The following is a 144,179-nucleotide window of genomic DNA, read 5'->3' as shown; positions in this document are numbered from 1 at the left end:
TGTGCCTGAACTGTGAGGCTATCCCATAGACCTACATGTAGGAGACATTAAAATGCAGCAATTGAGAATAAATGCTGCAGCCACTTTCTATTATCCTAAACCTCTAACAGGAAGCTGTTTCCTGTTTAGTTCCTGTGCCAAATTCTAGTAAGCCATTTAAAAGAGAATATAACCAAACAAGCAAAAAGCAACCTCATGACATCAAGAGTGAAGGATGAAGAGAAAAATACGCTCTGCTGAGTGACCTTATCCTTTCTGATAACACGTCTTAGACCAACTACACTATAAGCTCCTTGAATAAAGCAGCTTGTCTTCATTCACAACGTCAACACGTACCAATATTTAGACAGTACTTTGGCAGCAATACAAAATAATGCAGTTTTATTGCTTCTCTTAGAATTTCTAAGTAGAGTTCTGCTATCATACTTCCTGGTGAACAGAGAAACTACTACATGTTTTATAGAGCTCAAGAAATGAAGCAAGTCAAAACAGAAGATAAGTTTCCAATAATAAGAATGGTTTTGGCTTAGTTATGATCCTATGACCCTTGATTTTTCAGCCTAAAAGAGTCCAGCACTGCGTGAGGACTGTACTTACAGGAAGACTTGTGTATCACTTTAGCAAGCCAAGGGGAAAAAAAGAAATTAAACTTAAAATAAAATACAATAAAAGCCCCAGCATGTAAAGAATGAATTTTTACAAGCACTATGGACCCCATCTTTATCTAAGATGCATGGCAGATGTTTTCATATTTGCTGAGAATTTAATTGCTATCCTAAGTCAAGGAAGAGAAGACTTTTTTTTCCCCAAAGAAACCTACATTTTGCATACTCCCTTGAGATCAGAACTGAGCCACTAGTTCTTTCCAGAATAACCATCGCTATATTGTATGGCCCAATTAGTCTTGCATAGAACTCTATGCAAAAATAAAAGATGCATTTCAGATGCTGTACTCCTGTAAGAACTTTGGGCCTTAGTCCCTGCAGGGTGGCAAGAATGGTCTTTCCAAAAAGCCATTTTAATAGAAATGATATGTGAAAGTTTGTCTCTCATCAGCCTGACTTGATGCATTTATTTTCTTTGCCAGTTCTGATACCATTCTGGTTTTGGTCCATTTTCATTCATCCTTACCACTGTTTTTCCACAGAGTTCTCCAGATCCGTGTGGTGTTAATTGTGTTCTATACAGCACAAAGACTCACAGTCTGGTTTCCTGCTTGAAAATGTGCTACAAGAAATGCAGTTATAAATTCACTACAAAAAAATCCTCCACCAAACACCACAGGCTTTAACATCACCTCCTTTTTCTTTCACAGAATTTGCGTACATCTGCTGCTAAAATGTTCTAACAAGGGAAAAGACTTCACACATTAGTTCTATCCACTGGAAGTACCACTCAGATTTAGAATCAAAAAGTCTTTCCCTTCTCCCCAAGTCCATAGGTTCACCTTGCTTTGAATGACTGAAAAAGAATCACTTTTTCAGGTCAGGTGGATATGTGACATACCATCCGTTGTTTAGCATTGGAAGGCTGGATATTAGAGAATTATTGCTACTGTTACCTTTTATGTTTCTGTCTCTTCTTGACATCACAGTAAAGAAAGAAAAATGAAAACATAGGTCAGGCATTTCAAACAAGTCCCTCTGGTTTCTAATTCCCAAAAGCTGAAACTCACCAGAAGCCAGATATTCTGGCTGAACCAAGCCTCCACAATCTGTCTTACAAGGTCTTGACTGATGACTCTCACTACACACCACATAGCACTAACGCTTACTTTAAGTCATGGCCTTCAATGTTTTCATTGTCCTCTAAATTGCAAGAGATATGACTCTCTATTTATAAATTCATGTAACTGTTTCCTTCACAAGAGACTAAGATTATTATTGCTAGAACCCATGGCATGTTATAATAAAGTAGGCGGTGTGGATGTTCTCAAATTTATTTTACTAAAATATGCCTTTTCAACTACTAATTATAATGGTACTATTCTTTTTTTTGCCCTTGTATAATATGAAGATTAGTCATGACAGGTGTTTTTTTCCTCCTCAGGAAGTAAAGGAAATCCATACCTTAATTAATATAATAAGAAAATAATTACTATGCTTAAGTGATGAGGACGCAGGCAGCTCTCTGTTGAGAAGCTATTTATTTCTCTTTCTTTTCATCCAGTTAATCTACGAGAACTTTTTAGATACATGTAGCTCTTCATGCCAGTTAACAAAATAATGCAGTACAACTGGGGATAGACAGCTACCACAACAAACAGGGAAAAACACTTATGAAATATGTCTTTGTACTTGCAGAAGGGAAGTCGCATATCTATTTTTTTCTCTCTCACCTCCTCTTCATCTCCCAATCTCTGAAATCTTTTAAGCTCCCACAAAAGCGTTTTCTGTATGTTTTACAAACTTTCTGTGCTCAAACTTATGTCTTATTAACATTTAACCTCGGTTTCTGTAGACAAGTCGGGGAACGCATTTTTTTTGCCAGCCAACAAATGAGGATGGATGGCCCTGGAAGTTCTTAACAGAACACCCTCGCTGCAGGTGCTGTTATTTGCAGTGAGCACTTCTCTCTCATCAATACACAACGCTTCTACAGAGAACTAAAAGATGTTGACCAAAACAGTCTGTCAGCATTGTCTTGGCAATTCCCTATGATAGGCTTAATAGTGCTACTGACCAGCTAGAGATGAACAGTCACTTTTTTTAATCACTGCATGCACTGTTACAATTTATTAGGCAATTAGGAGAATAAGTAAAAAATTTCAACACTTAACTCCTCTGCTTCGTCATTCTCCAGGCTATAATTACTAATTAGGAGTCATTCTCGAATTATCAGATGCACAATTAAGTAATTATTCCAAGTTTTCACTATTAAACAATAACCAAGAAACACATTTCTTTCCATTTCCATGGATAGTTTCACATTTTTATAAAAATAATCAGACATCTACAAAAATACATAATTTTTTGGAAAAAAATTACCATTAAAAAAGGCAACATAGTATTTCTATCTCCTGTTTTATCCACATGATATAGTCATTACACAGAGAAGATTAAACCCTATGGAATTTACCATGAAAATCTGTAATTTTTTTCACCATTTAAATTTCTAATACTGAGGAAACGTTGGGTCAATTTTACTGGCCCAAGCCATGAGCCCCCCTTTAATATCCTTAGCTAACACAGAACCAAATTCTTTGACAGGTAACTCCTGCAGAATTCTTACAGCCTTCTGGGAGTCATTTCCTAATTTGCAAACAACATATACAGGAAAAGACGTTTGGCCATTAGTTCTCTGCTTTTCTTCACAAATTCTTTTTCCTAAATATTCCAGATATTCTTCATCTTCTTCTTCTAATTTACTCAAAGGAACGTGGACAGCATGTACCAGGCGACAGATATCCACTTCTACCTGCGGACGAACATCTAACAAGACATGAGGAACTTGCTCATCCAACAGTTTTTTGTATTCCTCTACAGATACCCTGTCTTTACTGGACAGCAGATGTAAAGTCCCACACTTGTCTGTTGCAGAAGAACCACAAAATGCCTCATAATCCTGAAGGCAGGTGACAGATGGATTGTCACCACAAACAGCACAGTCTGGTTTCTTTGGTCTTAACCTGATGTTGCGAAATCTTCCTTCGCGGGCATCAAACATCAGCATGAACTGACTGAAGGAGGATCCCATTCCCGAAGCAATCTTCAGCACTTCCAAGGCCTGGATGCACCCCATGATGCCTGGCACGACACCCAGCACTCCCCCATCCGCACAGTTAGTCACCGTCTCTGGTGGAGGGGGCTTGGGGAAGAGACACCTGTAGCAGGGCCCTCCCTGGTAGTTGTACACGACTAGCTGCCCCTCCAGCCGGAGGGCACTGCCGGACACCAGGGGTTTCCCAGCCAGGACACAGGCGTCGTTCACCAAGTACCTGGTGGGAACATTGTCGGAGCAGTCGGCGACGATGTCGTACTGCCGCACCAGCTCTAGGGCAGTGCGAGGGCTCAGGGCGCCGCAGTAGGGCACGTACTGCACCCTGGAGTTCAGCAGCCGCAGGGCTGCCGCGGCAGATACGGCCTTGGGGAGCCCTCGGCGGGCCTCCCCGTGCAGCACCTGCCGGTGCAGGTTGCTCGTCTCCACCACGTCGTGATCCACCAGACCCAGGCGGCCGACACCGGCGGCAGCCAGGTACTGGGCCAGGGGGCAGCCCAGGCCGCCGCAGCCCACCACGAGCACGGAGGAGCGGGCCAGCAGCAGCTGCCCCCGCACGCCCAGCTCGGGCAGCACCAGCTGCCGGCTGTACCGCAGGATGTCGGCGGGGCTCAGAGAGGCCGGGGCGGGCAGAGGGGGGAGCTCGCCGGGAAAGGCGGCGGCACCCTCCTCGGTAGCCGCGGCGGCACCCTCCTCGGTAGCCGCGGCGGCACCCTCCTCGGTAGCCGCGGCGGCCCCACCGTCGCCCGCAGCACCCCCCGCCAGGACGGCGGCCAGCCGCTCGCGCAAGCCGCGCAGCTCCTGCTCCCGCTGGCTGATCTCGGCGCTCAACCGGGCCGCCTCCGCGCCGCCTGCCATGGCTGACGGGAGAGAGAGCCAGAAAGAACCCGTCACTTCCGCTTCCGGCCGGCTGCCCCCAGCGCTCCGGCGGTTCCGGCCGCGCCGCATGCACTGATTGGCTGCGGCGCGTCCCCGCCGGTTCCGGGTGCGTCAGCGCGCCGACATGGCGGCTGGGGGCGCCGACAAGTTCTCGGTGCTGCTGCCCACCTACAACGAGCGGGAGAACCTGCCCCTCGTCGTCTGGCTCCTGGCGCGCACCTTCCGGGAGAGGTACCGGCCGCGGCGGGCGGGGGTGCTGGGGCCCGGGCTGGGGGCGGTGCGGGGGTGAGGGCCCCGGGGTCCCTCAGCGGGCCGGGGCTGGGCTCCGTCCCTCCGCCCGGGCCGGCTGCGGGCCGCCGCTCTGCGGAAGGGAGGGAGCCGGCGGCCCCTTTGCGAGGGGAGCCGGCTTTCAGAGCAGTAGGGAAAAGCAGTGTACCAGCGCAGGCCGAAGGCGGCCCGTCGGGCGGAGCTGACGGCTGGTGAGGAACGGGCTCAGGGGGGGTTAAACGTTCTCGGTGTGAGGTTTTGGTAGAGTTGAGACGTTCATAACGGCTGTCTGTAGAGCTAGGAAATACACGTCCATAAAATTTACAAAATGACGTCACAACTTAGGAAGGCACCGTGCTGTGAAATACATAACGTTTTTCACCGGTGGTGGAGGGTGCGCAGCCAGGTGTACCTAACTCGTAGCGAGGAGTACGGCTCTTCCCCGAGGCTAATGAGGGGAACGAAATTTCTCTAATCAGAGGTCTCGCATGTGCTCTGATCCGTTCTGCACCAGCTCCTAGAGAAGGCACTGCCAGGTGAAAGCGCAAAGACAATTTTAGCTTTTCATCTCTCACAGTCGTGAGGCTAGAACTGAATGCTGCGGTAGCGCTGGGATACTGATGAGGTTTGTATTGCTGCAATGTGCTGTGAAGCAATTGCAGCTTGAGACACGAAATGGTGACACTGAGTCACGTTTTATCACTATAAGTATAGTCATGCAGCTATAAGAATAACTGCAGCGTGTATCTCAACCTGTCAGAAAACCATTTTGTATTCTCTTCTTGTTTTATGCCTTTGAAAATGACTTAGGTAGTGAAACTGGGTTTTCCATTTGTTCATTTGAAAATAATTCTCATTTCAGTGGAAACAATTTTGAAATTATCATCATAGATGATGGAAGCCCAGATGGGACACAGGAAATTGCTGAACAATTGGAAAAGATATATGGATCAGATAAAATAGTGAGTTGTACTTTCTGTATTTTTTTCGTTTTTATTGTATTGGAAAGTACTTGAAGTCCTTAGAGAACGGGAACAGAGTTCCTGGATTCTGCACTTTCTTTATATTCTTAAACAAGTTATTTAAGTTTTGCACACCACTTGAGACAAACATAAAATTACAATAGTCATGCAGCTGCTTAGCAGCATTATGAACTAATATGCAGAATCATGAGTTAATATTTGCAAAATGTTTTCAATACTTTGTGCATTGCTGTGTGCTATTGAGTAATGAATAGCGGTTGTTAGTGTACTTTGTGCGTACATGAGGGAGAGATGAGGTTTGGATAAACTTTGATTTCATTTTAAGTGACTGTAGTAATAGGGAAATTGGAGAGATGAAAGCTCGTCTGGTCTTGTGGTTTATTTTTAATCTGTCTAGTTGCATTCCTCTAACAGGAGGGTTGGTTTTTTTTCTTTTTAATGTATTACTGTATAACCATCAATTATATACAATAAGATACTGTCATTTATTTAGTCTTTATGAGTCATTAAAGCCACTTTTTTTTTTTTGGCAATAAAAGCTTTATCACAGAACAGTGTAAAACCCCAGCGTTCAGTTTGTCAGAGTTTTGTGCTGTAAGCAGTGTCAGACTCTTTCTTAATCTATTACTGTGTAATTAGTAATAGAGAAGTTTAAGATAGCCAACCTTTCCTCACTGCTTAAGAGTTTAATTTTGAAGTTTAATCTGTGGACCAACCCCTGCAGCAGTGTTGAGCCAAGCACGCTTGAGTGGCATTACACGTAGGCACCGCCATCAGCTCACACTGATGTTACTGCAGAAGTGTAAATCAGCTGTGATTTCTCATTAGGTCAATTTTCTTCATTTCCTGTTTGCCTTTGTTTGTTTGTTTGTTTGTTTTTAACCTGAAATTCTTTTCTTTGTTTCCTGAGCAAAATAATTGTTCTGATTTGTGCTCAGGAGCCGTCATTCAAATAACTCCATGGGGCTTCTCGCTTAGTATATTATGCTTACTGAGCATGGTATGTAGTTGACTTAATGAGAGGCCAGCGTGTTCAAGGAAGTAGATGAGGAGTCAAAATGATTTATTTTTTTTCAAATGTTCAAATTTAACTATTTATTAAAGGGAAAAAAAAATTCTATGGGAAAAAGACCCAGAAACCAAAATAACGAATCAGCAGAAGCACTAATGACTACTAACTCTTTCATATCCATGTCCTTCTCTGAATTACTTATGACCTCTCAGATAATGCATCAAAATTAGCCAAGATTTAAAAGTGAGATGTAAAATTTGTTTCTGAAGTATATTTAGATGACTGCTTAAATATCTACCCTCTCGTCCCCAAATGCTGACTTATATCAAAGGGAGTTTAGGAAGAGTTGAAAGTTAAATTACTGTCATGATGATCTAAAAGTTAGCTGCTTCTTTTGTTAGTGGTGGTGTCCCCTTCTCCCCCTGCACTTCATATGGCCCTGCAGGAGCTGAGGATACTTGGTACAGTTTTAAAACTTGGTCACTCATATTCTGAAAGATTAACAATATTGTTATATGGTCATTATTTATGGGTGTTATCTGTATGCACGTGAAAATCTTCAAATTTATATTCAGTACTAAAAGTATGCTAAATCACTTGGGGAAACCTGCTAAAATATTTGCTGTTAGTGTTTGTCATTCCTTAAAAGTAATGCTGCTGGGGAGACTGTGTTTCAGATTTATAACTGTATTTCAGATAGTGGAATTTGAAGAAATCCGTTAGTTACTAAGATGGTGCCTTTAATTTTGTTTTTTACTGCAGAACTACTAAGTAAAGCTTAAGAGGGTTTTTTTAAATATGACCTGATCAAATACCTGTTTAATATAATAATTTGTTTCTCCTGTATTTTGACAGATGAATTTATTTTTATATATTATCTAGGTTTCTAAGAATGAAAAGTACATTTTAAAATATTTTTATACCTTGAAAATAGCGAATTTTAAGGTGTCACTAAAATTAATTAAAAACTATACGTCAAGTAATACATGTATATTTTAATATATCCTGCAGCTTCTAAGACCCAGAGCAAGAAAGTTGGGCCTTGGTAAGTCCTTATTAACTCTGGTTAGTGCTAAAAAAATAATAATGAAAAAAAAAAAATCTGCTGTATGCTTTGATTGATTCTAGTGTATAAAGTTCCAGAAAAAAATCACAGTAAAGCCCAAAAGCAGAAACATATGTTTTCATCAAGTTTTTTGTAAGCGAACAAGCTTAAAAACCACACATGTAAAAATCACAGAGTATTTGTCACAAGTTCCCCACAACCTCAAACCTGAAAACTGTGGTCACTGCAATTCTGTACAACTGTGTTTTCCTGCTAACATCATGCTGCTTCTCTCCCTCCCATACTGCATTCACTGATTACAGAATGAGGGGTCTAGACTGAGGAAAAAAAAAAAAAAAGTAAGTTTTTGCAAGAGTAGCTGCTATATTTGTGTGGAACCTACTGATCCAGAGGAGACAGTGGTACTTTCTGTGCATTCTACCCATGTGCAGGATGCTTCAAAAATTGGACCATAGTTCGTACAATCTCCAGAAAAGGCTGGGATGTTTTTCTGACACGTATTTGGACAGAGCTCTTCACAGTTAACCCATTTCAGTGTGAATTATGACTATAATTAAATAAAAAAATACATATCTGACAGATGTCCAGCACTCAAACTACTAAAATACTGTCTCACGTATTAACTGACATGTAAATTGAAGGTTTTGAAGTACATTGCAAAAGTTATAGTGTTGCAGAAATCTCACTGATTTGGGACCCAATCTTATACCACTGAGATTGATCATTAAAATTTGCATGGAATGATGCAGGACTGCAATTTGATAGCTCTGATGCCATATTTCACAGAATATGTAAATCAATTTGTCATTATTTGCTTTAGAAAAAAGCAGATATCCTAGGAAGTCATAAATGACATTAAAGCTTGTTGTATAGAAAGTATCCTAAAATAAAGTGGAGATACTTCCATCTGTTAAGATTCATATTGTATCCTTATCCCTCCTGTCTTACAATAGGAATGGAGAAAATGATAAAATGCAATACCTTGTTTGATTTATTGTTAATCAGTATCTGCCTTTCTTGCTAAATGTCTTAGCAACACACACTTCCATGTGCTGGTAAAACATTTGAGGTGTCTTGTGAACTGAGTACTGCAGCTAATTTCTCCAGTCCACTGAACAAAAATAAAATTCTAATTTTGATATTGAATTGTCTATTTAAATTCACCTTTCTATACTTTTTTCCTACGTCTTTCATTTATCTAAGAAACTCCAAAAAGCTTACATATCTTTATTTTTGTTTTCTGCCTTTTCATCCTTTGTCCTAATTTGATCAGTATTATGGATTAAAACTGACTGTATTTAAATTTTTCATGTACCATATCTACTAATCATGCACGATACACAAATCTGTGACACTCCTGCTGTGTAACTTTGCAAACAACATGGAAAAGAAAGGAAAGACAAGTTGTTCATTAACCAGGAGTTAAGTTTCCTGGGAGAGTGCCTGCTAAGGACATCAGCTGAGAGTGGGTTTTTTCAGTTTTATCTATTCCTTATGAAGTTAACAGAAAGACTCAAGAGTAATTTGGATCAGTGAAGAGTATGGGCCAGTTTTTAATCTCTGTTGTGCTGCCGTACTGCCCTTGGAAGCAGTGCTGACTTTGAACGATATGACTTGGATCAGAAATTTGTGCTGTTGAGGAAAACTGTAATAGCAAGACTTGTTCCAGCTCTTATCAAGATAGCTACACCAGTTCATACAGGATGAGTAAAACGCAACAAAATCTAACGTAAGAAAAAAAAGACTGTCTTCAGATTAGGCATCAGGATATAATTCATGGTGTGAAGGAGAACAAACCAAAATCTATATACTACTAATAGTAAATCCTGAGTCTAGAAAGCAAGTTTTTTTAACTATCGGTGATTATTTTGTTGCCTGTGTCCTATTTCCAGTTTTCTATGGCTCATAAGTGCCTACAGCGCTTTTGGAAATGTTATTGCAAATAGCGTCCCACTTACCAAGTTGTGTTTCTCTGGACATTTCTAGTGCAGTAGGGTTTGCCAAGGTTTATATTTATAAAATCTAGTGCTGAAATTGTAGGGAAAAGGAAAAATAATTTTAATGTTTGACCACTGATACATCATTTTTAAAAAAATTGTAGGAGTTTTTCATTGATCCTTTTCTAGTATAACTTAGAGATTTTAGAAAATAAGTGAAGACTGTGGCTAGAAGATTGCATATGTTAAAATAGTGAGGGAAATTATTTCTGTATTGTTTTCATCAGGCACTGCTTATATTCATGGAATGAAGCATGCCACTGGGAATTTTATTGTTATTATGGATGCTGACCTCTCTCACCATGTAAGTCTGTGTTTTATGTACTGTGTTTTTAATCTGTTATAATTTTTTTTTTTTTACCTCCCACCTCTTTCTCTTTTCTGATCTGTTTTCCTTCCATTTCAGCCAAAGTTTATTCCAGAGTTTATCAGGTAGGTGCCCATTGTAGTATGAGAGAATGACTTCTGAACATTTATTGTTGCATAGTAATATTTGAAAGCTTTATATTCTTGTATAGTTGTCTACTGTAGTAAGGAAATTGGCAAGGCAAGAATTCAAATAAAAGTGATTGGACCTTGTTAGATTTGTCCCAAAATCATCCAGAAAAATAATTAGTTCCTAACTGGAGAAAAATCCCTAAGTTTAAAGTAACAGAGAGCATGTGTGGCTAAGTACTTCCCTTCCTTGTAATGGTTATTCAGCTTTGAAAAGCATATATATAAATGCCATCTTCTAATTCTAATAATTTCATCATGTGTGCATGTAGGGATATTGAATAGAGGACTATATCCTCAATTATTGGTGAAATGCTTCTCTCCCTTTTGCCTACCTCTTACCTCCCTGTAACACTTCAATTTGTGAGAAATGGTCAACAGGCATTCCGTTGGAGGCTAAGGGTCGCACTCTGCGTAATTCTCAACTTTCTTGCTTAGTAGTACTGGAGGCCTAAAATTTTAGATAAAGTTCTGCAGCAGTCAGGCATGGTACAGACTAAGGATAGTTCCAGACTTTTTTTTTCCCCCCCTTACTATGGGTTTGTGTAATTTAAATATTTAAATCTGTATTTAAAATAATTCTGTCTTTTATACTAGAGAGAGGCTTTAAAAATGTGTAAGTCGGTCTTTATAAATTCTTTATGAAGTAGTCTATGAAATTCTGTGACGTAGTTGGTAAAAGATAATCATAAGATTCCCTGAAATATCTCTTTACAAGAGAACAATTAACAGTTTTTTAAATGCGTAACGCTTATAACCACCGTAACTATTGCTTTCCTCTCTAGTTATTTGTTCAAAGGTTTGTAAAACACAGATTTTGTACTAAAAGAGCTATTGTTCTTATTTTGAAATTTGTACTACCTTCATACAAATATTCCTCCTGTTTTTCTAATAAAACCAATTGCTTATAGAAAGCAGAAAGAAGGCAATTTTGATATTGTATCTGGAACAAGATATAAAGGAAATGGAGGAGTATATGGCTGGGATTTGAAAAGAAAATTAATCAGGTTAGTATTTTTCTAGATATTTACACATAAATTTGTTGTTTTGAAATAATAATTCCAAGAACTCAACTCAATCTGTGTGAGCTGAACTGAGTCTTTAGTCAACGGTACTGGGTACTGCAAAATTACGTTAAATAATAGAAGCATGCATGATTTGCAAATTCTTTGGTTAAAACTTACCAAGAAAGAATGTAATGATATGACTAGGCTTGAGAAATGGGTTGGAACAGTGGACAAATCTGCATGGCATCAGGTTGGGACAGTCTTTCAGCTTTATCATCCAAAGAATGAGCTGAGACGATGACACTTTTGTCAAGTTTAAAAGACGCATTTAGTTAGCTTTAATAGCTGTAATGGTCCTTTCCCTAAACTTGCTAAACCCCTCTGTTGACACTCTGATTTGTCCCAAGTTAAGAATTATCTGGCACGATCAATGTCAATAAATCATTACTTAGACCTTACTGGAAAACAGTACGGTGAACGCTAGGGAGAGGTTTCACCCAAAAGCAAAGATGAAAACTGTCAAGGTCGTATAAGCGTACGGAGGCTGGCATCTCAGGCTTACAGGGACTTACAGATTTTGAGGAGGTAATCAACAAGTTTCTGCATAGTCTTTCTCACACCTGATTTAAGAGAATAGGCATAAGTTAATGCTGATTTATATGTTACTGTAGAGAATTAGGAGCAGAAGTTGTGTTACCAGTCTGATCTGGAGATGGTATCACAGGGACTGTATTTGGATTTCTCCTGTTTTTTAATGGCTGGAATAAGTGCTCGTCTTTTTGTGAATCTAAATAAAATATACACCCCAAAAAAGGAAGATAGCTAAATGGACATTACAGAGGAATCCTTTTGCATCATACTGGGCAAGGTGAAGGACTTGCACATCTTATCAGTGTGTAATATAGTCCTCAGCAAGATAGTCCTGACTGGCTTTTTGGTCTCACAATGTTTTTCATCAGCGGAGCTTATCCTTATCATACTATGAAAGCAGTGTAAACCAGAACTGAACCTTGATTTTCTAAATCCAAGTCTCTTATTTGTCCAGGAAGCATTTTTATTCTGTGCTTACAGTGAATGTTAGTCAGAAGAAAAACGTTGTTTTGACTGTTGTCAAATGTATTTCTTTTGTATTGTATTAGTGTGTAGTTGTACTGACAATTCTACCATAAAGAGTGAGATTGTGAACCTAATTTCTAAAAAACATTGTTTTCTCCTTCATAGAGAAGTTCAATAATCTACTAATCATCTACATTTGAAAAACAAAATGTTGGGTTTTGATTTCAAGATTCCATGATTCTATGATTTATTAGTCAAATCTAGCAGTGAAAACACATTAGAAATACAATTGTTTCATATTAAGCAATAAAAGGTTTGTTGGGGTTTTTTTTGGCTAGTAGGATGATATTTACTTATTTTCTAGAAATTCTGCTTGATCTTTCAGAATTGTGTACTGAGCATTTTTTTTGACATTCATGTTTTCTTTCACAGTCGTGGTGCCAATTTTATAACTCAGGTTTTGCTGAGACCAGGTGCATCAGACTTAACAGGGAGTTTCAGGTATGGGTCTGGTTTGCGATTCGTAAAGTTTATTTGAAATTAAGAAACTGCTGAACAAGGAACTGGAGTAAGAACAGACCTTCTTTACGGAGGACTATGAAATCTGTTTGGAAAGGGTGTAAGAAATAGTGGACTAGACTGCAAGAACTGTTGCTCCTATGACTTTGTTAAAGACTTTTTAAAATAGTAATGATATGAATGAGTGACTACAGTTAAGATTCCTACGCACTATCTTGATTTCCAAAGTCCAGAAATTGTGCTTCAGGTTTCATTTTCTTTGTAATCGTTTACAGGTTATACAGAAAAGAAGTCTTACAGAAACTAATGGAGAAATGTGTTTCTAAAGGATACGTCTTCCAGATGGAGATGATTGTTCGGGCTAGACAGTTAGGATATACTATTGGAGAGGTATAGTAAAAGTTTTGATAAGTATATTGTGCTTTCATTTAAATGTAGATACAGATTACTGGGAGCATAGGAAATTTTGTGTGGTTCCAAGAAGCAGCAAGATTTTCAAATAGATATAAAGAAATTACATATGTAGAACTTTATTTTTTCCAACTTTTCCAGGTGAATACCAGATCTGCAATTCCAGTTACTTATTCCCCTGGCTGATATGCTTCTCAGATACTTCCCTCTTCTGTTGCCATTCCTTTAGCTGCATACAATTTTACAAGGTTCTTCAAAGTTGGAGGGAAAGAAGTCAAAATATACCATGAAGCTGCTCTGAGCCTTTTCTTTCCTCCTTCATATTGTACAGACGTCTCTAGTTAGGTCTTTTCAAATCATTTTATTTTCTCTGGCAACCTGATTCTATTTCAGATTTATTCTGTTCTCTGCCATTTATTGCCTTGTTATTTTCCAACTTTCCAGCTATCACAACTCTCCACTTCTAAACTCTTTGAAGGTGCTGTCTACAATCACTGAAAAAGAACTCCAAACAATTGTTAGATCCTGTATTTCCAGCAGTCTGATTGCTGCCTTCTATATTTCATTGAATTGCTCTTGCTGGTGTCTTTAAAGGTGACTCACTGGAATTCTCTCTGCAGCCAAATCTCAGAACCATTTCTTCATCATTTTCATGACTGAATTGTCAGAGAATTCTGTTGGTGGTTACTTCTCTCTCTAAACCTTACGTATTGCATTTCTCTATCGACATCGGGTAGAGTATTTCCATGCAATAAAGCAAGCTCTTTTCTTCCACCTTTCTTGCTTATGGAGCAACATCACTGTCCTGTCTGTAGCTGGGGTTTGACCCTAATTTCTTTGGTCTTCACATCCAGCTGCATTCACATATTGCTTTCTAATATTGCTGAATTAAATGCCTATACATCCAGATACTGAAACCTAGGGTGAGATGAGGTTTTATTTATTATACATTTTTAAAACAGTAAAATACACTTCTCTGGCTTTAAAAAAATGCAATCTTGGGTTGCTTACACCTCTTCAGGCTGCTGCCGCAAAGACCTTTTTTCTGCCTATTATTTGATCCTGCCACTCATTTATTTACATGCCTCTACTGGCTGTATAGCATCAAATATAAGATATTTGTCTTCTGGTTCAAAGCCTGACGGACACTCTTCACTAGGCCTAATGTCTCCCAGTCAGTGTTGAGACATGGGCTGTTTTGTGATGGGTCAGTTACGCCATCCTCCACAATTCATCTGTTACGTTCTCAAGTAAGCATCTTCTTCCCTCCTCCTTTGGTTTCTCATGTGTGGGAGGAGTTCTCTCTAACATCTGAAAAGTTGCTTCATTGTTCTGCTCCAGCCTTTTCTTTAAGATTTCCTTTGTGATATTTGTAACAAACTTGACAGCGTTCAGGTTGCTGACACATACCTATAAATAAGACTGTTGTATTTTTACTGTTCTGTGTATCACCTCTATATTGTAACTTCCTGGGGCAGGACAATTTTTCATTATGTTTCAAGTACCTTGATACAGTATTTCCTGATCAATACCTAGGATCTTTATATATTTTATAATTATGCAAACAGTAATACCGAAATTCCAGAAGAGGTGACACTTGCGCGTCCAATTCCTGGTTTGCGGGTGCTGCATCTCTACGGGCAGAACAGGAGTTTTTATGCAGTTGTAAAACATAGATACAGCTGTGAGGGAAAAATATTTCTTAAGAAAAGTTGAAAATGAAGATTGAGATCTGTCAGTGTAAAAGGAACAAATGGATGATGAGAGGAACTGGCACAAGCTATACCTGAATAGTCTTGTATGCACCTCTGTTTGTTTGCTGTCTTTCTTTACCATATGTGAAAAGTACCACAGTGCATGGAATACACCCTTTTGAAAATGCTTCCTTTAAGACTAATGATAGAACTTCTTATGCAAGAAAGGCAAAGTCCAGAAACAACACAGGTGGTTAATTCCTATACTGAAGGGAAAGACTGGATACCTCTTATTAGATGAGATATTAACCATTCTTTCATAACTGGTCAGGAAACGTCACTTCTGACATCCTGCACTGACCATATAATCAGTGATTTCTATCCATGCTCCGTAGATCAGCTGTCTGTAGTTGCCAGGATGCTTACTGGGATCATCAAAGGGACCCTACTAAGAAAGCCAGAGTCCTTGTTGAATCTATCTGCATGCCTTTTTAGGTATCTTCTTACCGTCTTCTTGCCCTGGGTTCTCTTCTACTATGGACTGATCTGCTAGAATTGTGAGAAATCCTCAGTGCTGGCACAGATGCAAGGGTGTGGTGATTTTTGTGTTCCACTTGCCAGATGATTTCTGGTTGAAACTGCCAGCAGAATGCTAAGCCAATTTTTTTAATGACTTTTGCAAATGCAATTCTTTATTTTAGCCCCTGAAGTATTTCAATTTTGCATACAAACATATATGGAAATTCTTGTATATTGTAATACAGTGTTGGCAGAATGTCCTGTCGTATGTCATTTGTACGTGGTCAAATTACTGAAAAGCAGTATGTTCCTAACATTTTATGAGTAGTGAGTTAATCTGGACAGTATGATCACTTCAGTAAGGAAACCAAAGTTAGTGTTTTAAATGCCCTTTAAGCCCGTAAATGATCTCTAAAATGGTCAGGGACGGATAAAGACAGGTATTGCTTGTAAAATATGCACTAACTGCCATATTCAGAGGTTATCTTCTAGCCAGTGGTGAGGTTGAGCAGAATGCTGTTTCATGGTAGCAGATTTTTGCCTACCTGAGGCATTGACTCAAAGGTATTGAATTTAGCTAACAAGGAAAGTGGTGAAGGTTCATTTTAAGCCCCCAGGCTTTTAGTATACTTAAGCTATTAAGTTTGTTCTGACTGGCGTATCATCCAGCCACTGAGTAATGTCTTTGGATCATCTTTAAAGGCAATAAACCAAATAGTTTCATTCTCCCCAGCTACGGGGCGTCATTAAAGCCACTGTTAAGAACAACTGACAGAAAGGAAGCCAATCTGGTGCTTGCCTTCTTCCCATGTCTGAACATGCTGTAGTTCAAAGGCCATGCTTTTGTTTACAGAATTTCTGATTATTTAGGTTTTGAACCTTAAAAATAGTTCTGCTTGTTTCAACAGGTTCCTATTTCATTTGTGGACCGTGTCTATGGAGAATCTAAACTGGGAGGCAATGAAATAGTCTCCTTCTTAAAGGGACTCTTGACCTTGTTTGCTACAACATGATAGTTTATCCTAAATTAACTTTTTTAGAAGAACATTTTCTGACATGTGTGGTTTTTAATATATAATAGCAGAAGCTTGATAATTTGTGTGGTAACCAGAAGACCTGCTATAGACTAACAGTTAAACAAACCACCAATAATAAACTAAATATATTGTATCCCAAAATGTTCCTTTCAAAATAAATGAACTGTATGTTAAACTAAAAGCTAATAAAGACTAATGCTCTATTCTATTTTTGTAAAAATAATGAAGTCTTAATAAAGAACACAAAGCTAAATGATCTTTTGCATTTAGAAATGAATCATTATTCAGCAGAAGCTAAAGATGATTTTGAAATAAAGACAAGCAAGGACATAAAAAAAAATTACAGAATTTCTCTTATCTTTGTTCTGTTGTTTGCAGATAGTATTTTAAATATATACCAGTTAGTTCTCTTTCTTTCCTCAGCACATATATACATGTATCTTAAAGCAGATATATAGAAGAGTTTCTACAGAACTGATAATAGTTTGTGTAGTTTAAGAGGAAATACAGATGAGTACAGTGATTTGTTCTTGGTAAAATGGTTCCTAGGCTGGAAAGAAGGAATATTCTTTCAATAAGAAAGAGAATCCTATGTGTGGAATAATTTTATATTCTCTCTGTTTGTCCAGAAGCAGATTATTCCCTTTTCCTATTTTCTTTAGAAACTAAACATTTTTAGAATCTATAAAACAGGAATATGACATCTCACCCAACTTCAGGGTGACAGAAGACCCGATTCACCTCACTGAAGACATTTGAGAAATTTTTCTTATGTCAAATAGCAGTTTACACTGTAATCTGTATTTGTTCCAGATCCTGATGAACAAAATACAAACAGAGGTAATACTATTTTTTGTTTCACTGTTTGATATAACCAGAACTCAGAAATTGTGAAGCCTTTGCAATTAAATATGCACTTGGGGGGAGGGGAGAAGTAGTAAGTGGGAGGATGAAATTATTCTGATAATGGCTTTATATATATGAAAAATATGTCTTCATTTGGGGGGGTAGTTCTTTGAATACCTGTATCAGAAAATTAATGGTAGGGAGAGGAGAAGCAACAAATGTCTTAAAAATTCTGCCTGTTTGGGTTGTGTTTGTCTACATTCCTTTAGTACACTAGATACAGTTGTTAATATTAGAAAAAAATTTTAGAAAGTCTGTAGATAAATGATAAATTCATACTTCAGATAGTTATTTATCATACTCAGTGGCAAAAATTAATTAAATAGAACTTTAGAATAAAAGCTTACTTTCTAGTGGACTGCTTTAGAGATATTCCTTTGTTCTTTAGTGAAGTTGTACAGATTCTGATATTTTTCTCCTTTTCTGAGTATTCAGAGCAAACATTTCATATTTAATTTGCTTTAATAAAAAAATGTAGCTGTACGTTTTGAATCTACCTGTAACTGGATTACAGTGACTTAACTGTACATTTTGTGACATTTGCCTGTACTTTTCCAGCAAATTATATATAATTTCATTTGGTGCAGGCTAATCAGATCTAATAATATATACAGAAATAAATCTCTGGGTCTAAAGGGCCACTGAAATAGATGAAACCTATTCACTGGAGATTTATGTTTCATTTGGAGGTTTCATGGCTAAAATCAGCATTTTAAGTTGAAAATAGGTACAAAGTTTTTAATGACCAAATAGTGAGTTTTTAGATGTTTATTCAAATTTACATACTACTGAAAACCATTTGCTAGAATACAATTTGAGCCTCACCAAGATCATATTTTTCTCAGACCTTTATGTAACGGTATATAGCTAAAGTCTTATTATATTAGTTATTCATGACCTAATTGCCATGAATTAGGGTTTAGCTTTTAGAATGTGCACGCCTACTTTCTAAATATGAAAATTACCTGGTAAATTTCCTTCATTTATCTATTTATGTGGTCGTGTTTGGAGGAAGGTGCTTTTACATATAGATTAGGATTGTAATACATGGCATATACATGTGCTCCAGTATGTGAAAGTTTGAAATGTGACTGGGCTATATTCAGTTTTTAGATAAATAGGTAATATTTCTTACTATGCTTAAAGGTAATGGTATTTAAGTTATCAAGAAAGAAGCGCTATAAAGAAACAAAAACAAGTGCTTCATGGCATCAAGACACAAGTAGACACTCTACAAGACTTCTTGAAACAAGAAAAGGTCACACGAGTGAAACTGATTTCAATAGCCTGCACCAAGCTACTTGTAGAAAGCACTACTGAAAGGAACTAACACATGGATCCAGTGGAAGGAAGCAGAATTAAAAACATACAGGCTTTCCTTGAGTTAGTGGAATATATATGTACACACACACATATATTTCACAATATATACCATGAAAACCATCTGGGTTTTTTTTCCTAGCAAAAAGACTGTATATTTCTTCAAAAAAAAAAAGGGGGTGGGGGGGGTGGGACTGGGTTGCAGATAACTCAGTGAATGTTGAACGCACTTTCAAAAATTGTCTCACAGTAAGTTTTAAAAGCCTGAACTTCAGAAGAGGTAGCTGTTGTTTGTGCAGTTGACCCTCTATGCACTTGTGGAGGGGAGAACCATAAAATAGTATGCTCTTAAGTTAGGAAAAAAACCAGAATCTTTGCCCAGAACTGGCCTAAATAACATCTCCCTTCATCCTTTTCCACATCTCAGCCTGCAGTACTTTCCTTCCAATGAGTTTCTCTGCTGAGGTGACTAAAAACATCCGGTTCTAAAGTATTCCCTGTCTTTGACGACTTAGATTGGGTGCTGTAGAACCTCACCAGTACTCAAACAGTGTTCTGTACATAGGAAAACATTGCAAAAACAAGCTCTAAGACTGCATTCTGTTGCTGACCTTTTCTCTTGCATGCACTGCTGTGAGAGTTCATGAAAAATAAATATTCTAATACTGTAACCAGTGTTCAGAGCTCTAAAAGAGGTCCTTCTTTAATAAAGCTAGTATCTTTTTAGCAAATAATGGTATGAGATAGCCATCACTTAGTGCTACTTGAACTGTTTTTTACTTTTTTTAACAGAAAATCTTAGAGTTACTTGAATTTGTTCTCGGCTCCTTTTAATTGAGCCTCTTTGTATTTGAAGACCACCTATGTAAATTCTTAACATAAACCCAAAAAATTTACAAGAATATGTATCGTAGGGGAAGAATGGCTTATAATGTAAGAAGGAAGTTATGCAGGAATGGCCATACTGTCTCATACAGTGCTCAGCAATGGATGCAGAATGAAAGCAAGTAAGAACCGTGGCTAGTAGATCTTTCCCCAAATACACCAGCAGTCAGCAATACAGGGTCTTTTGGAGCCAGAGGTCAAGAAGGTCTGGACCTTTTAATGGTTCCTTGTGTTTTCTAAGGATTTGATTGCTTTTTGAATCTGTTTAAAATTTTGGCTTCTACAGCATCCTGTGGCAATGAGTTCAACAATTTTAATACATGTATTTTGTGAAGTGCTTTCTTTTATTTTAAGCTTACTGCCTAATAAGTTCATCAGGTGTTCTCAATCAGTGGATTGAGAGCAGCCCTGCAGAGAAGGACTTGGGAGTATTGGTGGATGAAAAACAATATGAGCTGGCAATGTACGTTTGAAGCCCAGAAAGCCAACTGTATCCTGGGCTGCATCAAAAGAAGTGTGACCAGCAGGTCGAGGGAGGGGATTCTCCCCCTCTACTCTGCTCTTGTGAGACCCCACCTGGAGTACTGCCTTCAGCTCTGGGGCCCCCAGCATAAGAAAGACATGGACCTGCTTGAGCAGGTCCAGAGGAGGGCCGTGAAGATGATCAGGGGGCTGGAGCACCTCTCCTATGAAGACAGGCTGAGAGAGTTGGAGTTTAGCCTGGAGAAGAGAAGGCTGCGGGGAGACCTTGTAGCAGCCTTCCAGTACTTAAAGGGGGCCTACAGGAAAGATGGGGAGAGACACTTTATCAGGGATTGTAGTGATAAGACGAGGGGTAATGGCTTTAAACTGAAAGAGGGTAGATTTAGATTAGATGTAAGGAAGAAGTTCTTCACTGTGAGGGTGGTGAGGCCCTGGAACAGGTTGCCCAGAGAAGTTGCGGATGCCCCCTCCCTGAAGTGTTCAAGGCCAGGTTGGACGGGGCTTTGAGCAACCTGGTCTAGTGGAAGGTGTCCCTGCCCATGGCAGGGGGGTTGGAACCAGAAGATCTTTAAGCTCCCTTCCAACGCAAACCATTCTATGATTCTAATATTCTATGTTCCCTATTGTCTCCCATTTTCCTTTTCCTATTATTTTATAGACCCTGCTTATATTCTCATCATACTCAGTCTTGTCTTTTTAATTTCCTCAGACAGAAGCCATACCACACCTTGCTATTCTCAAAATGTTAGTAGCAGACTATAGTAGAACAACAGTTCTACTATAATCTTTAGAGATCAGGTCCCTAGAACTCCGTACAATGTCTTAAATATTCACGTACTAGGGATTTATATAGTGGCATTTTAGTTTTCAGCTCCTTTCTTAATACCATTGCAATACTCTATTTGCCTTGTTTTGGCCACCACAAAACACTGACTTGACATTTACAGAGAATTTTTCATTTTATGTCCCTGGTTTTACAGTTCCACATAAATCAGCTTTTCTTAATTGCATCCATATTCATTTCCTATGAAGGCACAAATACTCTGCTAATGTGCTTTCTCTATTATACTTTCTTAGGAATCTGTGTCTGCAAGCACTCAATCATTTGGCAAGAACAGGAGCTTTAATTCCTTCCTGGCTTAAATCAGTATATATCATGGATATATTTGGTTGGGCATGTTTAATGAAGAGGGGGAAGAAGGTAACTCACATTTTGCACCAGTAATACTCACTTTCCTCTGAACAGCAAACTGATTACCTCTATTGGCAGACAGGCAAGGCTCTGGGAAGATCTCTTGTTCTGTTATTGTGGGCTAGAGATTCAATGTGATGTATGAAAAATCTTACACAGCAGGCTCAGTTGTTCAAACCCATTAGAACAGCCAAAGCATGTGCTAAACTTCAAGCATGCAGTCCCAACAGACTTGAAGTTAAAGCAGAACGGGTTGTGGAGTTTTGCATGGCATATCATTAAGATTATCCTTGACCTAAGTTTGGTGCTTGCACTCTGGTTTGAGAGCACTTCTGAATGCACGTCCCCCAGAGCGCTGCTGAGTGAATTAAGCAGCCCTGTATTAGCGTGAAGTTTTTTATCGGACAATCTGAAGCCGCAGCTGTGAGATGAAACACATAATTGGGGGCTACTGAAATTGTTACTGCCTCTTGTCCAAGGACTTAGCACCTGATCAGCTATGCTCTGTGGCAGGTGGGCTGTGAGCAGCTGTGGTCTCCTCATGCCCCTAACACCCTCAATAGCCCTGCCTCAGGGATATGCAATACAGGTTCATACCCTGAGGTATGGATTTTGTTACTCTTAGTCACATGAAGATTTAGGTATGTAATTCACAAGGTCAAGCAGTTTAATCCCTCTGACCTAGATCATTATGATTCTGAAGCTGGGACAACCACTTCAGACAACCAAGGCCTGGTTAACGTATCCAACTGAGTGTGAAACCAGTATCAAAATGAGATCCCTAGCTTATCTGTTTTGGGTCTTGTGGGTGAGAATTTGTCTGATCTGAGGTTGGAGGGAGTCTGCTTCAGTCTTGGTTTGTTTGTTTTTTAAATCTGAGGCTTTAATCTGAGCCTGCAATAAAGATGTACCTAGTTGCCAATATAAGCACTATAATAAAACATATTTTCCAGTGGACTGTGTAGAAAGCCAACTGCAAGGTTGCACAACCTTCTGCTTATCAACAGTAAAAAATAATGATGACTAATCGATAGTATTTATTTAAGGGTCTATCAAGATTCCAACTATAAGCATGGATTGAAATCTTGGCACAAATGAATTAAATGACAGATTGCCTACTGAGTTCAATACATTGATGACTTCAGCAACAGCTTTTCAACAGTTAGCATTCCAGAGTTGTAGGCAAATTTTAACATTAGGGTCAGTATGAACAGGGTATATGCAGATGAGAGGATTGCTTATCAAACTTTATCATTGTTTTATGACATATTACCTCCAAGGTGCCACGCTGTAGAAGACATGAATAAAGAAGGTTATCACTGAACTTCTGTAAAGCACAGAAACTTTTTCAGCATCATTTCCTCCTCTGTTCCTGCTACATTGTACCTCCTTTCTTCAGGCATGGTGGCCATTGATAACTTGCTATGGATTGTGATTGTTACTGTTCAGGGGGAAATACATTGGGACGGGAGAGAAGGAAACTGGATTGTAACTTTTAATCCAAAATTAGATCTGAAAATTCGGCCCTTGAGAGAGGGATTTCAACAAAGCAGCAGCGGGCAAAGATCATAAAATGGAAGGTTATCCCTGCAAGGTTAGTTGCACTGACTGTTCAACAGAAATTGGTACCAATGGTGCATCATCATAAAAAACAAAACAAAACACCTTGTGTTTGGCTCTCAAACTTCTTTCCTGTTTTGACTTTTTGCAAACGTGTCACACCCCTAGGAGGTGAACCCAGACAAAACCACAGTTGAGAACTTGATGTTTCCTGGGAAGCTGAGGATGGTTATCTAGCTCCTAAAATGCTGTGCTCTCAGGAAGGAGAAGATCTGAGCACTAAATGATACTTCTACTTTTGTTCCAGAACAGGAAAGATCTTAACTGAGCTCCTACAGTCACTGCTTGAGAATGCTTTGGGGTCTTTTGTCCCACTACTTCTGTGCAACTACTGGGGAGCTACCCAGGAAGAAAATAACCAAATTTACTTACTACGTGGTGAATTTCATGTCATGACTGCAATGTGTTTGGAGAGCTCTCGTTTCTAGTCCAGTTTTCCATTCTGCTTGCTCTTGCAAAGGCAGCATATGTCAGTACTTCTGATTGGTGGATCCTGTCAAAATAATTATATTTCTTATTGTACACTGCAGGGGAGGTAAAAAAGACAAGCTGCTTGAAAGTGATAAATTACTGAAATACTGAAGTTAGGTGATTTTTTAATTTTAATCGACGTCTTTCATTAAGTAAATCCTATCTGAATGCAGTGTTTCTGAAAGCGTTGACAACATGTAAGACGTCAATCCTGTATCCACAGAAAGAACGTAGTTTGTCATGGCAGTACAGCATCACCTCCAAAGGACGTGATACTTGACTGACCAGCTTCCAAGTGAAATTTAAGTGTTGCTTATGACAGATAAATTTCTTATTGGTCTGAGTAAGGGATCAACTTTTCCTTTCAAGTTATCCCAGCCAACTAAGCAAACCTATCTTAAGCATCTCTAATCACAGACCTGCTCAATATGAGTATCTTCTTAAAAAACAAGGAGAAAAGAAGGAGAGTACTCTGTGTCAAGGGATAGTTCTTCCCTCCTTTCATCTTGATACAGACTAAATTTTGTTCCTTCCTGGTGACTTTTCCCAAAGTCATCTTCATGGAAGAAGGTTAGAGAATGCCGACAGATGATGAAGTGTCTAAACAGCATAGGAGCTGGATGGCTTAATGGGTCTTAAAGGACATTGTGAGACCAGTGATCTTAATGCTGCTGAGGATTAACTTACTTGCATTTATTATATAATTAATTATGTTAGGTGCTTAAAGCCATTGATAGTTGTCTTAATTATTTTGTATTTGAATAAAAACCAAACATAGTACGGCTGCTAAACTAGTACAGTCACAAATCTGGGCACAATTTTGACCTGAATCAGTAGCACAACACATGTTCAATTATACCTATTCAACTTGGGAATGCTAATTGTCTCCCCTCTGGTGTTAAGTGTTTAGTCTCTTACAATGCTATGATTTTACTGATTTTTCTAGTGGCCATAGTCTACTGTGAGAAACAATACCCACTTCTGTAATATAAAAAGTACATTAAGACTATTATAATCAACTTTTGTTTCATTTTGTTCACCTCACTGTACACACAGGAGAAAAATGGGCTCAAGACTGCTTTTCTCCTTCTTCCCCACTGCTTGAATTTTACCTTTAAAATCAATCTTTTCATACAAACTTTGTAGTATTCTCATCTTTCTTTTCTAACTCGCTGTTGACAACTGTCACGCTGTGCAAACCATCATGAAAACTCTCACTGAACTAAATGAGAAGAAGATCTTGTCCATCGTTTGAGGACTGCTTTCTACATATACTGTCTCATCCTTCCCCCCAATTTTTTCAGCCCTGTCATTGCAGACTTTACCCCAAAGCAGGCAATGGCTCACATTTGCTCAAACTTCTGCTGCTACATTATCTATCCCTCCTGTTGTTCTCTCCCTTGCCTTAAAAAACTTTGCCTGCATCACCCATCTTGTGCGCTGAGTGGATATTTCTGCTTTCTGATGCTCTTCTTCCTATCCATATCTAATTTAATTCCCTCTCACACCAAATTCCAGTTTCTGAACTCTTCACAAATTGTTTTCCGTACTCTTTTTGGCCCCGATTCTGGACTGGGTACCACCACGATGGCTGGAAATGCTGTTTCCAGCTGGAAATTCCTTAATATTGTTGATATTGAGGAATTGGTTAGAGGACTCTCTATCTTCAGTGGTTCTGGCTGCCAGCCTAGCCTGGAGGCTTCTTCTGATAAGTATCATGAAACTACAGCAAGATACAAAATTACTCTGATACTTATACTCGCACCCAGAATTTAGGACACGGAAAGATGTCCAAAAGCCTATTCAGTTCTCCTGCCTGGATTCCAGCTATTTCTGCTTGTGCTATAGTATCCTTTGCACATACCTTCATGTTGTGTTCATTCCCTTAAATATCTATCCAATATAATTTCTACTTCCAATTGCATTATCAGGTTCCATTAAACTCAGTTCCTCTAACCTTCAGACACTTCTTACTATGTTTTCTCAAATTCAGCCCTTAGATTAGAAGGTCTATCGGTCAGGGATTTGTTTTTCTGGTGCTGTAGTATTTTCTTAGAAATTTATTTTCTATGCGTAATGAATCCATGCTAAAGCCCTGAAGTATGGTGGTGACAGATACAGTGAGTTAAATGGGACAATCCTCTCCAACCTGGCCCGTCTTCCAGGCATAACAAAATGACCCAAGAATGCCTTGTAGCCTCAAATCTAAATCAGTGTTTGCTAACTCCCGTTTCTCTTTTCTGTTACTACAATTCCTTTTCTCAGTTAAGCATTCTTCTAGACAACCAAAAGCATCATACAGAAGTACAACTCTCAGTAGGCGAGGCAACTGCGGTAGTGTCATTCTTCACTCCAAACCTTTCAGAATTATCGTCATGCTTTGTTTTCTTCTTTCAGAACGAAGGAAGGTTTGTGTAACAATACTGTATTAAATGTGCTGCAAACATTTTCCCCTTTCTTCTATGATTTTAATTAATTTTAAGAAGAAAACAGAAGTCTGACCAGTAAGAGACAAGTTAGGTAAGTAAAAGTGTATTATAATGCACCACTAATAAGTGATTGCTAACAAGTGGTCAGTGGTAAAGCATAAATAAAAAAGTCTTGAAATAGGAAGGTCCTAAAGTTTGTTTGGGGTTGCGTATTTTAGTCGACAGCAATCAAACTGGCTTAAGCAGCCATGAAGTTAGTTGATAGCTTCTGAATATGGTACTGACTTAATAGTGTTTCAGAAATGTTTTTCAACATACTTTCTTAATTGCGCCATCAAAGAAAAAATACCTACTCTTGGAAGGCAAACTGAAGTTTATAGAAAAACCAAACCAGCTTTCTTCGCTTTCTTTAGTTGAGACGTATTTCACATATGTGTATCGCAGAGGAACTTTTAAGTACCTCAGTTCTAGAAACCTTTTTAATGCTAAAGCACAAGCTTTGTTTTTGCAGGTAAGTTTTGTGTATTTCCATTCTGTTGTAAAAGAAAGACTCTTTCCATGATTTACTGATTCTTATGACCACTAATGTGAAGATACCATGAAAGTACCTGGTGAAATAAAGGTGTGATTTGCAGATAGTGACAAATAGCATACTTCTAAATTCTGCCGAACTAGAAAGTCTTAAAGCAAGCTAACAAATAAAATAAAATGTCACTAAGTTCTTCATAAAAGCTATTTATGTGAATTGTGATAAACACAGTGGTGTACACATTTTCAGGATATCAGTCACTTGAAAATGTAGGAGATCCTTGAGTTTTATGAAGTCTAAGTAATTTATGACAACTTTTCTATGCTTTTATACTTCAGGCAATGATTCAAAAACACGGTCTTTTCTTTCTATTATTGTAAGGCTTAACTATAATATGTGTCACTCTGAACCAGAAAGGTTTTGAATGCTGAGGATGGAAGGAATTACGCTTCACTTCATCCTTCAAGTGTTTGTGTTATTTTTGAAATAACAAAAGCCATCGTTCCCTTTCACTTGTGGAATTTTTTTTTACTGTGCTATAGAGTTGGGCCTCGTTTGTTGAAGAGATCTTGAGCGTGTTTGTCTTGGTCCACAAGGAAGAATCGCATGGGCGGTCTTGTCATAATCCAGATGTTACTGCTCTGAAATGACACTTGTGAGGTCAATTATCTGCCCACCGCACAGACGTGTGTGAACACGTACGCACGAAGCTCACCAGAAACATGACACGCATCCACCTTGGGGTGACTGCTTGCCTTCAGTGAATTAAGCCAAAAGGTGACAGATTTAGATTTCAGAGAGCGGCAGTGTGTAAACCAGACGCGTCCTCTGTCACCTCACCCAATCTCCTGATCAACCTCGTAATAGTCTAGGAACGATTTTGCAGCGCGTGACCCTAACGAGGCACTCAAAGCAGTCGTCGCCCAACTCGAAGCCTCCCTCCCTTCGGCTGAGCCCGGCCCGCGGCTTACCCCGGGTCCGGGACCAGCCAGCCCTGGCCGTCCGGCGGAGGGCTTGCGATGGCTCCGGAAGGGCACCCCCGGGCCGGGGCCGCTCCCCGAGGCCGGCGCGAAGTGGAACGGCGGCCCCGGCCCCTCAGGCCGCGCCGCCGGCTGCGCTGTCCATGGTGTGAGGCGAGGCGCGGGCGCCGGGGGCTCCGCCGCGGGGCGCGCGGCCGGGCGGGGCGGGGCGCGGTCCCCGGCGGCCGCCGTGCGCGGGGTGGCCCCGCCCCGCCCCGGGGGGCGGGCTGCGGCCCGGCGGCGGCGCGCGGAGCGGGGCGGGCGCGCCCTGAGGCGCCGCCGCGGCCGCCGCTCGCCGCGGCACGAGACCGTGTGCTCACGGCCGCGCGGTCACGTGCGCGCACCGCGGTCACGTGGGCGTGTTGCTCGCCAGGCGCGTGCCCCCGCCCCGGCGGCGGAGGCCCCTCAGGACAGGATGTAGTCCCGGCTGGGGGCGGCGGAGGGATAACCGGGCGGTGTCAGCTCCCTCTCCGAACTCAGCCGCAGGGCGCGGCGCCTCCTAGCGGGGCCGGGGTAGATCCCGCCGCCGCCGCCGACGGCGGCGGCTCCCTCCGTCTCTCTCGCGAGAGCGCCCCCCCGCCCCCCCCCCCCGCTCGGCGGGGTTATGTAACCCGCCCGCCCGCCGCGGCCGGGGCGCGGCCCGCGGGGCAGGATGGGGGCCAGGCCAGCGGGAATCCACCGGGGCTCGGGCCCCCTCCCCCCCGGGGCGCGGCCCCCTCCCCTCCCGCCGGACAATGAGTCCCGTATGCTAATGAGAGTCTCGCGTCACTTCCGCTCTTTCTCGGCCGCCATCTTGGCCAGGGCAGGTTCTGGGCAGGAGGGACCCGGCTGTATTGTCTGCAGGGCGCCCAGGGAGCCCCCCCCCCACCCCCACCCCCCCGCCCCGGAGCCCCACACCCCCCCGCCCCGGGGACCGAGCCCAGTGAAGCCGCCGCCGCCGCCGCCGCCCCCGCCCCCCGGGACCCGCTCACCATAGGCCACCCCCCGCACACTCGCCCCCCCGCCATCCAGCCCCCTTTGTCTCCCCCGCGCCGCCGCCGGCTCCGCTCCGCCCGCCCGCCCAGGGACCCGGGCGGCGCCAGGGAGGCAGCTCCGCGCACCCCCACCCCCAGCCAGAGGTGCCGGGGAGCGCCCGCCCTCGCTGCTGAGGAGAGCCCCAGTCAGGTAGGTGTGTGCGTGAGTCCGCGGTCCGACCCGGCGGGGGCAGCCCCCGCCCGCCCCCTCTCTCCCTCCCTCCCTCCCTCCGCCCGGCGGTGCCGCGGCCCCCGGCAGCCCCGTCCCCCAACCCCGGCGGCGGGGCGGGAGCCCCGCGCCCGCCCCGAGGGGCAGGAGCCCCGCGCCGTGCCCACCGCCCTGCCCGCTGCAGCCGGCGGGCTGCGGAGTTGGCGGGCGGGCCCCCCTCCCCCGGCCGCACACATGTTGAAGAGACTTCGCCGCCTTGGGGAGGCCGGTTCTGCTCCGGCCGGCGGCGGGGACCGCTGCGCTGCCGGCTTCCCTCCCGCCTGCCCGGGGCCCGCGCGGCAGATGCAGTCCCAGCCTCCTCCCTTCCCCCTCCCGGTGGGGGGGGGACCGCGCGTGGATGTGTCCCGAGAGCGGCTGTGATGGCGAGGGCTGCGTTGGCGGTAAGGCCAAGTGAACGGGATGATGAGTCGGTGAATGGGTCCGGCATCCCGGCGCTGCCTGCAGCGTGCCGGCAGCCGGGCGCAGGTCCCCGCCGGCGGAGTTGGCGCTGGAGCGAGGTCGGAGAGCAGCGCTGGCTGCCGTGCGATGAATGGGGAGCAGCCTCCCTCCGGCAGCCGAGGTGTCTCTGCCTGCGGGGAAAGGCGCGATCCGCCGCTGGTATCCTGAGCAGAGCACCAGCTGCAGGATGGAGCAACGTTGACTCACCCATCCCTCCTTTCCCTACCCTGGGCTATAGTTACCGACACCCGTTTCTCAGACAAAGGCGGGCGAAATCAAACCCTAGAGCCTCGCTCTGCTGCCGGGAGCTGCACCCCCCTTGTCACGCACCCCCTTCGCTTGGCGGGGGGCGGAGGAGGCGGGGGGGGGGCCAGGGGGAGATTCGCAAAACAAGTACCACGGCGTACGCGATGCTGGTGGTGTCCCGTCCCCGTCCCCCCCCCCCCCCCGTTAAATCGGTATTGTTGCTCCCGGTGTACGGCCGTGGAGAAAAAAAAAAAAAAAAATACCAGCCCCCACCCAAAATGCACCGCAGCCCGGTCGGCGGCGCGGCGCGGAGTGCGGCAGGGAGGCAGTAGGGGGCGCCCTCCCCTCGCCGGGCAGGGCTGCGGCGGGGGGGGGGGGGGGGGGCGCGGGCGGGGGAGGGCCGCCGGCGCGGCCGCAAAGCGCCGTCTGCAGCCCCGCCACCGGGGCTGCCCCGGCCCCGCCGCCGCCGCGCTCCGGGCCCTGCACCGGGTGGGACGGGCCCCGGTGTGCTCCTGGCGTCGTACTTGCCGTCCCGGAGCCGACGTCGCCCGCCTGGTGGGGGCCTCGGGCCGCTGCCGTAGCGGTCGGAGGGCAGTGCTGGGGTTGGCGAGGGAGAGGTGGGCGGTGGGAGCCCGCGGGCTGGGTGAGCGGGAGGGCGAGAGGGTTTAGAGCAGAGGGAGGGTTTCGGGCGGTTTTGCAAGGCTTGTACGCGAGGCTCTGTGGAGGATGTTAGTAATTGTATCAAAACTTGGTTGTGGCCTGTGGTGCCATTTGCTTTATAAACTTGCATGGCTTTTTTCATACGTTGTGAGAGCATGGCTGCAGCGGTAGAAACTTACGGTGTGAGGCATTGCTAAAGCATCGAGTGCTTTGTCTGGGGCCATAGGCGAGAGTCCGGATAACTGGGCACTTTGACGTTTTGATAGCCTTTGGTTATTGGATGTATTTAAGCCATTTGGTAGGTGTGAAAGAGGTTTTCATTCCTTTTAGAGAAATTCCTTTTTTTTTTTAAGGTTGTTTTTACTAGCTATGTTTCTGTTTATTTTTACCACTATTTTCTATTTCTATTTGGAGGTACAAGGTGTGAGATAATGGAGACACATCATTCCTACCTGTCAGGGTAGCATGGACCAACTGTAGCTGGCTCCTGTGTAGCGCGGCCTGTATGTACTGCAGGCCACCAGCATTGTTTCCTCTTGCAGGGTCTCAGCTACTTGGAAAAACTTTCACTTGAGGACTCTGGTAACTGTAATAATTACACGTTGCCATCCTTCTAGGTGAGAAAGATGGATCATCCTGTTTACAAAACAGAAAAGCATTTTTTTTTCCTTTCAATAACAAAACAAACCAAGGCTTGGTTCCTTCTTAGATGTGCATTTGCAGATGTTGGGCAGTAATTTGATATCCGCAGATCAACATTACCGCGATATGTGTTGAAATCTTAAAACATGAACAAGAGACAACAGAAGAGAAACACCCAATTGTTAATGAAATTGCACTTGAGGCTGATGGGTTGTAACATGATTGTTACCTTTCCTGAAGATTATTACAGCAAATACTTAAATAAACTTCAGTCAAAATAGAGGTGTCCTTTTTGACACACAACAAATAACTTGTTCTCCTCCAAAAGTAATACTAAGCTAAATGTTTTTGTACTATTTTTTTTAATAGTAAGCTGTGCTTTACTAAAATTAATATTATTTCTTAATTACCTTCTTAAAATGACTTTTTGGTATCTAATAGAAATGAGATGCTTCCAGTGTTTGGGGACAACTCTCTGAGATCATTGCAAACTGATATATTTTTAGTGCCCCATTATTAAAATCTTCTTTTTTTTTTTTTCCCCCCACTTGAAGTGATGGTCCGTCAGACAGGTTTATAGAAAACATCTCTTTAGGTTACTACTGTTTATGCTTCAAAGTATATTGTGTGGAATTACTAGAGCTTAAAAGTCATTAAGAGCTTGTAAGATCACTTGTGTTAAGTTTTAGGTGGGAGATGTTGTTTGGATATGCAAGGGATGGGGAAGGTGAAAGGTGGCTGCGTTTGCCTGTAGGTAAGACAGACAAGTGGTGAACAGTGTCTGCTGCTCAGAGTGCTTAGGAATGAAAAACCTTCACAGGAGAGGAACTTCTTGACTGTTTTGGAAAGTTTGTGCCCTACAGTGTTAAGCATCAGCTGCACAAACAAGACATCTAGGAAGACTGTATGTGCTCTTCAGGATGAGATGAATAACTTAATTTTTTTTCTGTATACGTAGGCTAGAAGTTACCAGTTGTCAGAAGATGCCCATTAGCATTTTCAGAATTGGTATGTGTCACTTACAGTGGTATATTACAACAGCATTTTAATTAAGCTTTAATAATATGAAGTATCATTTGTTAGGTACTTAACAAACTGAACTTTACAGTTACTGAATTCACTATTAAATTCTAGATGAATGCACGTACAAATTTTCTGTGAAAGGTAAGTTGTGCTTCTGACACACTGTGGAATGAATAATAGATGATTATTCCCAACCCAGCTTTACCACTCCATAATAATAGTAAATACTGAAAGTAAATATTAAAATTTAAAGTAGCATTCCTGGAATACATAAACATATCGGAATCCTATCAGTAGTCAAAAGTCATATAGTCCAAACGTGTATTTTGTAGCTTTTTATTAAGATGGCAGCTGATTTGGTTGATGTAAAGAAAGAAATTGGAACAAATGATTTTGTGGGAGCAAAGACAGTGCTCATGGGTTAATGTATTTATTTTGAGGTGGCTGCAAATAAGATTTAGCAGCTTGATAGGAAATGTGTTGGGGTGTTTTTTGTGGGTGTGGGGTTTTGGTTTTTTTTTTTTTTTCAGAACGGGGAAGTTATCTTTGCTCCACTACTGGAAGTTGGTTTGAGAGAGACAAAATTTTATACATTGGGAATGAACCAAACAGTATTAGATATGATGAGGATCATAGTCTAAAATCTGTAGGACATGGGTGCCAGGAGAGAGGCAGTGAATAGCTATAGGACTGCAACTGATCAGCTGATTAGTGTGGTCCACAGGTGTCATTTGATCTGCTTTATCTGCATGGGCAAAGATGGGGTATTTTTCCAATTATTAGTTCAGCTGAGTTTATTAATAATGCTATGTTTGCTGGGATTATTTTTTTTTAAGATGCATTTAACATGCTTGTTTAAAAAAGATAACAGCTGACTATGTTGGCCTGCATCTAAACAAACGTTACAGTATTTTTTGTTATATTAAATTAAGATCTGCTCTATGCTTAGATTTTTTCATATATATATATATAGGGGGTATGGTTTTTATTAACATAATTGTAACAGTATAATTGTTAATGTGGAGGCAGTCCTCATATAAATAAATATGTTGATACAAGTGTATGTTTCCTAATAATAGTATAAGCAATAGAGATGAGAATAAAAGCTGCTTGTCTAAGGATAATGTAATGTGAATGTCTGTACGTGCATTGGAAGAAAAAGAACTGATTAAGTTAATTTAGTTTAAAAAAAAAAAAGAATCCTATACCTTCTGTTTATGTAGAAGGTTTGTTTTGACTCACCTGACATGTTTTGGGAAGAATGCCCTTGCGTCCTAGTCAGGATGGCCAAATCGACCTGTTCATTTTGAGCTTTCAGGAAGTACTTAGATCTGGTATAAAAAACTGAATACATGTTCTAGATTTGAATAAAGACATTTTTAGAGAGGGTGTAACTCTTATTTATCTACCTGAGGGCCATGTGCCTCAAGGAAAAAACTACATTGTTCAGAGCGTCGCTACAGCTAGCTGATGTTGAAAGGCAAACATGAGGCTTGAATTTTGTGTCTCACTCTTATTTCACATTAGTGCTTTTGAATGTGTATGACGGTTGATGGTTTTGAATAAGAATGGAATAAATACCATTTTTTCTGCAGTGAGTCACTTTCAGTTACCACCATTTATATCCTTACTTTTTTTTTTAAAGTGGCATTAAAGATGATTTGGATGAAAACCGATACTGGCTGTTGGATCCTAAACCTGTGTAGTTGACTCTATGACCGCATCACACCTGCAGCTTCTTGACTATCCAGATCATGTGGCAAAATGTTTCATTTTAAATCTACTTCTCAAGTAGTATCTAAAACAATTTACAAGAAATAGAAACTAAGTAACGGTGTAAACAGCCTGTACACTGAAGTAATACTCTTCAGCTCATCCAGTCATTTCAATGTAGGAAAGGGCATGCTCTCAAGCCTGGCTTCACTGTTTGATGTTTCTTCCCTAGCCCAGCTCCTCTTCTCTCTTTCAGGCCTCAGCCTTCAGGCATTCTTTCTGTCACCCCTTTTTACTTCTTCTGTGTATTGATCTGGATCTGATAGTTCTTAGCTTGTGCTGCAGCTGGGCCAAAGAAGTTGTTAGTGATGCAGATTCATAGCAGCAACAGTAAGGGGGCAAAATGTCTCTTGAGATCTAAGTAGGCAAAATAATTGTCTTAAAATGCTTCTTCCCCCCCCTAAAAAGTCAAACTTAAGTTTGTGATCTTTTTGTTTTGTTTTGTTTCCCCATTCCTGCTGCTGCTGCTATGAAGCCTTTTGAATATCGAAGGTTCCTGAGTCAGACGGAAGACAGCAGTAGCTGAGGTGGATTAACGCTGGAATGTAGTCAGGGATTGGAACACTTGGGAGCTATGCTTAGACAGAAAGGGAAAGAGGTAAGAAGTGTGAAGTGGTAAGACTGATTTTAAGCTCTTGTTTACAGACTTTACCCAATCATGTAATGCCAGCATTTGTGCATAGTGTGTGTGAAGTCGTAAGGCAAAGGAAAAACCATTAGCATCAGCCTACTTCACTGACTATTTTTACACTTTAAATACTCAGATGCTAGCCAGTTGGCGACATCCCTTCAATATCTAATGTATCTACTATCTGAGAAAACATGTATTGGCAGGGTTTTGGATGAGCTTGTAAAAGTATTTGTATGCTCTCTTTTGTTTCGTTGATTTGTTCTGCCACTTATACTAGCATGCAAGCAATGCATTTTACTAGTTAGGACGCACTAAGGGATGCAGTTTCACTGTTGGTTTAAACATATCTGTGTCTGTGCTGCCACTGGAAGGGGTGGTATGAGCCACGCTTTCTGCCACCTTACTTGTGCCAGTCCTAGCACTTCTGTTTGGGTGAGCTGAGGAACTGCTCTGCCTGAAAAACACTCCTCTTCAGCTGGATCAGGTCTCTGCTCTGGCTGTTGACACAGTGGTGATGTCAGGAAAACGTGACAGAGAAGACAGGGCTACCATTTTCACTTGCAGTCTAATCTGATTGCAGTTTCACAATCAGTGTAATCCAATCATAAATTATGTGTATATTGATTACATGCTTTGTTCTTGCACATTTTACAGAGACTTCTATGCCACTTTGTTTAATTATACAAATGTTTTTGTGAGCTTTGGATTGAAAATTTCAAGATGATTCTTGATTTAATTTAAATGGTAACTGCTAATTCATGAAACGTGCTTATATTTCCAAAATAATTTTTATTCTGGGATTGTTCATGCTTAGCTACAATCTAGATGAGGATTATTTTGGAATTGTAGAGCATATTTATGCAGCCTTTTTTCCTGATCACTGAAGTGTGGATATCATGGTGTAAGCAAATAACATCCTTTGTGCTTCAATGATATCCAGTCTCGATTTCAAATTTCAGCAAGATGTGCAGGCTTTATTACATTTCAAACTGAAATCTTTAAGAAATAGCCCTAAACAAGAGAGGCTATCATATTGAGTATGTATATTACATATTGATTTCACTGCACATATGTGGATGCATATAAACGTTTATCTTTGGAGATCTTGAACAGTCACAAAAGATACTATTTAAGATGGCAGTAGGTGTATAAGCCTACTTCTTGAGCTGCTAGTGCCTCTAATTTAAAATTTCCTGTGCACTGAGGTATAGCATGCCCTAGAGAATGGATGCAGTTTAAAACTGCTTTTCAGAATGCAGTAGAGATTGCCAGCATTGATGTGTTTTTAATCATGTGTGTTCAAAAGATCCTTCTTTAGAAAACGTTCAAGTTTAGCTAACAGCATTCTTTAACATACTTCAGCCTGTGTCATCAAAATAAGAAAACCCAACAGAAATTCCCAGCAGAGTGGAAGGCAGCAGGTTATTCATCAAGAATAGAGATAAGGAGTTGTGGTTCCCAGAGCAATTGAAATTTAGCCATTTTGTATTTTGTATTGGGGCACCGAAATTACACAGTGTACAGAACTTTTACTACTAAACAAAAGTTGATAAGGAAATAGTTAAATCCCTTTCAGTTTTGCAGTTAGTGTACACACCCACCAGATGGAGCTTCTGGCACCAGTGGAAAATTCCAGAAATCAAGCAAGAATGAGAAGTGTGTGAATGACTTAGAAGATCCCTGTCTGCTGGACTGCAGAAGATATTTTTTCAACCTTTAAATAAAAAAATGAATGGAGCGTAAGACACATCTGCCTTACTGATTCCTTTCACTAGAACTGTCTTCCATAGAAGTTTTTCCTCTGATGGGAAGCTGGCGTTCTTAGTGCAAGAGTCACCAAGCTGAAGATAGACAGTAAGCTCCAAAAAAAGAGAGAAAACAGTGTTTCATAAGCCCTTGCTGAAAATTGCATATAACCACTGAAACGGCATGTTAAGGTTTTTAGCCTAAGAATTTCCTCCAAAGGATTTTTAAAAGGGTTTTTTTTTTTTAGTACCACATCTTAGATGGACTTATCTCCTCTCCTGAAGCAATATTTACATAGGATGTCCACAGAAGTGGTGTGAAAGTCCTTTTTGTTTGACACACAACTTGAAAGTTTTTTGGAGGTAGCTGATTTAATTTCTGAAGTGATTTTTAAATTTTTTTAAATTCTTTTTTTGACAAAGGGACTTTTAAGAAATAGACTATTTGACTGTGAGGGGGAGTTGGAGTGGTTTCACGTGCACAGTGCTGCAAAAGTTTTACAGTGCTTTGACCAGATAGCAAAATACATTTGTTGATTTACTTCAGTTAATCTTCGTTTTAAAACAGCATGTCAGGTTTTTCCAGAGCGTTTGATTTGGGTTTTCTGTTCACTTTATATCTTTTTGATGTGCCTAGTCCTGTTTTGGATATAGACACAAGTTAAAGGACCTTGGATATAGACACAAGTTAAAGGGCTTGGGGACTTGTGCTCGCTGATGTGCTAGCTTAAGGTTGAAGTTAAGTGCTGGGTCTAACATGGCAGCTGTGTACACAATTATCTAGTTGGAGTTGAGAGGTGTTTGTTAGACAGAAGTTAGCCGAAGACCATCATATTACATGGGCAGAAGCTTGGTGTTGCAGATGGTTGAGCTGATAAGGTTGAGGAGGTGCTCTCTGTTTAAAATGTTGCCATGAGAATAGAGCGCATGCTGTTACAAAACAGCCTCCATCCTAGGATTATGGCGGACTTGAAAAATGAGCCCTTAGTTGTCTGGCATTTCAGCTGTGCTGATAAACTGCAAATCTCATTACCTTCACAGGAGATGTGGGTGCACAGCCCTCTGAAAACTAGGCCAGAAATGCTTAAATAAGGAGGAAGGAGAAGAGTCCAACTGAAGAAACTGAAAATGCTTAATGTAAGCCAGTGTTAGACATGTTGGGAGTAGACTCTTTATTCACTCAGTGCAGGGAGGGGAGATATTTAATTGCAACTCTTACCTTTTCAAGGAAGTTTTTGGTAGTTTTTAGTTATTCCAACTTCTCTGTTCTCCCTGATGTTTCTGATCCTGGTATTTTTGATTTGCTCACTCTTCCCTGAGATACTTTTCTGCTTCCTATCACTCTTCCTTGCTCAGCTGTCCTGGAATTGTCAGGTCCCAGAGTTCCAGGCTCCGCCTTGCTGCAGGGACAGGCCAGCATTGTCCTCATGTGAATATACAATATTATACACCGTCATACTATATAGCATCATTTAACCTGCATACGTGAGGAGGCTGCTTTTCTGTTGCTGTGGGAATCATAGGTTAATTTTCTTGTCTATTTTTCTTGTATTTTAAGAGATTTCACCCAATGTTGCGCTAACAGCCTTCTTTGCAAATCTATTTCATGGCTGGCTTTTTAGAGCATGCTATTAAATGCAGTTAGCTGGGCAAATTGTTAAAAGTAGACCTTATTTTAAATGCAGTTGGAATAGGGAGATAAAAAACACAGTATCAAGAAACTAACAGTCTTGTTTCATTTCGTCCAGGAACATACAGCTGCTGTCAGCTCTGATATATGCTACTATGTTGCACTGTTATATGCAAACCAAGAACTCCTTCAACTTTAAATACTAGCAAAATAAGGGCTAAAATAAAAGAATTTTGATTTGTATAAAGTCAGGAAAATGCCAGATGCTTGGTGATTCTCGTCAGCAACACAGTGCAGGGAAATGATACTCAGTCTTCTGGAGGCCCAGTATGGGATGAAGTACTTCCCTGTGCTCAGTATTCGTATCTTCAGGCTGATACACTAATTGTCACTGATCTGCTCTCAAGGCTGATGGGTCCCCATCCAGAAATGTGCTTTCTGCAATGAGGATTCAGTGGGAGAGAGGTAATTTGGATTTGATAGAGATACAGGGGCACAAATTCTACTTTCTAGTTAGAAAATATTCCAGTATGAAACAAAATAACCATTATCCTTACCTATTTGAAGATACGGCTAGTGGTCTTGTTAAAGCATATGCAATATTCAGTTTTGCCTCAATGTGAAGTATTTTAAGAATTTTGTCTTTTTAAATTTCTTAGAACATTTTAGTATCTTCTGTTGAAACCGTACTTGCTGAAGAAAAATAATCTGTATATTAAGCTGTGGATGTTCTGTCTGAATAATCAACGGAGATTAAAATCTAACAACTTTAAACAGTAAAAACCCTTATTACTTGGAAAAGTAACTATAAATGACTCAACAAATTTTGCTTTTATAAACTTTAGATTTGGTTGTTCCAGACTTCATGGTACTGATTTTATGTCTTGTGTTTCCAGTCTGTTCAAGACTGAGTTTCTGTCCATGGGTGATGTGAGTTGAAGAGGTGTCAGTCTTCCTACAGGAGCACAATCATTTACATGCCATTACCCAAAACGGTTTACTTCACATCTTCCTACTAGCAGCGTTGTACTGAAAATTTTAATCTGAATACTTCCCAAATGAATGTATGTCCTTAGGATTGTGGCTGATGGCCATGTCACCTGTTTGATCTCCCATAGTCTTGTAATTTAAGGTGGGACTGTGTTTGTATGAGAACCTTCTAGGAAAAATTACCTGTACAAGGAAGTGCTGTTGGTGTTTTACTAAGTGTACCTCATCTATACAGGGTGCAGCTATGTTGCTGGTACTAACAGCTCAGATGAGGTGTAAACTGAGGTCCTAACCACTTCAGTCAAAAGGTTATATGAAGTGCGAATAGGAGCATTCGTCTCTGTATCCTGCTGGATTTCTGAATTGGGTAACTTAATTGAAATCTGAGCACTAAAATATTCCTCAGGTAGCATCACCCAGCGGAATCTGTTGTTTAAGCCACAAACCTGCTAAAACTTCCTGCAGCACTGTTAACTTGCTGGAGTGCACTCTACAGTAGCTCCGTGTCAGTAAAGGTACCGTAAATGTGGTTTATAATTAGCTTTGGAGTCCTTCGCAATGAAACGTACGTTATAAATGTAAGATTGCCCTTATTACATTTCTTATCTCTTGTCTTTAACACTTTGTTTTGTACAGCAGGATATGATCCTTCTTCTATGTCCGGGCTTTGGCCTCACACAGTAGGTGTAATATAATCCCTGAGGTGGGCGTTCTGGAAGGAGAATTATTTTTGGAGGCTTTTGCATGAAACTTGTCCAATGAGTCTGAGACGCCCAAGCACCATTAATTTTGGAGGTAAATGCCTCATAATATGTACTGAATAGATTGGGAAGAATTAAGATTTTCATTTGGCGAAGTATGGGCAAAAAATAGTTCAAAGGATAGTTCTGACTGTTTACTTCTGATGTTTGGACATTTTGAACTTAAAGGAACACCAACTTGAAGTCTAGAAAAATTGGGGGGGGTGGGGGGCTTTGAGCTCAATCAGTCTGGCAGCTTCACTGCATATTAGCTTCCTGGATTAAAATTTTTTCCCCTCTTTTGGTTTATTAAAACCAACAGAGGCAAAAGTGAAAGATGACTTTGACTGCAAGAGAAATGACCAGACTGCCGGAAGTACTCTCTCATGCTGAAACAAACTGGGGAAAAACCTGTGATTTGTGATACGGAAGTTCAAAGATATATAATTTAAGTTGGGTGTCCCTTTAAGTTATTCCTTGGAATCAGATGTTTCTTATTTGAATCTCAACTGAAATGTTTAATTTTGGAAATTCAACTGAAATGTTTTTTATTAAGATATTTTCTATCATTTGTCTATAAATCGGTCTGTCAAAGTGGGCTGGGATATGTATAAAGGGAGGGGAGGGAGGATTACTGTAGTTAACAACAATGAAAAGATAAAGCCAAAGAGGGGGAAAAAAAACCAACAAAAAAACCCACAAAAAACAAATGAAAGAAAATATAACAATTGGTGTCAAAAGAGTTTTTTAAAAATGACAGATTTTAAATGTCGGTACTTGCCTTGGGTGGGGGGGCGGGGGGGAGAATCATTTGCATGAAATATGATTTACTTTAAATTTTCTTCATGCTATTGTTATTGGAATAAAATCAGGTTACTGATAAAATTATAAAGATACTGTACATTTTAAAAGTTAGTAAGTTAAGTTTGCTCTAGTAAACAACAGTAATGTAGTACTGGCACAGAGCCAATAGAGAAATTAAAACTATTTTAAAGATTTACAGTGTCTGGGTTGCACTGATGATGTTGATCCTGGATTCTCATTGCTTTCTGATTTTAATGATAACTGTTTTTGAGAAATATTTAGTGCTTAAAAACAGGCTGTCTAGTAGAGAGCTATCCTACACTTTTTAATGAAGTAATTTTTAGCATAATCTGAATTTTATGCACTAACTTGTTACCAAACTGCATGCATTTTTTTGATTATGCTGTTTCACTCTGCTGCTGCCCTTCCCTTTTAGTATTATTATGGATATTAAGAAATTTGGGTTTGAATTATTGGAATGAAAACCATGGGATCATGATACATACCTAACAAAGGCAATGGACTAGAGTAGTGGGTTTAAGTGTGTGTGGGGGTATATTATGTAGGGAAAAGGAACAGCTTTTAGAATAAGGGTTTGAAACGTTGCTTTTTCTGTAGGAAAAAGATGGAGTATTGCATGCTGGGAACAAGTGCTTTCCATAAGGTAGCTAAATTTTAAAAGTACATTTGTTTCATTTTGTTTTAGGCTTTGCTTAAGTATTCTAATCTAGTAATTTTGTCCTTTCTGCAGTTTTCATTTTGATTAGACCTCTGCAAAACTCTCTTCTAAACAAAAATTCAAAACCAGACAAAAAACCCCAAACCTGGGCCACAACTGCAGTTTGACATTTCTGAAACGTTGCTCAATGTGTACAGAAGAATATTTAAAGGATATTAGTAATAGTATAAATTCTTTCTGTGGTCTTTTTTGTTTTCTATGATTTCAAAATTGCAGATATTAACACCGGTAAATTTAAAGATGTGAATGTGTTGGATGACTACAGAGAAATGACCAAAAGTAAAACAATTTGTTAAAAGGTAGTCTTCATTGACACCTCCTTAAAAACAAAACAAAACCGCAAAACAACAAAACCAAAGAGCCCCACTCATCAGGAATGCTGTCGGCAGAAACTCCAAGTAAATAGTCACATTCTTTTTTCCTTTGTTCTTGTGAATAGCAAGACATAACATACTTGGAGGAAGTTTGAGTAGATGAGTCAGGACTTATTTCATTAACTGCAGTTAAATGTTTTGGCCAGGTTTCCCAAGGAAACAAAGCTTATACAATTTTTCAGATTGTGGCTTGTCTCCTAATCTCTCTCCCTCCTCCCAGCCAAGAAAAATGTTGGCCATTTTCAACCAAGTTTGGTAGAGATGGAGGTCTGAAAAGATAAATAAGCACCTTTAAGTTTCATTAAATGTAGATCTCCAGTAAGAGAAGAAAATAAGGCTTGAACATTCACAAGTTTCCTTCACAACTCTCCTATCAGCCTGTTCCTTCAATTGGATGCAGCAATGCCAAGTGGCTGCTAAAAACTCTGTGGGAGGAGTTGTAAGGAGGAGGGGGAAGAAATCATACCCCTTAGGCCCGGGATTTTAGGGGGTTGACTTCTCAATGTTGGATGTGTGCCAGCTGCAGAGGTGCCAGTTAGGTGGTGTGCCTGGAGCTGAGCACAGCAACTTGCCTGTCATCTAATATGGAGCTTAGCAGAGGGTTATGGAGGAAAGAGAAGAAGCAGTAAATTATCTTGGCTTAGTATTTGAAGTATTCAGCTCCAAATGAGAGTTGTTGGTGCCTGACTGAGTGCATGTATAGTATATTATTCCATGGATACGATATTATTACAGGTACAGCAGCAGCTCATGATGCCCCGTAAAGCTTTTCTTTCCCAGAAAGAAAAGCAGGCTCGTGCCAGGGAAAGGGATATGTTAAAAAAGAGGAGGAGGCGACAAGACTATCTCAAAAGAAGCGTGGAGCCACAGAAAAATGCAGAAACAATAAAATGGCACAGGGATGATGAGAAGAGGAGAGAAAATGAGCAAGTTAAGGACAAAGATATCAAGAAGCGGTGGAGACAGGATGAGAGAGAACGACGAAAGAATGTGGACGCTATGAATTGGCGCAGGGAAGATGAGAAGAGGGAAAATGAGCGAGGTAAGGACCAAGAAGGCCAAGAACCAGCAAAGAAAGGATGAGGAGGAGAGGGGGAAAGAGCAACGAAAGGACGGACCTTTTGAAGCAGCAGAGGGATGATGAGGGGGAGAGGGGAAAAGAGAGAGTAAGAACAGTTCCATTTTATAAGCATGTGCAGAAATAACAGAAAATATTAGTATCTTTTAGTTTCAAATTTGTAGGAAATCTGCTTTAATGAACTATAGTTCTTACAGAGCTAATTATTTTAATAAGACAAGATTGATCTGAGTATAGAGGTATATAAACTCGAAGTCACAATGGGATAGAAAAGGCTGGGTTTACACATTGCTTATAAAATTGTCTGTTTTGCACACATGCTCACGCCTAATACTTTCTTCAACAGTACAGTTGATAATACTGTGTTTCAGATCACCAAAAAGTTCAGGTTTTCTCAGTCTTCATAATATGAGTAAATGAGAGCATTAGGAAAGGAAGGGTCAACCAAACGTGCTCATAAGAGAAGGTAAAACTGATGTTTTATTTTATTCTTTTTAATAATGTGCCCAAGGGATAATTGTAATTGCATCCCCACTTTTATTCTGAGGTAGATTATTTAACGGAAGTCGCATGGAAGTGTAAATTTCACAGAATGCTTTTAAGAAGCAGTCAGTTCAAGAGATGCCCATTTCTGTATCATTAGATCTAAGGTGTTGGCATCAAATCCCATGGCATCACATTTGATTTGATAAATTCAGCCAACAACTTGGCATCAAATCTGAAAAACTGACAAACAGTAGATATTTACATTACAATAGGAAGACCCCTTCTAAAGTTGCTTTTTTATTAAATTTGATATATGATTTTTTATATCTGGAGTTATAAAATGGTTTTTTTGCAGTAGCCCTAAAACATTAGTTGTAGGCTTATGAACTGGCAGTGGATTTATACTGGATGAGAGTCTAGTCCTTTGGAAGTCCTTCTAGTCCAATTTAGAAATTTGAGCCCTTAGAGTAAAAGGGGTAGTGCCTTTGCACACAGGATGGTAGTTTGCTCCCATCTCTACAGCTGGGGAAGTTGCAGCCCTTCTTGGAAGAATGGGCTTCCTTTGCATGCAAGGTGTTCACAGTAAACATTGCGGGGAAGGGGCTGTCACACTTAATCTTTGGTGAAATAGTGCCTCTTCTAAACAGTAGTAAAGAACTAGCCATCCAGAAATGAGAAACTGATTCAATTGTCCGCATCTTTTGGGTTTCCTCTATTTAACATATGTTTTGTTTTAGGATTAAAGATCTGCACTTCCCCCCCCCCCCCCAAAGTGTTTTGGCACCCCTGTTTTGACTGATCAGTTATGATGAGGCAGCCTGGAAGGACATAGCCTCAACAAAACCAAAATGGTCAACATACTGAATATGCATAAAGCTTTTCTTTTTAGTGCTGATCCTTTCAACTGAGCCAAGAAATAAACTTACAGTGTTTAAGGGATAGGGTGAGGGGTAAATGTTGCTTATTATGAGTAACTTTATATATTTCATTGTGAGGGGAAAATGCTCTCAAAATGAGTTACCAGCTTTCCACCTCTACGTTCCTGTGAGACTTTCATTGTAGGCCTGGGAATCATCAGCTGGTAAAATAAACTGTATGTCAACAAAATTGATAAATGCATGTGAAAAAAAAATTGCTTCCAGGAGCCTCGTTTTTATTTATGTAACTTTTTTCTCTCTTCATTCCTAATTTTCACTCAATACTCACTAGGAAAGTTTAATTTTGTAGTTTTCCTTTTCTTGATTGACTGCTTCTTCTAACTGTTCTCAGCTCTGTGAACTTAGATAAACTTAGAACTATGTTCATAAAATTTCCAAAGGAAATAAATGGAATAGCCAGATAGTAACTTTCCAATTATTCCTCTAGTATCATTAGTGATGTTGACATCATACTTTTCTTGTATGTTAAAAAAAAAAAAGGTGAAATTAAAAAAATCATGTATTCCACTGGCTTGATTCTGCCAGTGGACAGGTACTTCAGAAGAATCAGTGGCCATTGTAAAGAGCATTAGGATACCTAGCCTACTCATACAGGTTTGAGATGCCTGAATAAGAATAAAATGCACTAGGGACTAGGGGTTTTTGTTTATAGCTTTTGGGGATTCCATAACTGTTTTTTACTTGCTATTTCACAGTGATGCTCTTTACAAACCTTGAGTGAAGACATCTTCCTCAATGACATGTTTAGGGTCGCCTACAGTTCTGTGCTTGCTGGTCATGGAAGGCTTTCCTAACGGTACAAACTGACAGTGTGGTAGTAAGGAAATGGTGTAATTTTCCGTTAAGCATAAAGAGAAGAAAACCCGGAGTAGGTCTTCTAGAAAACCTAGACTAGTGCTGTCTTGGTTCCTTTACACAGCAAGATTTTCCTCCAGATTATTTCTTTAGGTCTTTAAACTATTTCAGGATGAAACCCACCATTTTACTAACAAGGCTGTGACATTAAAAATATATTATACTTGCTGCTTGTTAGAACTGTAACAAAGCTCAAACATGAAACAAGCATAGTAAGCGCTTTGAATAATATTGTCCAAAAATGAATATAACATAATGAGGCAGATGTGCAGTATTTGCTGAAGATTTTAGTTGAGAGAAAAAGGCTGTCTTGTTCTGAAACTGATGCATCTTTCCCAGAATCAGAATAGCATTGTTACTTTGTGGGTGCTTTGAAGCTGTACTCTAGAAGATCCTCTGTTTCATTGTTCTAGATAAAGTTGGAAGAGCTGAAACAGTCTTAACAGCCGTTACCTGATGGTGTCAAAGGTAGCGGGCTGCAAGGCAGCTCTTCTGATGAGGTCCAAAATACAAAAGACCCAGTGGAGAATTAAGAGTTTAGTTACACTAAAATAGAAACAGCTTTTGGGGTCTAAAGACAGGTGGAAGCTTTCTCCTTTTTATCACCTCTGATATTTGACTGATATGGGTGGTTTTGCTGTTTTGCCCTCTTGTGTTCCTTATCCTCTCTCTTCTGGGTGCATACCTTCCTGTAAGGTCATAGTTCTCAAGTTGTGAATACAGTGTATTGTGTATGAGATCAGTACATCCCTCATAAGGGAGGACTGTTTGCACTGAGAATATGTAGCATAAGAAAATGTTAACTGTTGCAATACAGAACTCTAAAACAGGCATGCAGTATTGTATTTTACATGAATTAATTTTCCAAATAATTGCACAGGAATCTTTTTTTAACTCATCTTTTGACTCGGTTTTCTAGGTGGTTCCAGTCCCTTGGTAACTGATGTGTTAAAGGGCTGAACTGCGTGGCCATGTTAACTTGAAGTACTTGAAGCTGGTACAGTGAGGATAGTTTATTTTTATTAAATGCTAAAAGTGGTTTAAAAAAAAATCACTTAGAGTAACATAACAGGAGGATGTGTCAGACTTCACATTCTGGATGTTTTTAGAATAGTGACTGCAATTGTTTCCATCTGGAATTTGAAGTGCTAGTAAGAGTAGCAAGTTGGTGAAGAGGTAATTTGGAGTTGAAAGTCACTGCAAGTCTATCTAAATGCTAAAATCTGTTAAAAAAAAAAGTGATGTGTTGAAGAATTTGGCATTCGTTGAAACTTCTCTGTGACTATGTGGTGGTTAATTTTTGGGCTAGACCTTGTTTCCTTTCTGCTTTTTTGTCATGCCATAAAAATTAGAAGTCTTGATATCCTGTGTCTTAGGATATTTGCACTGTTAATCTCCTAAAACTAAGCAGAAATTATGTTTTTTCCTGGATATTGTTGACACTAGTGCTCCTGAGAGCATTTCAAAGTGTTACACAATTTTTTCCCCTACTAGTGTTTTCTTTTATCAACTATGGCTAACAAGATCAGAAAATTGAGTAGAGAGGAAAAGCTTTTTGCTGTGAAGCAATACTAACCTTGAAGTGACATCCCTTTTTTATTACAGCAGTGAACCTGAGTTCTTTGAAAACACTGCAGAAGCCTTTGATTTTAAACAAATGAGGCACAATGTTGTTGCCTCTTTTGGCCTGCAGTTTTAGTTGCTTCCTAAAACTTGGACATAATTATTAATTTAAATCAATCAGCCTATAGTATGTCCTGGCCTATTCCCATTTCAGGATGTGATTCTATTGAGTGAACTGAACTGCTGGTTCCCGTAGACTTCTCAAACTTCAGAAGTCTTTGTAGTCATTTTATGCCCTAATTTTGGGGTTATAAGATGCACATATCAGAACTGCACTTGAGATTAAATTCTTCCTTCCTGGGACTCTTATAGCCTGTTACAAGCCAAAGACAGTGCTTCAGTTGTCCCAAGCACAATACCACGTACACACTTTGTACATGGTATTGAGTTTTGTGAAGTCTCTTAACTGTTGTTCCTCTGCTTACCTTGCAAATACTCCTTGCTTTTTCACAAAACCTTCCCTCCCGCCCCCGCTTCAGATTTTTGGATCAAGATCCGAGAGTACTTCATTCAGGCCTTTTTGTTAACACGTGTGCACTAGCTAGGAAACTTGTCTTAGCTTTTTGTTCACGCTTTGCATAGTGGCTGTTACCCATAGCAGTGAAATAGTACTGCATGAAGTGTGTCTAAAATAGGTCTTTGCGAAACCTGAAGTACAGTGTTTCTAATTTAGTAATGATATTTAGCTCCTTTTATAGCTTGTCTTTTCTGCTTACATTTGGCTACTGAATTATTCTAGGAATCAGTACCTGGCTGTGGACTAGACCTTTATGCTAGGTACTGCATAAATACAGAGCAAAAGAAGGTTCCAAATATTTCTTACACAGTTAGTCTGCTTACTTTACCATTATTTTGTGACTGGTACAGTCAGACATTCTGTGTACAAGCACACTAAAGATGAGTGAGATCTTTTAAATCAGCCTAATTTTTCAGAATTTCTTATAACTGGGTTAGTAATCCATTTTCTTAGGCACTTGAAGATACTACGTGGATATTTCTAGTAAGGACATTGTTGGTCTTGTTTTTAAGTAATCATTTATTCTCTCCACCCAGCACTTAGTGTAGATTGATGTGTAATTCAGCTTATGAACAAGGGCTTCCCAGTGTATTTGTAGGTGGGACCCAAGTCTAGAAGTAGGAAACAGAAGGGCAGACACAAATTTAATTCTTATTGTGTTTGTTGAATCATGAACTTGAAAATAACTGGTTGACTTAGAGGCAGATCTCATTATTCCTTTTACTTAATGAGGATAAAAAATGCTCAGGTTTCTCTGTAGAATTGTTTTTGCTGAACATATATGTGATCATCTTGACTTATTTTTCTGTGAAAGTGTATACAGATGCACATTCCCTTACAAAGGAAAGTTCTATAATGTATTAAATTGTTGTTCTCACCAACAAGGAGGGGCTGGTGGGGAATGTGAAGCTCAAGGGCAGCCTTGGCTGCAGTGGCCATGAAATGGTGGAGTTCAAGATCCTTAGGGCAGTGAGGAGGGCGCACAGCAAGCTCACTACCCTGGACTTCAGGAGAGCAGAATTTGGCCTCTTCAGGGATCTCCTTGGTAGAGTACCATGGGATAAAGCCCTGGAGGGAAGAGGGGCCCAAGAAAGCTGGCTAATAGTCAAGAGTCACGTCCTCCAAGCTCAGGAGCGATGCATCCCAACAAAGAGGATGCACATGACAGGAGGCCTGCATAGATGAACAAGGAGCTCCTGGACAAACTCAAACACAAAAAGGAAGCCTACAGAGGGTGGAAGCAAGGACAGGTAGCCTGGGAGGAATACAGAGAAATTGTCCAAGCAGCCAGGGATCAGGTTGGGGAAGCTAAAGCCCTGATAGAACTAAATCTGGCCAGGGACGTCAAGGGCAACAAAAAAAGCTTCCATAGGTACGTCGGTGATAAAAGGAAGAAAGTGTGGGCCCTCTCCAGAAGGAAACGGGAGACCTGGTTACCTGGGATATGGAGAAGGCTGAGGTACTCAATGACTTTTTTGCCTCAGTCTTCACCAGCAAGTGCTCCAGCCATGCTGCCCAAGTTGCAGAAGGCAAAGGCAGGGACTAGGAGAATGAAGAACCATCCACTGTAGGAGAAGGTCAGGCTCGAGACCATCGAAGGAACCTGAAGGTGCACAAGTCCATGGGACCTGATGTGATGCATCTGCAGGTCCTGAGGGAACTGGCAGATGAAGTGGCTAAGCCACTGTCCATCATATTTGAGAAGTTGTGGCAGTCCGGTGAAGTTCCCACTGACTGGAGATGGGGAAACATAACCCCCATTTTTAAAAAGGGAAAAAAGGAAGACCCAGGGAACTACAGGTCAGTCAGTCTCGCTTCTGTGCCCGGCAAGATCATGGAGCAGATCCTCCTGGAAACTATGCTAAGGCACATGGAAAATAAGGAGGTGATTGGTGATGGCCAACATGGCTTCACTAAGGGCAAATCATGGGTGACAAATTTGGTGGCCTTCTATGATGGGGTTACAACGTTGGTGTATAAGGGAAGAGGAACTGACATCATCTACCTGGACTTGTGCAAAGTATTTGACACTGTCCCACATGATATCCTTGTCTCTAAATTGGAGAGACATGGATTTGACGGACGGACCACTTGGTGGATAAGCAATTGGCTGGATGGTTGCACTCAGAGTTGCAGTCAATGGCTCGATGTCCAAGTGGAGACCAGTGACGAGTGGCGTTCCTCAGGGGTCAGTATTGGGACCAGTGCTGTTTAACATCTTTGTTGGCGACGTGGACAGTGGGGCTGAGTGCACCTTCAGCAAGTTTAGCAACGACACCAAGCTGTGTGGTGCGGTCGACATACTGGAGGGCAGGGATGCCATCCAGAGGGACCTTGACAGGCTTGAGAGGTGGGCCTGTGCAAACCTCATGAAGTTCAACAAGGCCAAGTGCAAGGTCCTGCAGATGGGTCGGGGCAATCCCAAGCACAAATTCAGGCTGGGCAATGAGTGGATTGAGAGCAGCCCTGCAGAGAAGGACTTGGAGGTGTTGGTTGACAAGAGGCTCAACATGACCCAGCAATGTGCGTTTGAAGCCCAGAAAGCCAACTGTATCCTGGGCCGCATCAAAAGAAGTGTGACCAGCAGGTCGAGGGAGGGGATTCTCCCCCTCTACTCCGCTCTTGTGAGACCCCACCTGGAGTACTGCGTTCAGCTCTGGGGCCCCCAGCATAAGAAGGACATGGTCCTGTTGGAGCAAGTCCAGAGGAGGGCCACAAAGATGATCAGAGGGCTGGAGCACCTCTCCTATGAAGACAGGCTGAGAGAGTTGGGGTTGTTCAGCCTGGAGAAGGCTCCAGGGAGACCTTATAGCAGCCTTCCAGTACCTAAAGGGAGCCTTGCAAGAAAGCCAGAGAGGGACTTTTTACAAGGGCATGTAGTGATAGGATGAGGGGTAATGGCTTTAAACTGAAAGAGGGTAGATCTAGATTAGATGTAAGGAAGAAGTTCTTCACTGTGAGGGTGGTGAGGCCCTGGAACAGGTTGCCCAGAGAAGTTGTGGATGCCCCCTCCCTGAAGTGTTCAAGGGAAGATTGGACAGGGCTTTCAGCAGCCTGGTCTAGTGGAAGGTGTCCCTGCCCATGGCAGCGGGGTTGGAACTAAATGATCTTTAAGCTCCCTTCCAACCCAAACCATTCTATGAAATATCTAGGACTTGTGCAGGAATGAATAGGATAGAGTAGAACCATACAGGAAAATAATAAAAATTAGTTATGCCTTGGCTACTATAAAACAGAATACATGGAAATACAGGATGTCCTGCTAACTAGAATCTTGGGCAGGAATTGTCACTGATTGAGTGGTATTGCCTCAGGATAAATGAATTCCTCCTTTATTTGAAAAAAATGCTGCTGAGCTTCTTTTGAAAGCTACTTTGAGATCTCAGAGAGAAGTTCTGTATTGAGCCTGTAATATTAGGTAAGTAGCACTTCTTTAACCATCAGGAATTGGTAACTGAGAGATGTGTAAAGCTTGAGCTGCTTGTGCCTAGTGAAAAGGCTTGTGCCTTTTATTTGTCTTCACTGAAATGCACTGTATTTAAGACTGTTCACTTTTGGCATTTCAGTAGAAAAACAGGAGAAGCAGCATTGAAGTAAGCTATTTTACAGAAGGATCAGTTGATCTCTGACCCTTTATTATGGGCATCCCTTGCTGCGGGGGATGCTGGATGTACTGGTAGCTTCAGTGCCAGATGGAAGCACTAGTGGGTTTTGTCAGTACTGGATGCTGCATTCCTTAGTATTGTGTTCTGTTAAAATAATTACTTGGATCTAAGCTTCAGAGCAGTAAGAAGAAGCCGTGACAGTGAAGAAGAGATGTTCCAGGTGTCCTCTCTTAAACATCAACCTCTGGTCAGATAAAGGATACCTCATTTCAAGAATAGCATTAATATCTAAATGACGATTTGATACACTTCTTAATCCCAGCTGTTTTAATGTCCACATTCAAGGATGTGCCAGCAGTGTGTTGTGTATATTGCAATTACAATTTGAGTTACTTGCTGTAAATAGAAATGAATGGAGATGCTAAAAGCTCTTTTTGTAGTCACAAACCATAATAATATCAGACTGTATCTGGCTCTCCACTAATTATGATTAAATGGTCAAGAAACTTCCTAAATAAGGAAGTATTTGCTTAAGGATGAGTTTTGTGTTAAGATTAGGTGAGTTGGATTCAGCTATCAAGCAGAATTTGCAAAGTAAGATTGATCTTCAGTTTTCAGATGTGAAGATCTAATTATATCCTTTATTATGATGTGTTGTGATAGGAAGATCTTGATTAATTTCTTGTCTTTAAGACTTGGCTGTGAGGCAGGCAAAAGGGCAGAGGCACTGAGATGGTGCAGATAGAATAGAGATCTTGTTTTCAGGCAGTCCTAAATAATTTGCTTTCTTTATCACTTGAGTTTATATATATCATGGTATATTTGGCATGTCAAGGTATGTTAGACACAGTAATTAAGAGAAAGCATTTGATTCTTTTGGTGAAGTTGTTGTTAGTGGCATTTTGTACTAAAATAAGATATTTGATAATAAGCATTATTTTGAGACTTGTGGCTGGCTTTTGAGTTTAGAAGTGATTACTGCCTAAAACTCTGTACTGACTCTCACTTTGTTATGAGAAAAAAAAATGGTTTCTTTAGAAGCAAAACGAGCATATTCTTTAAGTGGGGACTTTGGTTTTGAAGAAAAGAGCACAGCTTGCTAGAAGCTTTAAAATGTAATGTTTTCATGCACTGATGTTTCTACAGTTGATATTAATAACTTGGGTTATTCTGGAATAAAATTACTAGGATGTTATCTTTTTGGATTTGAAGTTCACGTGAAAATATTCGTTCAAATCCTGAACATACTTGACTATGCTGCTTCATATAATTTTTGATGAAGAAATTGAGCCAATGCAATAGAGTGAGAGCAATGCTTATTCAGTTGCCTTTAGAGAAAATGAATTAGTGGAGTCATGATTAATTTCTTGGCTACGTTAATATTTTTCACTCTGGCTCTATGAACGGCAGCAGCAAGAACTTTTAATAAATGGATGTTCTTGAGTTTCAAAAAAAAAAAAAAGATTATGTTGTGCTTTGAAAACAAACTTGCGTAACTTGATTGTAACTTAGTGTTCAGAGCCACACTTCCCAATTCTGTTTAGGGAAGAGAGGGAACAGAATGTTAAGGAAGCATATTTTCTTTCCAATTTGTGATCTGTGTTTAAGCATATAAGTCCACTCTGTGCACTATGTGGTATTTTTTATTTTCCTATTAATGCAGTTCTAGTATCACACAAGTCAGATCTGTTTTAAGTCATGAAAAAAGTGACAGTGGGCTCGGCATTGAAAGCTATTTTGTAGTGACTGGCCTAGGAGAAGAAACTGCAAGTTGGAGTTGCTTTTTCCATCTGGAAATGTTAAGCTTCATTACTGTTTCAACTACAGATCAAAAATAGAGAAAATGGTACTACTTGGAAATTGCAAATAGGACACAACCTTACTAAACCATTTGCATTAATCAATAGGCTAGTTAGGAGTTGAAATTCTTAGGCAACAGCATTTTTTCCCATTAGTCTTCACCATCTTTTAAACTGATTTGTTACTAATACTTCACAAAATTGGCATTGCTGATCCTCAGCCCTGTTGTTAAATATTTTCAATTACTATTCATGTCTTTAAAATGGACCTGGCTCAACTGTAAGCTATATTAGATGCCGTTTTTACAATTGAAGCAAAATTGCAACCTTCAAATACTATTTTTAGTCAAGGGGATTTTAGTTCTATTTGAAGTAACTAAACTAATTGTAATATTGCCCTGAAATATGGAAATGTACTCTTTGTGGTTTTAATTTTTTTAATACAACAATTTCTCAATACAAATTCCTGTTTGCAAGGTAAATATCCATTACTATTTTCAAAAGCTTTCCACCATTTATGTGCTTATACTTTGCACATAAAATACCATTAAAATGGTGGTATTTTTATTTTACTTCATCCAAAAGCATGTTAAGTAATAGTACAAATAACAGGATATAGCCTCTGCCCAGAGGTGCTTACACAGTAAAACTGATACCACAGTATGGGCAAGGACGGGTAAAAAAGCGGCGTGGAACTTGGCACATTCTGTAGTTACTTAATCAAAGCCTAATACACAGTACAGAGTTATAAAATCTTATGTATGTTGAAAGTGTTTTTCGTAAACTTCTCTTCAATGTGTGCCTTCAGAAATAGCTCTTCATATAAGAAAGAGGAAAGGCACATGTGGCTAAAGTCATAATTTGATCAGAAAATCTGATAAAGGAATCATGAGCTTGAATGCCGATTTCAATAAAATAACTGATTTGCCTGAGTCAGTTTTCAAAGTAACAAGAAGTTAGAAATTCAGATTCAAACCTTATTTCCTAGCCCTTTACGAGGATTAAAAATAATTCCCTGGGCAGGAGTGAGTAGCATTCTGAAAGGATGACATGAATCACTTTTAACTATTTGAACAATCACATTCGCTCTCGCATAGAGAGGGAGAATGTCTTAGGCCTGGATATTGTGTATAATTGCAGATGAAATATTTGATTATAAAAGAGTACAGATGAGAATGGGTACAGCATTAAAAAACCCAGCAGTTCATGATTTCCCATACAAAGTCATTGGAGGCTTTAGAGGGAAGAGCTGGGAAGAGAGGGCAGTTTACTGCCGTGATCTGTTTAATCCTTGCCTGCTCTGACATGGCAAAGAATGCCTGTAGAAGTGCTCTCCATAGCTTGATTAGGTTCCTATTGTGAGACTATAGGTAGTGAGTCTACCTATAAGGTATTTCACTAGAATGCTAATTCTTCGTATTTCGAAAGTGGGTTTGAGATTCCCTAACGTGAAAGGTGCCAGATAAGATATAGAACATAGCTACTTTCCATAGGAACTTAATTCTAAATTTTTTCCAATTCTGATTCTTTTCACTGAGACTAGAGTTAGCTGAAACACTTTTACAGTCGCGTAAATTAATATACTTGCATTTAGAGTTTCGTATGTGAAGAAATCAAGATGGTTTTGATTATACTAAATTCTCTTAACAAGGGTTACTTGGAGGAAATTAATACAGAACATTGAAATACTTTTTTTCTGGCCTATGCTGCTTGAAAGTTACTATCATTAGTTACTTTGCATGATGTGTCAAAGTAACTTCCTTATTGCAAATACTGTAACTGAGTAATTTGGAATCCCTGAGATTTATAGACAAGGTCTAAACTTTTTTTTTTCCTTTGGTTTCCTAGTTTTCATATAGGGGTGTTAAAATGACACTATATTTACTTCTGGTAATCTGTAACAGTGGCCAGCCTGATAGAAGTACCAAAATCCTTAATGATCAGAGTTGCTTTGGTACTTCCAAAAATTTTTCTGTAGATCTTTATATAAACTCAGGCTTGTTTCCACATAGTTTCTAATTTATAGTCGTGATACGAATCCTAAAAGTCATGATAACTTTCTGCTCTTACCCAGGGGCTATTTCTGAATTCATTGAATTGGAAGAGACTAGAGCCTAGCAACACCTGCTAGCAGCACTACTTGTAGATTGTGAAACTGATTGAACTGGTTTGTATTAGCACTGTTACATGCAGAACTTTAAAGTTTTGTTTATTTCTGAAGCGAAACAGTGTTGTTGGTGGGAATCATGGAATAGTAAGTTGTTAGTGACCGTCTTAAAGCATTACCTATTAAAAGTTGGTAGGGGTATGAAAATAAAAAGGCTAGTGTGTAAGCAGACGAGTAATACTTTAAGGAGTATGCATGGTAGTGCATATAGAAGGGTTGGTTTTGATCAGAGACAGTTGTTATAGTCACAACCAATATCCTTTGTACTTTTGAGAAAATTTCTTGGTAAGCTCTTTGTAGCTTAGCAATTGCCCTTGATCTCATGACAAAAGGGGAGAATTTTTGTCTAACTCAAATATTTAATGGCTGCAGACTTCTGTTAACTCTGCATTCTAGGCTTCTGCTTGAAAGTGTTAAAAAATACTTCCAAGCTTCTAACAAAAAAAAAGTCCATTCTTAGTTGATGTAGGTTGTCTTTGGCCTTACAGTGGATTAACTTGTTGATACAAATCAAACCTTTTATTGTTCAAACAAAGCAACATTTCTGAATTAGCTCATGAAAATATTGATGATCAAAACCGCAGCTTTTATCTTCTGGGGTGATATTCTTTATGCAACATGCATTGGACCATTAAAGCCTAGGGAACAAGGTAACAACTCTGACACTTTCTTGCTATTTAAGAAGCTTCCTCCCCTTTTCTTTGAGAAAAGCCTACCTTTTTATTGCTGGCTCCACCCCCTCTCACTTCCAAAATAACTGTACCTTGTCAGGGACTCTCAGGTTTCTGCCATTTTGCACCTTCTTAAAGTGCAGATGACTTGTTGATGATGTTTCTTTAGCTGAGCAAGTGTTTACCATAACGATAGCAGCATGCAGACTGAGAACTCCTGTATACACAAAATAAGACTAGTTATTAGCGTTTGGAAGAAATCCTAGTGGTAATGGTTGAATCTGAGAACCCACGTATCTTTAAAATTTTAGACTTTCTTTTAGCTGGATAGCCCCAGTCATTAACAGACAGTTTAACTGGAATTAGCTGTCTCTGTGTGGGGAACTGAAAGGGAGGGTTGTCTCCTAGGCTGAAAATATCCAGCTACACTTAGAGATGCTAAGCCATCTCTTGTACTTTTTCCAGTGATTTATATCTCTGAAGGGCTCTAACCAAGCTTTCAGGTCCCATCTTAATAAAAGAAGAATGTATGCTAAACAGCTTGTCAGCCATTTAAAGCTATAAATACAGTAAATGGAGGAAACAGTATTAATTTCTTATCCTACCTACAGTTGAATGCAAGAAGCATCTTTCACTGAAGAGATACTATTAAATCTATTCCAAGACTGACACAAACCTTGAAGCTCAACTTACCAATTTTCAGATCAGTTAGGATACGTATGCATAAAAGATAGATTGAGTTTTTAAGTACTTCAGCATAGGGGGTAAATTTCATGTAAATACGAACACTCTTTAAAAAAAAAAAAGTTATTTCCATCTTGCTGTGAAAGGCTGAAATCAAAGACTCAATCATCCAGATGCAGCTGATTACTCCTGCAATAGTTGTGACATCAGTTTGTTGGGTTTTTAAGTGCTCTCTTAAGTTTGTCAATATCTAGCTTTATGGCCAGCCTCATTTAAGAACAAACCAGACAGAAAATGTGGTAGTTTCTTAGTTAATGGTACAGCTCTGATACTGAGTTATATGGGTAAAATGAGACAGAAAATTACTAGTAATTACAAGTGCAACACTCTATCAGACAAAACACATTTGACTTAAACCTTTTCTCTTACTTTCTTTTTCAATAGAAACTATGTTCCAACTTCCTGTCAACAACCTTGGCAGTTTAAGAAAGGCCCGGAAAACTGTGAAAAAAATACTTAGTGACATTGGTTTGGAATACTGTAAAGAACATATAGAAGTAAGTATGATATCTCCCAAGTGTTGTAGTTAGAGTTAAAATGCTCCAAAGTTAGTGGGACTGTGAGGTCTTTAGTGTGTGACTTTTTTTAGACCTGTTTCATGAAATGTTAAATTTTTACTGTGAATTTTGAAGGAATCCCCTGTATCCTGTTCTCACACCATACTCCTCTGTTCTCATCAGCTTCTGAGAATGATTCTGGGATTCCATTTGAGCCTTGTTGTTCAGGCGTTGCTACCCCTGCATTGCTTTTCAGTTCTACACAAACTAGGACGTAATAACTTGAGATAAAATGTACCTGTAAACACTTTTTAGAAAGTTTAGTGGAGACAAGATACACTTCAGGCTCTATGTGACTGACTTGATATATATTGAAGGTAGGTTGTCTTTTGTTTATGTTAGGTTCTTAATAATAGCACTTGCTAACTGCACATTTAGGAATGAAGCAAGAACTAGGTGCGGTATAGGATGTTCTTGGGGGACAGAAGATGGTTCTGAGGTTTTCATGAAGTGTTTGTCAGTGCTAACAGTAGGTCACCAAGTTAAAGAATCACTTCTGTACCTGTGTTAGTTCCTAGAAGGGAAGGGTATATGTGCTGCTCTTCTGGACAAACTTCATAACTGTCGTCTCAAAAGTGCAGCTTTCTCTCCTGAACACTAACTTCTGTACTGTCAATTCACACACTTTAGCTCTGTAGAGTACTCAGCAAACTATGACCTGTTTGCTTTGGCTTTTCTGTTAGTGTCTCTTAAAGAGCATTTAGGTGAGATGTGCAAGAGAAAGAAATGCCAGTCCTTCCTGCTTGGAAAATTTGTGGAGCAAGTATAATTTTTAAGGGTAAAATTCTGAACTGAGACAATGTTACCTTCAGTATTCCTTTCAGTGGAAATACTATTTTTGAGTCTTTATGTGCTGCTGACTTATATGCCAAAGATGAAATGCCAAAGTACTTCATAAGATTATTTTTTTAATAGGAATTGGGCTTCTGGGACATCATACATGTAGTCAAACTTTTAAAACTTTTATCTGAATTCCTGTGTGAAATTAAAGTAATAAAAAAACCCCCAAAACCAATCAAAGAAACACATACACCCCACCCCACCTCCCCAAAAAAACCCAAACAAGCAAAAAACCATCGGAGTTACGGTAGAGCGTCTGTATGATCTTAAATGTTAAGGACTAGCCCGGGAATACTTTTCTCCATGACTGCTTTTGAAAATGAGGTAAGTATGTAATTACAGTCTTGGAGGATGAGTATTGAAAATAGTTCTTCGGGTGTTTTATGATATTGAGACTATTCACAACTCTTCACCTCCGAAGAGGTGCATCTTAAATACCCACGCTTCCTTGAATTACTATCGTCTACTATTTGCCAGCAGCACTTGAGAGGACTGCATGGATGCTTACAGGAGTTGCTTAAGGGAGCAGTTGGTCTTTGGTTTTGATTCTCTGTACTCTCTTCCCGTCTTCCCCTTCTCCAGGATTTTAAGCAGTTTGAACCTAATGACTTTTATTTGAAAAACACTACATGGGAAGATGTAGGATTGTGGGACCCATCGCTTACAAAAAATCAGGTTGGTAAGAGTTTGTTGACACATCTGATTCTGAAGATGGTTCATACTAAAGGGTGTTTCACAAATATGCCAAGAGTGTTTCCTGCAGTTTTACCCATTGATCTTCATTTGTTGTCAGGTTAAGGGACAGCAAAAAGCTGTGCTTTTGGGTTTTTTTAAAAGTAATAATCCTGGTCTTTATCTTAGTAGTATGGATAGCCAAATACGGGAGAACTGATTGGTCAAGAAATCTTACTCACCCTTTGCCAACTGCATATTAAGAGCCCATCTGTTTTCAAACTTAGCACAATTTCACCATCCTTCCAGTCAAAAGATCAACAGTTTTATACAGTTCGTGATAAGGTTTTTTTACCTTCCCTTAAATGTTTCATTATCTGTTTTCATCATTTCAGAAAAAGTTTAAATGAACACATCTAACTGCTGCTCTCTCCACTATTGTTGTAGCTCTGTTAGCTGTCTGCCACATCTGAAGATTCTCAGAATCTGACTATGTCCGAGATTTGGTTTAGGCATATATAGTTCTATACAGCAGAATTAAGGGACACTGGAAGTCTTACTTTTTAGATGCTTCTGAGCCAGTAATAAAGGAAATTTGAACTGAGCTAGAAGTGGAGGGAGGAAGTAATACTTGATTCTGATTAAACACATTTAAGACAAGTCGTGTGCGCTGCAGTAGCCTCTACCGATGGTACAGTATAGAATAATACCAGCACTGACAGAACAGTGAGAAGGTGCGAAATCCCTCGACAAAATAAGCCCTCTTTTAGCATCTGAAAGATCAGGTACTGCTCTTACAGGAAATGGAACCTGTATTATGATGGATTCCTAGCGTAGTGTTAATCTAAAAATGTCCCTTTCTTACTGTGTTCCATAAAAGACACTGATGTTGTCATCTTTTTCTAGTTAATTCCAAAATAAAAATTGTAATATAAAAGGAGACAGCTTTTTTTAGTTTGTTTTGTTGTATCTTGTCTCCAGCCTACCAGATGTTTGAGGCTTCAGAAGGTGGACAGAAGCATATATTCCTACTTACTTATGCGGAGGGAGAGTACAACTCTCCAGCTACTTCAAATGATCTATGTGTAGCTTGATGCACAAGACTTGTTTTGACACTCATGATGAATGTTTGTAACTATTTGAATTTCATGTCTTGTCTCATCGGAAATGCCAGATTGCTTGTGGCTATCTCTAAGGCCAATGTAACTTTGGTTTCTGTTACAACAGTTGACAAGAACTGCATCGGCAACATGTTAAATATAACAAAGATAAAGGGTGCAGGGCGAGTGCGAGTGTGGAATTTTCAAACACCTTTTTTTTTTCCTGATCCAAGATTGTTTTAAAAATCAGGTTTGTGCTTTGATCAGAAGGAAAAGGCTTGGTGGCTTTAAGGGCTTGTGTGGCCTTAGTGTATGACTTGGTAAGCTTAAATCCATTTGTTCACCAAAAGTAAGTTTTGAAGGGCATCTTTTATATTAAAGTTTGTAATGGATTAAGACACCGAAATAGCTAAAATTATATATCCGTCTTGTATCTATAAATGGTTGGCAGACTTTGGGAAGTAACTCGTGTCTTCTGGATACAGTCTCATTCTACTCAGTCATGCTTGCCTTTTCCCCCCGGAAATGAGCTTTCGGTGAATTTTTTCATGCAGCTCAGTTGCAGGGAATGAGGCTTTTTTTTTTTTTTTTTTTTTTTTTTTGACTGGTGGAGAAAGATGCTTATGATTTATCCTTGCATGCTGAGTTTATGGTTAAACTCTTGAGGGACCTCTAAATTGGCACTCGCCACATCACGTGTATGTTCAGAAGATAAACTTTTTCGGGTCTGATCTGCAGGCCAAAAATTGGAGAGAAGAAATTAATCTAAAGGTTTGAGACTGTTGCAGTGGGTCTTGAGACTATTACTTAGAAACATTGTTTAGAGAAGATCATGGATGTTATTTTTCTAAAAACTGCTTTTCAATATTTAGTTTCTGCTTTGTTCTTTGTTTCAAGGACTATCGGACAAAGCCCTTTTGCTGCAGTGCATGTCCGTTTTCCTCGAAGTTCTTTTCAGCGTACAAAAGCCACTTCCGGAATGTTCATAGTGAAGACTTTGAAAATAGGATTCTCCTTAATTGTCCCTACTGTACTTTCAATGCGGACAAAAAGACTTTGGAAACGCACATTAAAATATTTCATGCTCCAAATGCCAATACACCGAGTGGAGGCATCAGCACTTTTAAAGATAAAAACAAACATGATAGCCTTAAACCTAAGCAGGCTGACAGTGTAGAACAAGCTGTTTATTACTGTAAGAAGTGCACTTACCGAGATCCTCTGTATGAAATAGTTAGAAAGCACATTTACAGGGAACATTTTCAGCATGTTGCTGCTCCTTACGTAGCGAAGGGAGGTGAAAAGTCACTCAATGGCGCGGTTCCGTTAAGTTCCAGTACCCGAGAGGAGGGTAGTATTCACTGCAAACGATGCCTTTTTATGCCGAAATCGTATGAAGCTTTAGTACAGCATGTTATCGAAGACCACGAACGTATAGGATATCAGGTAACAGCAATGATAGGTCACACTAATGTAGTGGTTCCAAGATCTAAACCTTTGATGCTAATAGCTCCAAAACCGCAGGATAAAAAGCCTATGGGACTCCCTCAGAGGATGGGTCCCCTTTCCCCTGGAAGTGTTCGATCTCTTTCGTCACAACAGATGATGAACAGACTCACTATACCAAAGCCTACCTTAAATTCTGCAGGAGTGAATATGATGTCAAATGTTCACCTACAACAAAACAATTACGGAGTGAAATCAGTACCACCAAGTTATGTTGGTCAGCCAGGGGGAAGGCTAAACTTAAGTGGTAACGCACCAGTTTCTATTCCACAGCAATCGCAAACGATGAAACAGTTTTCAGCAAGTGGAAATGGAAGGCCTTATACTCTTGGAGGGGAACAGAGGTCACAGGCCTCGGCAAGATACTCTCTTCAGTCTGCCAATTCATCTTCTCTTTCGTCAGCTCAGTTGAAACAGACGTCATTATCTCAGTCCCAGGCAGCTTCACGAGTATTAGGTCAGTCTGGCTCGAAATCTCCTGTAGCTGCTACAGGACCTTCCGCTGTCAATACGTCATCCACACAGAAGTGGAAAATCTGTACAATCTGTAACGAGCTGTTTCCTGAAAATGTGTATAGTGTCCACTTTGAAAAGGAGCACAAGGCTGAAAAGGTGCCTGCAGTAGCTAACTATATAATGAAAATACACAATTTCACTAGCAAATGTCTATACTGTAATCGCTATTTACCCACTGATACGTTGCTTAATCATATGTTAATACATGGTCTGTCTTGTCCGTATTGCCGTTCAACCTTCAATGATGTTGAAAAGATGGCTGCTCATATGCGAATGGTTCATGTCGATGAAGAAATGGGACCTAAAACTGATTCCACTCTAACCTTTGATTTGACATTGCAGCAGGGTAGTCACACGAATATACATCTTCTTGTAACCACCTACAACCTGAGAGATGCTCCTGCTGAATCTGTAGCTTACCATGCTCAGAATACTCCCCCGGTTCCTCCAAAACCACAGCCGAAAATCCAGGAGAAGTCTGATGTACCTGTAAAAAGTTCTCCCCAAGCAGCAGTTCCCTACAAAAAAGATGTGGGGAAAACTCTCTGTCCTCTGTGCTTTTCAATCCTAAAAGGACCCATCTCTGATGCACTTGCACATCATCTACGGGAGAGGCATCAAGTAATTCAGACAGTTCATCCAGTTGAGAAGAAGCTAACCTACAAATGCATTCATTGCCTTGGTGTATATACTAGTAACATGACTGCCTCAACGATAACGCTGCACCTTGTTCACTGCAGAGGTGTTGGGAAGACTCAGAACGGCCAGGACAAAGGTACTTCGTCATCTCGGCTAAGTCAGTCTCCAGCTGTAGCACCTGTAAAACGTACTTACGAACACATGGAATTCTCACTAATGAAGAAAAGGAAAATGGATGATGATGACTCCCCCTCTGCCTTTGAGGAGAAGCCTGAAGAACCTGTCGTTCTCGCATTGGACCCCAAGGGTCATGAAGATGATTCCTATGAAGCCAGGAAAACATTTCTTACAAAATATTTTAATAAGCAACCATATCCCACTAGGAGAGAGATTGAAAAGCTGGCTGCCAGTTTGTGGCTATGGAAATCTGATATTGCGTCTCATTTTAGTAACAAAAGGAAGAAATGTGTTAGAGATTGTGAAAAATACAAACCTGGTGTGCTGCTTGGTTTCAATATGAAAGAGTTAAACAAAGTCAAACATGAAATGGATTTTGATGCTGAGTGGCTGTTTGAAAACCACGATGAAAAGAATTCCAGAGTCAATGTTAGTAAGACTGTTGATAAAAAAATAAACTTAGAAAAAGACAATGAAAGTTCCTCAGACAGCTATGAAAATATAGAAGAGGAATACAACGAAAGCGGTAGTCCGTTTGGTCAGCGTATGTCTGACATCGGTGGGAAAACCTCTTCTGATAGCACCGTGGAGAACCCAGAGGACAGCATATCCAAGGAAATCATTGAAGAAAACACGTTAGAGCCTCCAGAGAAGTCTGATCAAAAACAAGAGGAAAGCTCTAAATATGAAGAGATGATTTCTGCTGAAGAGCCAACAAAACTGGTAGGTGATGTTTCAGATAGCGAAGGTGATCAGGATGATCAAGATGATGCTGTTGAATGGAAAGATGGAGCTTCACAGTCTGAAAGCGGACCTGGTTCTCAGCAGGTTTCTGATTTTGAAGATAATACATCGGAAGTAAAACCAGAAGTGTGGACAGACGAATCCTCCCAAAGCGAAGATGCTAGTAGCAGTAAGCCGACTGTTGAGACAAAAGGGGGTGGATCCGAAAGTGATGAAGAACAGTCAAAGTGGAAGAATCGTTCCTATGGAAAAGTAGAAGAGTTTTGGTCTAAGGACCAGTCGCAATGGAAAAACGCGTCGGAGATTGAGGAGAGCTTGTCAAATCAGCAGATGGAATGGCAGAATAGCACAATTGACAGTGAGGACGGAGATCAGTTTGACAGTGTGACTGATGGAGTAGCAGAACCAATGCATAGCAGCTTAACCGGTGTGGAGCTGAGCAGCCAGCAAGCGTAAGCTGCTCGATTCAGAAGTGTCAGTAACATGATCCAATCGACAACTGTCTAAACACTTTCATTTCAGTATGACTGCTAAGCTTAAATTCTGACTGGTACTGCCTTTCGAGTGCTAGGTCATGGCGTGCGGTGGTTGCGGCCACTGGTATTCCAGTGGTTATTTAAGGATGGTGTTGGCTAATCTTGCGTGAGAATACCTGCTGGGATGAGCACAGTAACTTAATGTGAAAACGGAGAAGCTGGTGGCTCCAGAATGCACACAGAGAAAAGCAGAGGTTTATTTTATCTGCATTTTCAACATTTCTTTCACTCTTGTACATGTTCAGTTGTATGTCTTTTTAAACATTACCCTTTTTCACATGGTAGTGTAGGGCCAACCATACAAGCTACCAGTTCAACGTGTATAGTAGACTATGGGGAAATTGATTTTTTTCATGTATCATTCTGAATAGTTGAAATGTATATTTGTACAGTCTTTTAGACCTATTCAAGTGAAGCTTATGAAATTGTTCTTGTGTACCCATCATAGATTTGTTTCTCTTTTTTAGTGTTGCCCTGCTGTGTAATAAATGCTGTATCTAGTTTACCTAGCAAAAGCTTGAAACTGCTATAGTATGAATTTTGACAAACTTAGTTTTTGCACATAACCTTGTACAATCTCAAAACAGAGGCCAGCAACGTAAAAAAATATATCTGGACTCTATTGTATTATAGAATTTTCTTGTTCTGAATATCCTTGACATTACAACTGATGACAAACGTATTTCAGAGCCATTTTCTGAAATCTTTTAAGCTAAAAAAGAAAAATCCCATGCAAGAAACAAGTTTGCAGCTACTAATTTTGACACCTTTTAGATCTGTATAAAAGTGTATTGTGTTGAAGCAGCACACTGAAACGAAAGTGCTGTGTTTTGGATATTTAGTTTTATCTTTAGTTAACACCAACAAGGTGTTGTATTCATTTATACCATCTAATATATGACACACTGTTGTAGTATGTATAATTTTGTGATCTTTATTTCCCTTTGTATTCTTCATTTAAGCATCTAAATAAATTGCTGTATTGTGCTTAATGTAAATATTTGCTTTATTACATGCAAGTGCTACATTCCTGTTTGGTAAATCCCACCTTGCTACATTCGTTCCTTCTTTGGTTTTGTTTTTCAAAGTGCTTCACAGCTCCGCTGGGGCATGTCTGTATCGTACTTTCTTACGGAATAGACTGATCTCTTCAAGGATATTGAAAATCCTACAAAACTAACTAACTTTGGCTGAATTTGTCTTTACTATTTAGCATTCTAGAACACTAATTTATAAATAGGATCATAGCGATCTGCTTGTTCTGCATCCTGGAGAAACAAGGTCTATGAATTACTCGCATTTTTCATCCCTTTGTACTTCTATGAACGAAGATCACTTTCACATACTAAAAAGTTATCTAGAACTACGTCCCTCCCTGAAGCGCTACGTATTGAGGGTAAATGATAGCGAAGCTATTTGAATACTTACCATTTAAACATGAAGGAGCATGCCTTGCAAGCTACAGACTTATTTTGTCTTTGAAGAAAAAGTAATTTGAATACTAAAAAAAAAAAAAAAAAATCATTCAGTTTGTTAAAATTTGTGATTGGTTTGGTCAAACCCGTCCTGCATGTTGGCAAGTGTGCAGTACAGCAGACAGCTGCGTAACCAAAACCTCAGCGAGATAATGATTTACTGAAGGGACTCTAACTGTGAGGAGAACAAAACTATTCTTAATTAGAGCGATGCGTTCGATTTAGGCATATGTCTAATAAATATCAGAGTACCTACTTTTTGATACTTCACAAGAACTAGATTGACCTGTGAAATTTTCGTTGATGTAAAGGAGGAAATAGTTCTGTGTTCTTCAACATTTTAAACAGCAAAACCATTTCGCAGAGCTCTTGAGAAAACGTTTAGATATCTCTCCAGGAGTCTTGGGTAGGTATAAACTGTACTTTCCACTAGTATAACAAAGAAGCCACTCTATAAGCCAAAGATGAGAATACGTGTATGCTCTCATGTTCTGCAACTAACTTGTGCTGCTGAGCTCTTTGGAATGAGCATTTCTGGGTTTTGTTGAACAAATTTTGTGTGTGAAGTGATGACTGACAACAGTTACCTTTAGGTGAAGATGGTTTAGATCTGTCTTGTTCTTCCCCCCCTCACAGCAGGGACACATACTTTCTTTCTGCTTTTTTAACTCAGAGGAGCGGAAGTTGGACTTGCTCCCAATTATGCACTCAAGTGGTAGAAGATACGTTTTAAGAACAGCACAGGAAAAATACTTTTGACATTTACATCAGCAAAAGAGCTCCTTGTGTTTCTCTGCCTTAAAAGAAAGCTTAAGCCTCAACTCATTTTGTTAGCAGGCTTTCCAAACTATTTCGCTGAAAATAACTTTTAATGGAAAATAAAACTACCACTTGGAGATGTCAATGGGTTGGTAATCTTCTTCCCAACAAAAGCAGGCACTCAAGGCCTAGAAAAGGTTATTCCTTGCTAAGAAAACTTGGTTATGTTCCTTTCTCCCTCTCTAGGCTGCTCTACTTCACAGGAGGCTACTGTCTGAAAACTTAAAAACATTTCAGAAGTTGTTTTGTGTCATTTCATCTAGGCTTTAAGGGATTTTACAAATACATTCTTCAAAAACTTAAAAAAACCCCAACAGTTTAATAGTAGTACAACAACCTCTGTTAAGCAATGAAATAAAAAATTGGGTATCATCTTATGAATCTGCATCACATTTGCCTCAATATCTGGCAAGGTTAATTTAATATTAGTGAATTCTATAGTTAAAGACACATTTCCAAATTCTGAGCTCCTGCTTGTAGTCAGGGAATCGTAAGACTATAAAATATGAACTGTTTAGAAGTGCTTCATTTGCCAGAAAATCCCATGATACGAAATACCATTTTATATAGTGATTAAATTAAAGGTCTTGCACAAAAATACTCTCTCTTACCAGGAATATCAAGAAAGATTGGGGAGGGGGGGGTGGTTTTAAGTGGCATAAACTTTCTAGTATTTCAAACAAGTCACTCCTCAAATCTGGATTTTAGCCGAGGCAAGAATTCCTTTCTAGATTTGAGGCTAACCACACATTTTTGAGGAAGTCAAAAAGCAGAAGAGGTAAATGGCCCAATAAAACAGGAGGAGACTTAAACCCAGTTTGTGTAATCTTAACATACCGCACCATTATGATTTTATGAGATGGAAGTGACCCAGTTTTTACATACATTATTAAAGTTCTATAGCAGAACTCTAGAAACATGCCAGCTGTGCTTGCAGAGTAGCCAGCCCAAGCTGACATTTAAATTCTTCTGCTGTATTCAGTGGGAGACCTTGAAAACACACTAGTCCGTCCAGACTTTGGCCAGCAGAAGAGAGCAGAAAGCCCATTAACTTAAGACTCTTCTCTAAAGAATTTGTTTCAGCCAGTTTACCTGAATTGAAGCAAAGCAAAGTGTGTTTTCCATCTTAAATACGCTATATCTGAAATCTAAAGGTTGTAGCAGCTGAGAGTGAAGCAGGAGGTTATTAGCATAGACATTGTTTCTAGGCACAAGACAGCTTTGCACAACAAAAACTCTTTCAGCGCGGGTGTGACCTGGAATTGGGCTTGTGACCAATACCTGCGAGTGGCAAGGACAGCCTGAGCTGGTTGTTCAGGGTAGCTGCATTTTATATGGCGCTTCATTTCTATAGGTGCTCATACGGGCTTGTAATAACTGTTACTTTGAAGCACTGTTCATTGCACTGACCTGTACTTCAACAAGTACACTTCTCCTCGTTCTTTTACTACACTCCTCTCCTTCCGTCCCCTCCCCGTCACTCCCTGAAGCACAGTTACAGCTGATAAGCTTTCCTCCGAACTAAACAGTTATTTTCCAGCAGGGACAGACAGACAGCTTTTGCTAAACTCCCACTTTTCTACCCGGTGCATCAGACGCTAAAGTCACACTTGATCTCAGCGTTTTCCTTTGGGTACTGTGACTTAAACCTTTATCTACACTGGGATTTCTACTCAATCAAACCCTTTTACGTGATGTTGCAGAAATATCTGCATTGAAGTTTTAATTTCACAAGCTCTTAATCTTACTGAAAGTTCAAGTGACATTTAATGCTGCCATCCTCTGTTCAGCAGTAACATTTCTGGAGCAAGAACTTGCCAATTAGTATTTGACCCTTTGACAGGTATTTTCAAGACCGAAACCTGAATATTCACCCAGTATTTTTATAGGAAAATTTTATCATTCTTACCACCAAGAAATTAGTAGGTTTCAAATATCCACTAATACAGTGAACGGTTTACCATTTTGTAGTACATGTACTTCATACATGCTATGGTATTAAAACAAGTTTATTTCAATTTTTATCAGAACCAAAAGATTTCAGGAATATGTTGTGTGTACTGTCTGTTCATTTCTGTTAATAAAGAAGCTGATATTTGGATAAACAGGTTGGTATAACTAAGAGTATTTTGTTCCTTTCATAACTAATTTGCCTCTCTGTAATACCAGCTCATTTGTAATAATCCGTTACAATAACCTGCATTGCAGGGGCAGAGACATTGACTAGGTCTGTCTTCTGTTGCTTCGTATTTTAATTCGACTTTATCTTTCATCATCAGTCCCACTAATAAATATGAAAAGGTTGAGTTCATTTATTTCTGCATCAGAAAAGCATTTGTCTCCATGGTTACGCAAAGCCATGTAGCTTTTACTCTCACCATAAGCTTTTTTTTTTTCCTTTACAGAATTTGCATTGGGTCCTCCATCTTGAGTTTTCCACAGGTATTTTTAAAACGAGCATTTATTTTTATTTCCCCATATTGTACAGATGCAAAGCCAATCATCTGAAAAGTATATAACCTTCTCTTCCTAATGTTCCTTATTCAGAGAGTTGAGTGGTTTTTGTTTCCCTAGACCTATTTTGAAGTCAAAAAAAAAAAAAAAGCTGTAGGTGCAGAGATGAGCTGTGCTACTCCTGGTCCTGGCTAAATAGCATCTGCGTTACAAAATTGCACATCCAAAGGTCCACAAACAGCTTTGCAGAAAGTTTATTTATACCATTCAAGTTATATTACACAACAGCTTGTAAAACCCTATTCCTAGTTTGAAAGAGGGTGCTGGAAGCTTCGGCCATGTGCAGTTTATTGAATTTTAAAATTTTGACATTGACTTCACCTTCTCTTGTGAAATCTGAACATTTGTGCGTTTGTGAAGCTGGCAGTATTAGCACATTACTTGACAGTTTTCACATGCTATACTAGAGCACTCTTCAACCTTTTGATCATTTTAAGTATAAAAACGTCAAGGTAAACACAGTGAGTTTTTGTACATTTTCTTCATTGATTTCGGAAGCTTATCAAGTAAACGCAAACTACTGTGATCATATCTTAGAATAAACGTTCCAGCCTCCATATAGCTGCAATATGATCAGAAATTTTTAGCTTCCCTTAGAGATGCTAGCCAAAGATCTGAATTGAAACAGTTGCTTCTTCCTAATGTCATAAAGTATGAACCCTAAGAATAAACTCAGGCAGCCTTTCCTAAAAACCTGTTGGTAGTCAACAATTACTTATTTGGATACTTAGTACCTACATAGTTCATAGGAAAAAAGTCTTCAGTTCGGTAGAGTTTTGGCAGGTCATAGGGGCGTGCTGCGGAGCGAGGATGTCTCTGAAACAAGAACAGGACAAAAATTCATCTTACTGTTAAAGAACAGGAAATAATACTTTAAGGAGTTGACCATGTAGAAGAGACATGGGGGCTGGGGGGAGAATCAGCACCTCCAAACTGAAGTTACTGTCCAATACAAGGTAATTGGCTTTGTAAACAATGCTGAAAATGTGACGTTGTTTACTTTCACACCTGATTCTACAGACTTTGCAATCATCTGAGCTGGATTAATATTGAACAGATAAAAATAGAGTAGAACACAGGGGAAATCAGGTTTAAAGCACAGAAAAATGCAAATGAATTAGTAACACTGGAAAATACTGACTACAGAAGAAATATAGAAAGGGATTTGGTTTTGCTTCTGGGGTTTTTAAGAATTCAAATAATTGATTAATCCTGAATTGAGGAGATAGATAGACAAAATCATTTTTCTGTAGTGCAACAATTCAAACCTAGCTAAAATCACAGTCTCAATGGAAAATGAAGAGCCTGTCTTTCCCATAAAGCTAATAGTCTTTAGGCTCTAAACTTAACATATTTCCAGAGAATAGTTTGCTATTTAGATGTAATCCTCACATTTATTTGTATTTAATTCTCATTCCTGTGTTTCAAGCTGTGCATCTGGTTACAAACATTTCTTGGGAGTATCCACTGCTAATTCTTTGGAATCGATACTGGCTCTCCATATACACCTAGGCACAATTGAAGAAGTAAATATTAATTTATACTATGACCTAGGTACTGGCTACTGAAGCTGCACTGCTGTGCTGATGTTGTCAGAACAGGCAGGATGAATGGGGGTTCTGCGGACAAACTCTTGTTTTGCACATCTCGGAGATCAGTACCGTGTTCTCCGAGAAGGGGACTTGCTAGCTATTAGGATACACAAACTTTGCTATGGGGGAGAAACACACTTCTCGTGATAATCATCAACAGATGCACGTGGTTTTGAAGTTTTTATGTGCAGACCCAACCAAAGGGAGACAGGCTCCTTTTAATGGGCAGAATACTAGAATTTTTAATGTAAAATGTAAGTTTTGTTATCTAAGATTGAAAATCAACAGTCACAGCCACTAAGACAAGATGAAGAATGTGAATTGCTCATGTAAGAAACTACTAGTGACGAGGTTCACCTCTGCAAAATAGAAAGGAGAAAAAACCCTAACCAAAGAAGCTGTAAAAACAGCCAGCTGTAACAACTCACAGTGGAATACTAGCATTTTCTCTATTTTCCCTAAAATAACAGTAGAGAGAAAGAAAAATTCAAAGTCACTCCAATTTTCAAAGTAAAATAATCTGTCCTTCATTTCTAGGGCAATATTGCCAGTGGTCATACCAGGAGAAAACAAGGCAGGAACAGTGTTATGAATTACAGTAATTAAACTTAACAAGCTGGGTGACAATCTGGTTGCAGAAAGCCCTGATCAGAGCAATCACACTTAACTAAGGACTTGAGCCTCTCAAACTAACTTTAAAAGTAGACTCAGGATTTCCCATAGCTCATGAAACCACTGTCCCACTCTGATTTGTAACTGGTTATTTTGGAACTGCTTATTCTTAGCACTTACTACCCAGAATTCCTCCAAATAGATGATGCCATGATTCCAGTAGGAATTTACTACCTTTTTTTTTTTTTTTTTTTTGAGATCCCTGCAATAGTAATCTGATGCTTTGATGCATAATACCTTATAACTTACATAGTACTACAGGTATTATGATTCATAGATATACTTGGTCCCTTCTGACCTGCAGATACTATATGTTTTCTATATACCCTCTTGACACAGGTAATTCTTTTGGGTGACTTCCTGTAACTGTGCCAGAAATATTTACAAAAGTGCCCCCTCCTGTTTTATATCTACCCACACCAAACTTCCATCAAGGAACACTCCTGTTACCAGCTTATGTTAAAGGAACTCCTTCAGTCTTCATTATCTTAAAGTATAGCTGCTGAATCAATAGTAAATGCAAGGCAAAGATCCCAATCCATATGACTTGACAGTATTTTATGAGGCAGGGTTCTGAGAAAAGCTTTCTTTCACAATGGTACAAATGCCACACAGGGTTAAAAGACAAGGGCATGTGGAATCTCTGTGCTGTGCACATCACAAAGACTGAAGAAATCATTCCTTTGTGGTCAGGCTGCTGTGAAACTTAAAGGAAAAGCGATATGGTTGCTTGCTAAGGAGGCGGGGCAGGGGGGGTGGAGCAGAGAGAAGAGGGAGAAAATGTCTTGAAATTGCAAAGCCTACTGAAGTCATCAAAAGAGAAAGGTTTAAGTAGTAGTAAATAGCTTCTCACCTCTAGATCACTTGATTCATGTGTGTCACAATCTAATAAAGGCCAGATTATGGCCCTTAGAAAGTAGGTGCTCTCATTAGGATGGCATCCATACCATAACATACAACCACCAGTGGCACTGACTACAGCAGTAGCTTGCTGAAGGCCAAGTGGCCATAAAACTAAACTGTGCTTATGTCTAATCCAGGCTATAAAGGCCTTGGGCAAGGTTCTGTCATTTCCCTGGCATCTGTGAGCACCTATGGCACCTATTCAGTGCAAATACGTAAATTCTTATTTCTCCTCTTAACACGTCTCTGAGGTCAGGCTTGACACAGCGAGGCACAGCGTAGCAAGCTTACGTTGTACCTGAAAAACACAAGCTGGAAAAAGATCTCTGTTGAGATGCCCTATACCCCTGTATTCTTTGTCCCAAACTTGGAAACTATTAATTAACTTAAATATCCAAAAATGAGTGAATAAACTGAGGAAATAAAGATTAAAGGAATTAGAGGAATTTAGCATTTGGAAGGCAATATAACATGTTTGGATGAAGCTAGATCAAATAGTAGAAGTGAAAGGATTAAAACATTTGCGAGAGCTTTTGAAAACTAAAGTACGCACAACAACTCTGCACTTGCAGGCAAATAAAAGAAACGGCATGTAGAATCATGCCTGAAAGATTAAAACTTCTGGTGGCAGCTTTAGAGACTTCAGTCAGTTGCATTTTAACAGGCAGCCAAGTTATCCAGGGAAACAAGCTGTGTGACGTAATACCTCAGGCACTAAAAGCACCCCTTGAGAAATACAGGTCGAAGCCCCTAAAAGCCAGGCCCCCAGCTGATAAAGCTAAATACACGAGAGCAGTAAGAAAATGACCCATTTAAGAGCATAGTGGTTACTCTGACAACTGCAACCCAGCATCAGAACAGCAAAGCTGGGTCAAAAGGTGATCACTTACAGGTTGTATCACATCCAGGAAACAGCTTAATTCACAGACAGTTAGATTCTACCTTCTGTTGAAGAAAAATAAATGCTGGGCTGAATGTGTCTGCTTGCTCCGTTGCATTTTCATAGCTATGCTTAAGTCAGCCTGCACAGCAACATTACATTTAAGGTGAGTGCTGTAAGAATTCCTGATGTGAACATGGAAAATTGTTTCCCTTCTATCCAAGTATCTACACGATGGTCCAGAAATCCACTTTGGTACTGCTTTTGTAACGCAGATGTAGGGCATCTACCCCTCAGGGACCACGACCACCCAGCCCAGCAAGACAACTCATCCGTCTGTCCCTGGCTATTCCCTTTCCCAACAGCCTGCCAAACAGATCAGGAACAGGGAGCACTTCACCTGCTTACAGGTATAATAAATACACTCTGGGAAGCAGCTAGGCAAGCACAGTAAGTATGGTCTTTTTGTGGTGCAGGGGCACTGGTACAGCCACCACGTGCCCCAGCAGAAAGGTTTGGCATCATTATAAGGATTTCTGACCCTATTCCAAACAGTATGTTTATCCAGGCTATTTGCAGCGTGCCTGACCATTGCAGCTAAATCACTGAGCTATTTTCACAAAGAAAATAGTAGATTACCTGAGAAAAGAAGGAGGGATATTATTTCACACAGAAAAAAGAAGTTAACATTCCACATGCAGTGTCTCTGGAAACTTAGCTGGTAACTTCAACCTTCACTCTTACTCTGACAGCAATCATTCCAGATTAAAAACCACCAAAAAAAAAAAAAATCTCCTTTAAGGCTACCAAATTTAAAGCCTTGATAGTTCAACTTAGATGTATTTACAATAACTGTACTGGAGTAGTTATCCCTCTGAACTGAGCTCCTGATCAATTCTGCTGCTTCAAAGCAGAGAAAGGAGCAATAATAAAATACTTTGTCCCCACTGCTGGACTGTGGTGCTGACTTTGCCTTAAGTACTATTCATGTTTCCACAGCTCCTGAATCCATTTCTTTTACATCTGCTGCCTACCACCTGAAGCAGCACTAGTATACCTTTCCCTTGACACCAATAAACGTATTTGCTCCTGTTAGTTTACAGTGAAAGACTGCCAAGCTTTCTGGAGTGGATCAGCACCGCTGCAGATATCCAAAGAAAACAAAGCAGCTCAAGGAGCACTTCTCTACAGAAATCTGCAACAGCAATTTGAACTCTGCTATGAAAGATAAAAGCAGATTCTTGGCTATCTGGCAATAATTATTTTTCAGATTTGGTCGTTCTTGCAGGTATTAAAAACATTACCTAGACCGTAGAAATCAAAACAGGGCAAAAACTGAAACCTGTTTCTTTGGCAGCTCCAAAACCAAGCAAACATTCTCACTTTTTTCCAGCAAAATTTCAAAAATGCTGATTTAGATTCCTCTCGATCTTAATTTTTAATATAATTTTACATAACAATGGAAAATAATTTTCATTTCTACTAAAATAGATTTAACGTTCAACATTAAAAACTTACTTCTTAAAAACCTATCAAATTTGACTTTTCCAACCAGCTGCCTTTTGATTGCTGCCAGCCCATCCAGCACAGTGCTAGTGGGCTCTTGTGAGACAGTTTTGGGAAAAGTATGAATTAAAGAACCAAAATCTTCTTCACACATCAGCTCCGATGCTGAGCACAACAAATCCTCACCCACGTGTTCTTCCCTGTTAAACACTTGCTATGTACCAAGAAAGTAATTTTAAAAGGATGTTTTTAAAGGTGAACAAGGGGTCTGATGTCCACTCCTGCCACATCGGAGAGACTTCTTTTGCTTAGGCTGGCTTCCATGGTAATTCTTATCTCCCATTTGTGGGGCTATCAATCCCACTGTGCCAAGACAAACAAAACTCAGCTCTTCTATAAGCATGTGCTGAGGAAACATGCCACTGAAGATGTAACACAGCACATCATCTACACAAATGGGAAGAAACAAGCAGTGTAAGACCAGTGTTAAGGCTTATCCTTAGCTAACTAACATAACTTCTCAGAAGCTTCTTAATGCTTCTCCAAGGTGCTTAACCGGTGTCAGGGAACTGCCTTTTAATTAGCAACTTCAAAATAGACTGAAGATTAATCCTAACAATAGCCTTACAAACTAGTCAAACACTACTGCACCTTGGGAAATCAAGGCAGAAAGGTTGCGTGATATGTCCCAACAGACAGCAAGTCATGGCAGAGCCCAGATTTAAATCAGGACTGACAGAAATTCTAGCAGAGCCTGCAGCACTGGTTTAAAACTTCACCGCCTACAGCTGTCCTCCCCATTCCTCCCCCAGAGGTTATTTTTCTCTCAATCAGCAGAAGGAAGTGTGTCGCCACATCAGAGCCATCCTAGTTCAGTCTGGCACGCTGCCTTAAATCACCGATGAAGGTAGGTTTGTACTAAGGTGCCCAAACTATTAATTGCAAAAGCCAGAGTATGGGTGTAAGTTCTCTTCAGGACAGTAGTAGTTTCTGTCCTAAGGCAAACATAGTAATGTCAAACCACTCCAATTTTCAGAACACAAGCTTCAGAGCCCAATTTTTGCTCCCACAGTATATATGTTTTATGCAGCATGACTTACAAGAGTTGATTCCATTCTGACTGTGCAGGTTTCATTCTTAAAACAGCTTATGAAGTAAATAATACACAACAGAAATAGGAAATTTACCGATTAGAATGAAGGTCATTCCCTCACCTGTTTGCTTTGTAACACAGAAGGTAGGTGCCTTATCCTTCTTAGCATGATCGTATTATCATCTCCATTATAAATCATAAGCTTTTTCTTCCTGTTGTTCTAAACATTCTGTGTAAGCACTTCAGAGCAAGGCCAATTCCATGCAAACTCCAGAAAGCATCATATATATCCTTTTGGCTGAAATTAGTTATTAACAACAACCCTTCACTTATGGCTAGAATCTCTTCAAGGGAAGGATAAATCAGGCTTCCCTTTGTGAAGTACAGTACCATGAAAACATGTAAAAACAGTCAAACAGCTATTTTTTTTTCCATAAATAGTAATGAGATACATAAAGTCAAGAGAATTTATAAAAAGCACAGGAGAAAAAAAAACCACGTCGTCCCCCTTTTTTTCCCCTCAATCTCTTCAGCAAAGATCTATTCAACAGCTGCAATAACGATCACTGCACAAATCAATAATCTTACTGAAGCCACAGGAAAGTACAGTTTATTAGCTGTTCAGTAAGAAGACAGAAACACAAGGATGCAGCAGCTCTTCTCCTGCCAAAAGAGTGTGGGATGCAGAAGAGATGTGACAGCTTTGAAGAATCTCACTGCAAAATGTGTTCTCTCTAAGTGTATAGTCTAAGATTTTGTGCTTAGGCATGTTATCCATCAGGCTTTCTTCTCTTCAGCGATGGATTTAGTTTCTCACTAATATAATCATTTTCCCGATATACTGCTGCCAGAAGGAGCACGTCCTTTAAAAATGGAAAGACTGGATTTGTTTTGTTGTTGCCATTTGTGATTGGTCTGACAGTCTGTGTCTACGAGGCTTCCTAAGGCAGACTGCCCTGGCTTCAGCACTCTGAGTCTCTCAATTTATTTCTGAACAAGAAGCAGTAGTATATTTGGGGCCGCTCCTCATGTGTTAACCTTCAGGAAAGCCAAAAGGGAATAGGAGTGAAAGAAAGAGACAAACTGAGACAACTAATAACAATAATACCTAGCATTTCTATCTGTAGGAGCACAAAGGGCAGAAACTGGCCATTTGACCTTCACAATATCCTTCTCACACCAGTATTCTCATTTTACTAGTAAGATAACTTTATGCATTCTTTGCTGTGGTTTTTACTTCAAGGTCTTCTCCCAGAATTTCCAGGTCCCTGTCTACTGGCACAATCTAAGGAAGTGCGTAAGACAGGGGCAGATCCAAACAGGGACAATTACAGCAAACTGGTTAAAAAAAAAAAAAAACAACAACACCCCCCCCCAAAACCCCAAACAAACCAGAAAAAAATCCAACAAAACCCATGGGACTAGATGGATGCATTTGATGATGCTAAAGTTGCTGGTTCACATCATTGTGAGGCTGCTGTCAGTCATCTTAAAGGTCAGGGCAATCAGAGGAGGTTCTTGATGACTGGAAAAAAGCCAAATGTCATGCTTATCTTCAAGAAGGCCAAGGAGGAAGATATGGGGATCTACAGGATGTTCAGCCTAACCTCAGTACCAAAGAAAATACGGAGCAAATCCTTCTGGAATCCATTTCCAGCACTTCAAAGAAAAGGAGGTGATTGAAGAGAGTCAGCATAGATCTAATAAGAGCAAACAATGGTTAGCCAGCGTAATTAACAGCTGGCTAGAAAGCAGCTTTGCAGAAAAAGTACTGGTGGTCCTGAAAGACAAGAAGCTGTACCTGAATCAGCAGAGTGCTCTGGCAGCGATGAAAGCTAACAGCATACTGGTATCAGTATGAGCACAACCAACAGACTGAGGGATGTGATCACTTCCCTTTATTTTGGCACGAGACTGAATCGGGAGTACTGTGTCTGGTTTTGGGCTCCCCAGTTCATGAAGGATTTACTGGACTGACATACTTGGAGCAAGTCCAGCAGAGGACAATCAAGATGCTCAGGGGCTGGAGCATGTACATTATGAGGAGAGGTTGAGACAGACAGTTTCTTCAGCCTGAAGAAGAGAAGTGCAATTTAGTTGGCATCTTCAACTATCTAATGAGTGAAGACAGAGCTGCTTATGGAGAAAACAGAGCTGGACTCAACTCAGAACTGCGTAGCAAAAAGAAACCCCTACAGGCAATGGACATAAGTTGCAGAAAGAGGAATAGCAATCACACATAAGAAAAAAAACCCTACACGATGACATGGTCAAAGACTGGAACAGGTGCCCAGAGAGGCTGTAAAATCTCCCTTCTCGGAGATATTCAAAACTTGACTGGACAAGACCCTGGGCAACCTAGTCTAACTTCTGTTAGCCCTGCTTTCAGTAGGGAGTTGGACCTGATGACCTCCAAAAGTTCTAACTTATACTATTCAGTGATTGTAACTGAGGCACAGAGGCAATAAATTACTTGAACTCTGCCTGTGGTCTTAATCATGTTAACCCTAAGCTTTAAACTCAGCACTTCTGGGCTATTTATTCCATTCCCTAACTGCTGGGGAATCCCCACGTGGTATTAGGGTTAGGTAGGTTTTGGTTAAGTAGGTTTTCTGCCTTCTTGCACAAGTTAAATTATAAATTTAAAAAATGCAGTGCTGCACTCACATTATTCAGTGGCACTCCAAGCAAAACGTACAAAGTCCAAGTCTGCTGCTATGTGTTACTCATGTCCAATACCCAAAATGAATTTATTCATTACTCACTAATGTATCACTTACTGGCAGTCTCAGTCCAGTTCCTAGGGGACCGAGAGTTATATCCACAGACCTTCAAAGCAGATGATAGATAGCTTTTTCCACAAAGGTGCTAAAGTGAATGGCTAGGGAGTCTCAACTAGGCATCTGATCCTGGCTTTCAGTCTTTCTGAAACAACGAGCTAAGGCATAAACAGCAGACTCCAAGGCTGTCAGTCCTAGACTTTTATGAGCAGTTTTTTTCTTTTTCTTTATTAATGCAGTGTCTCAGGCAAGCACATACAATATCAGAATAATAATAGCCTCAAATTATAGGTCCCTTTGCAAATCAATTCATACCAACACATTTTCTCATCTAAGACATTTAAACATTTGGAGCCTTTTGCACATGGAACAGCCGCTGAGGTCCCCAAGGAACAACTCAAACTGCTTTCACTTTCTGGAGTAATACCACAGACAAAAGTAAACAAAAATAATACCATCCATCTGAAGCATGAGGCAGCATTATATACAGAAGGAGTCTGTAATTATAATGGGAATCAGATAAGGCTAATAAAAAAATAGATTGGCCAAACAGACATAACAAAGCACAAGGAGTTCACACTCCTTTCCTTAACTTGGTAAATGATTCACTCTGAGTCAATAGCAATAGCCAAGTCAAGGAAAGAGCCTGCTTCCCAAGCTGGCTCGCTGTTTCAATATTATCATAATACAAAACAACCTTCCAACTCTTTGTCCGAGACTATGAACAAGCAATCAGGCAGCACAGATGTGAGACAAAACTGAGCTCAAGCTCATACTAGAAAGGCATTTGGATGTAGTCTGAGTGACTCCAAACAAGAGCCTTTACAGTTTCTGTACTTCAGTTCTATTATCTGTAAAATGGGGGCAATGAAGCAGTATGAAACTTCATCTATAAACTCACCAATTCTATTACACTAGGTCCAGCAGCACTGAAGGAATGGATGAGGCTGTCAGAACATCCCATTGCAACTTATGACTGCTGTCTCCCCTTCACCTGTTGTGCACCTCACTAAAGAGCTTAGCTTCACCTTGGAAACTTCTTAAGCACACTGGAAGGCTGCTATTATGTCCTGGTAAGTTTTCTCTTCTTCAGGCTGAACAAACTCAGCTGTCTCAGCCTCTCTTCATTGATCAAGTTGTCCAGCCCAAGCATCTTGATGACCCTCCCCTGAGCTCAATCAAGTTTATCAACATCTTTCTTGTACTGCGGCCCCCAAAACTAGATGTGGTATTCCAGATAAAGTTTAAGGAATGACCAGTTAAAAAGAATAATCACTTCCCTCAATCTACTGGTCATGTTTCTGTTGATACTGCCCAATCATCTGTTGGCCTTGATTGATGGCACACTGCTAACTGATGCTTAGCCTATCGTCTAAAAAGATCCCTGGGTCTTTTTCAGTAGAGCTGCTCTCCACCCAGTCAATCCCCAGCTTATGCCACAGCAGGGTGTTAGTCCCTGCCAGGTGCAGGACTTAGTCCTTGTCCTTGTTGAATTGAATAAGATTCACACGAGCACATCCCTCTGGCCAGCTGATGTCCGCAGAAAGGCAGCCCTGTTCTGGAGCACACCCCTTAGTTCGCTGTGGTCCACAAACTTGAAGAGGGTGCATTCTGTCTCCTCCTCCAGGTTACCGATAAAGATGTTAGGCAAATGTCTGACAAACTACACCTGTAACTAGCATCCAGCTAGAGTACAAACTATTAACAACCACCCTTCGAGTCTAATGATATAATCAGTATTTTCACCTATCTAGTAGTCCACCCATCTGGATCATAACATCCCAATTTGGACACAAGGATGCCGTGGGTGTCTATCAAAAGACTTCCTAAAGACAAGGTACAGGATATCAACTGCTCTCCCCTTATCCACATTTACATCATAGTCATGTCATTTCTGATGACTTCACAGTTAGAACAAACTCAACATTCCTAATAGAGAAACAGTGCTAGAAAGAGTATTCATAAAGGAAAGTATTAATACAGATAGGTCCAGTCCTACTGTATTTCCATGTAAGGCAATGGGAACTGAAAGCACACAGCACCTTGGACAATCCAGCAGATACCAGAAATGTGGCAAAACTGGAAGTGTTAGATTTAGCCTGGCAAAATATACAATATTCTAATGCTCATTGGGAAGGCATTCAGACAAACAGAGAGACTGACCCACCCACAAGTCATAGGAGATGAAAAATTACACTCAGTTTCCAAGAGTAACACAGCAGGAAACAAAGATCAATGAGGTTTGGCTTATATGTCAACCTCTAGTCAGCGGCTGTGATGCTGCTCTACAGTAGTACAAGAAGAAATCTGTCCACAAATACAAGAATAGCCAGCGTGCCTACACTGTCAAATCAAAACTTAGTAACTTGTCTCCAGCTGAGACCAACAGCTGATGCTCAGAGTATAAAAACAGGGCAAGTATGCAGCATTCCTGCCTTGAATACTCTCCTAACCTATAGGAATTTGCAGCATAGAGGTTCCTAGAAATAGAAAGGTAATTTTGCTAAATGACTTTGTCTGATCGAATTTACCATACATGAATCTTCTTTCATTTACAACTGCAACAGCGAGTTCCAAACTTCAGTGATATATTGCGTAAAAAAACCTCCTTTAGTTCATTTTGAGACTGTTTCTTGGTAATAATTTCTACTTACTGTCTCATGCAATTTTAGATTTCAAAGAACTCTAGTGCATTCTTCTTCAGTGTGGAAAAGAGAAGACTAAAATCATAGTCTGCTTAGCTGTTTCCCAAAGGGACGTGGTTCCAAACTCCTGTTCCAGATGCCTTTTCTAGTTCTGCTGCAACAGGACCAGAACTTCAGTCAGTATTAAAGATGAAGCCACAGACTGAGTGGCACAAGAAGGTTTTTATTTTCTTTCTTTGTACTTTTCCTAGTAATTCCTAACATTCAATTTTCTTTCTTGCCTGCTACTGACCTGCGAGCTGAACGTTTTCATGAGGCCATCTTGATTATTTCATGACCTCCTTCTTTAGTGAAAAATGCTAGTTCAGAGACCAATACCATACATGTAAGGGTCACTCACATCACCCCCATTTGCATCACCCTATGTTTATTGACATTTCATTTTGGCTATAAGGTTTTCCACTCAGTCTATCAATGTTGCAAGGTCTGTCTACAGCTCTCTGCAGTTGGCATTCACTTCTGCGATCTCAAAATAACTATGTCAACAAGCTTCCTCATCTCATTGTATGCCTCATTTTCTAAACTATTTGTGAACACTGAACAGCATGCTAGAGATACAGCTAGCATCTGAAAGACTTCTTTCCAAGTCTTTTGCTCAGCAGCAGACAAAATCTTTGGGATCTCAACAGGATGAAGGAGTCAGCACTGCATTCGTATGCTTTGCAGGCCCGTCGTGGAACATATGTGAATAGAGACTTTCAGCAACCTGACATGAGCACAGCCACAGTGCTTAAGTGGGAGGAGAAACAGCCCAAAATAAAAGTAAAAGTAAGAATAGTCCCACCACTGATACAAGCCTCCACTTCTTTTTTCTATAAAAAGAAATACAGTTTTGTCTTAGTAACAACTGATACCAAAAATTGTTGTCACGGTCTGGAAATTATCGTAATAGTTTGGTTTTACAATCCCATATGGTCCTGCTACAGAGGGCACTCTGGAAATGAAAGAGTTAAGCAGGAATGGTGGGGGGGTTGCATGGATTAACCAGACTTTTCTGGAAGAGACACTATCAGTGAACGGTTCTCCTTCAATATGGTAAACTTGTGTCAACTAACAGAGAATAAAACACTCTGCGTGCGACTACGCAGAGGCAAGGCAGGGCGCCCTGCACACCAGGGCGCGGGTGCTGCGCAAGGGCTAGAGAACGGGCCGGCGGAGCCCAGACCAGCCAAACCGAACCCAGCCAAGCCCGGCCCAGACGAGCGAGCCCAGCCGCCGGGGTGACTTCAGCTGAGCAGAGCCGAGCCCGGCTGCCGGGGTGACTCTGGCTGGCGCACGCACATTTTCTGCAGACTGTCTTGCATTTTTGTTCTTGGCAAACCAGAGCAGCTTGGGAAATATTTGCAGGTCTGGCTATTTAAGCAGGAGCAGCCTACCGGGGAGCACGCAACAATCGCCCAAGATTGGCTCACAGCATTACTGCTGCTGGAGGAAAAAAATCGTTTCCATAATAACTGTTTTGCAGCATACCAGCTACTCTTTCTATAGCATTTCGCCACCCAGCTGAATTACAAAAAAACAAGGGCAAACATGCTATTTTCATACCTTTTATTTTTTCCCCCAAGCCATATTGACACATGGACTCTGCGACAAAATGAATGCTACTGAAGCCCAAAAATATCTGCACTGAATATATTATGAAATAGCTTTTAAACTCTGCCCTAAAGCACTTTCTGATTGGCTGCCAATGATGTCACGCATCCATAAAGCCCAATAAAATGCATGAGTTAACAAGTCTCATTTCTGTGTATGAACTCCGTGCAGCAGGAGCACAGAGCGCTCCAGGACAGGCAGGGGGTTAACCTGGAGTACCATCTCTCAGGTAGTTAAAATCCTGCCACCTCCGGCCTCCACATCAAGCAAGCTGCACTGCTGTCTGTGCTCCCAGCCTGATCTTAATGGTACCTAACTAAGCACTGCTTACTTGGGAGAGAAGCCTTCCTAAAGGATACAGTAAATCACTGTCAGTTTTTAGGTATTAAAGATACACTCATGCATATTCAGAGCAAGTAGTTTGGTCTTATCTGGCAGTTATGATCTTACATTTCAAGTCAAAGGTGAACTAAGTATGGTGCCCTTTCCAAACAGGAGCTTGACCTTCAGTCCTGTTTGAATAAACTGTTACTAAACTGTGCAACATTTTACAAAAGCCCTAACAAAACTAAAATCTACAATTTTACAAAACTCAAAAACTAATGCCAGAAATATGAACTAAGCCTTTAAGACATACTATTTTGGCACCAATTGCTAAAATAGTAAAATATGTTGACTCTTTCTGTGCACTCATGCTTACAGGTTGCCTGGCAAGGAATACTGGTTTGCAGGTTTAGGTAGTTTTGACAAACGGAGCATTCTATGCAGAGAGAAATTTGCTGTGTAAAACACTAAGTGTGTATGATGCTCAATTGCCAGCAACCAATATTTGTTTCTTCCTATGAATACAATTCTTGGAGCTGGCTTAGTTTCAAATGTTATTAGGTGGATAGCATGTGGTGTTGTAGTAAGGAGTCTTACGCATGAACTGAAAATATACTGAATTTGATCACTCTATTCTAGGCAGTTTTGCTGCCAAATGTGGGCTAATTTATATATAGCAGCCTATTTAATAGTTTGCACTCATACTTCCAAAGCAAGCATGGAAGCAGACCACATAGAAATATGATTGCTACATAAAACTTCATTTGTTTTTCAAATCCTTGTCTAAGGTTTAGGAACATTCAAAATGAAACTGCAAACTACATGGTTCAAATATGGAGCTGCTATAAGGTATGATATCACTGCAGTGCTCAAAGCAGTATCACAATATAAGAGAAAACGCTGTGTACTGCTATCTACTATCGTTCCTTCTGCCTCTCCTTCCAGTTTCATATTAATGGCAAAAATCCTAAAATTGGTCAAAGGAAAAAAAACCCACAAGCTCAGTGTCTACAAACCTCATGCTTTCCTCGATTACTCCTAAAGGATCCCTTTGCTGCTGAACCTCAGCACATACCATCAAATATTTCAAGTGGAACAAATTCATTAACTTGTAAACACTACTTAACTAACTGAAAGCCAGTGACAGAAACCTAGAGCACTGTTAAATCAACTTCAGGCAGACACTGCATTTCATGTGTTAATACTTGCCATCTGCTCATGTTGCATTTTTTACCACAAGAAAAAAATGTGACTGCTGAGTAAAGACACTTCAAAAAAAGAAATAGGAGAAACCTGGCCTCACTTAGCCATAAACTATGGGTTTATTTTTATTTTTTTACACATGCACACACACTCACTCTCTGTGTCTCTACTAAAAACAGAAGAACCTATGTAAAATAGTCGTCTTAGCTATTGTTGCCTTATAATAGCTACACTAGGAAATCTTAAAGAAAAAAGAAAGTGCCCGTGCATGTTTGGTACTCCAGACAGCAAGAAATTTGCCTCAGGGAGCAATACTTTGTAAAAGAGGTGGGGGAAGGGTAATATGCTGGTAGACAGAGTGCATAAGGGAACCAACGCAGGAGCGTGTGCGCGTGTGCGCATTTGTGTTGGAGGCTCTGGAAAAAAATGCTAGTCGCTACGGCTCCTAGAGGCTCCAGCACAGCAAAGCACCTTTCCTGCAACACAACCATTACATCACGCACAAAACTGCCTGCCGGCCACAGAAAATGGCCCAGCCAGGAAGGGATGGATACCAGCAGATGGAATGTTTCTCCACTTTGTGAAACATGCAATTTTTAAACTAATTCTTTTCAAAAATTAGCTTTTTTTTAAAAAAAGTCCTAACTTCTTACCCCCTTGAAAACTAAAGGAGATCAACATTTTGCCCCAAAAGTTGGGCCTATGACTTAGAGGATGCCAAAACATGATGGTATAAGCTTTGCTGTGGTTTTGGCCAAAACGGTATTTCATTTGACATTCAGCGTGCTTCTAGTAATAATCCTAAAGAGCAGTCAAGCATTTCAGTATAATGCAAGTGAAAAGGAATTTGCTATGGCACCAGGTCACCAAGGAATAAATATTTCTGAAGTTATGTGCCATGAGGTTCTGCTTAGCTGTTGCCAAGAAAAAAAAAAAAAAAAAAAAAAATCACCAGATCTGTATTTGTGCCTTTCAACAACTGTCATGTTTTAAATGGGTACTTATACAGAAAGCATCCGATGGACTACTTCGGTGCGTGACATCTACCATTAGTATGCCAGATACACTGAGCAGCAGGTCCTGATCTAGATGGGCAAATTCAGAAGCAAGTTTCTTTACAGAAGCTGTCAGGGATAGAAGGACATGTAGTGATGGTGCACAAGGTGGAAACCTATTCACTGGAAGCTGGACAAAACCTTTTCACAAAAGCCACTGCACAGTAACTGTGCACAAACACTGGCTCCAATATATGCCCCAGTTGTAATGATAAAGTCAGTGCATGAAACCTGAAATTGTGACTTCTGGCTAAAGATCTCTCTCATCCATTTCCTCTTACTAGTCCATAGAACTATTTTACCTCCATAAAACTACAGCATAGTGTAATTTCTCTGGATGTCACCTTTCTTTGGATGTATTCCCAGCGTTACCTACCATGATTTGATTTTGGTAAAACTTTATTAGCTGCTGGCTCCTATTCCTGATGACTGGAAATAGTGAAGAAAACAAAAAAAAAAATACTGTGGTTGTAACCAAAGTAAACAAATGTCAGCCTATGCCGCACTCAACTGAAAAAAGGACACTAGCAGGATATATTCATGCCACAAATATTTGAACACAAGGCATTCTTTATAGTGAAAAAACCCTCATCTGGTCCCAGATCCTTCATACTTAAAACTCATGCCTTTTTACTTCCACCCCAGATCTTTCACCAGATCTTTTCTCTCCACAAAGGAGCCCAGGTGTTTCTTGAATTCACTTAGCATTTCCAACACTTCACTCATTCTCACATTAATGAAACCCATATGTTTAAGCATTACTGTCCTTAGTTCCTTCCTTACTGCCCTTTTCCTGAGATTTGAATTAATTTTGTGAGTAGCTTTCCCTGTAGTAAAAAAAGTTGCACAGATTTTATTAACATCTTTCATAATTTGGAAAACTACTGTAAAATTGCTTATTTACTTGAGATAATTTTGAAGCTAGGAAACAAAGATGTGTGTCTCTCCTGTTACAACAGTCAAGTTCCTATTTTCAAAAGTATGTTGGACCAAGATTACCCCTTTTACAGCTACCCACTTAAGAGCTACTTCAAGAACTAATGTGGCAGACTGCATACATTAAACTGAAAGCTGAAAGAGAGAACAGCTTGCATTAAGACAGCTGCAGTGATTTCCAACCCCAGTTGGCTTCTCTGTCTCTCCTCTAGAGTCCCTCCGCACCGCAAAAGCAACCGCTAAACTGCCCCAGTTAATAGCCCAGCATATGAAAGAAAATGAAATTTTGGTTTCACTTTACTTCAACATACCAACAAAAGATCCAGCCACTGTTATCTTCATCACAAGAGCTTGGCATCCACTTCACCTATTTGACTTCTAGTTATTCCTGTTTCTCCTTATTGCCCTGTAATACAGGTATTTATTCTAAATGCATTTAACAGTTACACATGCTCCTAGATGACATGCAACTCTTTAAAAAAAGGCCCCAAACAAAATCCAAGTGGAGGAAGTACGAACAACCACCAAGACAAGAGCAGTCATCAGGAAAATGAGTCACAGAGGCGGCCAGCAGAATCCCCCAGGAGACTTCCATATGTACCAGTCTCACACAGAAAAGGCAGAGGCACTGAAAATGAGTTGATAAAATATTTTTAAAAGGTGGTGGGTGTCTCTAGTAGGAACATCTATGTGGCAGCACAAGGAGATGAAGGAAAGAGTGGGGGGGGGAGTTAACTGGACATCTGTGTGAAGCTGGGGGAGGGCAGACAGGAAGGCAGTAATAAACTCCATAAGCAGACGGTGCCACAGGGCTAGAATAAGATTCCACTTTACTCGGAGCAAGGAAGTAGAATCCACGTTTGTCAGAGAATGCCTGTGTAAAAATTGTAACACCTTCTAACGGACCTTGCTTACCCCGGGCATTTTGGACCTTGCTTACCCCGGGCATTTTGGAGGAGAACAGGCAATTTAGTAACAGCAATGTGGCCTTTAGCAGCACTGTGGTCACTTGTTACAAGGGAGAGAAGAAAAAATGTCACCAGTGTCTGAAGCTTCACTTCACCTCTCACCTCGTACACAAATTAACTCAAGTACTTCTGTGAAAGCTAAGATTCAGGCTGATTTCACAAACACCACTATTTCGTGAATCACTTTGCGTATGAGTTGATAGCTATACGCATACTTATGGTTAACTTTATTTGAAAGTATTTATACAGGATCAAGATCTTTATTTCCCAGCCTTCATATTTCATTCATCTTAACCTATAAATGTACTTCCAGAAAAAGTCAACCTGATTTACAGTAAGAGTGATTTATACGAAAGTTGCTCCTGTTTGAGTATCACTTTCTGATACTGTGAAAATCCACAAGCTACGACGTGTTCCATATTATAGAAGCCAAATCAGAATAAAAATTCCTTTCCAAAATTCCCTCATGCCAACTTCATCCAAATTTTAACATAGAAATTACTCTGTGTGGAATATCTGGAGTGAGGATTTTTCTATTTAAACCTTTTACTAGCTCATAGTATCTTCTTGGGTCTTATACCAGTTTATCCAGTTATAAAATGGATTCTTTGTTCACCTGTACTTTTTTAATCCTTTAAGAAAGGTCTTCAAGTGGAAAGCTGAAGCGTTAAAATAGTCCAGCAAACAAGTTTCATGCAGAGAGAGTCTTCTACTCAGGGTTCTGTGGACGCTTCAATGTAGTGCAAGGCCATGCTGTAGATTTATGGTAGAACCATAATAAAGTCATTTTATTTCTGTATGCCTCCAATTCCCATCACCAAGAGGTGCACATGTTTCCTTTTGTCCATTTGTCTGGTGTGTTTGCCCAGAAAGCAGTTTGAACCTGGAACTACTGTCAATCATGTGCTTCAAGATTTAGCACCCCGATCTCAGTTAAGCCATCTAGACCCCAGTATAAATTATGGATTTTTTTTTTTTTTTAAAGTAAAATGTTTGTAAACAGAAAATCATTTTAAAGGTCAACTTTTTTTGTGCAGAATTAAAAATAGGAACAAAATAAACACAGAAATTTTTGCTTTTGTCACACTGAGACCACAATTTCTACAGACATTCCTCTGATGAGACACCATTACAAAAGTATATATTACATGGTTACAGAAATAAGTGGAGGAGCATACCATGCTGTGGAGACAATAATCCACAGAAATATGGAAAATAATGTTCCCAACAAGCTCACCACAACTATGGCTGGCAAGAACATAATTTCTCACTGTATTACAATCCATTTGAAATGTTTAACCCTAACATCATGTAATCTGCAGTATGTTTCTGCATCTCAACTAGAATTTAAATTGCAGCTGGTAGAGCATAAACTGAGAAAAACAGCATAACCAAAGAAACCCTGAAACGGGGAAAAGAGTCATCCTTTTTTAGTAAGAGAATTGTAATATTTTGGAAAACGTTGTTAATTTCTCTTAACACCAGATGTATAAATGGCACACCTGTAACAAAAGAAACTGGGATGTTGTCAGAAAAATCCAGACAAGTAATTCTTCTAGGAAAGGGACCCAACGGCACCTTTCACAACGTGCTGCTCTGCTGGCCCTAGGGCATTCATGCTAGAGACACAGCAGCCAAGTTCTAGCTTTTATTATTTTATTGCTTTTGGTTTTTTAAGAATCAACAGCAGCACAGCACAGGTTTATGAATAGGAACCCTCAACCGCTGGGACTGTGAACAGTAAGTATTTTACACGCATTGTTTTGTAACAATGAGTGCACACAATCCTGTGTAACAATGTATATAACGGCACAGAGCCTCACATGGAAGACAGAAATGCACGTACAAACACAAAACCTGATACAACTGAAGACATCCTGTATTGCCCCAGAAGACAGGCCAGTGCAGAGCTGCAATGTGTAACATGCAAATGCTTAAATCAATAGTGCGAGCAGTAGCCACTGCTTGCTGCATTCCTTACAGGAGCAGCCAAAAGGAACATAAGAAAAGGGGAGGGTGAAGAGACATTTACTGCTTATTTCACTGGCGCCAGCTAATATCTTTTCTGTAACTAATTCACTTCAACTCCGCACAGGGCAATGTTACGTAAAACATTTCTGAAGGAAGATTTTTTTCCTGCCTTGCAAGAACAAGCATCAAACCATGTACTGCAGAATATATTTAAAGCTCAACAATACTAACCAATAGAGTCACTGAAACTGAACTCTGGAGGAGGAGCTCTTTAAATGCAGAGGCTGGGTTTCTATTTTCTGGCACAGATTATACCAGCTTACAGAAAGGCAGTATTTTACAAATCTTTACATATGTAGCCAGAAGCTTTTGTCAGTGAGATGCAATTATAGCTTAAAAACAATTTCTGTGATAGAAAAGAGATGAGAGCACTAATGAAGGTGGCTTTCTGACAAATCAAGTTTTTCCTAACTGTTTTTATTCATTCATTTGACCTCAGTACTGGAATTCTGCAACAGGAATTGGCTCGGTCTCTTTCAAAATATAAAGGACCTAATCCCTTCCCATTAGAGAACAGGAAGTCAGAAGCCAATCTTAGCACTGATTAAAAAAAAGAATGTGGATTGTTATTTTAACTTCTTTGTTGGACATAGAGAATATTTTTTTCCGCTACCATTTCAGCATGATGGCTCGATTAAAAGCTGATGTCTCCCCTAAGTGGCACCTGTTTAGTACAAGAGACCCTTTGTACCAACCGCTCTCTACAGAGCAGCAATTACACTACAGTTTCTCCCCATCACTATGTATATAACTCAGAACATGTGCTGCACAAATCCTTATTTATGTGCCACTGTGCTGTCCTGCTTTGGACAGTCTAACAATGACATTTCTAGTGCAAAGACTTTTTACACCTGCTCTAAGTGCATTCAAAGAAAATTGGTTCAAGTGGGAACAGGCAGTATTTTGTATTTTGGCTTCTGTTCATGCACACTTGAAAACTGCATACTGTTACTGTCAACAGTGCTGTATGTGTGCCTGCTGGATCCCACCAGCCCAAACTCCCACTTCTCCCCCAGCCTTCCTAATGTTCTCAATACACAGGTGTGTGCATGTGTGTATTTCTACTCCTGTGTGCAGTGTTCAAGCCCCAAGCACTCTCATCTGCTCCTCCAAACCAGTGGCACTGCTTGACGTCCAAGCGCAGTGTTGCAGCCTCTCTCAAGCTCTTCCGCTATACGCCAGGCTCAGCAAACCGGCAAGAAACTCTGGCTTCACTTCGAGAATTGTGCAGGCTCCCTCACAGAAGCAGGCAAATGAAGGCTAAAGCCATGGGTAGCTGAAATCTTGACTTCTGGGCCTACTGCATCCCCTCACTTGAATCTCCCCATTTTTAAGTGTTATCCTTCTCAACACCGAACCAGTGTGACCTCTCTGGGGCTCCCAAATCAGTTAATGAATCAGTCCAAATCAGAATGGAACTGGATGAACTTCAAGCATAGGTGCAGGTAAAATAAACTGAACACGCCCCCAGAGTTCTTAACATGAGATATTTAAGTACATGTCAGATTTTTTAATTTTCCCCAATATTAAAAAAATGGCTGGTAGTGTTCAGCACTTGAAAATTAATGAGTTTTAAATATGAACATAGTACACCCCCAGTTTTGATATACTCTGCTCTATTTTCTCTCTTCTCATCTTTCCCATCTGGTACATTTTAGTAATAATTTAACAAATATTTTTCTTCAAGGCTGTCAGAAAAATCTCATAGCATTTTGGAAACACTAAACATTATCTTGTGAGGTAAATTAGGACACAAAGAAGTAGCATGACATATATGTGATCACACATTGTCAGTGGCAAAGACAGTAACAGAAATCCCAACATGTGCTTCTTTGGAGTCTTCAAGAAAAGAAATTGGTAATATAGAGCAAACAGTGAAGCTGAAACCTACATCAAGTTACATTTGAAGGATGATCCACAAAAGTTAAAAAAAAAAAATGCAGTCTCAATATAGGAAAGATTTCTTACTCCAATGATTTATTTTTGTTAAGATTTATTTATGAAAATTCAAACCCAGCTAGCTGTCTTCTACATTAAGCAAAATCTTAACTTTACATAGCTCCTTAGTCCTTCTGAGCTTTCTTCTCTGAGAGAATGAATCTACTATCGATCTATAGAGACTGCAGCCAGAAGTCTATGTCCACTTCCACACTTCACACTGGTAACCACGGAAAAGAACTGTTCAGTACAGGTCTCTCTCCTGGATACTTCAGTCAGTATAACTCATCAATAACTTTTGCTCATTACTGAGCTCAGATGAACTAATAAAGTAACACACAGAATGCTTCATATCCCATTATCAATTTCCCGGTTCAATTTGTCAGAATCTACCCCAGGTGTTAGGAAAAACCATTAGCCAGCACCTTAGCCAAGCCAAGACAGCAAATCCCACCTCAGATAAGCAGCTGCTGTTCTAGAGATTACAATATTAGTAGAAAGAAAAAGAAAATAAAAAGCCTCCAAAAAAAGTCTAACGAACATGCACTTTTTCTTCATACCATCGGCATGAGATTTTTTGGAGGTTATGCTTTTATAAGCCTTTCCCTGCAACTATACAAGGGTTAAAAATTACTCCAAAAATAAATATTTGACAAGATTCTCATCCAATGATATTGAAAGAAAACTTCTGGCTTTAAGAAAATGCCCGATATCACAAGATGCATGACAAAACAGCAAGAGTTGCTGACATTCAGTTTTCTTCCATTGGAAAAGATACTAGTGGGTTTTTTAAACTCCACATGCTGAAATTTTCTAAAATAGATTTCCTGCCCTTTCTCTAAGATTGCTGAACCCCATTCAGCCAGGGTACAGATAACATCTTTGGATAAAAGATTTGAAATCACAGTTTCTCCCATACAACGTTCAAGCTTTACAGAAGAAAAGCTTGTATTCCACAGAGCTGCAAACTTCACAAGAGAAAGTTATTTCCTCTGTTCTGTTCCTTCATGAGGTGTTATATTCTTATAACCTGTCAGACTTAGCCAGTCATATTTGTAATTTATATTTAGTATAAGGTCATTTCTTTTCAGACCACCTCTGGATATTCCTAACACAAAGAGTGAATTCTGATTACTCACTTTACTCCCACAGATTAGATACCTTTCCCAGTGTTACTGTGCACTGGAAGTCTATATGAAACAACTTTCCGAATACCCAGAAACCACAGCGAAAGATAAAAAAGACAAACATTACAGGATTCTGCTGCACCTTGAAATATAATTGCAAAACACTGAGAATGAGATTTCCCTTGCATTTAAAATAGCATCCATGTTTAATTAGAAGAGGAAAAAACTTAGCTGAGATACATATACATGCGCACACTCTACTCAGAGAGAGGGGCACTCTCAAACTTTTTTACCCAGTCTGATCAAGGCTATAGAGAGAAGATACACAAGTGGGATACTATCATTTCAGAACAAGTTAAACCCACCTACAAAAACGGTCAGGACAGTCCTAAATTTCAAATGGCAAAAGATGCCAAAAGGGCATCTCTGCAATGATATCCTACATCACAGGGGAAAAGAGATGGACAACTAGAAAGAAACAGATTTGGAGAGAGTACAGAAACTCGGATAGCTGGCAGGGATCTTATTAGGTTTCAGGCAACAGTCAAACCACAAGGAAAGTTGCTGTAGAAATTCAAATTCCATTGATGTCCTTAAACAATTCAGTCCTTTCCTGCACACTTCTACTAGAAGTGAATAATTCCTTACTGACACAGAGCATTGTCATTCAGAGCCAGAATTTACAGTGAGAACCACAATGTAAAAGTTATTAGCAAGCAGCTGTACTGCATCATTCAAAGGTCCATGCAGCCAAATAATCCCTCTCAAGTGGTGACCAGTTGAAGGGATGGCCTAGGGAAAGGTTTACAGGGTAAATATACAAACCTATTTCCTAGTCTTCAAGAATTCATGGCTGAAGAACAGATATTTCGTTTAATATCCATTGTTGGATTTTTTCCCCCATGAATTTGTCTAATTGCTTTGGGAATATATAACATCCTGTGGACTTAAGTTCTATGGCATATTAATACATCGTGAAAAGTTAGTACCTCATTTTTGTATTGTGAACCTGCCTGCTGATAATTTCATTGGATGACCCTAGTTCTTGAATTATGGAAGGGAGTGAATAATCATTCTCTATTCACCTGCTCCACATACAGAATGACTTCACAAATCTCTATCCTGTCCTCCTTTAGGCTGAGTCTTCATCTGTTTAGAAATTTCTGTGAGAGAACTTTTCCTTATCTGTGCTCTTCCTTGTTACCTCTCTCACCATGCTTTCTAGTTGCACTATTTTGGGGGGAAAGGATGAGAGGGAGGGATAAGATCAGTACAGTAGGAAGCTATACCATTCCCTATTCATTTTTGTCTTTTGTTCACTAATATTATGATTCCAGGATGCCTGCAAGCATGAAGACACAATCACGCAATATTCCAAAATTTTTCTTTGTAATTACAAGGAAAAAAAAAAATTGAAAACACTATACTGTCTTCAAGCCCAACTCAAGCCAGCTTCTGAGCAAGTAGTCTGGCCTTCTCCACATTCTTATTGGCATCCCAGTTATACAACATTATTTGTATAGGCAGACCAACCTTGCAGAACATCCAGCTTTGATATATTTTCCAGACTGGGTATCTGCTGCAGGTTTAACATGTTTGGAAAGTTCTAGGGAACAAAACCAAGCCAATTCAGATAATGAAATTAAGAAAAATGTGTTGTTTAGCTCTTTTGAAAAGCTCCAATGCCTTCATAAGCTACAGCAGAGGTTTTAAATTGGCAGTAAACTACCCTCATATCAGGGACATATTTTCCCATTCCTATGAAAATATTACCAAATTTGGCCAAGTTACAACTCTTTACTGAGTCCATATAAACTGTGGTTTTCTAAAGATTCACTAGAGTTTGACAGCTGAAGATGAAATCAGTATGCACCATCTCCTGTCCACGCCTCTGTTAACCAGACTGAATATTCATTATTCTCTTTAAGCAGTTAAGGTTTGTCCTGGATCTGCAGAAATTGAACTGGACTTTTCCTGCAACTGAAGCTTCCAGAGCTTGCTATGACACCAGACAAAAATTTGAAGTGGTTCAGCTGTACCTACATGATCACCGATACCTGTGTATTATTGCCTACCCAGTATTATGCATACTGGTACAGAAGCCCCTTGGAAGAAAATGAGGAGGGAAACATAATGGCAGAAATACAGAAGGGACAAAAAAAAGCAGGGAAGCAGTTGAGACTAGAAAAGGATCCTGACAGAGATATGCTAAGACTGAAAACATGGTAGATATCACATCAAGATGGAGCGGGAGGAATGGAAAGGATGAGTTCAGAAAAGGCTAACTGGAGACTGTGATGAATTGCTGGGGAAACGACAGATTTAGAGAATGACCTGGGAGCTTAGAGAAGGAAAACAGAGTGTAAAGGTAAGTGGTACGAAGACATTCTTGGAAAAGAACAGGGACAGAAAGGATGAAGAGTACATAAAGCTTCCTCAAGTCCACATCAGATCTCATTATCCCTGACTCCCAACATTCTTCTTCTACCAGCAAATATCGCTAAAACTCACTGAAAGAGTTCTCATCCCCTTCTAGTGCTCATCCATGGACAACCCTATAAAGTAATTTTGACATAACTGACATAAAAACAAAGACTAAATAGAAAGAACAATCTACGCTTATGTCTCTCACTGCAAGATGACGTATAACAAACTTCCTATTTGCATACACATATACAGAGAAAATCCTTTCATTCAGGAGCAAAATGTAGAGATCTTCAAAAATTACTGCTGGAACTATTCAATGCCTAAGCAGCATCTCTTAAAAAAAAGAAAATTATTGAAAATTTTAAAAAATGTAAAAAAATCCCTTTACAGAAGCAAACGGTAGCTAGTTCTTTTACACTACTTAAAATTAATAATTAAATCTGCTGTAAGGCCACATTTGATACAGAAAGGGTATTTAACATTACTTTCCCATCTGCTGGAAGCAACTTTAAAAATACTCACGTTTTTAAATGATGAGATAGTTGCACACTGAAATAATTTGCAAACAGTATTAAGAAAGGTGCCATGGCTCTTCTCTGCTTCAAGCACTTGCTCTTCTAGGAAGGAAACGTGGTGTGCAACCATTTTAACAAATGCCTATGGAGAGATGAAAAACACCCAATGAAAAATAAAAGTACCTGTGCTGGGTTTCAACATTCTCCTAGCTAGAGATCAGAAGTCAAAGAAAAAGCTTTAACAAGATTTCAGAGTGCACTATTGCTAATATAAATATCCAAGGGGCACATACCCAGAAGTAGACTACAGATGTTTACAGCCATGAGAAGAACCACTGGTCATGACCTAAGGCTAATTTTTCTCCTTACCTAAGGGCAGACTTTTGCTCCCTTTTCAGCATACAGAGTATGTAAGCACTTGCATAGTGTCTAAAGGTCTGGCAACATTTCAAAGCTCTTCAGAACCCGCAAAGAGACTGCTACTACTGGTGGGAGTGAGAAAGTGGCCAAAGTGGTAGGAGGGAGTAGACAGCCAGAGGAAAAGATAACGACAGGTGATTTTAGCTAAAAAAGGTCAGGAATTATTGACCTAAAACATACATGTGTTCAGTTGCAGTTGAAATTTGAGCCGTAAGGGAAAGCCAACTAGAAAGAACACAGTATTTATTTGTTAAAACACAGAACAGTTTGTAAAGAGTTTTGACACTCTCTATTAATGATTAAGCTTCACTTTTTTTTTTTTTTTGAGAAGCTGATCACTGCCCGTTTTAGGGATGGGGAAGATGAGACTGAATAGGTAAATTAATTGCCCAAAATGTACCAGTGGCTACATCAAAATTAAAACCCAGCAGATTCTCATCCTATATAACCATTACACAACAGTCCTTTCCTATTCTACTCTTGGGAGTACAAGTTAACTTCTCCCTTGAAAATCCCCATGGATGCTAAGCTTTAAATTTAAAAGTTCTAATTAAAACATTAACTACAGCTCAAATTGCCAATTTAATCTTGTGCTCCCAGATTACTGCCATTACAGCTGGTAATGTTAGGGAGAAAACTGATTCCTAGCCAATCAAGGTGGTATCCTCCCTTGATAACCAAAAAAAGCCTCTCAACAAAATTCTGGTGCATTATTCAAGGGCAGCCTGTAGCCTAGCAAAGATTGGTGTTCTCTTCGTATTCCAAATTACTATGTCTCTACAGCTGTACTAAGGGAATGGGGTCAGGAAGGGGTTTTTTTTCCCTTCCCTGTGTTAGAGGGGAAAAAAGCAATATGGAGCCCTGATGCTTACCATACTTTTACCACAAGTAATTGCTTAGAGTTTTAATCTTATTTTCCCGTTCAAAGACAAAAACACCCCCCCACACTCCCCCCAAAATCCCAACCACCTATAAGCATGGAATTTGCAAAGAGACCTGAATGGGTGAGACACTTCCAGAAACAGTTGGTTTGGAACCTGATTCAGCCATTTTTCACAGTCCTAGCTTAAGTATACATTCAAGTATGGCCAAATTGTCAAGTACGCCGAGAACCCGCTACCTATTTCTTGGACTGGGGTACTCAGTTCTGAAAACTAGACAGGTTTCTAAACAGGTTAGCAGTTGACTCCCACTTTTATTCTAAAATGCCTTGCCTCAGTTTCCTGTCTGAAGCTTTCTCCTGGTGCTAAGTCCATAAAATATGAAGTGGTTTGATAAGTCTGTTACCAAATGTAGGTGTAAAAATGCAAACCACAAAAAATGAATTGCATTTAAAGAAAACTTGCTGAAAGCTATGTCAATTGCCCTGTCCCTCCTAGTGTAATAAACCTTACCAGAGGACACTACTTTGTACAGGGGTAGAGCCTGAAGCTTAAGCACTGCCTATCTGGATTTAATGTAATGGATTTAAACCACAAACACTTGGTTTCTTTCACTTTGAGTTAGTTAAAACTGATTTTAAACATTACACAATTTATCTCGTCATGTTTTCATTACATTCCTCCCAGAGGCAAACTTGCCCTCAGTTGACATAAATTTTAACATACTGCTTACTAAATATGGTGAGGGCATCATCTCAGTGAGTAATACTGGCTTCCCTCATTCAGGATACAATAAACACCAAAACAGACACAACAGAAGATGGGAGCTCAGAGATCTCTCCACTACTACATGACGATCATCAACAACTTAAAATGGGTATGTCAAGCACTGGATGCGAGACTTCAATTTTTGAAGTTATAAATGGTTTCACAAGATACTCCTTCAAGTTACAAAACAAATTAACATTATTAGCATTATTATTAACATCAAAACCACAACTAATGCTTTTAATCTACCATTAGGAATTGTAGAATCCACAGCAATAAATTACTCAGTGATGTTCCAAAACCATAAACACTTATATGTGCTGAACCATGGGTAAACATGCTGACTTAAAAAGAAACATAAGACAATAGAGAGCCATAAACATCTGAGTGCTCCATATAAATACCTGGACAGTTAACCTACAAAACACATAAAAAGAAGGATGTAAATTTTGTAATGCAATGAACAAACCTCTAATTTATCAACTTTGGCATAGATGTGGTTCATTTCCATCACCTTGTCTTTAATGAGTGGAATGGTCTCATCCAGGATCTCTGATGTATCACTTCTAATCTGCATGAAAAAAAGTATCTCACATGAGGATGAATCTTGAAGATAAATACTACACTATTTTTTCACTTCACTATTTTTTTCACATGAATATTTCAAAAAACACCTATTCAGAAAAGATATCACAAGGGCCCTTTTGCAGTATGTTATAAAGTACAGATTGGGAAAATAACTTACTTTCTCAAGTGATCCATGAGACAACAAAAAAAACCAATAGTGGATGGCAAGACTCCGACATCAAAACTGTAACCAGATCCTTCCCTCTTCTCCCCAAATTTCCACACTACTCCTCCCAAGATATCATCTACTTTCTATTATGAAATACTGTAGACGTGACGGGTAATGATGGATTTAAAATGAAAACTGCCTCTATACCATCCATCATGCTTTGATTTTACTGGAGAAGAGCTAACTCATACTACTTATCAATCAGGTTTTGGGAAGAGTCAGATCTTTGAGTACACCACTTCTAGTATCGTGCCTTCAACGGGGGCTCAGGACTAGAGTTCTCAGGAGAGCAAGACTCTTCACACAACATTATAGCGTAGGCACCTCAGAGAAAGCTTCTGCTCCCCAGTCCCTGTCAGTTTCCACACTAGTTAATGCCCTAATACAGGAAAGATTTTTTTTTTTTGTTACCTACTACAGCCAAGCTTGTTTCTGATATCCATATGAGAGCCCGAACCTCATCTGAAATCCTGCTAAGTGTTGTGTTAGCAAGAATTACCCAATTTCCTATATAAACAACTGCCAGTGCTTTGTTAGGTGGCAGTAAGATACACCTCCAAACAGAGCACTATAGCTAATGGAATGTACAAGCCAAAAACGATGGATAAGACAAGAACTGGGAAGAGCTCTCTGAAGGGAAAGATAAAAGCAAAATCAAGAAAACCTCCACTAAAACACCCAAATATGCATTCTAATTTGTAAAATGGAGCAGCAACACACTGACAAGTGAAGTAAGAGAGGCGCTTGAGCCCACTTTTATACAACTTTTCTTTCTCAGCTACAATGGAGTATAGGAGGTCTTGGTTCACTTCTGGATTAAAGCTGTCCTGCCTACAATTTTAACAGATTTAAAGAGTATAGAGGAACAAGGATTTTTGTCCCAGAGACTGAGCTAGAAGATATTCTTCCTTCAACTTCATAGGAAAGAGTAAGGATCTTTTAGCTAGAATGGTGAGAACCTGGAGCTGGGCTAATACTGCAGGGAATTTTCTGGGCATTTTGACATTTAATCCAGAATCTCAAATAAAGCATAAATGCCTGCTATAAGTCATTTAATCCATGGACCATGCTTTATAAACTCTAATAGGTACTTAGACATTTTATTGGTGATCATATAACTCATTTGTGTGTTTGGTTTCTTTTAAGAAGTTGTGTTTCTAAAAGCTGAGTGTAAACAAAGCTATATACATATAAAATGACTCATAGTAAGATTTTATGGTATTTTTATTACCAGAATGAGTACATGCAGATCAAGTGCTTTTATAGTGCTGTAAGTATTCTGTAATAGGAGATCAAACAGACATATCAAAATAGTAGCAGCTTTCCATTGTAAACAAACCAACAGTATCTCCTGTATTACAGGTCTCAGCACCACATCCACCAAATATATATATGGACACCTCCCCCAGCAGTGACATAACTGTGTACACAGACACACTCTGTTATCTTTACAGTATGCACTTTGTATCCAACAGAAAGTGAGCACAGACACTTGGGCAGGATCCCTGTGAATGGAGTTAGACTTCTATTTCCTAATGTTAAATAAAAACACAGAATTAATCCATAATGAAGGAGCTGAAGCAGATGAATTCCAGGTTTGTTCTATTGAACTATTTTGAGTCAATGGTAGACAAAACCCCCCTCCTCTATCATACAGCACATGTGAAAAACAGATTGGTGATCTGTCTGAGGTGAGGTTCATACTCAGGTAAACTACATCAGATTAAAATTTGAGCCTGGAATTTCCAAAGATAAGGTAACAAACTTGTTTGCTAATGTTGGTCTCAGAAAGGACCAGGGAAAAGCCACTCTTACAGCTAAATGCTAGATAACTACCGTAAATATAAACACAGTTTGGGACATAGCCAGAAAGAGGGAGATGTTGTACAGACCCAGTACAAAAACTAGCAACACAACAAGGTCAGAGCAGACATGGAACAAATCTAAACCATCTTTCTTTGAGGGTAAAAGCAAATGACCAATACAAGACACAGGAGAGCTGATCTTCCAGCAAGCAGCCTGTGATGAAAGGAAATGATATGCAAATACGATTCAAGAAGAGTCATTCTGCAGCAGTCTGCAGAACCACAGCGACAGAGGAGTTCAAGAGGAGTCAGCACATGACAAAGGGAAATGATTCTCTTGGTACAGCAACCTCTCATGAGCCAGAGAAAGCAGGACTGGTCTGAAACCCCACATTATAAAACACGATTTATTTCCTCTTGTGCAATGTATTTTACTTTATCAAGATTTAGCTGAGTGCTCAGTACAAGCACCACAGCAGTCCATGGGAAAAAACCTGTATTCCTCTTACTAGATTTTACTATGTTAATTGGAGGAGGAGGTGAGGAGGGAAGGTTTGATTGAGCTTTGTCTTCTAATTCAAGTCAGCAAGACTAAGCTCAAGGAGGTAGCAAACCAACAGCACCAAAGTCGGTTAGGAGACAGCACAACCAGAGAATGAATGATGAATTAGAACACAAACCAGGAACAGCATATTGCATGTAGGGCAGTGAGACGTGACCCTTGCATACACTGCAGTTCAATCTGTACCAGTTAAACAAGCACAGATTCTTCTTATTTTGTATTTTATAAAAGCTATTATTTTTTCAGGACAAAAATGTAGCTGGAGACACAAGTCAAAGATACTGTGCAAATTCTAGTTGTCACAGGGACTTTTTTGAAAGGATCTCTCCACATTCTTGTTCGGTCTTTGATCCCGTATGTTAACACAGAGTAACATAAAAGGATCATGAGTAAAAGTAACCACTGTAAACTGAACAGCTCAGTGGTGAGAAAAGAGAAAACTGAGGTTGGTACATTCCTGACAAGTTAGCAAACCCTAGCTACAGCAAACCAAACAAAACAACCTCTTCCTCTCTTTTCCCCAGTGATGAAACCAGGTTTCGCACCTAGGGCCTCAGAGAGGAGGTTCCCAAACTGTAAGTCCACAAGACAAAGATAAGCAGTTAGCAGCTGGTCTGTGGAACCATAGTAAAGCAAGATTTACAAACACATCATTTCCCTGGGGCAAGTTCTGCAAGAAGGTTCAATGGCTTGAGAACCACTGACCTGTGGTTTTATAAACTGGTGAGTATGCTGGACAACCAACATACATATTTAAAAAAAAAAAAAAAAGAGGAGTATCAAATATAAGCAGAGATTTTGTATCTATCCATACATCCTCTTCAAGGATTAGGAGCCAAAGAAATGGAAGTAGTGAATTTCCACATGTAACTAAATCAGCTGTGTGTGTCTGAATAGATATAATTTTCAATCATGTTTTAAGATACACAAGAAGCAGAAAGAATCATATCTAAAAAGGTAACCAACAATGACCCATGCAAACAATAGGAGAACAGCATATACAAGAGTCTGGTTATTACAATGAAATTTTTTTGCTTTTGTGTCACTGGTTCAAATCATAGCTCAGTTAAAAATCACAATTCGGTAATTATATTTGAGAGGCTCTGAAGCCACTTAAAAGACATTAATTTATTTTGTGGAAGTCAGTGCCCTAAGGAAGACGTCACAAAAAGTTAAATAACTGGCACTAAAATTCTTCTAGCACAATCTTTTCATTGCAAGATGCTCCTTCCATGGCAAGTGTGAGGCATGCTGAACTGTATTTACATTGTCACTGTAACTTACCTACTGTACAACTGTCCTTTTAAGTGCTGTGCCATGCTGTGCCTAGCCAGGTACAACAGTATGACATTGGAAATAGCATTTTGTCTTCCTAGCACTGAGGATCCAGGTTTTTCCTCATTGCAATATTCAAATGTATGCATCAAGAGTACTTGTAAGTGAAAAGCAGCAGCACACTCAAAGGAGAAAAGCCAAATCCCCCTACGTGAATACTTTACTGAACGCCCAATTGAAAAAAGCGAGATTCCCCTTGCCTTTTGTTGGCATAGACAAAAGAGCAAATTATTGCTAGGCACAGAAGCTGGAATCAGTTCAAATACTACATTATATTTATCAGATTCCCAGATACCACTTGATGTGTTGCTGAAAGGAACCTTACATTGTAGGTACTGGATAGAAAGCCACAGAATCAGCACACTGACTGCAGTGCTTTGATGTTCCCAGATAAGGTCAATAATCTGCATACCAGGGAATTATTCACAGCCTGCAGGTTGTGGAAAAATGTTTTCAGGGGCAATACAAAGATAGTGTATTGAAACTAGGTTAGTGTTTTTTGTAGAAAAGGTTGGCAAGAGAAGTCGTCTCACAGGAGGTTTAAAAGCTCACTGGATCCATCTGAACAAGCTAACCATCTTCCTATATTGGAGCCAAAAATGTAAGGTGCATGCCTGATTGATGGGAAAAAGCGTAAGGTACATACAAAATCTTAGTGTAAGCTCCCAAACAGAAGAATTGAGTGAATGAACTTAATAGTAAATCAGACAGAATACAATCGGCAGTGAAGAGCTATTGATTCAAACCACTTGCTTTGAGCAGGTGATGTCGTATCACTGAAGTAATCATCACCTTTCAGGAATGAAACTCAAAGGATTCCCAAGAAACCAATCTCTTGTATTCTACATTTTGCACAGACTAAATGTGCCGTACTAGAGAATCTAAAGCTGACAAATGTAAGCCAAGATGTATCAAAAAATAGACTGCATGCTCTGAGGTTCACATGCTCCTTTACAGCTATTTTTGTCAAAAGCTGAATGGAAAAAGAACTGCTTAAACAGCCACTGATACTGAACCTTTCTTACAAGGCAGCTATTTCTCCTTTTAAGTCCCCTATTAACCCCGTGAGACTTTGATGAGCCAAGCTTTTGTTTCTTTCCACTCCATGTCACTTCCTTCTGGAAGCAATGATGCCTCCTTTCCCTAAGCAAGACATGCCAATGACAAAACCAGAAACCTCCGACAGAAGTTGAAAAAGGATTAATAACTGGTTATATTGCTGACTGATTTGCCAAGAACAAGGACGATGGCCTCACTTCTCTTGAGCAGAATTCACATCCAGGGTGCAAGAAAGATCTGTCCCATAAGCAAATAATAATAATCATTAGTTAGCTGATGATATTTTGCATAAACTGTGTCAAATATGTTAGTTTGAGTTTTCAATGGGTTCCTGCAGCCCACACCAGACTGCTTTGGGGCCACCTATGACTTATGAGTTCTGTCCTTGAGAGTAAGCACAACATTTCTCCAAACAACACTGGGATACATGAACAGAAAAGTGGAAAGACGCGTAGGAGGCAATATTGGCATTTGTTCTGTGAACAGATGACAATGTGCAGAAAGGCCAGCACACCAATATCTTTTGTTTGCACGAAAGCTGGTAAGAATAAAGCCACGAAATTGCTTTCCAACTGCCTAAGAAACATTGGCCACATAATTTTCTTATCTGCTTCGCTTTATCCTGTCCCTCTCCATTTATCTATGCAATTCCTAAGAATCATCCAACAAAATAGCTCATAGGCAACAAGTCCCCAAGGAGATGTTGGCTGGTCACCTCTTGTCATTAGAAGTGCATTCAATGCAATTAGCAACCATTGTAGTTGCCAATGACACATACATTATACAAGATGCTTGAAGACTGAAGAAGAATGTTGTGGTAAGCGCTAACCAAAGGCGAGATGGTCTGCGCATCAGTGATTATAAGAAGTCCTTCTAGGTAAACTTGGTCCGTGCTATCTGAACTAGCACTCTGTGAAACACTCGGAAAGCGTTAAAATGCAGTAGCAGTTCCTCTACCTAATTTTACATTTTTTAGCCTAAGGAAGGGAAGAAAAGTTGACTGCAAAAATCACATTCATTCCCTTTATGTGAACACCAGAACGCACATAGCCTTCAGACAGCACTACTTTATGCAGAAAGTCTGGGGTAAGCTAAATACCAACATACACCTCTTGCTCTAAATGATTTATCCCAAACAATTAGGCAGTGGCAATGGCGAAGATAATTGGTGTGCTACAAATGTTGCATAGCATATCAGTCACAACCCCATCACTAATTAGTACTCCCCACTCAGTTATTCCACCTGTATCAACTTCTCTCTTACATTCTGATTGCAGGCTCTTAATAGACACAACTAGCTTGTTGCATTTGTACAGCACCTAGCACAGGCGGCCTTAATTCATAGCTGGTGGCCGTGAATGTTACTGTAACGCACATATCTCTGCCTGCATCAACCAGTCTAGTGCCACTGTCCCAAAACGATCCAGCTGCTGTAGCACTGGAGCAACCTTCTTGGAAGGCTTCATAACACAACTAAGGTAATGGGAAGGGCCATGGAAAACACAGATTATTTACCTATTCTAGACTTCACTGTCGGAATCTACCTCGGTACGCCACCGCCTAGCGAAGCGGGAGGGCAGAGCAGCACCCCGGGCCGGGAACAGGCAGGACAGAGGCCCGCAGCGGGGCAGCCCCCGCCATCTCCCCCACCTGCACCCGCCCCGCGGCGGGGCGGCGCCCGCGGGGGCGGCCCGGCTGCGCGCGCCCTAGCGCCACCTGGCGGGCGCGGCGCCCCGCTGCGCGCGCGCAGCGCCCCAACCCTTCCCGCGGCGGCCGCGCTATCAAGATGGCCGCCCCCCGCGCGCGCCGCCCGCCTTCCCGCCTTCAGGGCCGGCGGCGACGTGGCCTCGGGGCACGTACCGCGTCCGTGATCCCGCAGAACTCGTCCAGCCTCTTCAGCAGCTCTTCGATCGTCTCTTCCATTTCTTTCACCTGGGGGGAGAAAAAAACACTCACAGAGCCCAGGCTGGGGCCTCGGCGGGCTCCGGCGGGGCCGAGGGGCACGTACCGGCCGGCCGCCCGCCAGCGGCCGGGCACCGCGCCGCTCCCCCCGCCTTACCCCTTCTGCCGTCCCGCTGGGGAACCCAAGCCGAGCTGGGGAATTTTTAGGCAACCACCGTATCACCAACTCCAAAAGTTCAAAACCCAGATGCACAGAATTCATTACATTGAGACACGTAAAATCGGGAGGCTCTGGGAGACGCTTTTCACCCCCGCGCCAGGAGGTGACCCATGCGTCAAGGAAGGATGTCCCCAACATCTGCCTCCACACGGAGTTCAAGTTCTAGATCTCACAACGAGTTTTCTGCCAGCAGGCTTCTAAACCTATAACGTCAACGCGTATGTCAGCAAAGTTCCTTGCAAAGCATCTCACTCAAGTTTTGAAGCTGGAAAGTTAGCATTCTAACACTCGCACCTGGATGTAACAACAAAGTGGGATTTATACAAGTCGATTTGAAGTTACAGCACACGTTATTCACCGATAGAAAAATGGTTAACCCCCCCAAACCCAACCCATTATCAAATACCTAAAAGGAAAAAAAAAACCAAACCAAACCACTTTGACTATTCTGAAACAGAGAGAACATGATGAAAGAAAACCAAGAGCTGCTCAGAAGGGCAGTTTTGGACAGCTGCTGAAATGTTTTTCTCATATCAGAAAATGAGCCCATAATCAGAACTGCAGAAAAATTCTCAACAGCTACGGGAGCGTCTGCCTAGACAGGGCCAAGAGTCCGGGCATACCCACGTCTGCAGAGGACAAAAGCTGATAGACTCTCACTCGTAACTGAAGTTCAGAGTTAAAGACTGTTGTTCACAAAATCCCAGTAAAAAATTGGAACTCCAAGGAGATAAAAACCTTCTATTCTGAGTACATTTTTAAAAACAAATGGAATAATCAGAGTTCAAATACAGGAAATGGAAATCAGTAACATTAAAAGGCCACTCCAAATCCTGCATTTGCACTGTAATTTCAATAATTTTTAAAATCCTGAATCTATTCTCCTAATCACATCTCATTCTCCAAAATTAAAATAATGAACCTGATGAAAACTTTTTTTTAAATAAAGCCAAATAAGGGGAAGTTGTCCCATTTGTTGGGGCTACTTTGCTTAAATGGTCATCGTAAAATCAGAACAAGAGCAAGAGTTGCCTTAGCAGACCTCTTTATCATTTTTCATCTGGGCTGTAATGAATGATCTCATTCCTAAATAAAGTTTATTATCCTTTCACCTGGTAATAAAATTAAGGAAACCTGAGTTGCCTCTGCAATTCAAATTGTAGTTATCAACCCAACAGTTGGGCTAACTCCAGGATTTTTTTTGCCATTCTTAAAAATGCCCAAGGACCTCCCAAAACAGGTACAATCACTCTTGTCTGGAACAACATGGCAAAGGGAGTTGCTATCATGTAAAGGCATTAGATAGAAGAAAGGGTGCTGGAAGAGGAAGAATACGTGAGACAAATGCACTTTGTCAGCAAGGGGTAGAATGGAAAATACTAGGCTCTTGATTTAGACTCAAGCGAAACTGCTAGCAGCTGGCATCTTCACCAGCTTAGTGACCACACCTGTCAGCCTGTTCAGGTTCTTTCCTAAGGTGCTTGTGTCTCACCAACTCTGTGTGAAGCCTTCATGGTGGCATAAGCTATCTCATTATATTCACATTGTAATTTGACTTATACAGGATTAAAAACCTACCCAAAAAAGTTTCACCGCCTCTTTTTTGTGTACACATCTGGACAGAAGAAACCTTAAGACACCTTATACTCCGCAGGTTTATCAGGAGGGATCCATAGACTGTAAATCAATGCGTGGACTTCAGTGGTGGTAACATGAGTTTACATCCCCTAACAGTCTGTTCCATGTCTATCTGTGTGGAAAAGCCGTTTTCCTTCTGCTGCTCCTTTGCATGCTTCAATAAAGGAATGGAATTTCCACATCTAATTTCTCCTCAGAAAGAAAGAGCACTCTTCCTCCACACTGCACATAGGCTAACTCTGGAAAGATCACTGCTAAACAACAGAAAAATGCATTCTTTTCAAATATGAAAGAGTTCCCAGTGATTTCATGTTACTATAATACATTTAATTTGTGAAAAACTTGTAAGCATTAAGCCTGAGTCTGATTTCTTGAAGCCTTCATAAGGCAGAGAAACATAACTGCTAGCTTTTTTATTAAGTGTATTTTACAGCAGAGCAATCTCAGTGGGTGGTGCAGGCATCAGATGGCCTACAGAACAATTCTATCAAACTCCTGGCATTTCTTGGCAAGTCTGTGCACAGTCAGCTTCACAGGCCTGAAGCCACTAATGTAGCCACACGTTTAAGACTAGCACAGTTGGCTTAAAAGAGATAGTCCAAAATTGATATCAAACTTACAGCTTTGAAAAGGCCATTTAATGGTAGCAATCATTAAATGCATGACTGTAAAGCAGGTGTAAATTCCACTAATTTGACAGATGATGCATTAAAGAAACATCCATTTAAAGAAGTCGCATTAGGTATACAAGTTACTGTCCTGCTCCAACTAAAGTTGCAGACATGCTTCAGGCAGGTAGCTTGCTGACATTACTAGCCCTTCTAATAGCTACCATGAGCATCTTCCATTCATAATGTTCATAAAGATTCAAACATTGGAGTAGCATGCGTTAGAGGACAGAAGCAAAGTTTATTGATACCACTGAGAATAAGTTAATTCAAAACAGATTCACAGTCCTTAATCTTTACTCTAAAGAGTGTTACATAGCCTGAAATGTAACAGAAGACAACAACAGTAAGAAACAATAGAAAATAGATGCAAACAAACCACTTAACACTATTTCTTCAAGGCATGCTACTATAAAAGCACACTGGGCATAAAAAAGCCAAAATACCATGTTTAAAAAGGACTCAACCGCAAATACTTAGCAGTTCCATATGAATTGCAAAAGAGCAAAACAACGTTCTAAGGGCTCAATGTATTTAAGACACCTTCCGAAATGGTTAAGAGGGGCCTGTTGCAAACTGCAGTATCAACAATTTATTTACCATCATCTGTAATTAGGTACTTACTACACAGACCATACAAGCTCCTTCCAGGTGATTATAGAACTCACTGTATATTTATCATTAAGATCTGAAATAAAACCCACTGAACACATTTCAAAGTTATGATGAAAGTATGGGGTGACAAGTGTTTCTTAGTCAAGACTGTAATTTCACAATCACTTCAAAATTATATAAGCTGGCATTGGCAATAAAAGTAGTCTACCCTTTTCCATCACTCACTTATGCCCCTGAAGCCAACCCTTTGCCTGTGAGGGAACAGACATTCACAGTGGAATGAATCAGGAAATTGTTCTGGGTTGAAAACTAACCGTTAATTTCTTTGCCATATCATTTCAGCTCAGATCAGTTCTTCGACTCAATTCATTACACAGCCATGTTAAGGCTAGCACTGACAAAGAAAACAGGTAGCGAGAGGAAGAGACACGTTGGATCTTTCAATAGCAGTGTTAACTTATCATGAAACTTTAGCCAAAGGCACAACAGCACCACTTCCAGATGGCATTTTAATGTTCCCATATATCCACTGTTGATTCTCCTGTTTATTTATGGAAAGAAAACAAAACAAAACAAAATTAAAACCATTACTTCATTTCATAACTTAGAGGGAAAAAATACGCAGTCTAGCTTTGAGGTTAGCTTTCCTGTCAGGCTTTCTTTTATGTAGTATATACTGTACCCATAGTAATATCCCTTTCTCACCACTTCCCTTTAAATGTCTTTGTTTCTCAACAGCAATCTCCTCCCTCTTTACTCCAAGCCCGAGATAAGATAAGCTTTCATAACTCCCCCCATCACTCCTTCTTTCATTTTGCCTCAACATTATGCTCCCGTTCAATCTTGTAACAATCTACCTGCTTCTCCCAATGATTTTTTTTTTTTTTTTTTTAATACCAAGCTCGCTCCTTGATAAAAAGATTTGGGTCAGGTATTTTATATTGTCAACTGCTCAGGCCCACAAGATATGAATATAGTGTTCTAACTTATCACACTTCATTAAGGAACATGAAAAAAGAAAATTCAGCACTAAATCTCTTCTACAAAGTTTTCCAAAAAGCCTTCCGCTTTCACTCAAAAAGTTAAGCTGCCTTTGTTGGAATTTGAAGTGCTCTCCTAGCATGTCATTAAGATGAAAAGGTAGGCAGAGAAAACTTTAAAAATAGCCAAACCAGAAAACCACACAGCTCATTATAACATTAGAGACTCCAGCAGGAACATTTCAATATTGCTGAAAATTAACAGGTTCTTCAGTGTGATGTCCTCCTATGCCAGCTTCAGAATACTGAAAAAAAACCCTACAAAGGGAAAACAATCAGTGTATAAAGGGAAACAAAAAGAGCAGAATGGCAAGCGTATTTCAATAGTAAAACTAAAGTCTTTCACAGCTATTTACAGGATACATTCAAATCAGGCAGAATAATATTATGTCATGCAGCATATGCTTGAAAGCTTTCACTTAGCAAAATCTTCTACTGGACTATACAAGTATCTTATTTTGCATTCATCGTTATCGTAGTCTCATTTGCTACAACTGCTACACAAATCAAAAATCATAATGAAAATTAGGAGTTATATGCTAGAGGAAATTGTTATTGCTAATTACAAAATTTAAAAAATGCAAAACTAAGGCAACTCTTTGTGAAGAGGGACTGAAAACCCTCATTCTGATTTCTACAACACTGTGATACGTGACAGAGCTGAGCTAGCAATGCAAGGCCCACAGGAAGAGACACTTAAGAAAACGCTTCCACAAAAGCTGTGATTAATCCCCAAGTAGGAAAATACCTAAATTATATTGCTGCTTTGCACAAGCTACCAATGTATGCAAGAATCAAGAGAGATCAGTATTAAAACAAGTGTTTAATTTCAGCTGAAGATGCCTGAAGGAAACAGAATGACTTGCAAGTAGCAAAGAACACAAGTTGTTTCTGTATTCCTTGTAAGAACTAACAGCCTTGGCACTCAGTTACGAAAATACATAGTCTGCCATACAACACTATACAGGAAACTTGGTTTATTAATTGGCAGGTCTTCTTTATTTCTTATTTAACACCAGTATGAGTAGCACTTGATAAAACCAATAGAATCCAGCTGACATAAACTCATACTTTAATGAAACTTATTCCCTACTAAGTAGTTCACTTTGCAATGTCATCTCAATCAAGCTTACAAATTCATTTTTGTAATTGTTAATAGCATTAACAATACTTGTTTCTGGCCCACTATAGATACGTAGATGACTAATAAAGTAGATCTTAATGCAGAAGTAAGACAAAAGCTGTCAGTGGTTTAACCACATGAAAATTATGTGGGTATCATGGACTAAGCATTATATCATCTCCTCGAAAATGCTGAACAGAAACACAAAACAAAGATCCCAAGATTTGGATGTAAGTGGTCTCACTTATTGCAAATCATAGATAACCACACATGGAGAGATGAAATTGATGGAGTGATGATGTCAAGGGAGAGGCATAGGAAGAAAATTCTCTCAATAGTGAAACTGAACAAGAGTTTCCCATTCTTTTTTTTTTTAATTGGAGACAAAAATAAATCATATCAACATTTTACTGCCAAAATGAAGGAAGGGGGTGAGGGGAAGCTGTTTTAAAGACTGATTTGGGAGTGTCTTTTATCTTGAGAAGAGAAACTTTTAAATAATCTGCCCAAAGAGAATGTTATTCCCTTTACATCACCACCAGGCACAAGTGGGATAGGAGCTACCTACAGGTCAGAAAGGGGGATACTCCCAAGTGCTCTGCTTCGGTTTTTGTAGCCTTCCTCTCTTTTTTGGGGGTGGGTGGGGGAGTGTCTTAGCCTACAAAGTGCAACTTCAAAACCCCCCCTTTGCCTTCAAAGAATCTCAAGTGTCCCTTATCCGTTACCAGGATGGTGACAGTGCTATGCAAGATCACCACTGTCACCATCCTGATTGAGCTAAACAGCTAGATTCAGGTAACTAACCACACCTAAGATCCTCAAACGAAGCATCATTCCACTTAAATCACATCAGCGCTCTGACCCTGACCTTACAGTCACCAACAGACTTCGTTTCCACAAAAACCAGAGTAGCAGCCACAGCCATAGTCATTTAAAAAAAAAAAAAAAAAAAGGAGCATGGAAACACTTATTCAGGAGCTCGGCAGTAGCTCAACTTTATCCAACACTGCATCCCAGACACGGGAGACCTGAAGGCGAGGCCCTCCCCAGCCAGAGGGAATGCAAACACCCGGCTCTCTCCAAAAATAAGACAAGCATCACGAGCAGCGGGCTAGTCCGGAGCCGGGCGGGAGGGGAGCTCCTCGCACATCCCCGCCCAGACAGGCACCCCCGCCGAGCAGCGCTCGGGGTGGAGGGGCAGGAGCCCCCGCGGCTCCCGAGCAGGGCGAGCCCGAGGGCTGCTGAGCCATCGGTCGGGGGAAGCGGCCCCCGGCAGCCTCCGACCGGGCGGCGGGGACGCGCCAGCGGAGGTTACTGCCCCCACGGCGGCCGTGCCCTGCCCGCCGGGAGCCCCCGGTCCGGGGGCTGAGCCGCCCCCTTCCCTGCCGCCCTCCCCCGCCGCCCCTCGCCCCAGGGAGCCCCCCCCCCCGCGGCCCCAGGGCCGCTGCCCGGCGGCCGGCACGGGGCCGAGCGCAGCCCACCGGCCGCACCTGCAGCCTCGGCCCCCCCCACCCCCCGGCCCCAGCCGTCCCCTCGGGCCGTCACAGCCGGCGTCCCTGGAGGGGCGCCGCCGAGCCCGCCCCTCGCTCCCCAGCTGACGGACCGCCCCCGGGCCGGGGCAGCCCCTGCTCGGCGCCCCCCTCCTCCGCGCCTACCTCTTCCCCGGGCGGCGGGGTCAGGCAGCGGGTCCCGCTCTCCTCAGCCGCCGCCGCCCCCGCCCGGGGCTCCGGCAGCTCCTCCGGCCGCAGCATCCCCTCCGCGGCAGCTCGCCGCCGGTCCCCGGCTGAGCTCATGGCAGCCGCCGCTCCGCCCCCGGCCGCCGCTCCTCCTCCCGCCCAGGCCCGGCGCCTGCCCAGCCAGCGCCGCCGGCGGCTTCCCGGGGCCGCAACGCCTCAGCGCTCCCCGCCCGCCACCTAGCGACGCGGCACGCGAGCGGCAACGGCTGCCGCGCGAGGCGGCGGGCGCGGGGTGCTGCGGCCGGGCGGTCACCCGCGCCCTCGTCTTCAACGTTAACGCCGCGAGAGCCGTCACGCTCTCTGCGAAGCGACGAGGGCCAAAGGTTTATGGAAAAATTTTGTGTAAGTCATGGCACCTCGCCCGTGGAAAAACGAGTCAGCAAAACCAGCACCAGGTAAAGCCCCACCGCAGGCACAAAGCTTCCCCTCCCCGACCATTTCATTTGCCACTCTTAAAATCACGTTTGTCTAATAGCATTTTGCTTTAACAAGCCTGTACTGCAGGCTAGAGGACAGAGGCTAAGACATTCAATGATCAGCTGCACTAGACTCAATGTCTATTTTTTAATCACTGGGAAATTAAAGGCTGCAGCTGAAAATGCAGCTTTAAGGTGCTCAGAATTTCTCTATGCCCTGTTCGCAAGGTGAGTATTTAAATGACTTGCAGTTAGAGACCCCCAATTTTCTGTTAGGCAGAGCAGAACTTCGGACGGTGCATAAGTCAAAAACATCCTGTCCCTCTCCCTGAGGATGGAGCTGTGAGAGACTCCCTGTGGAAGCCTGCAGTTAAAGAGACTCTTCTTAGGCGTTCTGGATGCTTCTTCACTACAGAGGATGCTCTTCCTTGCATTAGGCTCCTTTAAAACACACTCTTAAACCAAAGCGACATTTTAAAGAAGGACAGATGATCAAGACAGCAGTTAGAGTTGAGACAAAAATAACCATCTGTTCTCAGAAGAGGAAGAACAATGAACAAACTAAGTAGGAAGTGGGACCTACTTGATAACTAGTGATCAGTCGAGGACTGGTAGATAGAACAGGGGAGGACTTCTCAATAACAGTGTTATTCTCAGTTGGAAGAGGTCAGAAGCAGCCCGCCCTCGAAAGAAGTTTGACCCATGCATCTTGTACTGAAGACTCATACTAGGGTCAAGTGGACTCTGTAGTAGCGGGGACATAAAGCAACATGCAGTATTCCCCACTGATCCATTTGAGACATTATCTAATTTTAGAATTTTATACTATATAAAACTACTTTTGAGTGCTTGCAGAGCAGAAGGCCACAACAGGTCTGCACTGTCATCCAAGGCTTTTCTTGGTTTTGGATAAGACCAAATTACTGCTGAATAATGGGGGAAATTTAAACTCAGTTTAGCATTCATAAGAAAATGCCAAATTTATAGTCTGTAGTTTGCCGAGAAGATCAAAGCAGCCAGGCTGGAAGAGGTACTTGAAGCAACAGAAGAAAGAGCTAATAGGTTGCAGGGTTTCCCCAAATCTTTTCTCAAGAGTAGGGACAGACACAGTGAGCAGGATCTAGTCTATGTCATCCTGACAATAGCACCAGACAGACCCTTTTATGCTACACTTCTGGTGACTAAAAGCCTCTTATCTGAAAAATTGTAAGATTTGCAAAACCTGATCTTCCACTGACCAGCACTGCATAGAGGAGAAACACACTGCATCTCTGGGCACTTTATTTCTCGTTTCAGTTGAAGCTCTCCAGGTCTGGGCGGCCTTCTTGCTATGTATTTGCAGAGTTAACAACATAGACCTGTTCTCTGCTCAGCCACCCAAGTACCATTTCTGCTGTAGACCCCAAGGGTTTGTATTCTGTATCTTTGAAAGAAGTGTTTCTATCAGGGAAAGAGGCACCAGATAAAATTCAGTGAGATTTGGAAAGTGTATTTGAGAAGCTTTAACAGAGCAGAATGAAATATCCCTCACTTGTTGTATATCACAGATTAACTGGTACAAAACTAAGTTATCTATCACAGGAGGAAAAGCGTGAAGAGGTATGTTTAGAAGAAACACAGGGAGCCAGGGGGAGTACTTCAGGTGCTTTAAAAAAGTATAACACCAACTTAGACTCCTCCTGATTATTTCATATAGACTATGGCATCCATGTGAGCTTTAGCACTGGCATGAATTATTTACTGCAGAGGAAACCTCTCAAGAGAAGAGAGTGCTAAAAAGAACAGATCATGCATTGTATTTCTGTTCCTATGACCAAATGCCTTCATGACCTCTGTGTCTCAGCTGTAAGGTTAGGATAACCCTTCTATCCTTACTATCCTAACAGTTTATCAGTATAAAGCACAATCAAAATACAAGGAAAGCCACATGTTGAATTACTTCATTTTTTCAAGATACTAACTTTGCAGGATGACTCAAAAAAAAAAAATCAGTTTTTCTACATTATACAGATCCAGTTACTAAACACCTCAAGTATTTTTGAAAGACAGTTAATAGCATTTCAATGTTTAATAAAACACCCAAATTGTCTTTTGCAAGTAGTTTTTCGCATTAAGTTTTAGCTCATTTATTCATAAGTTTGCAAAATATATCTACTTTTCTCATTTTACAGCACAGGATAGAAAGAGTATGAAGGGCAGACTTAATAACAAGGTTATTAGGGGATTTAAGCTATTAGGATTTAAAATTTCTGAATTACAAGTCCAAGCATTTTATGTAACCTTATGTAGCATTCAGAAAGTCAGAGAAATGTTTATATAGTCAATACTTTCTCCTCAGCATTTTAAGAATTCCAAATCCTTTGCATCCTCCAACAGAAAAATGAGAACCTCACTTTTTTTTTTACTGGGTCCACAATATCCAGAACAATAGCAAAGCAGCAAAAGAAAAGAAAAAAAAAAAGGAAAGGCCTTGTAGGAATTCCAGTGTCCTACAACAGGAATACCCTTTTCGTGCCTAGAGGGTATTGTTACAGCTATGAGAGTCTAAAGAGAGAGGCCAGGCTTGCAGCTAGAGATAGTATCTTCTATTTAACCAGCTTATACAGCTTACTAAAATACACACACTTTTGGCTATTGCAAAATTAAGTATTCCCTTCTGCAATATGCTGGGACTCTTACTTCCTTCGTTAGCATATCTCCTATTTGTTTCCTACTTTTTACTCCTATCTCCATTTTGTCTTGCAGCTATGAATAACTAGGCTACTTATTTTCAGAACTGATTTAGACATGCCAGATTATGATACACAGCAGCTTTGTCTATTGTAACCACACCAATAAAATGTTTTTTACACAACCTGCACTGGATGATGTCCGTACCTTCTCTAGCTCCTTTGACATCCTCTGCTGTTCTCATCTGTCCCTCAAACTCTGTTCCTTGTTTCTGAGCATTGCCATCGCATCTGTGACTACAAAAAAGCAGATCAGTAACTAGGTATTACCAGGTGCTCAAAAGAAAGCACTCTGAAGAAGTCATTGCACCACAGAGAAAAAGAACCATGTTCACCTGTGGAAAGCAAACATGGGAGCAATAAATATGCTCTTATATACTTTCTTAAACATAACATCACAGACCCTGATACAAGTCTTTCACACTGATGAAATGCAAGGTATTTCCTTATACTATCAGGTAATAAAATGGTAGTTGAAGTATGTTAATTCCAATGTTAATTGGAAGGACAGGAAATTTTATCTTATTAGCAACACTTCTGAATTGCTGTAATAAGAAATGCTGGTTAAATAGCACAGCACTTCAAATCGCTTTGTGCTTCATATTTCTAAAGCACTTCTAAAATCAAGCATACTACATTAAGTCCTCAGAGACAAATTTATCTCCTATTTGAGAGGGAGAGTACACAAATGATCTATCATAGCTGCACAAGGAGTCTGAATTCTCATATCTTGGCTACAATCTTGCCTCTCCAAGAACCAGCTGTACCACTTCTTGCATACTTCTACAACATCCAAGAACAATATTGTTACCGTCCAACACATTTTTCCTCATGCTAGTGTTGGAAGCCATTCATGAAGCTACCTTGAAGCTGATTATTCCTCTCTAGCATTACCACATGCAACTACTACTTAATAGTATCTGAATATTGATACTTACATTGCAAGGAACACATGTTCATCAGAAGCAATTCAGGCAAGTCTGAAACTAGAATGTCACAGCTAGTTTTAAGATAACAAGAAAACTTCAAACAGATATTTAGCACTAGTCTAAATCTTTCTCCTGTTGGTATACCAAGAAGAGGAGGATTTTCAATTGATTACTTATGAAAATCCCAGCAATTCTTTGTACCTGCAACCATACCTGAATTTTCAGTTTCATAACTGAAGTCCTAACACCTTGTTAAGAGCTCATCACCTTGAGAAAAGTTAAGTGCTGCTGGCATTTAAAGGAGAGATGTTATTGCATGGTATTTAACAGTTGCATTCCTTCCTCAAGGAGGCAGCAGTAGGGAAAGTTACAGTCTTCCTTTACAATTAGTTTCTTAGTTTAGGAAAACTACCAGTAAGTATTACAGTGATTTGTAGAAATAGTGTTGCTGACCTGTATGAGTATGCATTTTAGTCTCATTCCCTTAAAGTGTCCCAGATTAGCTTCTGTACTGTGCCTCCACTGCAGATTCAGTCCAGGTCGATATTAGCATTAGGTGGGACAAGAACTGAAAGAGTAGACTAAAGCTAGTCTATCTGCAATCCTTCAGATTTTGGTCCTTTTTTTTCATATTTAATTTATTCAAAACATCCAATAGTGGAAAAATTTCAGCTGCAATACTAGAAAGTTACTTGCTCCCACAACAATTCACATGTTAAGAGTCAGTAACTCGGAAATACCGCCCAGTTTCAGAGCTTTATGCATCTGGATAGAAGTTCTGAAGTTAGAAAAATACTACACCTGAATTTTAATACAGGCAGGATGAATTATTAAAGCTCACACCATTTCAAGAATACCATACCAATTTCAGCATTGCTTTAGGAAAGCGGTGAGCCATCAGGTTCTGTGAAAGGTAAAGAAATTTCTTACAGCTACAAGACATTAGGACTCAAGTGCACAGATGAAGTAGACTGGATTCTTTCAGCTGCATACCAATATTAAGATACTGTAATGCTGTTCTCAGTCTTTTTGTCACATCCCCATAGCTACATAGGCAAGTATGAAAAGTACTGAACCATACAAATGAAAGTAGTCATGCATATACGAAGGAAGGTACAGAATAGAAGTCATATGATTGGCTCCAAGATCAGCAGTCACACAACTCCTACATAAAAGGGCTGAACAAAACTCGTCTTTTGTCACTATGTAAATGTTTACAAGGGCTGCCAAGGCATTAGATATGGGAGAAAACATTTGCAAGTGGAATGGGTTCAAGTCAAAACTTTAATACAGACAGTTATACCAAATACTCACAGTAACAGTTAAAACCTCCACATCACCAGCAGCACTTGACAAAGGTGACGGAGGATGAGGAACCATCTCCCAGGCCTCATGACCTAAACTTTACTATAAGCAGTCGTCAGGCAAGCGATACAATGCAAGATTCATTATTTGCAGCTACTGTAGGAATAAGCACATCACAGGTTAGTCAACAGGACTGAAGGACACATGTTTTGAACCCTTGCATACTTCCCATATGTAGAGATTTGCTCCAGAGAAGGGAGCAGAGGAAGCAAATGTTTAAGACTGCTATGAAAACAGAATCCACTTAGCTGCCCAAGAGAAAAAAAAAAAAAATTAAGCCCATCTACTTTCACACTTGAGAATAAGACGATACGTTCTTCCTCATTTTTACTTATCTGACGAAGTAATTGAGAAAAAGACATTTTATTTCTATATCCATTTATTATTCCAGTCTGTAAAAATATAAGACTAATATACAACTACATCTAGCTTGATTTTGTAAAATCGATCTTCATTCAGTGAGATACCAATGTACATTATACATTAAAGTTGTAAGAAAAATACTGATATTTGACATTTTAAACAAGTTCATTCATGTAAAAATCACATTGCAAGTAAATTTAATTAGAAAATACATAATATTCACAAAAATACACGTTAAAGACAGCTTGTGAGAACATTGTCCTAAATTTAAGTCAGCTGTGGAAAAAAACATATGATTCACAGTTAGGCTTGACTTATCCAGTACCATAGCAGAACTTCAAAGTAAATGCATCTTAATTCTATTAAGAATTTGTTCTTTTTCCTATTAAGGTGCACTTAAATCTCCCAGTCGCAAGTAAGGAATGACTTGTCCCCCCACTGTGCATGTACACAACATAACACTAGTCAAAGGAATTTTAGTTTTCCATTCCATTTTGAAATAATTTGGATATTTATAAATTAATTTATAAAATCTGGACTGAAAATACAATTTACATAGACAGGATACTTAATACACAAAGATTACATTTATAGCAGCGTAATATTGTCAATCATGCGTAGCATCCTCACTATCACTTTTGGATTTTTTCATTTTTTTTTTAGCTAAAGATAAAATCTATATAAAACAGTCAAGCCTTTAAGTATTTTCTTCCAGGGAGAAAATTGTAAAGATGTTAAAAATTTAGGAGGTAGTGAATGAAAGGCTAACAATATCAGCAGTATTAAAAAACCTTATACTGAACCCCAGTATCATTTATATATAAAATTAAGTTTAGCCACTCATAATCAACCGTTGATCATCCTGAAGTAACAATTTAAAAATATTTCGTGATTAACAGTGTATGCATTAGTAAGATATGGAAGAACTTTAGAAACTTTATGGTAACTGCAGCATTAAGCAATTACATGCTGTGCAGTCTGTCACTGTAACTGTAAATACACACTTAAAAACCCATTTTTAGGTTCATTCTTTAATGTTTTTATCAAGTCCCAAATGTTTAGTTCTACTACATGTTACCAAATTTCTGTAAAACAGAACATGATGTGTGTCAAAAAGAATATTCTCTCACATTTAGATTAATCAGTTTGCAGGAAAGGCCCTAAGAGATGAATTCTCATGCAATTTAGAGTAGGACCCTAGTTAAATTTCTACAATTCCTTAATACTGGCATATATATTCAAAATATTCATGCATCTGTTATAAGTACAGATTAGGTAACACACAGAGTTTGGCAGCACACTAACCTTGGGTGTTTGTACCTAAGCAATAAGTTACCTTGCAACACTAGCATCCTCAGACTCAAGCCTCCTGTGTAAGTTAATAGCTCAAAGCTATTATCTAAGCTGCAAAATACTAATGTGCCACATTAGACCCATAATGTATTTCCACTGAATGAAAACATTACACCTGTATTAAGTGCACTACCAGTTCATTTCCTGTATCTGTGGGCCTCATTTATCTTCTCATCCAAGTGCCTTTATTCCTTTGATTATTCACAATACATTCAAGTAAACAAAAGGCACAGAAGTGCAAACTAGCATAATAAATGAAAGTCACCCTCCACTGCTGATTTCATACAGGAAGGAAAGTCTCTTGATAAAGGAAAAGACATTTGAAAGTAAACAATATTCCTTAAATAAAGGAAGTATAGAGCAGCACTGACAGAAAACATATATATTTAAAGTCTACATGTTGCAGAATGAACATTTCTTTTCCTCATTTCACACTAAGTGGATGTAGTTACTTCATTTTTAATAATTATTAGCAAAATAAGTAAAAAAACTTCAAAATTCTTGCTCATGTTGGAAAAGATTCCAGGGCCTCTCCATATGCACAGTGAAGAAACCATAAATAAATCTGACGAAGCAGAACTCTAACCTGTATTTGCAGAGTACCATTGTCTGTTATGCTAACTCTCCATAAGTCAAAATGGGCATGAATACCTTTCTTGACATCTACAAGACGAGAACGCCAATGGTATTGAAGGCTTGAAAATACTACTGCTCATGACATATGAATTTAAAATTTGCATTTAGTAAAATTAAACAGCAGTAATTTCTGAAGCAATTTTGTTTACATCATTACAAAAATCTTAAACAAATACAGTTTTAGCCTCTGATATCTTACAAAGACTTTTACAGGTGCCTTAACATTAAACTTACAGTTAGTCTCGTTAGTAAAGTTACCAGAGGTAGATGTTTCCTCAAGATAGACTGAGGGAAAAAAAGGCGTTAGTCTCCTTTCCCACTCATCATATCTCCCCACAGGGTAGAACATGCTTCTGAGAACCTAGACTACTGGCTCTGATAAGCACAGTACCACAGTACAGAACTGGTAGCATCCTACTTCTTTCTTAGAGGTTGACAGACTACTAGATCCCTAGTGAGAAGCTCCATCCATCCTTATCCCCAATCCTAGTAGTCCCCATCTCATCTTCCTGCCACAACTTATGTTCCCAGAGAAGGGTCAGGTTGGGAACTGAATGCCAAAGTGGTAAAGCAGGAGATACTAAAGGGGGAAAAATAATGCTAGAAGCCTCTCCCTGCAATTATCCTAGTAAGTTTGCAGCTGATTACATGCATACTTATGCGCTTGCAGTATCAGGACTTATCAATATTTTGGTTTACATAGGGTAACTTCATAATATTCAAAACACCCAGCCAGTAGTACACAGAAAAAAAAAAAAAAATCAGCATTTACAGTTTAGTTCATTATAATGAATAATTTAATATCACATGGCTCAAGCAATTTCTATTAAAGCCTCATTCTGATTTAAAAGTTTTTTTTTTAATCCAGGGATTTAACTTAATTCAAGCTGTTCTAACTTGTTCAGGTTTGAAGAAAGTCACTTTTTACATAATTCAGACTCCCTACAACAAACCTTTGCTAGTAGAAAGCTTTACAGCTTCTATTAGGACTGCGATTTTAACATAGACTATGTTATTTTATTTCCATAGCATTAAGTTTACATTTGATTTCTTTGAAATATACTGGGATTAGCAACTAAATCCAACGATGTCCTTAAATATTGCAAACTAAAATCAGAACAGGTCTTTGATGCATAAGTGTTACAACTTTCACATTTGAATTTCAAAATCATAGTTGTTAAAAATAAGCTTACCTGGCCATTAAAAAGAGTAAAGGTGCATGACTAATGAGCCTGTGGTTGTACATTCACTTACAAAGGAACAATCAACTTCAGAAGCCCTCACCTTCAAATACTGACTGTTGTCAAGCTGCTGACCACTATCACATATCCCTATTGCTCAATGCATCAGTCAGGGAACTAGACCAACCACGAACATCTTTTCCCACCCCACCTCCTCCTTATTTTTCAGTTTCCTCATATACAGAGCCACACAAACAGCTCTACCAGCTAAACAGCAGTCCAGAACAGGAATGAAGTGGCTAAAGCAGCTCCATCATACATAAGCAGCACTTCAGATGAACATGAGACCACAGTACATTAGATCGGCAACCTCACACAATAATGGAAGTTTACTTCTATAGAACCAGTAGTATTCTGCATTAAAAAAAAAAATCAAATACCTTTAAAAGAAAGCTTACAGCCATCTCTTAGCTATCCTTCATTTTCAATTTAAATGTTCCTCATCCAGTTTCAGTCATTTATCAATTATCTTCCATCTTTGTGAAGTATTTACACTGAAGTGCAGAATTAACTGAAGTTAGTCAACTTACATAATTTTGAACTTCTTGTATTTACTTTTTTCCTCCTTTTAATCTAACTGCAGTGCTCAGTAGATGGAGAGGTATAAAATGTATTACATATTAAGCCAAATTAAAACACATATGGCATCCTTACTTGATACACAGTACACCAATGTAATTTCATAGTGTTATTATAGTTCCATCTTCTTCTAATGGCTTATGATCTGGATCTTGTACTTCATATTCCATGCTAACGCTGCCTGCTGAATGATTCAAGTTCATCTCACTGGAAGGAAGGAATCCATTTTGTGTTGACTCGTGAAGGAGTTCAATTTGTGTCAACGATTCTAGGCTTTCGCTGGTAGGTGCGGCTTTTGGAATCTGCTGTGGCTCACCACTATCTTCAATAATAATGTCCTCTTCATCACTCTCCTCTTCTCCTTGCAAGAAATTTGCTAAAATATTTGGCATGCTACTTGGAAGGCTAGATTCAGTAGACTGACCGGAGCTGCCAGAAGTCCGACTGTTCCTCACAACATTATTTCTCTGGTTTGCTGGTCTTACTGTAATGATCAGGTTACGGCTGTTTGCGATCATCATGTCTGTAACCTGATCAAGGCTTTTTCCTGAAACCTCTATTCCATTCACCTCCAGTACTTCATCATTGACAGCCAGTAAGCCTGTGCTTTGAGCCAAGCCTCCAGGGACAAGCCTAGATATGAAAATCCCTGGAACTTTCTCTAATCCATGTGGCGTTACTCTGACACTAGAGCCATCTCGTATATAGAATCCCAGGGGTTTGTCAGTTCCGTATTTGTAAAGTCGTACCCTACGATGGGTTTCTGGAAGAATATCTACATCTATAATAGAAGACACTGGTCTGAAGTCTTGTGGCATGCTAATGACAATGTGCGGTTTCTTCTTGTGATTATCCGGACGTAACACATTTGATAAGACATTTTTCTTCCTTGTCATAGTATCCGTACCAAAGGCACTGTAGTCTGCATCTTCTGTAAAACATAGCACATTGATGATTAGATCACTTTATATGTGGTCCATATTGCATTGCTATCATGTTTTAGGTTAGCAGAATGAAATATCCAATCTATTCCGGCTTGCTATAGTAGAAACATTTCTCTCTACACAAGACAAGAGCTTTAATGTTATGAGATTCAAAATTTGTAATACTTTCGGTTTCCTTCTACCAAAGGAAAGAGAGTAGGCAAAAAAATTAAAGCAAGTTAGCAGCAGTAGAGACACAAAGAACTATAGCTGCTTGAGAGAAAGGTTAGAATGGAAAGAGTGAGTACATTCCTAGAAACATTAATTTTATTCAGAGTAATTCCACTTGTTAAGTTTTCTCTCCTCAGGTTTCAGATCATTGGAAAAGAAAGAATGAAAAAGGGAAAGCAGCCAGTGTGCCTATTATTGCCTAGTTCCTGGAAGCTAGCCAAGTGACCTGGATTCAAACTCCAGAAAGCTTATTCCATTCTGCACTCTCTTCCCTGCCCCCATGCAATGTAGGTAAAATGGCTGTGGAGCAGAAACAAAGAGATCTCGCACACAAATACTTCAAGCAAAACTGTTCATACAAGCAATACTGTAACTGCCACAATTTGATACAGAAGTATGCAAATGGCTTAGAATTTTAAAAGAAAACATATGCGAGTCATACAAACACTTCTAATGGAAGAGAAAACATGTTCTGCAGAAGCAATTCTGATGTCTGAAATGCCTGTTTACCAAGGGAAGCTTCCATTTTTCCTTTTAATATGCAATAACTCTCCAAAAACAATGAACCAAAACACATTCAGATCCGAGTTTCCTTGGATTTACACTTGTATTTTTTTTCTGCAGTGGATAAATAATCAAGCAGAACTGCTTTGCACTAACCCTGGGACTCGGAAGTTGGGATTTCTTTGTATTATCACATTAAGATGCCATTGGTACAGCCAAGACAGTAAAAGAGTTGCTATACATTTCAATCTGTGAATTGAAATAATTACAGAAATGCTATCCTAGTGTGAAGTTTCAGAAGAGCTGTCAATTGCTGATGAAAAAAAGTACACAGCGAGAGTTGGTAAGTCAGGAGATTTCTTTTTTCTAGGCTAAGATGAAGACATACAGACATGTACCAGTTAAATTTGGACTCTTCAGACGCTTTAAGCAAAATAGAACAGAGAAAGTAGTTCTGAGGCAATAGTCTAATACTATTCCAGCATGTAATACTAACTCCTCCCTTCCCCAGACATTAGGGCTGCTGAAGACAAGAGGAGTTTTTTTAAGAATAAAGTGATTGGTCTACTAAGGCAGCCTTGGACTTAATATTCTAAAAGATAAAGGACAACAGAAAAAGAAACAAATTTAAATTAGCCCACAAAAAACTCAAAGGGATTTATTATAAACTCATACCTTGTCTGTACACAATAGTAATAAAATAGTTCATCAACATGATTTAAAAAGATGTGTCCTGATGATGGCCTCATTTACACTTAATTTTTTTTGTTTAAAAAAATAATCACACCTTAAGGGAGGCAAAGCTGTTTGCTAAAGACAGAACATCTTTTGCATTAAAGTTTACAGATAAAGTTGTTCAACAATTTAATTGACACAAACAGGAATTATTTCTGAAGACAGCTAAGTCTACAGGGCCATACCATACTCTGGAGTCGCTTTTGTGACAATCTCAGTTACTTTGGGAGGACATGGGTGCCCCTCTAGAGTATTATATCCACCTTGCATAGTTAATTTTTACTTCTGCTGTTTCTCAGATTTGGCCATCTTTCCATCCAGACTGGTGTTTCTGCAAGAGTCACTAATGAACAAAGGCAGCACTAACACAAATTGTTCCACATGTGTTACTTTACCACAGTGCTCTCACTTCACGTGAGAAAGTGCATATTGACAGCACCCTAGGGACTTTTCTCTCCCATTTCACCCACTAAGACACCCTCTGCAAAATCTGCTTCCCTGCCTTCTTAGGATCAGCAGGTAAAAATGAAGCTAAATCAAGGGCTGGGCCAGCAAGAACAAGATGAAGTTTAACAAAGACAAGCGCAAAGTCCTGCACCTGGGATGAGATAACCAAAGAGGCCAGTACAGGCTGTGATCTGTGTGGCTGGGGAACAGCCTGCTGAAAGGGACCTAGGGGTCCTGGTGGACAAGCAGAACAGGATTCAGCAGTGCGCTGCTGCAGCAGAGGCAAACCGGATCCTTGGGCTGCATTTGCACAGGCATTACTAGCCAAGATAAAGATGTCTTTAATTACTAAAAATGAAGTAATTACGTTAATTACAATTAAACCCACTACTCAGCACTTGTCAGGCTGCACCTGAAGTACTGTGTCCAGTTCTGGTCCTCACAATTCAAGAAAGATGTAGGCAGACTGGACAGGGTCCAAAGGAAGGCCACAAAGATGATCAAAGGGCTGGAGAACCTGCCCTATGAGGAAAGGCTGAAGGAGTTAGGTCTTTTCTCTCTGAAGAAGAAAAGGCTTAGGTAGAACTTCACCACAGTATTTCAGTACTTAAAGGGTGGCTGCCAGGAGGACAAAGACACACGGAGAAGACAGGGCAATGGGTACAAGTTGCACTGGGAGAGGTTTCATCTCAATATAAGAAAGTGTTTTTTGGTTTGGGTTTTTTTGGGGGGGGTGGGGTGGTTTTTTGGTTTGTTTTTTTTTTTTTTAACAGTGAGAACAATCAATCACTAAAACAACCTCCACATGGATGCAGTGGAGTCCCCATCGCTAGAGGTTTTCAAGGTGCAATTGCACAGGATGCTAGATAATATCACCTAGGCTCCCTTTCCCATAAAAGGTTAGACCAGCTGATCTTTCGAGGCCCCTTCCAATCTGAGCTCTTCTACGATTCTATGAATTGTACAAGAAAGAGTAGGAAAGTAGAAGCAAACGGAAGAATCCACACTAGCTATGCTTGAGAACATTAGAAGATTGTGAATACAGGAAATAATTTTTAGTTTATTTGGGAGTCTGAAAGGTTCTCTCAGAAAAGCATGGAATTACTATTGTTCTTCAGCAAAAGAGGTTAAGGAGAAAAAAATTGTGATTTAAGGTTAAATTAAAATAACACTAGGTCTCAACATCAAGCGAGAAGGCTTTAGAAATAGCCTAAAAACTGTTCTTCAGATGCCTAAGAGTGTTAAGTCAGTTGTATTGAAGAGTGGGTTGATTAAAAAACAATCCAACCTCCCAAACCAAAGCAGGTAACAGGTGGACTATGTCTGAAGTGTAACACACCTCCAAAAATGCAAACTTACCATTTTCTCTGTAAAGTGCATTTTGGGATATCTGACTGAAGATCAGCCATTAAAATCCTGTACTCCGTTGCTGAAAACATGCTGATTTTTCAGACAACATGGAGCAATTCTTTTAATGTTTGCTTAAAATTTATGATCAAAGAAAAAAGTGTGAGAAGTTTTGCCCTTATCTCTACTGACAACCCATCCAACCAGTTTTAAGTTAGACATCTGGTCGTTACATTGGGAGGATTTTTGCAATTCAATGAGTTGCAACAGCTTCTCTTTTTTATTTGGAACTACAATCGCTTACAAAACAACTTGGAAAGGGCAATTGTGAAATAAGATACTAGACAGACAGACCTTGCTTTAAATATCTTCTACTGTTGAATACAAAATAACACAATGACAGCAAGAAAGTGATAGTATAGGTGAAGATTTTAGACAAACAATAGACAATGGTGACTTGAATATTAGAATTAAGAATGTTAATGAGTGCAAAGGTTATTTTTTTAGGTCACTGATTCTCCCTCCTCCACCAGCAGCTGGTATGCATCTTGGTGATCTCAAAAACTATGTAAAAACTTTTTTGTGCAGTGCATATCTAAGTAGTGATACTTTAGAACTCTGGTTTTACAGCTGCACAATCAATGGTAAATTCAACAAGACTAGAGAAAAGTATTCCAAGGACCAGAGAGACATTGCATGGACAAGAAGTGTCATTTTGCCTCATTTGAAAAGCTTCACTTCTTTTTGGTTTGTAGTGGTGACACATTTCTAGGCATTTAACACCGCATTGCTCCAGAAGAGCTCTGCTCTTTGGGAAGTTCTCCAGAGAGCCGATGAGTAAGTTGGAAGCATTTTGACTGATTAGTTCCATATTGTTCAGACCTTAAACCATATTATGCTTTTTAGGTTTTTTAGAGTAAGCTCATCTAAAGAAAATAGGAAACTTGCACATGCACAATTTATTTGTGCTAGAGTGCAAGTTGCTGATGAAAACTCTAGGATATAGGTACTAACATATTGGTACCAGCAAAGCACTAAGTTTCTACTGCTTTTACTACAAGAGTTGGCTTAGAAACAGTACAGAGGAAAACAGTGTATCATAACATTGTCAGTATTGATGTTCTTACAAGTGCTCTTCCACATGTATTGCAACATGAAAAGGTACTCAGTTTGGGGGTTTTTCTCCTTAAATTCAAAGTGCGCACATTCAGATTCTTGTCAAAGCATCAGAGTATCTGGTATTTTACGCGTTCTGTCCTATCAGATGTATATCATATTTGACATTGCCAGCTTGCCACAGTGGGCTGTAAAGCTTCTTCACCTGCATAGCAAGCCACATACCAGGACCCCTCTCCTGCCACTTAGGCCTTCTGTGCCTGCATGGTAAGTCTGGCATGTACTAGATCTACAAACATATACACATTTATTACAGCCAAGAAGTAGATTTATTGTCCCCTGCAAATGATCACAGTAAGTTTGTGCTCTTTAGATCTAGATCTATTCACATGGCTTTTCACAACTTCCCTCCCCAACAAAAATAGAGTTCACAAAAATCACCACCCAACCTGCCTTCCCACAACTACCAGCTGATAAGGCTTAAAACTTTTGTCCAAATCAAATTTTTCACAGTTAGTAGAGAAACACGAAGATCAGTTGCAAATGGACTGGCTTTGAAAGAAATACTGCATCAGTATATCTGTATGTGAACTAACAGATTCAAAAGTGCTTTTTAAACAAAAACTAAGATCAGAAAAACATTTATTGGAAGAGACATGAACTTTAAAAGTCTCTTTCAGACGGCAAATATACAATCAGAAGTCTTAACACTGAGCTGGTGCTTTTGCTTTTAGAAACTTACTTCTTAAGTTACATGACACATTGTTGAAGTAAAAGCATCCCAAAATTGCAAGCCATATGTCAAAACATTTAAGAAACTATAAGCACCAGAGGGTAGTTGTTTTGCATTGTAACTAATCTTAGTAGTCTAAAAATTCAAAACTAGCACAAACCTTAAGATACACAGTTAAAGTTACATAATTTGTGAGGAAAAAGAAATAGTGAAAGGTTGATGAAGACTCATCTCCAAATCTCAGCCAAGCAGCATGACTCTGTTTAACCTCTCTTCCACTGCTAAACAAATTTTCTAAAGCAATATTTTCGAGTACAAAAGCATCTTTGTCCTGGCACCTAGCTAATCAGTTTAAAGCTGCAGCAGAAAATATTTTGGCATAAAGCCAAAGGACAAGGTGCTAACTACAGACAGTGTTAAGGAAAACATCCACATAATGCAAGAATGATTTTTCCCCCAGCGTTTTCAAGCTCAAGGTGGCACCAATCTGTATATACTTGTTACATAAAATTTAAAACAAAAGCCCACAAATGCCAAATCTGGTTTCAATTTAACGTTGTTAAAGACAGATATTTAAAATGTTTTCCTGATCTATTTGCAAAGCAATGTAGAGTTATCCCTCAAGAATTAAATTTTCAAAATCCCCAAATCATTAGTACATTTGAATATAGATGCAATTTAGCATGTTTTTTAAATAAGCCCCAACAAATCTGGTCTCTTTAGTCACAAGTTATAACAAAACATGGTTTTAGGAAACTAACCTATGTTTTCAGGAAGAGGACTCAGAACAGCCAGGATATTCCAGAGAGCGCTGTTTAAAAAGCCAACTCCTCTTACTTTTCACCAAAATAAAGCTTCTCAGTGAAAAAGTCTATGTCAAGAGGCACAAAGGAATTAACCCAAGAACTCACTTTTTACTGTATACAGCCATATACATGCAGAACTCGCAGGAGTTGTATATTGTAATTTAATACCCTGCAAGTGAGTTTCAAGGACATTATAATGAAACATATCTTTTGTTAAGTTATCTTCTCTATTATTCTTGTATTTACAATGCAAAGTCCCCCACATTGAACTGCCCTTCAGGGCCTGTGCAAATTATGTCCCCACCACCATTTTATTTTCAGCAAGATTTTTCTCACAGACAGAGTGACTCCCATACATCTGGATTTAATCATGATACATCAGTTTAACCTTTAAATTCCAGATGTCAACAGTACCTGTTAATCTGTTAAACTGCAGGATGAAATTCCAATAAGCAACTGTTTCCCGCAAACTGATAGCCATTCTTGACTTGTGCAATATCAAGCTCCAGTTTAGATTTAGCACTGGAACAGTTTAAAATATTTTAAAGTAATTTAGTTAAATACAATTAGAAGAGTCTAAGGGGAATAATGTGATTTGATTTCATCACAGGATTGCTAGGTTTCTTACCACAATAACCAATACACATAAACGCTTAGGATTGACAACTTTCTAGCTTTCATAAATTAGGAATCAAAATTGAATAGAAGAGAAAAGAGTGCTTACTCTGGCATAACAAAATTTCTGAAATTTCGGAGCAACATTATTACAATTGTCACTTACTAATAACATTGCAAAAGCATCTTGTTGCTCCCATTTCAACCCCTGAAGGTATTCCTTGGATGCAATATACTAAGAAGTTAATACTATTTACCCTAGATTTTATTGTAGTCTGCTCATACCTTATGTTAGCTTTCCACAAATTGCATGTAGCTTCTAAATAGGTAAAACAGTATAATAAAACTTTATCTTTTAAGACAGCAAAAACTTTCTCTCTTCCCCACAATAGCTTTTTGCCAAAGATCTTAAACTCCCAACTATTATTGCTGGAAATATAAAAAAAGGCAAAGTTCCATTAGAAAACCCACAGAAATTTTTCAGATTATTTAAGAGAATGTATGAAAGCCACAAGAAGCCTTGCAGGTAGAAAAGTAACTGGTGTCACTTATTAGTTATAGTTCCAAAACAACACAGATCAAAGCTGTCCCATCAACGGCAGGTATTTGTTCAGACACTTGATTTTCAATTTCAGAGGTACAGCCAATAAAGATCTGTGCAATCGGATAAATCAATCACACCTAAACAAATTAGGCTGCACAAATTATGACACATCTCTAACTCCTACAATTCAACTTTAGTTACAGGCAAATTACTACAAATAAAATACAGAATCAAGTTATTTCCTTATTTGCCATCAAACAAACCTCTGTTCTATATGGCAAAGATGCTAATGGAATCAAAGCCTCAATTTAATCAACAGAAGTGATCGAAATAGTCACAACTAACTCAGAACAAAGCACAGTGCTGGAAGTGCTGGACTCAGATGCCTGCCTGGGTTCTTTATTCCCTAAAACTCTACAGCCAGAAGACTCTAGTCTCAAAGGGAAGGTGATGACAACTGATACTTTCTACACAGCTTTTCCAGCTAATCAATTCTTGGCATAGTAAACTTAAGCAGGTTAATCTTATTTCTAGTTCTGCACATTATATCAATTCTATTATCAATTCCTCAAAGCAGAGAATTAAGAAATAATCCATCATGCTTTAAATAAAGGTACAATGAAGGTATAAGGTGTTACAAATGTAACACTAGTAACAGTCAGCATTAAACATGTAACACTAGTAACAATCTAAAAACATATGGTGTTAAAATATAAACTCAATAATCCCAGTCTGACAAAGTGGTTTATCTGTTCTTGTCATATGGCTACTGTAGAAGATTAAGTGGAATCATAGACCTTTTCTACCTCTAGGTTCTATTAAAGCAAATAGTTCATTCTCTTGGCAATTCAGGACTGAAAACATAGGCCTTACTAGACTATACTATCCTCAATACAAACAAAACAAACACATTTTGCCAGCAACACAGCAGCTGGCAAGCAGCCACACTGTTTTTGAATATTGTTCCTGTGTTAGGCTGTTGTGAAGCTTATTCGTTTTTTAGAGTGGGAAAGTTGATAAAAGCTTCCGATGCCCAAGCATTTTCTAAGGAAAATAAGCCTGTCTTAGCAACAACCAGAAACAGTGCACATCTTCATAAAATAGCTAAGCAAGAAGCAGTCTGCTATTCAAAGATCAGTTGACTGCCTTACTATGATAGGAACTGCACATGCATGTGTTCATGTATACATACACCCACACAACGCATGCACACTCACACCTGTATGCAAGTAAGCAGAAAACCAACAAGTGCAGAAATCAGGTTTTCTTGACTTCTCTGGATTAAAACAATTTCAAATCACATCACTAGATTTCTCCCCTCACCTTCAGTTCCATATACGGAATATGTTCTCCTGGACAAGAACAAATACAACTTCAAATTTGATTTTTTTTTTCCTTCATGAACAAAAGCAGACACTAGAGAAAGAGAACCAGGGCTTTGTGCCTGAAAGACATGCTATTTTTAAAGGCAAACCAACAAACTGAGCAACACTCACATTTGCGGTTTGCTAACCGAAATAAGCTTGTCATTTTGAAGCTTCAGAATGTTTTATTAGGAAAGTGTGATAAGAGTAGTGTATTACAAAGTTAGTCTTTAATTTATACTGACATTTAATACTTCATGTAATAAGATTTTCAAGTCCTTTCCATCCTGTAATGGCCTCTCTTCTTGTCTGATCAAGATCGGAATTTTAAGTGAAAGGCATCCAACATACAGAGCAGAAAAGCCTAGAGGTTTAAAGTTTATTTTCATTTGCTTACACAAAACCAGAAAGAAGCATTTGCTAGAGATTTAACTTGACTTTATCTAACTGAACTAAATACAAGCAAAAAAAACCACAAAGTACAAATAGGTTGCCTGAGGAAGCTCTTGCAAGAGAGATGAGTTATGAGCACCTTTCATGATCCGTAATTGTTACGGAATTCAGCATGATGAAATAGGACTGAAGAGTTTTTTCCTCCATACGTCACACTGTTTGCATACAGTATACTGCAACACAGTATAACTGGACAAACAGATGATTCACAGACTTCAAGTGCACTTACCTTTTCTCTGAATGAAAATCCTGAGTAGAGGATTGGCTGTGGAAACTGCTTTATGATAATTGTCATCATTATTGATAGGCAGCAGGTCTCCATGAATGTCCGTATATCCCACTAGAACATCAACATTTGGTATCTTGTGCACATGCTGCAATAATCCATAGAACTCCTCAAACTTTCCAGGTTTGGATCTCTCCAGAGAAAATCGTCGAAATTCTGCTCCAAACTACAACAAAATATATCTCATATCATTAATATGGAAATCCAACATCCTCAAGCAATAGAATGATTTGAATGTTAAACCAGAAATGTTATGGAATTAAAAGTGCACTAAAAACTACAACCAGTGAAATGGCATAAAAAGATCAGTTTAAACTGGGTTTTTTTTCCCCAAAGTTATAACTATTTCTAGTCTTGATTAAAAAAAAATGTACTTTTGAATATGTAAAAGTTGCTTGCATTGTTCCGTTTAGGTCAAAGCATTCACTAATATGGGAGCTTAGCATTAAGTTGACAAACTAGTGCAAGAATAATTGCAGATTCTTACATGCTTATGAAACAGCCATGCTCTCAGTAAGGGACAGAATTCATACCCAGCACTGATGCTGATGGCTCAAAAACAAGATTATGATTAGCCTCCTATGGTATGTTGACTACCTGGAACTTTTTCAAAGAAATTTCAGTGCACTTTAGAACGGTATGTATAGATTGTTATACAGCTATGGTTAACCTATGCAAGACTGAATAGTTTTCAGATTCCCAGTTGTTTGGACAAGAAATGAAAAAGCCACTTTGACCTGAAGACTACAAAGAATGGCTGCTGCTTTTCAGTACAAACTACGTGCAGTAAAGCTTTAGTGAGCTGATCTCAAGTCAGTTCTGCTCTTACCTAAAGAGAGATAATAAAGGAGGCAACCAGCCACTACTTAAGAGCATTCAGAAGATTTGCCTGCACAATCAAGACTCAAATCTTGACTGCATAGTCTTTTAAAATGTGGTTGTATCCAGGGTATAAAACAGAGAAGATTCAGAAGATATGCAAAAAAAAACCATTTAATCATTGGCACTGTACTTTCAGGGGTAGCATTTGCATTTAGTCAGTATGATCACTCAACAAAAAAAACCCAGCTCATTAGTCCACTCGAGCTTCAGTCTCCTATATCACCTATATTACAAACACTTATTAAAAAACAACGCTAGCAATGATTCAGTGGTGGTAGGCATAAGACTAAACTGGGTGGAAATGAAAAGGCAAGCATTTGATGTAGACTAGACAGATTTTAATTTTAGCAAGCACAACTGGTAAAATTATAGTGTTCTGCCCAACACAGGCAGGACCCAAAGCAAACAGAATATTGGATAAAAATAACTCCAAAACCTCCATATCAGGCATACACAACACACCAAAGATGCTAAAAGGAATTAAGAGATAGCAGCAGTCAGGTTACTAAAAGCAGACCAGCTTGTATATGAATTAAAAGGGTAATAAACTAATCACTAAAAAATAGAAAATAAACAAAAAAGTTGGTAGCATTTTTTTGTGAATTCTATTGCTGACCTACAGTGAACACAAAGACTTTAAATAATTTATTTAGCAAGTTTAGTTTGAAGCAGAACAGAAAGGCACCTGGAACAAAATACTCACTGACTGAAAGTTTGAGCCTCAGTATCACATACTTGGGTATGTTACACACAGCAGATGTGAAGGTGCACATTATCAAGCCTCCAGACCAACCTCTACCTCACATTTGATTACAACCTCTTGGAGAATAAAAGCTTTAGAGTTCTCACATACAAACAAAGGAATGAAAATAAGGAGACAAGGACCCCATTGTTAGCACATTAACACCATGCTAACTCAAACACAGCACAGCAAAACAAGCTACACCTTCCAACACCCCACCTTCCTCCAAAAGTTTCACATAAAGGAATTATCTGGGAACATTTCTCTTCTAGAAATACTCCAATTACAGTAACATTAACTAACAATAAGGCAGAAGCAATGATTCATACCTGCTTACAAGAAAAGTAAAGAAAAGCCTGCAGGAGGAACTCCCATCACGTCAGAAGCAGCACATTTAATCATGATGTCAGTGAAAGACTTTATCCTGTGTCCCTCAAATCTTTCTTCAGCTATGTGAAGTATGAATGCCACAGGAATTGTTCGTGCATTGCATCCATTTCAATTGTTTGGCTTCGAAAGACTACATAGTTTAAACATAATTCAGTAATAAAAGTTCAAAAAGCCAACAACCTCACTGTCAATTTGGAGTAAATGTTAAATCCTATTGCAGCAAGCATACAAAGGGCCAGATTTTCCAACGTGTGATTTATCTTTTTCCACATGATTTTATACATAGTTGGTGCAAACACCAAGAGACTAAATTATTTCCTAACATGGCTTGCCATATGCTCAACACTATTATAAAGCAGATAAAGACAAAAGTAAAACTATGCAATTTCATAGTTTATTTTAACCCCTGAAATGTTTTCATTTTATATGAAATGTTGCACTCCATTCCATTAAATGGGCTGCACTTACAACTCACAAGAAGTTTAGAGGAGATGAAAGATTGGAAGAGACTAACTTAAGAAGAGAAGGCTTCTTGCCACCTGAGCTCTTTACAAATGCATGCTGTTACACTGGTAACTCATCTGGGAAAACACAGTACAAGCAATGTCAGCGTACTAGGAAGTTACTAGAGATACCGATTCAAGTAAGACTTACTTATGAGAGACATATTTAAGTCCTCTGTAACACAGCACACTGCCACTATACTATAAGTCTCCAGCAACAATAGAACATGAACTACAGTAACTGTATCTGTCTTATCAGTATATGAGATTTCATTCTGCAAAAAATATTATTCCAAGTCATAAGAAAGAGGGGGGGAAGACCTGAATTTTATATCTAAAGAACTAGACATTTATTTTGGGGCTTTCATACCATCACCAGGAACTCTAGTTTGGGGTATAAGACTTGATTTTCTATGATGAGAGAAAGGGATAACTGGAACTAATATACTATGGGATTCCCTAGGGCAAGTTCAGAACAGTTACCCAAAGTGAATAAGCTAGACTAACAAAAGGATTTTGCTCATGTAACTGCAACTACAGTTGGGCTGTGCTGGCACAGCTTTGTCAGTTGGGGCATGATTATTGATTTGGAGTACCTAAATAAAGAGCTGTACATCGCTGATAAGCCTTCAAAGCCTAGACCACTCCACAGTAATGGTCCCCTCCACCTCCCACACAAGCCTTTCTTCTTTCTCTTTAGAATTGCTTATTTTCATAAAAGGAAGATGACTCCTACGCTATATTAAATCAAGGTGCTGTTAAATAACACATTAGCAACAAGTAGTTCTAGGAATGCCTTGAAACCTGCTTCATAATATGCACTTAAAAGACAGCCCCTGTTCAGTAGAACTTCTACACTTTTCTGTACAAACACCAAAGAACACATCACACAGGTGATCCCTAGACATATTTTAAATCAAGGAAACACATGCAACGGGGGAACAGTAAGCCTAGAGTTTTGGGCTGAGGCAACAAGTATTTTGTTTATAAACACATTGTACTGATTGCTTTCAATCTTACAAGAGCATAGATGGAAAACAGACTTCACCAACCACAGTAACAGCTATGCTTAACTAGTATTTGAAATCATAGCTACCAGCTATTCCTGTGCTTTCTGGTTTTGTCCACATGATAGTTAATTTAACACTTCAAAGAAATCATCATCATTCAAGCTAGAGAGACCAACCATACATTTTCTAGAAGTTTCAGCACTATGTTATCCTCAAAAAAACCACACAACATCACAAGTACTGCTTCACCTATACTGCTGCTGTAACACTTGATTAGCAGGAAAGGAAGGTACAGAATATAGACAACAGACTGTAGATCAGTTTAAAAAAAGCCCACAAAATGCATATTTTTCTACCAATGGAAGAAAACACATTCCCATGTAGGTGCGCTTGCAATTTGCCTAGACAAGGAAAAGGGGGTTTTAACTCAAGTTACACACATTTATTTAACTAATAGGTTGACACTCCACCTAATACTGCACATCCAACGCTTTTACAATTAACTGCAGAATGACATGTAAACAACATCTTACAACTATAAACCAGAACAAAAATCTAATTTCTTTCTGAACATCAAAGTTTTGTCAGCAAGGCTTTGTCTAATCAGCACATTAAAAAACAACAATAGGAAGAACGGATGCAGATACACCCATGAGAGAATTTACAGAATTGTGCAAAGCTTTGACAGTAAGAAACTGTCGGTATAAGCCATAACATACAGATACACACTCATAAAACAATTGCCAAATACTCAGATAGCCTCTAAAAGATGGCAAGCTCTACTTTAATGTAAGTTAGCCAGGGCTTACTCTATCAAGTAATGCAAGGTATGCTCTACCCCACAGAAAAAAAAAAGTACAGAAACACACAGTCATTAAACAACAACAAAAAAAGTACAAAAACAGTCACTAAGTTAAAGAAATGTACTTTTTTTCTGATTCAGACAAAGAACAGGTTTTGGAGTTTGAATCATAACTCCAAGTATCTCTTTTGGCCCAGATATCCCAAACTTTCCCCAAACACCTACTTCTCTGTATGTTTTTTAGTCTATGCAGAAACTAAGGGGCCAACTCCACTAACCTGTTTTTGTAAAACACTTCAAAAATACTTTTCCCCCCCTCCCCCTGCAGACAGCGCACCCAGTAAGCGACACCACCACCTAACTCCCACTACCTTAGCCTTGTCACAGCTCAGCAGCCTGAGGAGACCAGAGGCAGCTGGCCGGAGCAGGGACAGGCAGGTGGGGAAGGGAGTCCGCCCCCAGCCGCGGATCCGGGGACCACCGCCTCCCCGAGCCCCGCGGCCTGAGGGGCGCTCAAGCGACACCGGGGCCGTGCACCGGCGGACGCCGGCCCCTCGCCCTCGGTGCCACCTCCGGCAGGTGAGTCAGCAGCTCTCCCTACCCCGCGTCCCCTCACCGCCCTTCTCCACAGCGACACTACGACCAGACGCCCCCGCAGGGCAGGGCCAGGCCGGGCCAGCTCCTTCCCGCCCTGGCGCCGCCGCCGCCCGCGGCCCTCAGGCGCGGTGGCCAGCACCCACCTTACTCTTCACCTCCATGGTGCCCAGGCCCCGGCTGCCCGCAGCCCCGCGGTGAGGCCGGTTCATGCCGCCGGAGGGTCGGTGTCTCGTCTTCTCTCCTCTCTCTCTCTCCCGGGTGCCCCCGAGCGCCCTGCGGGAAGGGAAGAGAGGCAGAAGGGGAGGGCGAGCGGCGCGGCCCGAAGCCAACTGCCCCCGGCAACCGCGGCCGCTCCGCCGGCTCCTGCCGCCGCGACGCCTCCGCCCTCAGACAGGGGGGAGGGGGCGGGGCCACGGCGGCTCCTGGCACCTGCCGCGCCGCCGAGCCAGCGGCCAGCCGCGCGGGGGCGGGGCGGGGCAACCGCGCGGCGCCGCCACAGCGCCTGCGCCGCAAGGAGGGGGCGCCGGCCGGCGGCGGGCGGGGCCGCGCACCTGCCGGTGGCGAGCATGCGCAGTCGCCGGGTGGCGAGAGGGGCCGCGCACCTGCGCCTGGCTCGGCGGGGTTCCAAGATGGAGGGGCCGCCCGGAGCGGGTGAGCAGGAGCAGGAGCAGGAGCAGGAGCAGGAGCAGTTGTGTGATGAGGCAGTCTTTTTTTTTTTTTGCCTTTCTCCTAGGGAGCAGGTGTGGGATGTGCCTCGGCAACCTTTGCCCTGGAGTAGCCGGGTCTGGTGTGTACACAACAGGGCTGCGCTGGCTGAAGCGCGGTTCCCCGCCTTCTCCTCAGGCGCCTCAGCGCGTCGTCCCCTGCGCTGGGGCCGGCCCGGCCTCGGGCTGCGCCCCTCGCCGCGGGCAACCACTAGCCCGCACCTCCGCGCCCTCCCACAGCGTTGGGGAGGCGGGCCCGGCAGCCGGCCAGGCCTCGGCGCCTCGCAGCCTCCGTGCTGGGAGCCCGTAGGGCCAGGCTGCCCTGAAGGCCGGTGGCATCAATGCACCTCAGGCATCCTGCGAATTTAACACAGAAGGTGCACCAGTGTTAGTTTATGTATTGACAGATGGCATAAAATAAGTCTAGATCGGGCTGAAAGGTTGAACTCTCTTACTCTCAGGGTGCATCTGTACGCCCATCCTGGGCATAAAGATGTTCATGGAGTTTGTTTTCATTTTAGCTACGAATAATATTGCAGGATCTCGTAACATGTCAGAGTGGTTGTCTTGGGTATCCTTGTTTATTGGTTTAATTCTCAGATAGATCAATGATTTTCATATAAAGGTCTGCTTAGCTACCCTGAGAGAGGTACTGACAAAACTTAGTGGAGAGACCATAAATATCTTACAATCTGAAGAAAAATTACTTTTCACTTACATAATTTTACATGTATTGGCAAGAAGAAAGCATGTAGATTAATCTAGTTATGTCAACAAATCTTTGAAATATAGGTCTCTCCCTAATCTATAAACCTGATAGAAGAGAACTCAGTGTGAGATATCCTTGTGTAAATGTTATATAGACAGCTGCGAAGGGAGTTCAAACAACTCCATGCAGTTGAGGCAAGGTATGAGTGTCTAGTCAGTTCTCAAGTCTCAGTTGGTAATCAGTAATTAAAAAAAAAAACATCCAGTGCTGAATCACTTTTAAGTTGGTGCTGTTTTTTGTACAGTTGATCTTACTCCCATCATGCCAAAGGCAAAGAAATTGCAGCTATCACTCAAGCCAAGACAAGTTGTCATTAGTACAGAGGGTATCATTAATTGTTAAGTATAGTTTGCTGTCAGATGGTGTCTAGGCTAATTCAAGCCTTTCCATCCTTTATCTAGTAAGTTTTGGTTTTACAATGCAAAAGGATACATGGAGAATTCAGTCTGTAAATTTAGATAAAATCTGTGATCCTGGTGTAATAGAAGATAGATTACAGCTATGTGAGCAAGACTTGGATAAAACCTCTTATTTTGTCACTTTGTAATTACAAAATTGAAAAGAGCTTGGACTGCTTTCCATTTCTGTGTTCTACAGCATGCTTTGCTTAATGAGCTATAGTTAAGCACAGAGAAGAGCGCGAGTGACAGAAGAGCAGTGCCTTCTCCAGGTTTTTAAAGCTATTCGTTTGCCTCTTTTCTTTTGGAGAGAGGGAGGAAGAACCTCCTGAAGATGATTTGTGCTTGAAACCGTCGCGCAGCTAGTTTTATTGCTATAGATTTATGAAGTATCGTCTAAGATAATTTTTTTTCTATTGTGCATTCCTAGCATGATTGGAGTGCCATGCAGTGGGTGTGGTAGCATGCTTAAGGAGTCAGGGCAAATTCATTTCAAGTCACTGGAACCAACCTAATAAAAAGTATTAATCACTGGCTTGCTTTCATCACAAGGAGCTGATGTATGAGGAAGGAATGTGATAAACAATTTGATTTCAGATAAAGGTAGGGAGAGAGGCAGGCTTTTTGTGCCAGTTGTAACACAAGTTTATAGAGCTGTTTTAGTCACAAGTTCTGTAAAACCTGTGATTCAGACTTGATCAAGCTATTCATGGCACGTTCAGTTTCTGCTTCTGTGAAATTGAAAGACAGGTTGGGTTTCCTAATCTCTGGTCAGTTGGGGAAGTTTTTTGGGAGGCCTTTTTTTTCTTTGCTTGTTTTGGTGTAGAAATTCGATCACTAAGTCCACCATGGAGTATAGTGAGATTCTACTGTAATGCTTCTTTCCCATCTCGAGACCTCCCACTTTTTAAGTGGAATGCTATTCCATACAGCCCTCCTGGGAGTTGAAAGAATACTTCTAAGAATACAGCATAGAAAATGTCTGCCAGTGTATGTTGACTGTTATTGATCACCCACCTAAACTTTTATTGTATAGTTCAGGGCTTATGCTGTTTTTATATTTAACATAAACTATTCTTTATTTACACTGTCAGTGCTAGCTCAGAAGAGTGACTGTTAGATTCAGTAGATTGTAATCTGATCTTCTATTGGAGTTGACAAGAGGTTGGGTTTTTTTTTGATGGGAAGAGAAAAATAAAGGGGAAAAGAGCAGCGTTATTTAAAAAATCATAAGAAGATGGTTATACCACAGATTCTCCTGCTTTCTTTAAAAAAAAATAAAATCTGCACTTACAGGCTTTCATTTTGGTACTTTCTGCAAATTTGATACATTAATCTTGCATACCAGTTACGTTTCCCTACAAAGAGGGGAGTTTTCAAGAACAGTGTATACACTTGGATAGCTGCATTTTCAGCGTATTAGGGAGACGTGACCTCAAATTGCTTTTACCTTCCCCTTAATAAGTGAGTGGTACAGACAAACCATTTGTGTCATAAACACATCTGATGTTCACAAACGCAAATAATATTGTAGAGCACTATTTATAGGTGCCCATGAAGCCATGGAAGTACATTGCATAACATTCTGTTAATAATCCTGATCGTGGGGCAGGATATGTGAATTTACAAGTGTTGCATTAGATAGAAAGAATTTGAGAAGGGTAGCTTGTTATATTTTATCTCCGTGAAATACAATCCATACCAACAGCACTATACAAATGTAAGAGCAAAGCTCATCAAGTAAACCCCATTGCATGGCAGTTTAGCTAATTTATTAGTAATAGTAATATTTAAATAACACCAGTATAATAAAAACTGAATCTCTTATCCTGAAATTGTGACAGTTGTGGGATTTTGTGGATTTTAATTTTGGTTTTGGGGGTTTTGTTTTGGGGGTTTTTTTATTTTCTTGGGGGGGAACCAATGGTTGGTTTAGTAATGAATGTGTTTGGTTTTTAACTGTACAGCTATAAAATTACTTTTAGCATTGAAGTAGTGATATAAAAGTTTGTTGCTTTTCTTGTGCAGAAATCAGCAATACAATACAATCCTACCAATAGTATAGTGGCTGTGTAGGTACAAGTATATGAGTGTAGTTCAAAAGTGCTCTCCAGCTAGGGACTGCTTCTCCTTTTCTGGCTAGATTTTGTCAATGCATTTTTTGTACAGGTACCTGGGAAGGCTTGAGAAATGTTTCTGTATTGAAAAAAAAAAAGAATACTAAAGAACTGCAACACTTGCATTTAAATATCTGCTGCAAAGAAGATAGGAGCATATAAGTCCAAAGTGATGTACACTTCAAATCATATTTTTGCTCAGTAAATAGATATTACAAAATACTTACATTGTTAACTGAAGAACTAATGCTACTTCACCTGTTAAAGATAGGATGGACCAGAGGAGCAACCAGAGAGTTAAGATGGAACAATTTCTGTGTTCTGATTCTCCCTCTGGTTTCTTCTTTGGCTGTCAGCAAAACAATTAGCCTTTTTTTTTTCCCCGACTCCTCCTCCAGGCACCTTTAGTTACTTTGATGCAATATTTACTTACCTGTCCATGACAAAATGAATTGATTATTTTTAAAGTTCATATGTGAGATCTTTTCCAATAAAATATTTCTAGTTTCCTAGGGTTTCTTTCAATTAGTACTTTTGTTTTATTTTGTCTAGCTTTATGGGAAGAGTTGTCTTTGTATCATGCTGCCTGTCAAATAAACGTTTGTTTCTGGTGTGCTATAAATCTAGATCCAGTTTTGGAAACACATTTAAACTTAGTCATGCAAAATATTCCCATAAATTAAAGTTAAACATAAGTACCATACCTAGGAATCTGGACAAATCTAGAAGAGCTGTGTGGAAAGGAGCAACGAGCAGCCATATACCCTAGTAATCAGGGACACCAAAGCGGTCACACTTCCTGCCACAGAATTGAGACTGTAACAAACATGGGAGCACCGTGAAGGCCAGCTCTGGTTAGGACTCCTGAGATAGGTGTGCTTGGTAGGCTGAGAAAATTCTCAGAACATACTGTTATGGAATTATTTCTTTATTAGGCAAGAGAAACCGGTGAATTATTTCACATTTTCTTACCTCTGCAGAAATTTTTCCTTTTCATTATGAATGGGAGTTCTGACTTTCAGCTAGCTCTAACATCAGACCCTTAATGGAGGATGTGTTGCAAGTACTTTTTAGAAAGAATGCCATTTGTCCCAGCAGTGGATGGTCTGTAGAATATTTCTGTGATTTTTCTTGGTTAGGGGCTTTAGTTGTGATAAACTTCTGAAGTTTTTTGACAATACTTTCCTAACAAGTTAAAAGCTAATACTGAGATATTAATTTGTACTCTCTGAGGTTTCTAACTAAAATAATTAAAAGCTTTTAAAGCTTTTTCTTCACATTCATCTAGTAATCCATTTCTGTTCAATTACTCCAGATTACTTTGAAATTCTTCCTTATTTAAACACGGTAGTACTAATCACAGCTGACATCTCACACTTGCATACGCGTGTAGAGTTTGGTGATTTAACTCAGTGTTCAAAAGAAACCATGCTGGTGCTCGAGCTGTATAGGTCAATAGATAACACTTCAGTGTTTCTTTCCTCCAAGTAATTTGTGATCATTACTTATTTGTCTTTCCAGTACTCACTGAGTATTCCTGATCTAGAATTTGGAAAAATTATGACAGATCAAAGGAATAATTGCTCCAAAATTTCTTTTAAACTTCACTTAGTACAGATTAGAATTTTAATTTTGTCTTATTCTTAGAGAATTAGATAAAAAGCTCTGTCTAATAAACCTTTCGGAATAAAGACTTTGCTTTTAAGCTTGTCTGGAAAGCATGTTATCGCTACTTGTGAGTAAAACAATGCCCTCTGCTAGTGGCTGTAACCTAGAATAAGTAACACTTCAAGTGCCATCTGCTGAATAATGAGTACTTGTGCCTTTTACTGCAAAGGAACGTTTTTATACAGAATGGTGGTTGATAGATCTTAAAATTGTTTGTGACTACACACAGCATGCTTATAAAGCAAATTGTTAGGCTTTGTCAGTTGTTAGAAGTAATTTCCTATCAAACAAGAATAACATTTGAGCTTTAAAGTGAACAAGCTGCTATGGATTCTAACAGTTTAATCTTTTATAAATATCCAGCTCTTGTTACACAGTGCCTTGCTTCACAGCTAGATTGGACCGTGTTGTCTTTATGTCCTCTTGTCCTCCAGGGTGTGACGTTTCAACACTCTGCATTGCTTGTCAGTGTGTTATTTTGACATCACTTACTAGCGAGTTTGTGTATTACTCTTGTAAGCAAGTCCCTCCTGGTGCATACTTCTGCAGGTACGGTTTCAGAAATCTTGCATTTAACTCCCTTCTCCTGAGCTCACATGCCTGTGTCTGCCTTCTTTCAGAGCTGCCAGAAACAAATTTGTGTCCTCCAAGTTGGCCCTACTGCCAAGTCAAACTGCTTTGACAGAAATGCTCGAAGAAAGGGAAGTAATTGCAGGACCCGTTAACGGTTCTGTTACTTGCCTGACTGTGAGAAAATTAATTAATTTTGCAAATGATACCTGCATCCAATTGCAAAAATAATGATAGCTCTTTATAAAATAATTCTTTATTACTTATTATGATTGAATTATTATTGGATAATACGTGAGTCGTCCAGGATTGCTCGCACACGCTCAAAAAAAAGTACTGGAAGCGCCTGTGCCGCTTGTGATGCAGTGCGGGTTGGACTGCATTACACATATGCAGAAGGTGGATTAGCCAGTTGAGAACGGCATCTCGTGGGGATTGCCCGTTTAGGTCACGCGTGGGAGGCCTTCGTGCCGTTCCCTGAGCCCTTGCAGCCCTTGCTGTCCATCGCAGCCGGTGCCGCGGCGGGCCGGGGAGCCGCTGCCGGCGCGGGAGGGGGGGCCCGGCAGAGGGCGCTGTGCTGTGCGCGCGGCGGGCGGGCGAGCGAGCGAGCGAGCGAGCTTCCCGGGACGAGCTCGCCCTCGGGTGCTGTCGCCAGGAAAGCTGGCCGTGTCGGGGCTGCTGCGGGGATCGTCGTGACCGGAGGTGAACGTCGTGTTTAGCTCCTCGTTATAATACCGGCCGTGTCTGTGCCGAATGTTTCCAACAACTACTCTCATAACCGTACGTCTGTGTGTAATTTATGTGTAAAATTAATCTCATAATGGTTTAGTATTTCATTGATTTATTGCTGAAATAGTAAGATGAAGTTAGCAACATCTTAGGAAAATGTAAAACGGTTATTAGGAACATTTTTTAGGAAAATATAAAATGATTATCGTATTTAGACAATTCAAACTAATTTAGGGTTTTTCTCCTCGGTGTTTTTATGCATGCATACATGAACAAGTCAAACCCACTGTGAAACTACAGAGTTTAAACAGGCAAACATTTATACAGTAACATAATAGAACTGTCACTGTTTCTTAACCAAATAGTACTGATGCAGTGGTAATAAGTAAAAATAGAAGAGTACAAACCAAGGGGAGTAGAAAAGCAATTCAATTTTTCCATGTATGTCACATTTGGAAATACTGAATCCATGTGAGTTCAGCCACTGTCCCAGTTGTGTTCAGCTTTTAGAAGATACTCTTTGCTGCTGTTGGCTCATCTCTTAGTTTCCCTCCTAAGCTATAATACCGTGAACTATAAACTCCAATGCAGATAGATGCACAATGAAGCAAAACTAATCGTGTGCTTAGAATTCTGGATGTGTGTAATCACGGTTTAATCTTACTGTAACACACCCTCAGAAGCTGAGTAAATGCTCTTTATGTAGGGATGGTTTGTTATAACGTAGTCTAAAGTTTGTTGTGTTACAGTAATGAAAGTGCCTAGTCAATATATTGATAGATTGATAGATAATCTACTTCTATGCAGATTACTTCATATTTATTAACATTTAAGTAGCATTCTAAAATTAAAAGAATACAAAATAAAAAAGAGTGGGGTGGAAACACAAGCAAATGTTTGCATACATATTGCTTGCATTAGGAGCAGCAAGAAAAATTATTGTTTTCTCCAAGTCAGCCTGGTGTAAAGGATCATATTAATAGGCCTAACTACTGAGTTATTAGCTATTATTGTTATAAACAGAGTTAATGGTTTATAGCAGCCTTTCTAAAAGTCAGTTTAGTCTGGGCCTTCCTGAGAAGCCTAGTCTGCTCACAGAGTTTGCTGTCTGTAGTTCACTTGGTTTAGAAAACCAACAAAAATTACTTAATTCGGTACTTAACCAATGAAATTATAGTTAACCTGATTATGTCAGAACACTGGTGAGGCTGAAACACTAAATGTATAATGTTGTTGCAGCCATCCGGAATATTTCGTTGTAAAATGATCTTTGTATATCATTGGCATACTACTTGATAGATGTTGAGTGGCTGCATTTGTGAAGTGCTTTTGTGAAGTGCATTGAGATCCTCGGAAGAAATGTACTAGCATTTTTTTAATGTCCCTTTAGGTCTGAGAGACATCAGAGTGTGTTTTATTTTTTCATTGTAAATATTACAATGGTGCCAGCAATGGAGTATTTACTGCTTTTCATATGTGTGAGAATACTAAACATATGTATTTTTAAAGGAAATTCCAGAAGAATGTGGAACTAGCTTGTAACAATAATTTGTACGTTTGTGTCCATTGTTTTCAAGAATATGTAAATTGTTACATTATAGAACTCGCTTTGAACCCTGCTACATAATTAGTTGCACTAAACATCAGTATTCAATTTGGAAAATCTGTAGCCAAGTGTTTTATTAGAATTTCATGGAAAAGGAAAATGTGAACAAAACCATACAGCAAATAATCTGAAATGCAGTTAAAAATAATGAAAACCAAGCACCAGCCACATAAACACACCAGATGAAGACACAGCAAATGAAGATCATAAAAAATAAACTGGAATAAAAACACATAGGGCCAATGCTCAGCTGAAGTAAGTAGGGACATCTGCACTGGGAGTGGTGGAACCTTGGTCATTTGCATTAGCTGAGGGCCTGGTCTGTGAAATTTATTGTAAGTCTCATGTTTAGGAGGAAATGACAGTAACAGTAAAGGTTTTTTGGTCAACTGG

The 144,179-nt window shown here is 40.0% G+C and overlaps 5 protein-coding genes across 13 annotated transcripts; 2 read left to right on the top strand and 3 right to left on the bottom strand.

The window, feature by feature from the left end:
• Nucleotides 1–2,129: 2,129 nt before the first annotated feature.
• MOCS3 (molybdenum cofactor synthesis 3) lies at nt 2,130–4,575 on the bottom strand. Of its 2 annotated transcripts, none has more exons than XM_050907113.1 (2): nt 4,447–4,575; nt 2,130–4,383 (listed from the first exon to the last, which is right to left on the bottom strand). In XM_050907113.1, the coding sequence occupies exons 1-2, from the start codon at nt 4,573–4,575 to the stop codon at nt 3,115–3,117; spliced, it is 1,398 nt and encodes a 465-aa protein (XP_050763070.1). In that variant the 3' UTR covers nt 2,130–3,114. The 2 variants fall into 2 exon arrangements, with proteins under 2 accessions (XP_050763070.1, XP_050763071.1); XM_050907114.1 differs by having other exon boundaries at nt 2,130–4,407; nt 4,480–4,575.
• Nucleotides 4,576–4,720: 145 nt separating this feature from the next.
• On the top strand, nt 4,721–16,913 carry DPM1 (dolichyl-phosphate mannosyltransferase subunit 1, catalytic). The gene is made up of 9 exons (XM_050907115.1): nt 4,721–4,827; nt 5,726–5,825; nt 7,870–7,903; nt 10,149–10,225; nt 10,328–10,353; nt 11,328–11,423; nt 12,912–12,980; nt 13,274–13,388; nt 16,531–16,913. Exons 1-9 carry the CDS (start codon nt 4,721–4,723, stop codon nt 16,633–16,635), a joined length of 729 nt encoding a protein of 242 aa, XP_050763072.1. The 3' UTR covers nt 16,636–16,913.
• Nucleotides 16,914–28,569: 11,656 nt separating this feature from the next.
• ADNP (activity dependent neuroprotector homeobox) lies at nt 28,570–63,958 on the top strand. 8 transcript variants are annotated; one of them, XM_050907634.1, is made up of 9 exons: nt 28,570–28,677; nt 31,700–31,749; nt 34,013–34,135; nt 39,170–39,328; nt 40,696–40,741; nt 41,926–42,232; nt 56,058–56,170; nt 57,653–57,745; nt 59,740–63,958. In XM_050907634.1, exons 5-9 carry the CDS (start codon nt 40,703–40,705, stop codon nt 62,878–62,880), a joined length of 3,693 nt encoding a protein of 1,230 aa, XP_050763591.1. In that variant the 5' UTR covers nt 28,570–28,677; nt 31,700–31,749; nt 34,013–34,135; nt 39,170–39,328; nt 40,696–40,702; the 3' UTR covers nt 62,881–63,958. The 8 variants fall into 8 exon arrangements, with proteins under 8 accessions (XP_050763591.1, XP_050763592.1, XP_050763596.1 ...); XM_050907635.1 differs by lacking the exon at nt 31,700–31,749; XM_050907639.1 differs by lacking the exon at nt 40,696–40,741.
• Nucleotides 63,959–67,955: 3,997 nt separating this feature from the next.
• BCAS4 (breast carcinoma amplified sequence 4) lies at nt 67,956–110,641 on the bottom strand. Its single transcript, XM_050907597.1, has 5 exons — nt 110,504–110,641; nt 103,503–103,574; nt 96,555–96,656; nt 94,024–94,158; nt 67,956–68,584 (listed from the first exon to the last, which is right to left on the bottom strand). The coding sequence occupies exons 1-5, from the start codon at nt 110,639–110,641 to the stop codon at nt 68,480–68,482; spliced, it is 552 nt and encodes a 183-aa protein (XP_050763554.1). The 3' UTR covers nt 67,956–68,479.
• A 9,397-nt stretch (nt 110,642–120,038) lies between these two features.
• Nucleotides 120,039–135,515, bottom strand: PARD6B (par-6 family cell polarity regulator beta). The gene is made up of 3 exons (XM_050907416.1): nt 135,369–135,515; nt 130,243–130,465; nt 120,039–121,126 (listed from the first exon to the last, which is right to left on the bottom strand). Exons 1-3 carry the CDS (start codon nt 135,432–135,434, stop codon nt 120,297–120,299), a joined length of 1,119 nt encoding a protein of 372 aa, XP_050763373.1. The 5' UTR covers nt 135,435–135,515; the 3' UTR covers nt 120,039–120,296.
• Between the last annotated feature and the right edge of the window lie 8,664 nt (nt 135,516–144,179).

Source organism: Gymnogyps californianus, chromosome 17 (assembly GCF_018139145.2).
Source record: "Gymnogyps californianus isolate 813 chromosome 17, ASM1813914v2, whole genome shotgun sequence".
NCBI lineage: Eukaryota > Metazoa > Chordata > Aves > Accipitriformes > Cathartidae > Gymnogyps > Gymnogyps californianus.
This window is presented reverse-complemented; position numbering and strand designations above follow the sequence as displayed.

Excerpts from the sequence above, each read along its gene's own strand:
- MOCS3 (XM_050907113.1), bottom strand. The coding sequence starts at position 4,575 with ATGGCAGGCGGCGCGGAGGCGGCCCGGTTGAGCGCCGAGATCAGCCAG. Across the intron at positions 4,384-4,446 it reads CGGGCGACGGTGGGGCCGCC|GGTGCCGCCGCCTTTCCCGG; the intron begins GCGGCTACCGAG and ends GCTACCGAGGAG.
- DPM1 (XM_050907115.1), top strand. The coding sequence starts at position 4,721 with ATGGCGGCTGGGGGCGCCGACAAGTTCTCGGTGCTGCTGCCCACCTAC. Across the intron at positions 5,826-7,869 it reads TATATGGATCAGATAAAATA|CTTCTAAGACCCAGAGCAAG; the intron begins GTGAGTTGTACT and ends TATATCCTGCAG. Across the intron at positions 7,904-10,148 it reads AGCAAGAAAGTTGGGCCTTG|GCACTGCTTATATTCATGGA; the intron begins GTAAGTCCTTAT and ends TGTTTTCATCAG.
- ADNP (XM_050907637.1), top strand. The coding sequence starts at position 40,703 with ATGGAGTATTGCATGCTGGGAACAAGTGCTTTCCATAAG. Across the intron at positions 42,233-56,057 it reads GAAGAGGGAAAATGAGCGAG|AAACTATGTTCCAACTTCCT; the intron begins GTAAGGACCAAG and ends CTTTTTCAATAG. Across the intron at positions 57,746-59,739 it reads CATCGCTTACAAAAAATCAG|GACTATCGGACAAAGCCCTT; the intron begins GTTGGTAAGAGT and ends CTTTGTTTCAAG.
- BCAS4 (XM_050907597.1), bottom strand. The coding sequence starts at position 110,641 with ATGAGCTCAGCCGGGGACCGGCGGCGAGCTGCCGCGGAGGGGATGCTG. Across the intron at positions 96,657-103,502 it reads TCTGCGGGATCACGGACGCG|ATTAGAAGTGATACATCAGA; the intron begins GTACGTGCCCCG and ends TTTTTCATGCAG. Across the intron at positions 68,585-94,023 it reads CTATCTCATCATTTAAAAAC|AGACATCCTCGCTCCGCAGC; the intron begins GTGAGTATTTTT and ends TTCTTGTTTCAG.
- PARD6B (XM_050907416.1), bottom strand. The coding sequence starts at position 135,434 with ATGAACCGGCCTCACCGCGGGGCTGCGGGCAGCCGGGGCCTGGGCACC. Across the intron at positions 130,466-135,368 it reads CCATGGAGGTGAAGAGTAAG|TTTGGAGCAGAATTTCGACG; the intron begins GTGGGTGCTGGC and ends ATTTTGTTGTAG. Across the intron at positions 121,127-130,242 it reads GATTTTCATTCAGAGAAAAG|AAGATGCAGACTACAGTGCC; the intron begins GTAAGTGCACTT and ends TATGTTTTACAG.